Below are 144179 nucleotides of genomic sequence, written 5' to 3' on the forward strand. Positions count from 1 at the left end.
ATGTAACATTCTCCCGTCGCTATCACCCGCCCTGTCAATGTAAGCTCCTCCAGTCTCCCCATCAATCTAATCATCTTCATAAACTTCTCCAGCTCTGACACCCCTATCTGTGTAAACGTTACACTCCCCTACAACCATCCCTCAAGCAGAAACCTCCTCCAGTGTCTGCAATACTCCATATCTGTGTTTGTCCTTCCAGGATCTATTGCTGTTCCTGTCTCTGTAAGCTCTGACAGATTGTACAGCTTTCTGATCCATATATTTTCCAGAACCTCAGCATCTGACATCAACAAAAGTCTTAATTAACTACAGGCTTCCATATCTCTGTTCTCTCCTCAATTCTGTGCAACTCTCTTAATCTCTGTAAGTAGCACAATTCCATAAAATACCCCATGTCTGCATAAACTGACCCAATCCGACAGTGAGAAGCCTCACTGTCCTTTTGATCACCTGTAGTCCCTTCAGATCTCACTGTATCTTCTCTGACTCCATTGAATGCAGCCCATCTCATGTTATAACTCCTCTAACTCATATGTTACTCCCCATCTCTGTGATATTCTTCAGTTACTGCCATTCTCATTCTTTATCTCCAGAACTTCCAATCCCCCGATCTATGTAAGGCTATTGATCCCTTGCAGCATGTTTAACACCTGTAGCAGCCTCCAACTCCTCAACGCATCCTGTCGCTGTAACGTCCTCAAATCCTACAGCTCACTGTCTTTGTAATATCTTCCAGTATCTGCAACCCTCTTGATTTTTGTAACTCACTCCAGAACAGCACTCCACATGTCTGTGTAACTGATGGAAATGCTGTAAACCTGCCTTCACAGTCCTCAGTAACTCTCTGAACTTCTGCAGCCCTACAACCCTCAGTATCTCTGGCTCCTCCAATCCCTATCACTTCTGCCTGGCTGTGTGAACTGATCCAGCCCCTTCAAACCTCCCTATCTCTCTCACTCCTGCAGCTCCAACTCTTGTCCATGTCAGTGTAATTACCATCACCAACAATCCTCCCAGTCTCTATAAACTCCTGCAGCTCCAACTACCACCCCTACCTGTGTACTCTCCAGTCCGTCCAATCCTCCCTTTCTCTATAAACTCCTGCAGCTCCAAATACCACCCCATCTGTCTACTCTCCAGTGCCTATAACACTCCCTTTCTCTAAAAACCTCTGTAGCTCCAACAACTACTGTGTAATCTCTAGTCCCTATATTCCTCCCGGTCTCTGTAAATCCTTCAGAATGATAATCCTGTCACTCTACTTGACATATTTTAGTCCGACAACCAAATGATCTCTAACCACCAACAGTGACTCAAACCACCGAACTCTGTAACATCCTCCAGTCTCTAAAACCCAGCTTTTCTCTGTTACTGGTAACTGTATTCCCCTTCATCTCCGATTACAGATCCTTGCTCAGTGAAACAATGTCTCAGTACCGAATCTGTGAGAACACAAGAATCTTTGGTGTATCAATAAATTTGCATAATTTTCCAAATTTTAACGACTGCAAGGACAACCTTCTCAACCTCTGCTCATCAATATCCCTCCATTTTGAAGACCGGCCTGGTGAACCTTCTCTGGGCTGCCTCCAATGCAAGGACATTTTCCCTTCAGATAGGGGACCAAACCTGTTCACAGTATACTCAGTGTGGGCTGACAGGAGTCCTCTGTATTTATTACAAGCCTTTCCTATTTTTATTCTCCATTCCCTTTGGAATCAATGCCAGCATTTCATTTACCTTCTCTATGTCCTACTGGCCCTGTATGCTACCTTTCTGAGATTTATACAACAGGATTCCCAGGTTACACCATAGCGTAGCTTTCTGTAGTTGATCTGAAACCAAGAGGTGACAGCAATATTCACAAATGTGCTGGAATGTATGTTAAACGATATGCCAGAAATACTAACTGCACACTTAGAAAATTATGCAATAAGTGCAGTCCATAAGACCATCATGTATAGGTGTAGAATTAGACCATTCAATCCATCAGGTCTATTCCACTATTCGACAGTGGATGAATTGTTTCTCAACCCCATTCTCTCACTCCCTGTAATCCTTGATCTCCTTATTCATCCAGAACCTGCTTATCTCTGAGTTAGATACACTGAATCACTTAGCATCCACAGCCCCAGGAGGCAGTGAGTTCAACGGATCCATCACCCTCTGGCTGAATACATTCCTCCACATCTCTATTCTAAAGGGTCATCCCTTCACTCTGAAGCTGTGCCCTTGGCCCCTAGTCTCTCCTGCTCGTGGAAACATCTTGCCCACGTCCACTCCATCCAGGCCCCTCAGTATTCTGTAAGTTTGAATGAGATTCTGCTGCTGCCTCTGAAACTTCATCAAGTGCAGACCCAGAGACTTCACCCGCTCCTCATATGACAAGCATTTCATCCCTGGAATCTATCTTGGAAACCCATTTCTCTTACCCCTTCACATCCTTTGTTCAGACTCTGAATGAATAACATATTGAGTGTAGTCCCAACACTGACCCCTGCGGAGCTCCCCTCATCACCAGTTCCCATCGTGAAAAAGACCCCTTTTTTCACACTCTCTGCCTTGTGCCGATCAGACACATCCTCAATCCATGTTTAGCATGTCATTCTGAAACGGAAATTTCATTTTACACACACTGCTGGATTTATTTTTCTGTCTGGCTGTAAACAGCAGAGTTTCACCATGACCTTCCCATCTGTAATTCCCTGGAGGTGGGGAGCTGCCTTCCTGACCCACTGCAGTCCTTTGGGTGTAGGGACAGACACAGTGCTGGGAGGATGGAGCATGCCTTGGAGGGCACCTTGGAAATGCTAGTGTTCCCATGCACCTGGAGTTCCTGTCTTTCCAGTGTGTAGTGGTTCCGGGTTTATGAAGTGCTATTGAAAGGGACTGCCTGAGTGACCTCAGTGCTACTTGTAGATCTTTTATTCCTTCATTCATTCATGAACATGAGCTTTGTTGGCTGGGCCAGCATTTATTGGTGATTTGGAGTTGTCCCTGAGAAGGTGGTGGTGAGCTGCCTTCCTGAACCACTGCACCAGCCGTTGGAACTGTCGTTTTCTGTGTAGCCTCCAGCTACACATGTCTCATGTCTCTAACTGCACACGGACAATGCAGCTCTCCTTTTTATATCTGACATCCCCCCGACTTATAACTCTTATAGTTCCTCACACTATCTTTCCTCTTCCATTCCCATCTATGTTAGAGATCTCGAAAAATTTTTTTATTCTTGTTTAAATTTCGGATCACCTAAAATCTCTCCCTTTTTAAATTTGTAACCCCTTCAGCTTCTGTAACTCTCCATATAGCTGTAATCAATGACGGCACAGGTTCCCTTCCTTAAATCTCCAAAATTACAATGGTTGCATGTGGTAAATTGGAACTTTTCATCCTCCTTATCCATCTCGGGACTTTCAGCCCCCACAATCCCACTATTTGGAATGCTCCCATTCTCTGCACCTCCTCATGTCCTGAGGGTCCTTGAAAACCACCAGTGCTCCAAAAGTTTATATTCCTCCCGGTTACTACAAGTCTTCTAACTCTGTAACGTCCAACAGTCTCCAGTACCGAACAACACTTGCTGGCTCTCAATTTGCATTTGCTGAAGTCTCTGTAAGCAGCACAGAAAAAACACTTTGACTCTACATACCTCCATTATGAACAAGCTACTATCTATACTTCCTTCGCCTTCTTCAGTGACTGCAACTCTCACTGTATCTTCCAATGACCTGCTTTCGACACTGCAGGTCTGCCTCGCTCCCCAGATAACCTGTTCCATCCCACATTGCTCGCTTAATCACTGTAACACCCTCTGCTCTGTATAATCCTCCTCTTTCCCACTGTCTTCCAGGCACAACAGCGATCCTGTAAGGCAGCAGTGTGGAATGGGATGTTATAAATCTTAGCTGAGGCTTGAGGCCAATCATTACCTGGGAGTCACAAAGTGAGAGAACCTGAGAGAGAGCAGCACAGAGCGGGAGAATATTAATCAGCAGCGAGGATCGAGGCCGACTAGGACTTGGAGTTGGAGAAACAGCAGAGCAGGAGGCTCGAAATCAACACCGAGTCACAGAGGGAGTGACCATGTGACGGAGCAACTTGGGGCAGGAGCATGAGGTTCACTCACACCTGGGAGTTACAGAGGCTGCAAAGTGGGAGGATAGAAATCAGCACTGAAGATCATGGCCTAATTGTGCCTGGGAGTCAGAGAGACGGTGACACTGTGAGGGAACAGAGTGGAGTGGGAGCTGGTGGGTTACACGTACCTGGCAGTCATAGAGATGGTGACCGTGTGAGGGAGCAGAGTGGAGTGGGAGCTGGAGGATTACACATACCTGGGAGTCACACAGATAACCTTCTGCTGCTGGGACGGGCCTGCACTGAGTTTGAAAGAAGTACAACAGCCTTCACAGAAAAGACTGTAAATTCATTGGCAGATAATGCACCGTTATTAGGGACTGTCAGTAAATTGATAGAAGTTAGCAAATTTATTTTTTCAACTTTTGAAATAAGGGTTGAACTCAGAAATAAGAGGGAGAAGTGAAATTCTGAGCCAATATATATATTACCCTCAGTAAGCCACAGTTGAATAAGGGAATTAACCAAATTGGTTTTTTTTCCTGATGTTAATTTAATTCTATGTAATTAGTTAAGTTACTCTAGACATGTTGCATTTCAAGTCATGACAAGACATGTTTATTAGATGGAAACTATGTTCTGTTACGTTGGGAAGTCATAGCCTCTGCTCGTGTCCTAGATGAATACTGGGTCTTGGAGCATAGATAGTAACTAGAGACTCTATGGGACATCTGTGATGCTGAGAGACAGGTGAATAGCTCACACAGAGAGCAGATCACCCTGCAGACATGACAGCCAAGAAGAAGAAAGGGAATAGGGGGCTAGACAATCGAAGAGAAACATTCAGGGAATGGAAGGATATCCTGATATCTCCCTCCCAATTCAGTTTCCTGGTTTGGAAGCTGATGAAGGTGCAGGCTGTTCAGGGGAGGGCAGTTGGAGCCATGTCTGCGGCACCACAAGCAGCCTGACTGTACAGGAGGGGAGGGGAAAGCAAGGAGGAGCAATAGTCACAGGGGAGTCAGGAAATTGAAGAAGGTGTCAGTGTTTCTGTAATTCCAGGATAGTGGGGTTAAGAATATAATGGTGTCTGCAGGACATTCATCTGGGGGACAGTGAGCAGTCAAAGGTCATGTCCATGTTGGTAGGAATGACCTTGGTAGGAGGGGTGAAGCGATCTGGGAATCAAAATTTAGGGAGCAAGGTGGATGGTTAGCAAGTGAGATCTCAAATGTAGCAAACTCTTGGTTACTGCCAGTGCCGTGTCCAAGTGAGAACAGAACTCGAAGTTTTCAGTAGATGAGAGTGTGCACCGTGACTGACCATGTCCAAGCTCCCGGACTGGGATCTGAGACTCCCCTGACTCACTGTGCTGGACACCGTGACTGACCGTGTCCAAGCTCCCGGACTGGGATCTGAGACTCCCCTGACTCACTGTGCTGGGCACCGTGACTGACCATGCCCAAGCTCCCGGACTGGGATCTGAGACTCCCCCTGACTCACTGTGCTGGGCACCGTGACTGACCATGTCCAAGCTCCCGGACTGGGATCTGAGACTTCCCCTGACTCACTGTGCTGGGCACCGTGACTGAACATGTCCAAGCTCCCGGACTGGGATCTGAGACTCCCCCTGACACACTGTGCTGGGCACCGTGACTGACCATGTCCAAGCTCCCGGACTGGGATCTGAGACTTCCCCTGACTCACTGTGCTGGGCACCGTGACTGACCGTGTCCAAGCTCCCGGACTGGGATCTGAGACTCCCCCGACTCACTGTGTTGGGCACCGTGACTGACCGTGTCCAAGCTCGCTGATTGGGTTCTGACTCTCCCTGACTCACTGTGCTGGGCACCGTGACTGATCATGTCCAAGCTCGCTGACTGGGATCTGAGACTCCCCTTGACTCACTCTGCTGGGCACCGTGACTGACAGATGGCTGGCGGTGGCAATGTGAGCCGGCGACCCCCAAAGACCAGTAAGGTCCACCCGAACAGCAGGGAAACGGAGTCTGGTGGCACCCAGAAAGAAGAACAGGCGGGAGTGGAGGAGGCGGCAGCCAGCGGAGAGACACAGCAGCTGATTCTAGCTCTTGCCGGGCAGATGGAAGAAATGGAGGAGGAGGTAATCAAGCAGGCAGAGGAGTGGATACCTGTTAAATACATGAAGAGAAAATCCTGCCAACCCCCCAAAGCCTCCCAGCAAAAGGGGAAAAGACAGCTGCACGAGTGAGGGACGGCCAGCTCTTCGGATGGGGAAGATGGGCGCAAAGAAGGCCATCACCACCAGAAGAAGAGACAGAGCGTCGTAGGTAAAGAGGAGGGCATTTCCTCCCAACCAGGAAACAACGGACCCCCGAAGTCCACACTCCACCCAGTGAGAACCAGGGGGTACCCACTGCCCACAACTACAGGCAACTGAGAGCTGTGATCCTCTGACAGTCTCATTGTCAGACCCAGAACTGGACAGCGTGGACCCTTGCCTTGGCTCAATGACACCAGAGCGGGTAAATGACCCCAGTGAGGAGCTGGATAGCTACCTCAGACCAGCGAAGGTCCAGCAGTTCGTGCTCACCATGGGGATGTAGACAGCCACCCCAGAGACAGGACAGTCAAATGGACAATGATAACCCCATAAACTGGGGGTTAATGAAGTTTTCTTTGCTTTCATATAACAGGGCACCCACTCAGTAGGTGGGTTCTGCTGAAGCCACAGCTAAATACTAAGAGACTGGATGGTTAATAAAGGGATCTCTAAATAGGATAACTGTAAATTCAATTAATTTAATCTGTTCTTTGTAATGTTAAGACATGCAATGTATAAATCTATGAACGACATGGCAAATTGTACAAGTACCAAAGATTTATTCCTATGAATGAAGTATATTTTGAAATAAAAAAAACAATGGGAGATGTATGATTTTATAAAAGTGGAATATTTTTAAATCTGATGGATGCTATATTTTGGTGTGACCATAAATGCAGAATAGATAAGGGTGTGGGAAGCTCGTTGCAGTAGAGGGATATTTGAAATTTCAGAAGCATTTTGACAAGTTTCAACAAGGGCTAAAAATTAGCTTGGGAGAGAATCGGGCCCCTGAAAGGTCAATGAGGCTGTCTGTGTAGAATCACTGCTGATGGGTGAGATACTGAACAAATATTTTGTGTTCGGACTTACTGTGGAGAAAGACATGGAAGCTCGGGAACTTCGGAAAATACATAGGGATGTCTTGAAAAGAATTCACATTGGAGAATAGGAGGTGCTGGATGTCTTCAAATGCAAAAAGTTATATAAAGGCTGGGGACATGGTCAGATATATCCCAGCGCCTTGTGAGAAGCGAGGGAGGAAATTACAGGGCCCCTCCCAGAGATATTTGTATCATCGACAGCTACGACCAGTGAGACTGATGGCAGGGTGGTAAGTTGTTGGAGGAGATTCTGAGGGAAACGATCATCGTGTATTTGGAAAGGTAAGGACAGATTAACGATCATCAGCATGGCTTTGTGCATGGGAAATCATGCCTCAAACCTGAGTGTGGAGGTAGACAAGTGAGAGATCAAAGCAGAGTAGTACACGATGTCTACATGAACTTTATCAAGGCCTTTGACAAGGTTCTGCATGGCAGACTGGTTAGGAAGTTTAGATCACACATAACCAGGGAGTGCTCACCAACTGGATACAAAACAGAATTGACGATAGGAGACAGAGCATGTTCATGGAGGGTTACCGCTCAAACTGCAGGCCTGTGACCAACGGTGTGCCATGGGGTTCGGTGCTGGGTCACTGTTGTGCATCATTAATATAAACAGTTTGGATGATAATACAGGAGCCATGGTTAGCAAGTTTGTGAGTGAGACTGAAATTGGTGATAAAGTGGACAGTGAAGAGGGTTATCGAAGAGTACAATGGGATCAACAGTACTGCTGGACCAGTGAGGTTAGGAATAACAGGTGGAGAAATGCAAGATGTTGTATTGTGGTAAAGCAGACCAGGCTGGACTTGTACAATTAATGTTCGGGCCCTGTGTTGTGTTGTCAATCAGTGACCCAGGGACGCAGGTACACAGTTTTTTGAAAGTAGCGTCACGGGTAGACAGGCTGGTGAAGCAGGCGTTTGGGAGGGTTACCCTTCATTGGGCAGAGCATTGAGAGTAGGAGTTGGGATGTCATGGTGTATCTGTACAGGACATTAGTGAGGCCTCTGTATAAGCATTGTTGATTATCTGGAAAAAATCAACTTGTTCACGTATGTCCTTCAGGGAGGGATATCTGACATTCTTACCTGGTCTGACTCACATGTGACTCCAGTCCCACAGCAATATGGCTGACTCTGAGCTGCCTCTGGGCAATTAGCAGGAGGGTAATGGCTGTTGGTCCAACCGGTGACATCCTTAGGCCGTGAATGAATCAATGAAAATACATATGTCTATCCCTACCTTTGCAAACAGCTCTAGCTGCAGCAATCCGTACTGACTTTGTAATGTTGTTCAGGCCTTTGCCCCTCTCTGTAACACTCTCACCACCTCCAGCACCTTCCATTCTCCCTGTACCGCTACTCTGATTAAACACTGACAATATTTCCTCTTCCTACTGCCCTCCTCCACATTTCTAAATGTTGGTTACTTCAGAATTGATCGGTTTTTTTTTCATCTCTGAATCAAATCGGCCAAGACCGTCTGAAGTGGGGAAGGAGCATTGGGAAGGTGTCGAGCACCTCGAGACTTTCTGTGGGGAAAACGGGAATCCAGGAGAAAACAGCACAAGGAGCGCGCTGTCATATCAACGCCCCACCCACCCCCTTTCCATGTCCACCTTCTGCCTCAAGTGTAACAGAGTCTGTGGAAGGCCACATCGGTCTGTACAGACAACTCCAGACTCCCCCACCCCCACTGAGAGTGGGAGAGAGTCAGCCTCATCTGTGAGCCACTGCCAAAGAGATGATGAGATAGGAAGGTTGAATCCCCTCACAATTATCCCAGTGCCTTTGTTACAAATTCAAACAATTCCCTGGTAATACAAAATCTAATAATGTGCTATCACTCAGTATCTCTCCATCTGGTATCCCTCGCTGTGTCTGTCTATTTACTGCCTCTGTCAGCATGTTTCCCTCTTACAGATGGTCTGAGATCCTGAGTCAACAGAATTGTCCATTCCAGAGAGATGCAGCAGCACAGGCAAGGGATGGAGACTGGGATTATCGAGATCTCTGCTGGACTCAGCGCCATTCTGCATGTGTTATCCTCATTGCATCAGTCTAATTTACCATTCTGTCTATTTCTGTCACATGCAGGTCATCAAGATGTTCCTAACTCCTGTCTCATCCATCACCTCATTGAAACTGGTTGGTCAGCCAGAGAGAGATGGAGAGGGAGATTCAGTAATTCCTGCAGCTGGTAAGATCACTCACAGTGAACAGCACAGGGTGGAGGTAGTAGACTTCTATATTCAGACCTGGAAGACCGGACATAGATACAGAGCTGGGTAAGGAACAGCAACATTCTAGGCTTCATTCCCACCATCTTGTGATGGTCCTGCTTTCACCTCTTCTGTACTGGTCCTCAATGCGACAGCACAGGGGATCGCAGGCATCAATCCTGGCCCATGCTGTGTTCGTGATCTCTGTAATATTCTCGAGTCTCGATAATCCTTCCTCTGTTTGGAATCTCCTCTAGTCCACATCATTCTCTGTGTCTCTGTCTCTGTCTCTGTCAGGTTCTCCAGTCCCTAACCTTCTGCAGTAGATACTAAATTCCTTCATCCCTGTCAACCCTGACAGCCCTGTCTATCCCTGTAAGCTTTTCCCACCAATACCACCCTCCATGTCAATGTATTTGTCTTTAACCTCTCCATCGGTCCCTACCTATGTAATCTTCTCCAGCTCCTACAATCCTTCCTTACCTGTGAAAAATTTGTTATCTCCTAATCCTTCTCCAATTCTTTGATCTTTATCTTGTTAAATTGTACTCTCATTCCCGACACCATACCCCTCCCGACCACAGGAACCTCTTTCTGTTTGTGCAACCCTCCCCATCTGTGTAACTGTCTCCATCCCAGCAACCTGGCATTCTCCATTGCCTTCCGATATCTGTAACCTTCAGAACCGAGAAGATTTCTTATAACTGTAAACGTCTTCAGTCACGACAAACTTCCATATGATGTTCGTATACACAATACACTTCTTCCAGCAACACTCCGCGTCTGTGCCGCTCAGTCTGCCTGCCTCTCCCTACATCTATCCCTATCCGTGTCTCCAGAATCTAATCCAGCTTCCTCTATCTCTGTAAATTCCTCCAATCCCCAAAAACTCTTTTGTCCCTCTGACGTTCTTGACAGATGGAACTCTGTTTAACTCTAACATCCTCGAGTCCCTGTAAGCCTCCCTGTCTCTGTAACCTCTACCCATCTGTTCAACCCACTCCCACTACTGAGGAATGACTCACTGTATTCGCCATAAGGCAGATGGAATGACAGGGAACAGATATTATGGAACTGCCATTCCGGAGATTTAGCTGCACAATGACCATCACTGGGAGGTGAAGACTGAAGGGTTGTTGGGATAGAGTTATAGAGTCAGAGAGATGTGCAGCATGGAAACCGACCCTTCGGTCCAACACATTCATGCTGAGCAGATATCCCAATCTACTCCCAATAGGCAGACTCGGCGAAAAGCCAACAACTTGTGAAGGAAGGATGAGGTTAATGCATTAATGAGACAGTCATGTGGATCTGAATTAAAAAGTGGAGCTGAGAATAAGCAAACAGCAGCAACTGTTAACAGGAATTCTTTTGTAGGCACCAGACAGTGATGGGAATGTCAATATGGTTACAGCCAGGACACTGAATGTACTTATGGCAAGGGCAGTACAGTAACTGTGTGTGACAGTGGTCTCCATGCCGACTGATACAGCACTGACTATCAGTGCTGTGATGGATAGAATCCTGGATTGTATGTGAAATGGTTTTCGATAACATCATATCATATTTGTAGATCAAATGCTGTGTACTAATAAATATCCAATAATCCCATTATAAAGGAGTTTTGTGAGCAGAGACCCATAATATTATGCAGGATATATTGAGTCCTGCTGTCAGTCTGAAACCAAATATTGTTAGCCTAACAATAAGTCGGGAGCAAACTGAAGTTGTTTGAAAGGCTATGTCAATATACAATAACTGGCCACTTAGAAAGCCAATTGATTAAAAGAGAATTTGTTTTTGAGCCTGTTGAATTTAATTTGGTGGTGTGAATATAAGTGGCAGAATTGTAATGGTGTAGGAGGGTGTGGTGGTATGGGGGATGTGGTGTATTTCAATTCTCAGAAGCCTTTACGCAAGTTTCAATAAGGGCTAAAGAGTAACTTGGTAGAGAATAGGGTCCCTTAAAGATCAATATGGTCGCCTATGTGTGGAACCAGAGGAGATGGGTGAGATATTAGACAAAACAGTCTTGTCAGTATTTACTGTGGCGAAAGACATGGAAGCTCGGGAACTTGGGGAAATAAATAGTGAGGTCTTGGAAAGAATCCTCACCACAGAAGAGAAAGTGCTGGAAACTTAAAACAAATAAAGGTAGATAAACTCAGCAGCTCATTAGGTCGATCCTAGAATATTGTGGGAAGCTCGGGAAGAGATTGCAGTGTCTCTAACAGAGATATTTAGACAATAGACAATAGACAATAGATGCAGGAGTAGGCCATTCTGCCCTTCGAGCCTGCACCGCCATTCAATATGATCATGGCTGATCATTCCTAATCAGTATCCTGTTCCAGCCTTATCTCCATACCCCTTGACTCCACTATCTTTAAGAGCTCTATCCAATTCTTTCTTAAATGAATCCAGAGACTGGGCCTCCACTGTCCTCTGGGGCAGAGCATTCCACACAGCCACCACTCTCTGGGTGAAGTAGTTTCTCCTCATCTCTGTCCTAAATGGTCTACCCCGTATTTTTAAGTTCTGTCCTCTGGTTCGGCATTCCCCCATCAACGGAAATATGTTCCCTACTGCCAGAGTGTCCAGTCCTTTCATAATCCTATATGTTTCAATCAGATCCCCTCTCAGTCTTCTAAACTCAAGGGTATACAAGCCCAGTCTCTTCAGTTTTTCCGTGTAAGGCAATCCTGCCATTCCAGGAATTGACCTCGTGAACCTACGCTGCACTCCCTCAATAGCCAGAATGTCTTTCCTCAAATTTGGAGACCAGAACTGTACACAGTACTCCAGGTGTGGTCTCACCAGGGCCCTGTACAGCTGCAGAAGCACCTCTTTGCTTCTATACTCAATCCCTCTTGTTATGAAGGCCAGCATGCTATTAGCCTTCTTCACGACCTGCTGTACCTGCATGCTTGCCTTCATTGACTGGTGGACAAGAACACCCAGATCTCTCTGAACAGCCCCTTTACCTAATTTGATACCATTGAGGTAGTAATCTGCCTTCCTGTTCTTGCCAACAAAGTGGATAACCAGACATTTATCCACATTAAACTGCATCTGCCATGCATCTGCCCACTCACCTAACTTGTCCAGGTCACCCTGTAATCCCCTAACATCCTCATCACATTTCACCCTACCACCTAGCTTTGTGTCATGAGCAAATTTGCTAATGTTATTGCTGATACCATCTTCTATATCATTTACATATATTGTAAAAAGCTGCGGTCCCAGCACGGATCCCTGCGATACCCCACTGGTCACTGCCTGCCATTCCGAAATGGAGCCGTTAATCAACAGACAAAATGAGGTGTTGGAAGACTGGAGGGCGGCGAATGCTGTTCCATCACTTAAGGGCTGCAGGGAAAAGCCAGGAAATTACAGCCCAGTGAGCCCAGTGATGGGGAAGTTGTTGAAGGAGATTCTGAGAGAAAAGAGATCCTTACATTTACAAAGGCAAGGGCTGATTCGAGATGGTCAGCATGGCTTTGTGAGTGGGAAACCATGTTTCACAAACCGGATTGACTCTTCGAGGAGGTGGCCAAAGATATATGAAGGAAGAGCAGTGAACGTTGTCCACATGGACTTTAGCATCTAGTCAAGAGGAAGGAGGAAGTTGACTTAAGGTCGAGTAAGCAAGGATCAGACAGGGCTTCAGAGAGTTACATTGGGTGGCACGGTGTCTCAGTGGTTAGCACTGCGACCTCATAGCATCATGGACTCCATTTCGATTCCAGCCCCAGGCGACTGTCTGTGGGGAGTTTGCACATTCTTCCCATGTCTGCGTGTTTTTTCCTCCGTGTGCTCTGGTTTCCCCCCATAGCTCAAAGATATGCAGATTATGTGGCTTAGCCATGATAAATTAACCATAGTGTTCACGGATGTGCAGGTGTGACGCATTAGTCAAGGCAAATGGAGAGTAATAGGGTGGGGGAATGGGGCTGGGTTGGATACTGTTTGGAGGGTTGATATGGAGGTGTTGGGCCAAATGGCCCATTTCCACACAGCAGGGATTCTCTGAAGGTACCAGGAAGGAACCAAGAGATGGACTGAGGGCAACTAGAAGAGGGCATGAAAAAGCATTGTTGGGAAGGATTAAGGAAAACCGTAAGGTTTTCTCCACTTATGGGAGGAACAAGAGCATGACCAGAGTGAGGATAAGGCCAATCTGGGATAGTGGAAGGAACTTGTGCCTGGAGTCACAGGAGGTAGGGGAGGTCCTTAATGAATACTATGCCTCAGTATTCACTGCTGAGAGGGACCTTGTCATTTGTTAGGACAGCGTGAAACAGGCTGATGTACGTGAACAGGTGGATGTTAAGAAGGAGGATGTGCTGAGAATTTTGTAAAAGATAAGTCACTGAGCCAGACTGGATGCGCCCAAAGTTACTATCCGAAGCGAGGGAATGGATTGCTGCGCACCTGGGTGATGACGTTTGTACCCTCACTGTCCACTGGAGTCGGACCAGATGATTGGAGGCAGGTAAATATTATTCCCTTGTTCAGGAAAGGGAATAGGGATAATCCTGGTAATTGCACACATGTCAGTCTTATGTCTATGGTGTGCAGATTATTGTAGAAGACTCCGAGAGACAGGAAACCATAGATTGATCCGAGATAGTCAGCATGGTTTTGTAAGGGGCAGGTCATGCCTTACAATTCTTAATCAATCTTTTGAGAATGTGATGAAACACCTTTATGGCTCATTCAGAAAGTATAGCGGCATGGGATACAGGGAAACCTGTCTGACTGGATACAGGATTACTGGCCCACAGAAAACAGTCGGTGATGATAGATGGAAAGCATTCATCTTGGAGTTCAGTTCCCAGTGGTTTTCTGCAGGGAGTTGTTACAGGACCTTTACTCTTTGTGATTTTATGAATAAGTTGGATGTGTGAGTGGAAGAGTTGGTTAGTAAGTTTCCCAATGACACAAAGGTTGGTGGAGTGGTTGATAGTGTGGGGGGATGTTGTAGGTTGGAACGGGACATTGACAAGACGCTGAGAAGTAGCAGATGGAGTTCAATCTGGAAAAGTGTGAAGTCATTCATTTTAGAAGATTGAATTTGAATGCAGAATTCCTGGTTAATGGTAGGCTCCTTGGCCGTGTGGAGGAACAGATCCATAGATCCCTCAAAGTTGCCACCCAAGCTGATTGGCTTGTTAAGAAGGAATATATTGTGTGGGATTTCATTCGTTTGGGGATTGAGTTTTAAAGCCGTGAGGTTATGTTGCAGCTCTATAGAGCCCTGGTGAGACCCCAGTTGGAATATTGTGTTCAGTTCTGGTCACTTCATTACAGGAAGGATGTGGAAGCTTTAGACAGGGTAAAGAGGAGATTTACCAAGATGCTGCCTGTACTGAAGAGCATGTCTTATGGAGAAAGGTTGAGGGAGCTAAGGCTTTTCTCATTGGAGTGAAGAAGGGTGAGGGTTGACTTGGCAGAGGTGAACAAGGTGATGAAAGTCATAGAGTGAATAGAGAGAGATTTTTTTACCCTGACATAAATAGCTATTACAAGGGGTTATAATTTTCTGGCGATTAGCAGATGCTTAAGGGGAGATCTTGGAGGTCGGTTCGTTACGTATAGAGTGGTGTATGTGGAGTGGACTGCCAGCGGTGGTGGTAAAATTCGATGCATTAGGGACATTTAATATACTTCTGGATAGGCACATGGATGATAAAAAAATGAAGGGAATGGAAGTTAGAGTCATAGAGATGTACAGCATGGAAACAGACACTTCAGTCCAACCCGTCCATGCCGACCAGATATCCCAACCCAATCTAGTCCCACCTGCCAGCACCCGGTCCATATCCCTCCAAACCCTTCATATTCATATACCCATCCAAATACCTCTTAAATGTTGCAATTGTACCAGCCTCCACCACTTCTTCTGGCAGCTCATTCCATACATGTACCACCCTATGTGTGAAAAAGTTGCCCCTTCGGTCTCTTTTATATCTTTCCCCTCTTATCCTAAACCTATGGACTTCCCAATCCCAGGGAAAATACTTTGTCTATTTACCCTATCCATGCCCTTCATAATTTTGTAAACCTCCATAAGGTCACCCCTCAGCCTCCGACACTGCAATGAAAAAAGCCCCAGCCAGTTCAGCCTCTCCCTGTAGCTCAAATCCTCCAACCCTGGCAACATACTTGTAAATCTTTTCTGAACGCTTTCATGTTTCCCAACATCTTTCCAATAGTAAGGAGACCAGAATTGCACGCAATATTACAACAGTGGCCTAACAAATGTGCTGTACAGTCACAACCTGACCTCCCAACTCCTGTACTCAATACTCTGACCAATAAAGGAAAGCATACCAAACGCCTTCTTCACTATCCTATCTTCCTGCGACTTCACTTTCAAGGAGCTATGAACCTGAACCTCAAGGTTTCTTGGTTCAGCAACACTCCCTCGGACTTTACCATTAAGTGTATAAGTCCTGCTAAGATTTTCTTTCCCAAAATGCAGCACCTCGCATTTATCTGAATTAAACTCTATCTGCCACTTTTTTTTTTTAATTTTACGTTCGGATAAAAGATTGGCATATTATCATGGCCGAAGGGTCTTGTTCTGTACTGTTCTGTGTTCTACGTGTCGTATGGTAAACTAGGTAATAAACTCGGATCAGTGTAAAAGGATATGGCATTCAGGAGGAGCTAGTCAACTGGACAGAAAATTGGGCTTGATGGTAGGGGACATAGGGTTGTGGGAGACATGTTGTTTTTCTGACTGGAGACATGTGACCAGCGATGGAGTGGGTCCACTGGTGTTTGTCATTTGGATAAATGTTTTGGATGGTAATATTGTTAAGTACGTTAAGTAAGTTTTTGGGGTGACACTGAAATTGGTGGTAAACTGGACAGTGATGAAGGTTCTCTGTGATACAACAGGATGGACAGTACTGTTGGGATAGTGGGCTGAAGTATAGCAGATAGAGTTTAATTAGATAAATGTGAATTGTGTCATTTTGGTGGAACACACCTGGGTGTTACTTTTTCAGTTAATGTTCGAGCCCTGGGTCGTGTTGTCAATCAGTGACCCAGGTACACAGTTCTTTAAAAGTGGTGTCACAGATAGACAGGCTGGTGAAGAAGGTGTTTGGGATGGTTTCCTTCACTGGGCAGAGCATTAACAGTAGTAGTTGGGACGTCATGCTGTATCTGTACAAGACATTGGTCAGGCCACCATAAAAGCGTTGTTGATCAGTGGGAAGAACTCATCTGGTTCACTGACCTCCTTTTGTGTAGAACATCTGACATTCTAACTTGGCCTGGCCAACATGTGACTCCAGACCCACTACAACATTGCTGACCCTGAGCTGTCCTCTGTGTAATTAGCAGTGACACCCACATCCCATGAATGAATAAATAAAAATACATATGTCCCTCCCTACCGCTGCAAACATCTCCACTGCAGCAATCCGTACTGGCTTTGTAACACCGTTCAGATCCTGACCACTCTCTGTAACACTCTCACCACCTCCAACACCTTCACCCCTCCCTGTTCCTTTTGTGACATTAAACCCTGACACTGATTCCCCTTTCCACTGCCCAACTCCTGCTAGCAGACCCTTTGCAATCCCTTTATCACTTACTCCTAGAACATTCTCTCACTTCAGGATTTTAAGTACTTTTTGGTGATCTTCTCAGCCTCATAGTGTAATATGATCCATTTTGTCCTGAATGAGCGGCCGGTGGGAATTTCTTGCTGAGATTTTGTCTGTTTCAATGGAATGTTCTTTTGTTGAGTGATTTACATTGTTCCTTCAAACTGTTCATTTACAGGCGCATATTTCAGTCTGTTTCGCCTCTTTACCTTGGTCAGTTCTCATCTCAAACACATGTAATTGGCTGTTTTTGTTTCTAGTTGTAGCATGTCCTTTCTGTGGTTCACTTTAAAACTTTATATTTCTTTAAACTGCACTTTATTATAATTTCTCTGAGGATCTCTCCAGGTGACATTACTCATTCACTAAGTTTGATCACACAACGGTCACTCTGAGATAGTTATGTCCCTAGCTAGTTGCACAATTTGTTATTCAAAACAAACCGAAAATTTTTTTTCTGAACTCCTCTTCCAATATCACTGTTGTCAGTGTGACTGTCCCAGATTATGTGAATATTGAAGTTTCCCAAAATTATCACAATGTGTTTATTAAAAAATTCCAATGAGTTCCTGTTTAATGCAGTGATGAGCAATGGAATGCTGTTCGGTGGCTAAAATGGTTCTGCTGCTTGTGTCCTTTGCAAGTAGTAACCAGAATTTACATTCAGACTGACTGTACTTCATGATCTGATGCCAAATGCTTTCTCTGTAATGCCTTTCTTATCCATTATTGTTAGCGTTACCCATTTTGCCTGAGTTTGCACAAGGTGGTGAACCATTGAATATTTATGTTCCACCTTTGTTCGCCCTGTACGCATGTCTCTCTGGTGTCTAACTCTCTTTTATCTCTGTGTCACAAATCCATCTACCTTGTTGAAGAGACATTATCCCATTCCAACAAAAAACATAATTTACTCTTTCCTGCATTTTCCTACCTATTCCCTGATGTAGTTAAACTCTGCCCCTTCCTGTTCCTTTCTGCTTGTCTTCAGTCACATTCCCATGCTTCTCCCATACTTCACCTTTTCTCTTTGCATTTGGAAAGCTCGTTTCACCTGAACCCTGTCCCAGCATCCTCTGTGTCAGTTTAAAGCCCTGTCCCATAAACCTACCGACATGATTGGCCAGGACACTGGTTCCGGTACAGTTCCAGTGGGACCATCCTAATGGATTATTTATTAAATCGGGTATGGGATGTGGGTATCTCTGGCTGACCAGCCTTTCTTGCCCAGCCCTAGCTGCCTTCGAGCTAAGTAACTTGCTCGGCCATTTCAGAGGGTAATTGAGAGGCAAACACTTTGCTGTGGGTAGGTCGTGTAGACCACGTGAGGATGATCCGATCTCATTGTCAAAAGGACAATTGGGTGGCACTGTGGCTCAGTGATTAGCACTCCTGCCTCACAGCACCAGGGTCCCAGGTTCGATTCCAGCCCCGGGCGTCTGTGTAGAGTTTGCATATTCCCCTGAACATTAGCTGAGGTTTTGGATACATACTCTAGCAATAACACCACTCGGCCATCACTTCGCCTGCTCACTGCTTGCTCATCCCTGAGCACTGATACCAGGGCATCATGAAGCTAAACCCCTTCTTCCAACATGACTGTGTGATCCTGAAGTCTTGCAGCACTCTGGTGATATCACTCAGTCTCTCTCCATGTGGTATCCCTCACTGTGTGGGTCTAATTGCTGCCTCTGTCAGTGCCTCCCGCTCTTCCAGTTACTCCAGATCCTGAGCAAACAGAATTCTCCACTCCAGAGAAATGCAACAGCACAACCCAGGGATGGAGTGGGATTTTCCAGATATCTGTGGGGCTCATTTCCATTCTCCATATGTAACCCTCACTGCATTAGTCTAATTTTCTATTCTGTCTATTTCTCTGTCTCCTTTAGGTATTTAGGAAGTTCCGGACTCAATAGACCTCCCAATTGCTGGGGGTCTCGTCCAACACCTCATTGAAGATGATTGGTCAGCCAGAGAGACTAAGGGCAGGGAGAATTGTAGTCTTCAATAAATCCTGCAGTGAGGTAAGATCACTCAGAGTGCACAGAGCAGGGAGCAATGAGAGGGCTCCAAACATCACTAACAGGACATGACATAGATACAGTGCTGCATGGGGAGCACAGTACAGTACAGACACACCCCAGACTCAATCACCACGTCTACTTTAATTTACATTGCACTGAGACATAGTGTTCATAGCTATCAATCCGGGCCTGCGCTGTCTTAGTGAGCATCAGGACAACAGAGGGGAGAGTAGGCCTCCGACGAGAGGTTGGGAATGCTGCCTGGGATCTTTCTGTTCTGTGTTCTCCCTCCATCACTGTGCTAAGACTCACTACTCTGCAACTTTTTGCCTATGGCATGGCTTGTGCACCGGTGTCTTCAGTCATTTTTAACTCCTATAATAATTCCTGTCCCTGTAACTACCTCCCTTCCCGATAGTCTTCCATATATTTGAAATGTACTGCATTCCAGACTACCATCCTTATCGCTGTAAATTGCTTCAGTGTCTACAACATGCTTTATTTTGGTACTGTAATCTTCTTTAACTGGATACAGAATGATACAGCACGGAAACAGAACCTGTGGTAAAACTCATCAATGCTCTCCATGTTTCCTATAATGAATGAGTCTTATTTGCCTGTGTTTGTCCATGAGCTCTTCAAACTTTCTCCTCTCCATGTCCCTGCCCAAATTTGTTTTCCATGTTGACATTGTTCTTGTTTCTCCCATGTTCCCCTGGCAGTCCATTCCGTCTATGCACCATCCTCTGTGGATGAAGTTGCCCCTCAGCTCCCTCTTTAAATCTTTGCTCTCTCACGTTCCGTTTGTACTCTCGAGCTTTGGACTCCCTTACCCTTGGCTATTCATCATTCTTAGGCCCAATCCTTGTAGCACTCCACTGGTCACAGACCTCCAGTCTGATAAGCAAACATCCACCACCACCCTCTGCCTTCTACCTTTGAGCCAGTTCTGTATCCAAATACCAATCCTCCCTGTATTCCGTGAGATCGAATCTTGCTAATCAGTCTCCCATGGGGAACCTTGTCGAATGCCTTACTGAAGTCCATATAGATCACATCTCCCGCTCAGCCCTCTTCAATCCTCTTTGATACTTCTTCAAAAAACTCAATCAAGTTTGTGAGACATGATCGCCCACGCACAAATCTCTATCTATACTCCGTCCTTGCTTTTCCAAATACATGTACATCCTGTCCCTCAGGATTCCCTCCAACAACTTGCCCACAACCGACGTCAGGCTCACTGCTCGAAAATTCCCTGGCTTGTCCTTACCACTCTTCTTAAACAGTGGCACCACGTTAGCCGACCTCCAGTCTTCCGGCACCTGACCTGTGACGATCGATGATACAAATATCTCAACAAAAGGCCCAGTAATCACTTCTCTAGCTTCCCACAGAGTTCTCGGGTACACCTGATCAGGTCCTGGTAATTTATCCATCTTTACGCATTTCAATACATCCAGCACTTGCTCCTCTGTAATATGGACATTTTGCAAGGTGTCACCATATATTTCCCTACATTCTATATCTTCCATATCCTTTTCCCCAGTAAAAACTGATGCAAAATATTTGTTTAGTATCTCTGTCTTTTAAACGTTGTAATTGTAACCACGCCCACCCTTCCTCAGGAAGTTCATTCCACAATCATTCCTCTGTGTAACAATTTGCCCCCCATGTCTTTTTTTTGAACACCTCTCTCTTCTAACCTTAAAAATGTGGTCCCTCCTCTTGAGACTCCCCCATCCTACGGAAAAGACAACTACCATTAAATCGATCTATATCTCATTTTTTTAAAATAAACTTTTATAACATCACATCTCAAACTCCAGGCTCCAGTGAAAAAAGACTCAGCCTATACAGCCATTTTTCAGGACCCAAGCCTTCCATATCCAACAATGTCCTGGTAAATCTCTGCTGAACCCCCTGCAGCTTAATAATATCCTCCCTATAACTGGGCGGCCAGAACTCGACACAGGAGTGCAGAAGAGGCCTCATAAATGTCTGCACAATCTCAACATGACGTCCCAAATCATTCACTCAATGGACTGAGCTATAGTCAGGCATGCCATATCCTGCGGTTCCACACACCAATGGTCGCATTGATTTTTAAGGGACACTATTTTGTCTCGAGTTACTCTTTTACTCTTAATCTATTTATACAATCACTTTTGGATTCTCCTTATCATTCTGCTGAGGCTATTTCATGTACCCTTTCTGCATTCCTGATTTCTACCCAAAGTGTATTCCTACAGCCGCTGTGATCCTCAGGGATTCCCTTGATCCAGCTGGCTATACCTGACATGTGCCCCCTTTTCCTTGACCAGACCCTCAATAGACAGCCAGTGTTTCCGAATACTGTCAGTATTGAGCTGCACACAAACAGAAACACGCTGGTGGTGATCACTCAATTTATCTCACTTTTAGAATATTCTTACTTGCCAGACTTCCTTTTCCCTGCAAATAGACTAGCCAATCATCTTTTGAGAGTTCCTGGCTAATATTATCAAGATTAGTCTGGCCCCATTTTATAACTTGAACCTGTGGACCAGCTCTGTCCTTTTCCATCGCTATTTTCAAACTAATAGACTTGAGTCACTTTGGCAAAATGCTTTCCCACTCACACCTCAGTCCCTTTCCATACCTTTTTTTCCCAAGGGGAGGTCAGCTTTTGCCCCTTTCTCTTTTCCGGTCATTTACATATTGATTGGGAGTTTTCTAGAACACAATTACCAAATTCCTCCCTTGCAAACACTGAACACTGGCTGTCCCGGTCTAGGTTTGGAAAGTTTAAAAACCCCAACCATAAACAGCCCTATTATTATGATTGATATCTGAGATCTCCTGATATGTTTGTTCCTTAATCTGCCACTAATTATTCGGGGTCAGTAGGACAATCGTGTCAGAGCGATGCCGCATTCTTATTTCTCAGTTCCACTAACATAGTGTCACTGCGTGATCCCACAGTAATATCCTCTCTAGGTACTGATGTAATGATTCATGCAATGAAAGCCCACCAGCACTCGTCCTCTCTTGCCTCCTCTTCGATGCATCCTGTAGCATCTCCACCTTGAAACAATGAGTTGCCAGTCCTGTCCCTCCCTCAGCTGTGTTTCTGTAATAACTATAATGTCCCAGTCCCATGTTCCAATCCATGCCCTGAGTTCATCTTCCTTAGCTGTCAGGCCCCTTGCATTGAAATCAATGCACTTTAATCATCAGTTCCCCCTCCCCCATTTCCTGCTATGTTCCTGCCTGCCCTTTCTGATGAAATTGCTGTCTTTAACTTGTGCACCAACCTCAAACTTCTTTCTGGCCATATGACTGTTTAAGGTCCAACACCCTGCCAGATTAGATTATTTCCTCTCAGTCAGCTCTAACAATTCGCCCCATCAGGATGTGGGTCCCCCTCCTGCTCCCAGTTCACGTGCCTTCCCCACCCTGTCAACCTGTGCTGACATCTTCAGACATCCAGGGACTTGCCCATCAAGGTCCCAGTGTTACTAAGTTCTCCAGGAGGACCTACCCTTCGTGATGTATATCCTTCGCTTATGAGACTTCCCACAGTGCATTACCTCACAGTGATTAGAAGGAAACTCCATCTGCCATTACTCAGAGTGTGTACAACTCTGAGTATGACTAACTTCATCCAGTCTCCCCAACCGTCCCTACCTCTAATTGTCAAGAGAATGCACAACCCTCCATAATGCGATAACCTCCTCCAGTCCCTCTCATGGACAAAATCTATGTAAGCTTTTCCTGTTCCTGACTATATTTTCCTCCTGTTCCAATAAACCCTTGTGAAATTTGTGACCTGGTCCAATCTCTGCAGTGCTCTGGAAAATCAGCCTCACTGTGACTGGAACCTGGCTTCAATTCCAGCCTTGGCCGACTCTCTGTGTGGACTTTGCATGTTCTCCCCCCGACTGTGTGGGTTTCTTCCGGGTGCTTTTGGTTTCCTGCCATAGTCCAACATTTGCATGATACGTGATTGGCCATCATAACTTGTCTGTAGTATTCAGGAAAATGTGGTTTAGGTGAGTTCACCATGAGGAATGCAGGGTTTTTTGGACAGGAAGAGGGATGGGTCTGGTTAGGATACTCTTTAGAGGGGTTGGTGTGGACTTGTTGGGCCGACTGGCCTGTTTCCACACTGTGGAGATTCTATTCAGGTTATTGTCCAGTCCTTTAGTTTAGATTACTTACAGTAACAAGCCCACACTGATGCTCCACAGCGCAACCCACCCATACCCCTAAACAAACACTACAGGCAATTTAGAATTGTCAATTCACCTGGCGTGCATATCTTTGGACTGTGAGAGGAAACCGGAGCACCCGGAGGAAACCCACGCAGACACTGGGGGAATGTGCAAACTCCACACAGTCAGTCGCCTGAGTCGGGAATTGAACCCGGGTCTCTTGCGCTGTGAGGCCAGTGCCTCTGTGCCACCATGCCGCCGTGTCAACCAGTCCTGTCTCTTGAACCTTGCCTCATCCCCAATACTCTCCTTATATGTGTAATCTCCAACAGTTTCTGAAACATTCCTTGGCAATGTAAGCTTCTCCAGTCCTTACCATGATCGATATGACTGTCACCTCTTCCTGCTTTTAGAACCCTCACTATAAATATTGCCATTTGTTACAGCACTCCCAATCACTGTTCCATCCTCAAAACCCCAAAAAACATTTATATCTCTGTAAACTCATCTGGACTGTCGATACTTCCTTTTGACAATGCCGTTCTGAGACTTTCTCTATATCAAAAAAGTCATTAAGTGTAGGTTACCCTTATTATTGCAACCTCTCTTCAGCCTTACAGCACTGAGGATCTGTAGAAGCTCTTTTCAACCAGACAGCCATCTCTGTGTCTGTAATCTCCTCCACTCCCCATAATACATTCTCTCTGAGCTCCTCTGTAGCCCATTAAACACTCCCTATCAGTGTAACCTTCTCCAAAAACACAAACTTCCCTTTCTGTGTAAATCCCTACACCAGTCCCTATCCCTCTAAGCTCCGTCTAACAATACAACCCTCCATGTTTGTGGATTCACCTTCAGTCCTTACTTACCTCCCTATCTGTGTAACCTTCTCCATGCATTTTTGCTCCAGTCTCTTCAACTGTCCCTGTCAGTATAATCTCTTCCGGACCTGAAAGCTCTCCATCTCTTTAACTTTCTCAGGCCACACAACCCTCACTATCTGTGACCTACTCCTGTTGGAGAACCCTCCCTCTTTGAACTGCTCCAACTCTTCAACTCTCCATGATCTCCTGCAGCTCTTACAGCCCTCTTTATCTACCAAACCTCTTCCAGTCCCTAAAACGCCATCGGTCTGTGGAGACCCTACCACCATCCCTCTCTGTGTTATCCTCTCAGGTCCCTGCAACACTCCCGATCTGTAAATCCCACTCCAATGCCTGTGCCATTCCCGATCCTGTTCCTACAACACTCATTAACAATGTAACATCCTCCCGTCACTATCACCCACCCTGTCAATGTAAGCTCCTCCTGTATCTCCAAACATTTACTCATCTCCATCACCTTCTCCAGCTCTTACACCCCTATCTGTGTAAACATCACCCTTCCCTCCAACCCTCCCTACCGCAGGAACTTCCTTCTGTTTGTGCTATGCTCCCTTATCTGTGAAACAGTCTCCAACCAAACTTGCTACGCAATCTCTCAAAAAAGAATCCAGATTCCACAGCCTCCATGTCTAAATAACCCCCAGAACCTAAGCCTTCCTATATCTATAAACATCTTCAGTCACGATGACCCTCCATATCTGTTTGTTCTGCCAGATGATACAAACCTCTTTATCTCTGTAATCTGCTCAGCTCCCTAAAACAGTCCCTGTCTGTGGAATCCAGCCCTGGCCTACAAACATCCTTATCCCTGTCAACTTCTCTATCCCTCCCAACATTCCCATCTCCATGAACCCCCGTCAGCCCTACAGCTCTCCACATTTCTGTAACCTCCTGTGGGTCTATGGTCCTCCTTCCCTGTGAAACCACCTCCAGTCCCCACAACCCTCCCAATCTGGGTCCTCTTCTCCAGATCAGGCCATTGCTGTCTCTGTAAACGCCTGCTCTCCTGACATCTCTTCCCATTTGTGTAACCTCGTTCAGACCCCATACTCTCCAGCTTGCTGAATCTTCCTCCTGCCATTGCAACCAAAACCACATGTTTACGTAATATCCACCAGTGCTTACATCCTCCACAACTCAGTAACCACTTACAGCCCTAACAGAACACCTAAACTGTGAAACCTCTCATTTCCCTACAATCCTCCCTCCCTTCCTCCTCAAATGCCTTCATCACCATGAAACCTCACAATTACTGAAGCCTCCTTTTGGCATTGCAACCCTCCTAATGTCTGCAAAATCCTCCTGTCCTGATATCCCTCCCTGACTCTGTATTCCCCACTACCCTCCAGTGCCCTTCTGGGGAACATCGCAAAGGAGAGAAGATTTCGAGCGTCTGGACGATATTACGGAGGTAGAATTCTGGAAATTACAGATTTGGTCTAATGTCTGTGGCGTGCAGATTATTGGCAAGGACTCTAAAGAAAGGATTTATGACTACTTGGAATTCCATAGTTAAATGAGAGACAGCATGGGTTTGTGAGGGGCAGGTCATGCCTCACAAACATTATTGAGTTCTTTGAGGATATGACAGAATACGTTGATGGCTCATTCAGAAAAGAAGGATGATTGAGATACAGGAAATCTGTCTGTCTGGATGCAGGATCGGATGGCCCAGAGAAGACAGAGTGTGGCAGCAGAATGGCAGTATTGAGCTTGGAGAACAGTTACCAGTGGTGGTCTGTAACAATCAGCTCTGGGACTCTGCTCTCTGTGATTTTTATAAATGACTTGGATGTGGATGTTGGCGAGTGGGTTAGTAAGTTTGCCAATCACCCTAAGGTTGTGGAGTCGTAGGTAATGTGGAGGGCTGTTGTAGGTTGCAATGGGACATTGAAAGGACACAGAGCTGGGCTGGAAGTGGCAGATGGAGTTCAATCTGGAAAAGTGTGAAGTGATTCACTCTGGAAGGTCGAACCTGAATATAGAATACAGGGTGAAAGGCAGAATACTTGGCATTGTGGAGGAACAGAGAGATCATGGCGTCCATGTCCATAGATCCCTCAAGTTGCCACGCATGTTGATAGGGTTGCTAAAAAGTCATGTGTTGTGTTGGCTTTTCTTAGCAAAGGGATTGATTTAAAAGAGCCGTGAGGTTTTACTGCATCTCTATAGCGACCTGGTAAGACTACACTTGGAATATTGTGTTCAGTTCTCATCCCATCTTTACAGGAAGGGTGTGCAAGTTTTAGAGAGCGGACACTGGAGATTTACCAAGATGCGGCCTTGAATGGAGGGTGTGCAAGTTTTCGAGAGTGTACACAGGAGATTTACCAGGATGCTGCCTGTAATGGAGGGCATTTCGTTTGGAGAAAGTTTGAGGGAGATAAGGCTTTTCTCATTGGAGAGAAGAAGGGGGTGGGGCATCTTGGTAGAGGTGAACAAGGTGATGAGATGCACAGAATGAGTGAATAGTGAGGGACATTTTCTTCTATGGCATAAATGGCTATTACAAGGCGGCATAATTTTAAGGTGAATGGAGGATGGATAAGAGGATAGAGAATGGTACGTGGTTGGATGGAGTGCCAATGGTGGTAGTAAAATTAGACACATTCGGGACATTTAATAGACTCTTGGACAGATACATGGACAATAGTAAAATGAAGGGTATGTAGGCTAGTTTGATCTTACAGTCGGTTAAAACGTTGGCATGAAATCATGGCTGAAGGGTCTTGGGCTGAACTGTTCTGTGTTCTATGTTCTGTCTGGTCAACTGGGTAATAAGCTCAGATCAGTGTAAAAAGAATATGGCATTCAGGAGGAGCTAGTGACCTGGATACAAAATTTGCTTGATGGTCGGAGACCGAGGGTGGTGGGAGACATGTTGTTTTTCTGACTGGAGGCATGTGACCAGTGGTGGAGTGGGTCCACTGTTATTTGTCATTTGGATAAATGGTTTGGATGGAAATATTGGTTTCCTGGTATGTAAGGATTTTGTGTGTCACTGAAATTGGTGGTAAAGTGGACAGTGAAGAAGGTTTTCTATGATACAACAGGATGAACAGTACTGCTGGGATAGTGGGCTGAAGAATAACAGATGGAATTTAATTAGATAAAGGTGAGGTCTTCCATTTTGGTGAAACAAACCAGGGTGGGACTTGTACAGTTAATGTTCGGGCCCTGGCTAGTGTTATCAGTCAGAGACCCAAGGATGCAGGTACACATTTCTTTGAATGTGGTGTCACAGGTCGACAGGCTGGTGAAGAAGGTGTTTGGGATGGTTACCTTCATTGGGGAGAGCATTAAGAGTAAGAGTTGGGATGTCATGTTATGGCTGTAAAAGATATTGGTGGGGCCACCATAAAAACATTGTTGATCAGTAGGAAGAAATCCTCTAGTCACTTACTTCCTTTTAGGAAGAGCATTAAATATTCTAACCTGGTCAACCCAACATTTGACTCGAGACCCATAGCAATATGGCTGACTCTGAGCTACCCTCTGGGTAATTAGTAGTTGGATCAAAGAATGTTAGTCCAGGCAGTGACACCCACATCCCATGAATGAATAAATAAAAATACATATGTCCCTCCCTACCTCTGTAAACCCCTCCAGCTGCAGCAATCCGTATTGGCTTTGTAACACCGTTCCAACCCTGACCACTCTCTGTAACACTCTTACCACCTCCAGCACCTTCACCTCTCTCTGTTCCTATTGTGTCAATAAACCCTGACCATGGTTCCCCTTCCCACTGCCCTCCTCCTTCTAGCATACCCTTTGCAATCTATGTAACATTTACTCCTAAAACACTCTCTCACTTCAGGATTTTAAGTACTTTTTGGTGATCTTCTCAGCCTCATAATCTAGTATGATCCCTTTTGTCTTGAGTGAGGGATCAGTGGGACTTTCTTGCTGATGTTTTTACTGTTTCAATTGAATGTCCTTTTGTTGAATGTTTTACACTGTTCCTTCAAATGGTTTCTGCTGTCCATTTACAGACACATGTTTCAGTCTGTTTAGCCTGTTTACCTTGTATGAGTTCTCCTCTCACACACATGTAATTGGCTATTTTTGTTTCTAGTTGCAGCTTGTCCTCTGTGATTCACTTTAAAACTTTGTATTTATTTAAACTGCACTTTATCACAATTTCCCGAAGGATCTCTCCCGGTGACATGACTCATTCACTTAGTTTCATTACAAGGTCGCTCTGCGATAGTTATGTCCCTTAACAGTTGTACAATGTGTTTTTCAAAGAAATACTGAAAAAAATTAACCTAAGTCCTTTTCCAATATTAGTGTTGACCGTGTGATTGTCCCAGATTATAAGAATATTGAGGTTTTACAAAATTACCACAATGCCTTTGTGAAAGAAATTCCAATGAATTCCTGTTTAATGCAGTGATGAGCAATGGAATACTGTTCAGTGGCTAAAACTGTTCTGCTACTTGTGTCCTTGGCAATAGTAGCCAGAATTTACATTCAGACTGACTCTACTTCATGATCTGATGCCAAATGCTTTCTCTGTAATACCTTTGTTATCCATTATTTTTAGTGTTACCCATTTTTCCTGAGTTTCCGCAAGATTGTGAACCATTGAATATTTTTGTTCACCCGATATCCATGTCTCCCTGGTGTCTAAATCTCTTTTATCTCTGTGTCACAAATCCATCTACCTTATTACAGTGACTTTGTCCATTAAAAAAAACATAACTTACTCTTTCCCACAATCTTCTGTCACAAATCTTTTCGCTGATGTACAATTATGGTTAAACTCTGTCCCTTCCTGTTCCTTTCTGCTTGTCTTCAGCCACATCCCTATGCTGCTCCGATGCTTCACCTTTTCCCTTTGGATTTGGAAAGCTCCTTTCACCTGAACCCTGTCCCAGCATCTTCTCTTTCAGTTTAAAGCCCTGTCCATAAACCTTGATCGGCCAGGACACTGGTCCCAGCACGGTTCCAGTAGGACCATCCTAATGGATTATTTATTAAATCAGGTATGGGGTATGGGTGTCTCTGGCTGACCAGCCTTTCTTGCCCAGTCCTAGCTGCCCTTGTACTGAGTAACTTGCTTGGCCTTTGAAGAGGGTAATTGGGTGGCAAATACTTTGCTGTGGCTATGTCGTGCAGACCACGTGAGGGTGGGCAGATGTCCTTCTCTGAATTACATAGCAGCCTGGGATACCTGGAGCGGTGTTTGTGCAGTGTGTCCAGGAAGCTTTTCTAACTCAGTATGTAGATTGTCCGAACAGAGGGGAGGCCATATTGGATTTGGCACTTGGTAACGAACCGGGACAAGTGATGGGCTTGTTAATGTGTGAACATTCTGGTGATCGTGACCACAATTCTGTGACTTTCACCTTGGTTATGGAGAGAGATCGGCGCATGCAACAGGGTAGGTTTTACAATTGGGGGAAGGGTAAATACGATGCTGTAAGACAGGATCTGAGGAGCATAAGTTGGGAGCATAGGCTGTCAGGGAAGGATGTTGTGGAAATGTGGAACGTTTTCAAGGAACAGATACAACGTGTCCTGGATATGTATGTACCTGTCAGGCAGGGAAGAGATGGTCGACGAGGGAGGTTGAATATCTTGTGAAGAAGAAGAAGTGGGCTTACATAAGGTTGAGGAAACAAGGTTCAGACAGAGCATTGGAGGGATACAGGATAGCCAGAAGGTATCTGAAGAAAGGGATTAGGAGAGCTAAGAGAGGGCGTGAAAAATCTTTGGCGTGTAGGATCAAGGATAATCCCAAGGCATTTTATGTGTATGTGAGAAACATAAGAATGACGAGAACGAGGGTAGGTCCGATCAATGACAGTCGTGGGAGACTGTGTCTTGAGTCGGAAGAGATAGGAGTGGTCTTGAATGAGTACTTTTCTTCAGTATTTACAAACGAGGGGGACCATATTTTTGAAGAGGTGAGTATGAAACGGACTGGTAAGCTTGAAGAGATGCTTGTTAGGGAGGAAGATGTGTTGGGCATTTTGAAAAACTTGAGGATAGACAAGTCCCCCGGGCCTGACGGGATATATCCTAGGATTATGTGGGAAGCAAGAGAGGACATTGCAGAGCCGTTGGCAATGATCTTTTCGTCTTCACTGTCATTGGGGGTGGTACCAGGGGACTGGAGATTGGCGAATGTTGTGCCCCTGTTCAAAAAAGGGAATAGGGATAACCCCGGGAATTACACGCCAGTTAGTCTTACTTCAGTGGTAGGCAAAGTAATGGAAAGGGTACTGCGGGATAGGATTTATGAGTATCTAGAAAGACACTGCTTGATTAGGGACAGCCAGCACGGATTTGTGAGGGGTAGGTCTTGTCTTACGAGTCTTATTGAATTCTTTAAGGAGGTGACCAAGCATGTGGATGAGGGTAGAGCAATGGATGCAGTGTACATGGATTTTAGTAACTGGATGAGTGGTGCTGGAAGAGCACAGCAGTTCAGGCAGCATCCAAGGAGCAGCAAAATCGACGTTTCGGGCAAAAGCCCTAAGTAAGGCATTTGATGAGGCTCCCCATGATAGGCTCATGTGGAAAGTCAGGAGGCATGGGATAGAGCGAAATTTAGCCAGTTGGATAGAAAACTGGCTAACCGGTCGAAGTCAGAGAGTGGTAGTAGATGGTAAATATTCAGCCTGGAGCCCAGTTACAAGTGAAGTTCCACAGGGATCAGTTCTGGGTCCTCTGCGATTTGTAATTTTTATGAATGACTTGGAAAAAGGAGTCGAAAGGTGGGTCAGTAAATTTGCAGATGATACGAAGATTGGTGGAGTTGTGGATAGTGAGGAGGGCTGTTATTGGCTGCAAAGGGACTTAGAGATGATGCAGAGCTGGGGGGAGGAGTGGCAGATGGAGTTCAACCTGTCAAGTGTGAGGTTGTCCATTTTGGAAGGACAAATAAGAATGCGGAATACAGGGTTAACGGTAGGGTTCTTAGTAAGGTGGAGGAGCAGAGGGATCTTGGGGTCTATGTTCGTAGATCTTTAAAAGTTGCCACTCAGGTGGATAGAGCTTGTAAGAAGGCCTATGGTGTATTAGCGTTCATTAGCAGAGGGATTGAATTCAAGAGCCATGAGGTTATGTTGCAGCTGTACAGGACCTTGGTTAGGCCACATTTGGAGTACTGTGTGCAGTCCTGGTCGCCTCACTTTAGGAAAGATGTGGAAGCGTTGGAGAGGGTGCAGAGAAGATTTACCAGGATGTTGCCTGGAATGGAGAATAGGTCGTACGAGGATAGGTTGAGATGCTAGGCCTTTTCTCAGTGGAACGGCGAAGGATGAGAGGTGACTTGATAGAGGTTTATAAGATGATCAGAGGAATAGATAGAGTAGACAGTCAGAAACTTTTTCCCCGGGTACAACAGTGTTACAAGGGGACATAACGTTAAGGTGAAGGGTGGAAGGGATAGGGGGATGTCCGGTGTAGGTTCTTTACCCAGAGAGTGGTAGGGGCATGGAATGCGCTGCCTGTGGGAGTGGGAGAGTTAGAATCATTGGTGACCTTTAAGCAGCAATTGGATAGGTACGTAGATGGGTGCTTAAGCTCGGACAAATGTTCGGCACAACATCGTGGGCCGAAGAGCCTGTTCTGTGCTGTATTGATCTATGTTCTATCTATGTTCTATACATTTAATTGGGCACTGGAGATTTCTCCACCTTTACGCCTTTGAAAACATTTAATACCTCCTTATTATTGATCTTAACATGTTCTGGAACCTCAGCATCCAAACTGAAATCCCTGGCTACAATGCCTTTCTCCTGTGTGAATACAGATGGGAAGTATTCATTGAAGACCTCACCTGCTTTCTCTGGCTCCATGCACAGATTGTCCCTTTGGTTCCATTTTCGCTGGGAATCCTCTTACTCTCACGATACTGATAAAATACCTGTGGCTATTCGCAATCGTATCTGCCAAATATATGTCATGACCATTGTTTATCCCTCATTTTCCACAATCCCCTTGCACTCTCTATATTTGTGAAGGGCTTCACCTGATTTTATTGCACTGTATTTTCTTTATCAAACTCACGATATCACTTGATCAATTCGCTGGACTTGCTGCCTTTGCTATTCACTCTTCAAGGAGCACACTGGCCCTGCGTTCTCACTGCATCACTTTAAAATACTCCACTTTCCTAACATGGACCCAACTGCAGGGAGTTTCTCCCTGTCTCTGTTTGCCAAATCCTCTCTAATGATTGTGATACAGAAGGGAGGCACAGTTGTGAGGGGGACAGACAGGAGACTGTGTGGATCCAGAAGAGACCCAGTATGATGTGCTTCCTCCCATGTACCAGGGTCAAGGATGTCTCTGAGTCGTTATTGAACATTATGAAGGGGGAGGGTGAACATCCAGTGGTCATTGTGCACATCGGTCCACATGACAGAGGTAGACAAAGGGATGGGGTCCTGTGAAATGAGTACAGGGAGTCAGGTGAGAAGTTAAAAAAGCAGGATATTGACCTTAATGATCTCCAGATTACTCCCAGTGCCAAGTGCCAGTGAGGATAGAAATAGAAAGGTAGGCCGGATGGATGTGTGCCTGAGGAGCTGGTATAGTGGGCAGGGTTTACAGTTCTTGGGTCATTGGGATCTCTTCTGGGGTAGAGGGGACCTGTACAAATGGGATGGTTTGCACTTGAAGCAAAGGGGCACAAGTATCGCAGGGAGGAGATTAGGTAGTGTTACCCAGGAGGATTTAAACTAGTTTGGCATGGATTTGAGACTCTGAGTGATAGAGGGACCATCGAAAAGTCAGGGGAAATACATCAGCCATTCAAGAGCAAGTTACCTATTCAGGATATCCAGGGGCACAGTTGAGGGAGGGAAAGATATCTGGTTTAAAGGGCATTTATTTCATCACACGAGGCCTGACTGGTAAGGCAGATGGGCTCAGAGCATGGATTAGCTCTGGGGGCTGGGATATTATAGCCATAACCGAAACATGGCTGAGAGAAGGGCAGGACTGGCAGCTCAGTGTTCCAGGATACAGAAACTACAGGCGTGACCGAAGGACAAGTAAGTGAGGAGGGGGAGTTGTCCTTTTGATTCGGAAGGACATGACACCTGTGCATCGAGACAATTCTGTTAAGCAGTCATCAAATGAGGCCATAAATTTAAAAGCTAGAAACAAAGAGGGGATGGTCAGTCTGCTGGGATCGTGTTCTAGACCCTCAAATAGCCAGCGGGTACAAGAGGAGCAAATGTGTAGTGAGTTTGCAGGTACCTATAAAAACAACAGAGTAGTATTGGATGGAGATTGTAACTTCCACTGGATTGGTTGGGTCACCCAGAGTTTAAACGTCCCGTACTGGGTGGAAGTTTCACACTGACGCTCCCTCACCACCAGACGCCTGGAGGAAGAATGCCTCATCTTCCGCCTCGGAACACTTCAACCCCAGAGCATCAATGTAGACTTCAACAGCTTCCTCATTTCCCCTTTCCCCCACCTCATCCTAGTTTCAAACTTCCAGCTCAGCACTTTCCCCCTGACTTGTCCGGACTTGTCCGACCTGCCTATCTCCTTTTCCACCTATCCACTCCACCCTCTCCTCCTTGACCCATCACCTTCATCTCCTCCCCCACTCACCCATTGTGCTCTACGCTACTCTGACCCCACCCCCACCCTCCCCTAGCTTATCTCTCCACACTTCAGGCTCACTGCCTTTATTCCTGATGAAGGGCTTTTGCCCGAAACGTCGATTTCGCTCGTCGTTGTATGCTTCCTGAATTGCTGTGCTCTTCCAGCACCACTGATCCAGAATTTGGTTTCCAGCATCTGCCGTCATTGTTTTTATCAGCAGAAAAAGCTGTTCTCCTGCTGGTGTTATTAACACATAGAACCCAGAATTTGCATTCAGGCTGATTCAGCTGCATAATCTGAGGCCAAATGCTTTCTCTGTAATGCCTTTGTTATGCATTAGTTTCAGGGGTCCCATCTTGTTTTTCCATTCTGCCTGAGATCCTGTAAGGTTGTTTACTGTTGAATGTTTATGTTCCACCTTTTGTTCACCCTGTAATCACGTCTATCTGGTAACTAAGTCTCATTTCTCTCTGTGTCCCAAGTCTATTACCTTATAGTAGATTCTTTGTCCATTCCAAATCAAAACAACATTATAATTTCCTCTTCCCCACAATGTCCGATCACAAACCAATTCATTGATGCACAGTTTTAGTTAACTCTGTCCCGTCCTGTTCCTTTCTGCTTGCCTTCAGCCACATTCCAATGCTGTTCCGAGGCTTCACATTTTCTCTTTGGATTTGGAAATCTCCTTTCACCTGAAACCTGTCCCTGCATCCTCTCTGTCAGTTTAAAGTCCTGTCCATAAACCTATCATTATGATTGACCAGGACACTGCTCCCAGCAGTGTTGATTTTACATTACTCATGGGATGTTGCTGTTTCTGGCTGGCCAGCATCGCATGCCCACCCTGACCAGCCTGAGAGCTGAGTGGCTTGTCAGATCATTACAGTGGGCATTTGAGCGTCAATCCCATTCCTCTGGATCTGGATTCATATGTAGGCCAGACTGGCAGCCTAGAACAGATTTGCTGACTGAAAGGGTATTATTAAGCGATTCGATGGGTATCCCAGACTCTGGCATTAAATTCTGGATGAACAGTCTCGTGAGAGTAACACGAAGTCATTGCCTGGTCCACTGATAGCTCCCTCATCCCTAAGTACTGATCCCAGTGCACATTCTTCCTGACCGTGATTTGATCCTGATACCTTCCTGCACTCTGGTGATATCACACAGTCTCTCTCCATGTGGTACCTGTCACTGTGAGGGTCTAATTGATGCCGGTGACTGCACCTTTTGCAGCTACTCCAGATCCTGAGCCAACAGAATTCTCCACTCCAGGGAGATGAGGCAACACAGACCAGGGATGGAGACTGGGATTTTCCAGATCTCTGTGGGAATTAGCGCCATTCTCCCTGTGTAACCCTCACTGCATCAGTCTAATTTCCCATTCTGTCTGTTTCTCTATCTCCTGTAGATACTCAGGATGCTCTTCACTCAACAGAATTCCCAATTCCTGTCTCGTCCATCACCACACTGAAGACGGTTGGTCAGCCAGAGTGATGGAGAGTGAGATCTGGAGCCTTCAGTAAATCCTGCAGCGAGGTAAGATCACTCATAGTGAACAGAGCAGAGTGTATTTAAGGAATTGGTCCAGAAGTCATGACATCGATACAGTGTTGACGGGTAAACACATAGCATGATGGTCCCAGGCTCAAACCCCACCTCTTGTTAATTTTCATCACTGCTGTACTGAGCCTTCCTATGTCAATACAGTAAGTTGACAGTTATCAATCCAGGCCTGTGCTGTCTTAGTGAGGATCAGTACAACAGAGGGGAAAGCAGGCCTTCCTCAAGGAGATGGTATTGAAACTTGGGATCTTTCTGTTCTATATTCTCCCTCTCACACTGTCTCTTGTCATGTGATAGAGTCATACAGCAAGGAAACATGCCTTTCGGTCTAACTTGTTTGTGCCATTGTCTTGAATGCTTATAATTCCCAGAAATTTTCCTATTTCTGTAACCTCCACCCCTCCCATATTCCCGCTGTATATTTGAAACCTACTCCAATGCTGACGACTCTCCCCATGTGTAAATTGCCCCAATGTCGGTAGCATGCCCAACCTCAATAATCTCATCCTGCACTCAGGACAATAATTCCCATTTCTGTTGTTTTGCACAATACTTACAGTAACCCCATCTCTGTAAAATCCTCCAGCCTGGAGCAAAATACCCACCTGCGTACTTTCCTCAAGCCCCAAGAAAACATGATATCACTGTAACCTTCTGCAGGTCCGATCACACTCCTGCCTCCTGGCCTATATAACCACACGACCACAGTAACCTTCTCCCAACCCTACCGACCTCCTTACCGATATGAACACCTCCAGACCCTTTTCAAGCCACACCAGCACTCCACATCTCTGTTTGCTCGTCCACTCCCTACAGTCCTTCCAGCACCTCAAACACACTCTCTTTGTGTAATTCTGCAACTTGGGCAGCACGGTGGCTCAGTGGTGAGCGATGGTGCCTCACAGTGCCCGGGACGCAGGTTCGATTCCAGCGTTAGGTGACTGTCTGTTTGTGTGGAATTTGCACCTTCTCCCTCTGTCTGCGTGGGTTTCCTCCCACAGTCCAAAGATGTGCAGGTCAGGTGAATCGGCCATGCTAAATTGTCCAGTGTTAGGTGCATTGTCGGAGAGAAGCGGGTCTGGGTGGATTACTCTTTGGAGAGTTGGTGTGGACTTGTTGCGCCGAAGTACCTGTTCCCATGCTGTAAGGAATCTAATCTAAACTCTCCCTCTGCATTTCATATTACTGCCCCTAAATATATCCATCTATCCATAATCAGCCCCAACCGCTTCAAACCTCCAAGTCTCTGTGAACTCCGACAACTCCAACATCCCTCGTTAACTGTGTAACCTTTTCCATTCCTGAAATACTCTGAAAATGTGAACATCCTACAAACCTCCTTATCTGAGTAATCCTCCCAGGACCCTGTAAAACCCCCGATCTGTGGAACCAGCTCCAATGCTTGTGACTCTCCCGATCAGTTTCTATAAGACTTACTATCTCCGGAACATCCTCCCGTCACTATCACCAGCCCTGCCAATGTACGCTCCTCCGGTCTCCCGACCAATCTAATCATCTCCATAACCTTCTCCAGCTCTTACACCCATATGTGTGTCAACGTTACACTCCTCTACAAGCATCCCTAAAGCAGAAACCTCCTCCAGTGTCTGCAATATTCCCTATCTGTGTTAGTGTCTCCAGGATCTATTGCTGTTCCTGTCTCTGTAAGCTCTGACAGATTGTACAGCTTTCCGATCCATATATTTTCCAGAACCTCAGCATCTGACATCAACATAAGTCTTAATTAACTACAGGCTTCCATATCTCTGTTCTTTCCTCAATCCTATACAACTCTCTCAATCTCTGTAAGTAGCACAATTCCATAAAATACCCCATGCCTGCGTAAACTGACCCAATCCGACAGTGAGAAGCCTCACTGTCCTTTTGATCACCTGCAGTCCCTTCAGATCTCCCTGTATCTTCCCTGACTCCATTGAATACAGCCCATCTCATGTTATAACTCCTCTAACTCATATGTTACTCCTCATCTCTGTGATATTCTTCAGTTACTGCAATTCTCATTCTTTATCTCCAGAGCTTCCAATCCCCCGATCGATGTAAGGTTATTGATCCCTTGCAGCATGTTTAACACCTGTAGCAGTCTCCAACTCCTTAACGCATCCTGTCGCTGTAACCTCCTCAAATACTACAGCTCACTGTCTTTGTAATATCTTCCAGTATCTGCAACCCTCTCGATTTTTGTAACCCACTCCAGAACAGCACTCCACATCGCTATTTAACTGATGGGAATGCTGCAAACCTGCCTTCACAGTCCTCAATAACTCTCTGAACTCCTGCAGCCCTACAACCCTCAGTATCTCTGGCTCCTCCGATCCCTACACTTCTCCCTGGCTGTGTGAACTGATCCAGCCCCTTCAACCATCCCTATCTCACTCACTCCTGCAGCTCCAACTATTGTCCATGTCAGTGTAATTACCAGCACCAACAATCCTCCCAGTCTCTATAAACTCCAGCAGCTCCAATACCACCCCATATGTCTACTCTCCAGTGCCTATAACACTCCCTTTCTCTAAAAACTTCTGTAGATCCAACTACTACTGTGTAATCTCTAGTCCCTATATTCCTCCCAATCTCTGTAAATCCTTCAGAACTGATAATCCTGTAACTCTCCTTGACATATTTCTGCCCGCCAACCATCTGATCTCTAACCACCAACAGTGATCTCAAACCACCGAACTCTGTAACATCATCCAGTCGCAACAGCCCAGCTTTTCTCTATTAGCTTCTATGGTAAATGTATTCCCCTTCATCTCCGGTTACAGATCCTTGCACAGGGAAACAATGTCTCAGTATCGAATCTGTACGAACACAAGAATCTTTGGTGTATCAATAAATTTGCCTCATTTTCTAAATTTTAACGACTGCAAGTTCAACCTTGTCCATCTGTTCTCATCAATATCCCTCCATTTTTAAGACCAGCCTGGTGAACCTTCTCTGGGCTGCCTCCAATACAAGGACATTTTCCCTCCAGATAGGGTACCAAACCTGTTCACAGTATTCTCTGTGCGGGCTGACAAGAGTGCTCTTTCATTGTTACAATCTTCCCTATTTTTATTATCCATTTCCTTTGAAATCAATATCAGCATTCCATTTACCTTCTCTATGTCCTGCTGTCCCTGTATGCTACCTTTCTGAGATTTATACAACAGGATTCCCAGGTTACACCATAGCGTAGCTTTCTGCAGTTGATCTGAAACCAAGAGGTGACAGCAATAATCACGAAAGTGCTGGAATGTATGTTAAACGATATGCCAGAAATACTAACTGCACACTTAGAAACTTACGGAATAAGTGCAGTCCATAAGACCATCATGTATAGGGGTAGAATTAGACCGTTCAATCTATCAGGTCTATTCCACTATTCAATTGTGTATGAATTGCTTCTCAACCCCACTCTCTCACTCCCTGTAACCCTTGATCTCCTTATTCATCAAGAACCTGCTTATCTCTGAGTAAGATACACTGAATCACTTTGCATCCACAGCCCCATGAGGCAGTGAGTTCCACAGATCCATCACCCTCTGGCTGAAGAAATTCCTCCACATCTCTATTTTAAAGGGTCGTCCCTTCACTCTGAAGCTGTGTCCTTGGCCTCTGGTCTCTCCTGCTCGTGGAAACATCTTGCCCACGTCCACTCCATCCAGGCCCCTCAGTATTCTGTAAGGCTGAATGAGATTCTGCCGCTGCCTCTGAAACTTCATCACGTGCAGACCCAGAGCATTCACCTGCTCCTTATATGGCACGAATTGCATCCCTGAGATCCTTCTTGGAAACCCATTTCTCGTACCACTTCACATCCTTTGTTCAGACTCTCAATGAATAACGTATTGAGTGTAGTCTCCACACTGACCCCTGCGGAGCTCCCCTCATCACCAGTTCCCATCGTGAAAAAGACCCCTTTTTTCACACTCTCTGCCTTGTGCCAATCAGACAAATCCTCTATCCATGCTCAGCATGTTGTTCTGAAACAGAAATGTCATTTCACACCCACTGCTGGATTTATTTTTCTGTCTAGCTGTAAACAGCAGAGTTTCACCATTACCTTCCCATCTGTAATTCCCTGGAGAAGGTGGTGGGGAGCTGCCTTCCTGACCCATTGCAGTCCTTTGGGTGTAGGGACAGACACAGTGCTGGGAGGATGGAGAGTGGCTTGGAGGGCACCTTGGAAATGTTGGTGTTCCCGTGCACTTGGAATTCTTGTCTTTCCAGGGTATAGTGGTTCCGGGTTTATGAAGTGCTGTTGAAAGGGACTGTCTGAGTGACCTCAGTGCTACTTGTAGATCTTTTATTCTTTCTTTCATTCATTCATGAAGATGAGCTTTGTTGGCTGAGCCAGCATTTATTGTTGATTTGGACTTGTCCCTGAGAAGGTGGTGGTGAGCTGCCTTCCTGAGACACTGCACCAGCCGTTGGAAATGTTGTTATCTGTGTAGCCTCCAGCAGGCGCTACAACACTCCTCACGTCTGTAACTGCAAACAGATAATGCATCTCTCCCTTTTATATCTCACATCCTCCCCGCCATATCAATCTGACAGTTCCTCACAATATCTCACCTCCTCCATTCCCATCTGTGGTAGAGATCACTTAAGTTACTTTATTCTTGTTTAAACTTCTGATCATCCAAAATCTCTCCCATTTTAAATTTGTAACTTCTTCAGCTTCTGTTACTTTCCATATAACTGCAATCAATGATAGCACAGGTTCCCTTCCTAAATCTCTAATTACAATGATTGCGTGTGCGAAAGTGGCACTTTTCTTCCTCCCTATCCATCTCAGGACTTCCAGCCCCTACAATCCCACTATTTGGAATGCTCCCATTCTCTGTACCTCCTCATGTCCTGGGGGTCCTTGAAAACCACCAGTGCCCCAAAGGTTTATATTCACCCCAGTTACTGCAAGTCTTCTCACTCTGTCACATCCAAGTCTCCATCCAAGTCTCCAGGACCAGACAACATTTGCTGGCTCTCAATTTGCATTTGTTGAAGTCTACACATCTCTGAAAGCAGCTCAAAAAAAGTCAATTAGACTCTACAAAGATCTGTCATGCACAAGCCACCATCTCTCTTTTCCTCTTGCCTTCTTCAATGTCTGAAACTCTCACTGTATCTTCCAGTAACGGTCTTGAGTTGATGCAGTTTTGCCTAGCTCCCCAGAATACCTGTTCCATCCCTTATAGCGTGCTCAATCACTGTAACACTCTCTGCTTTGTCTCGTCCTGCCTTTTCTAATGTTTTTCCAGGCACAACGGCGATCCTATAAGAGAGCAATATGGAATGGAATGTTATAAATTTCAGCTGAGGCTTGAGGCCTATCATTACCTGGGAGTCACAAAGGGAGGGAACCTGAGAGAGAGAGCAACACAGATCGGGGGAATATTAATCAGCAGCGAGGATCGAGGCCGACTGGGACTTGGAGTTGGAGAAACAGCAGAGTAGGAGGCTCGAAATCAACACCGAGTCACAGAGGGAGTGACCATGTGACGGAGCAACTTGGAGCAAGAGCATGAGGCTAACTCACACCTGGGAGTTGCAGAGGCAGCAAAGTGGGAGGATATAAATCAACACTGAGGATCGAGGCCTAATTGTGCCTGGGAGTCACAGAGACGGTGATCCTGTGAGGGAGCAATGTGGAGTGGGAGCTGAAGGATTACACGTACCTGGGAGACATAGAGATGATGACCCTGTGAGGGAGCAGAGTGGAGTGGGAGCTGGAGGATTACATGTCCCTGGGAGTCACAGAGATAACTTCTGTTGCTGGGACCTGCCTGCACTGAGTTTGAAAGAAGTGCAAGAGCCATCACAGAAAAGGCTGCAATTTCATTGGCTGATAAATACACCGCTATTAGTGACTGTCAGTTAATTGCTATAAGTTAGCAATTTTTTTCAACTTCTCAAATAAGGGTTGAACACAGAAATAAGAGAGAGAAGTGAAACTGTGAGCCAATATAATAAATTACCCTCAGTAATCCCAGTTGAATAAGGGATTAATCATATTGTTATTTCCCGAATGCTAACTTCATTCTAAGTAATTAATTAAGTTACTCCAGACATGTTGCATTTTAAGATATGGCAAGACATGTTTGTCAGATGGAAAATGTGTTTTGTTACATTGGGAAGTCATAGCCCCTGCTCGTGTCCTAGATGGGCACTTGGTCATGGAGTTCAGACAGTGACTAGAGACTCTATGGGACATCTGTGATGCTGAGAGTTGGGTGAATAGCACACACACACAGCAGATTACCCTGCAGACATGACAGCCTAGAAGAAGGAAGGGTTTGGGGGATGAGGCAACCAGAGAGAAACAGTGAGGGAATACAAGAAAATCCTGGTATCTCTCTCCCAATTCAGTTTCCCAGTTTGGATGCTGATTTCGTTGTAGGCTGCTCAAGGGCGGGCAGTCAGAGCCATGCCCCTGGCACCACAAGCAGCCTGACTGTACAGGAGGGGAGGGAGAAGGAAGGAGGAGCAATAGTCACAGGGGAGACAGGAAAATAAGTAGGTGTCAGCGTGTCTGCAATTCCAGGATAGCGGGGTTAAGAATGTCACTGTGACTGCAGGACATTCGTCTGGGGGACAGTGAGCAGTCAAAGGTCATGTTCATGTTGGTAGGAATGACCTGGGTAGGAAGGGCGAAGTGGTCTGGGAGTCAGGATTTAGGGAGCAAGGTGGATGGTTAGCAAGCCAGTCCGCAAATGCAGCAATCCCTGGAATACTCCAAGTGCCGTGTCCAAGTGAGAACAGGACTTGTGGTTTTAGGTAGATGAGAGTGTGACTGGAACGATGATGCAGCAGGAAGGGCTTCAGATTCCTGTGACATTGGGATTGATTCTGGGGAAGGCAGCAGCTGTCCAAGCTGGATGGGCTAACATGACAGAGCTGGGACTGAATGTCATACGGAGTGTATGGGAGGGGTTGAAAATAACTTGGTGTGTGCTTAGGATTCAAAATGGAATAGAAGAGGAGACGACCAGAATTCTCAAAATAATGTGAGATACAATTGGTACTAATTTACAACAACAAGTTTATCAGTGGAAGATGGAGTAAGAAAGACAGCCTTAATCTGAGGTATTCTGCATGGACGTGAATACTCGGGGTGTGGGGAGTTCCAGATGCAGATTGGTGTGTGGAAATCTGATGTACTGATCATCGAGAGCTGGCTCAAGGAATGGCAGGACTGTGTGTTAAATAGTGCTGGGTATAAGGGATTCCGAAATGAAAGAAGTGAAGGGAAAAGATGAAGGTAGAAGTATTTGTTTTGATTAGCGTTAGTTAAGGGGTCCAAGCGAAAGAGGATCCGTCCAAGGACAGAATGAATTTGGCTGCAGATACAGAACAAAAAGTGTACACTTACATTCTGAGGTACAGTCTGTCGGCCAGCAACCAAAGAAATGATGGAGAGAATAAATATGCAGCGTCATTTGAGAGCGATGACAATACTGCAGATCGGTTATACTGAGAAACGTAATGTTTCCAGATATAGACAGAGATACTGGTGGTGCATGGTCACGAGGGGCAAGTGTTCCTGGATTACATGGAGGAGAGCTGACTGCAGGAGTATGTATCCAACCCAAGAGAGCATGTACTATTGGATCTGGTCCTTGGGAAAGAGGTGGGGCAAGTGGATCCAGTGTCGGTAGGGGATGGTTTTGGTGCGCAGCGATCATTTTATTGTAAAGATCAGGATGATGTAGAGAATAATATGCAATAATTGTGACTGAGAAACATTAGTTGATTGAGAGCAGCCTTCAATGGGGCAAGAATGAAGCAGGAAAATTTTCAACAAGGCCAGTGAAATGGGAGAGTTAAATAGTGTGAAGCAGGTCAGATGGAGCTGGGATTATGGAAATGTGGCTGCAGTGTGACCAAGACAGACCTGGATAATCAAAACTTTTCCCCATTTCTACAGGAAGGATAAACAGGACAACACAGTGAAGTAGCATTGTGTATAAAGGATGGGGTCAGTACTATTGTGATGCTAATCAATTCACACACTGCTCCTCCCTGCCCTCACCCCTCATCCCTGCGTATTAATCCTATCAGATATTGGTAACCTTTGCAAACTTCAGAAAATAGCACAGTATAGTGGAGATCACTCTGTCCAGTGTCTGCATTGGACATGATGTAATGTTGTTTTTTAAAGCCCTAGTTCTTTCTCCCCAGACAGTGTAGGACTTCAGGTGCAGATCCCGGCACCTTTTTAAAATGGTTTGAGAGTTTCTGCCTCTACGCCACTTCAATGTGTGACTCCCAGATCCCGACCATAAACTGCGTTAAATAACAACTTTCCTCATCACTTCTCTAATATTTCAACCAATTACATTAAATATTTGCCACTGATAACTGAGCTCTCCAACAGGAGCAAGGTATTCTCTCCCTTTCGACCCAGGATCCTGACAATATGTGCACCCCAATCTAATCTCCGATCAGCACCCTCCGTTCCAATCTTTACTCATAACTGCACTTCCACTGTCACAGGGTGAAGAATCTCCTCTGTACCCTCTCCAGTCCAATCTCAACCTTCCATGTGATGGGGTGACCAGAGCTGCACACAGTCCCCAAGCTCTGACTGAACTCATTCTTTATACAGTTCCTGCATAAGCTTCCTGATGTGAAATTCTGCCCTTTGGCGTACAGAGGAAATGATGACATTTGCTCCATTAACGAGATTTGTGGTGTTTCCAGCTATTTTCATTTATCTGCTCACACTGACCACGTTTTCATTTATCGCACAATCCCCTCTATTGCTGATGTCCCTAAATGCCTTGCCTTACACTTCTCTGGGTTGTTTGCTTCATTCACCTGGACCCCATAGTTTCTGTTTTTCAACAGTCTGCCATGGGATCTCTCTTCAAATCCAAGTAATTCACATGCAGTTACAGGTTAGTGCCTCAGACCGACAGTCAGATTAATTACACACGATCTTCCTTGACCAAATACAGACCGACTGTCCTGGAGTCTCTGGGACTTCCTCAGTGTCCGTTTATTCACTCTCAGAGTTCCAGCCTCGACCTATTTACTCAGTCCCGTGCTCCACAGTAAACAAAGTTGCAGTATTAGCCATTTTCCTGTCCTCTGGCATCTTTGCTGCATCCAGTGAGGATTGGATAATGCAGGTAAATATAAGGCTGGAGATTTTCCCCGGCTCCTTTTAACAGTCTGGAACATTGTGTTACCCCTTTTTGAGGATTTTAATCTCCTGTATAATTCTCCACTCCAAGTTTGTTGCTCTCAATATTTCATCCCTGTTTTGATTCAGACAGACAGAGGCCTAAACCATCTTATGATATGGTGAAGTATCGTTTTAATCTGGTTTCATGGAGGGTTACTCTCCACCAGGTGAAGATCATTTTGTCATGATACCATCCCCAATCTGCCTCATTAACTACCCTCCCTACCCGCGTGGTCTTCCTCTCATCTGATACTAACACAATGATTTTTTTCCCCTTCGTCATAACAGCTGCCCTCTGACTGGATATCCCAGAATGCACCGGCCTCCCTGTTTCCAGCAGCCATCTTTAAAAAGTCATTTTACTCTTGAATTGTGAATCCGAAACTGGCCTGGGCATGGCAGAGGGGGTAAAACTGGGGCTCCACATCGTGGACAAGCCCCTGGTCCTGGTGTATGACATGGTGCATAAGAGGGACATTATCTTCCTCCAGGGCTGGCAGGGGAAGCTATGACACCAGACCCTTCCAGCTTGGTCCGAGGCTGACCCCTGGGTCAGTGTGATTCCAGCCTTCTGGGTGAATGCCCAGCAGTTTAGGAAGGAGGTCAGTGACCTTTTCCCCTCTACCAGGGTAAGTGGCATCATCTCCACTTCTCCCACCCTCTGTGAATGCAGCACCTTCTCTCAGTCTCTCTCTAATCTCTTCTCTGCCCTTCTGCCCAACTCTGCCTGGTGTCTGTGCTGCCAACTCCCTCACTCAGAACACCTGGACAACTTTCCCCCAACTGTCCCAGCACTAACAGCTGTACCAACCACTTCCATTTCACTAATCCTCCTTGGTAATTCTCACATTCCGGAAGGAACTATCCCACACCAGGGCACAAAGAGCTAAGAGGGATATGGGGCAGCCTAACATTCATCTCCTCACCCCCTCACAGGGAAAGGATCCTGACCCCAACAACCATGAGAGGCTGACAGACCGTGTCCAAGCTCCCGAACTGGGATCTGAGACTCCCCCTGACTCCCTGTGCTGGGCACAGTGACTGATTGCGGACAATGATATCAAGCTTTCTGGTTTTTGTCTCTGCTAAACACCAAGACAATACAGCAGGCGGGTGAGCCTGGTAGCTCTCGCTGAGGGGAAACGCTGCTAAAGGCAGGGTAAGGCAAGGCAATAATTTTGTGAGCATTGAAGTCAGTTCAAAGTGAGTGTGTACAAACACGGAGTGAGCAACCCAGAGAGACAGACCATGAGCTGGGTGTGGGTCCCTGAGCACAGTGTCCTTGCAGCAGCATTACAATGTGAGTTGTCAGCGCGCCCTGAACTGCAGCATTGAAGTACAGAAGCGTGGTGTCAGTGGGTCAGAGATGTGCTGGGATGGCATGTTGAGACTGGCATGTGTCAGATGCCAGCATTGGTGAGTGTGGAGTACATGCAGCTTCTGTCAGTGCAGTTTCCCCGAGACGTTGGTGTCCAAGGTAGAATGACGCAGGAGCGAGGGTCAAGATGGCGTCACCAGGTTCCAGCTCTGACATTCATGTTAAATTCTCAATATTGAGTTTCCCCACAGTGGGGAAGGATACAAGTTGATGAGGGGAGGGATCCACAATAATATGTCTGTTGATCATCAGTAATCATTCAGTGAGCATCTCGCCACCCCCGGGCTCAAATCTTGTCATAAAGAGCGGTCCAGCTCAGGAACAGGCCCTTCAGCCCAGCAAACCCGCACTGACACATGATGCCCTTCTAAAGTTAAAACAAAAGTTTTTGCTCCGACACCTTCTATGTCATTCTATTCCCTACTTACTCATACTTGAGCCAAGATCCCTCTGAAACCTTGCTATATTGGCTTCTTCCCCTCTATCAGTGCATTCCAGGCACTTTCACATTCTCTCTGGAACAGCAAAAATAAATACCTATCACATCTCCAGAACTTTCTCCTTTTACCTAAAACCTACGGTCCTGAGTAATTGATATTTCTACTCTGGGGGAAAAAAACTGTCCTTCTATCTATACCTCTGATAATTTTGTAAATATCTATCAGGTAGCCCCATAGCCAATGATGCCCATGTGCAAATAAACCATGTTTGTTCAATTTCTCCTTCTGGCTAATACACTCCAAACCAGACAACATCCTGGTAAAACTTTTCCATACCCTCTCCAACACTTCCACATCGTTCTGCTGGTGTGGCAACCTGTACTGTACACGATATGTGCCCGAACTAAGTTTCTTTACAGCTGCAATGTGACCTGTTAATTTTCATACTGCACGATGCCTGTCTGCACGTTTGCCATCAGTCTTCTTGATCACCCTATCCACCTATGCTACACCTTTCAGGGAACTGTGGAGCTGTACACCAAGATCCCTTCGGATTTTGATGCAGCCAGTAGTTTTCCCATCCACTTTATACTTCACTCCTGCATTAGACCTTCTAAAACACATCACATCGCAACTACCCAGATAAAATTACATCTGCATTTTCTCTGTCCAAGTCTGCAGCTGACAGTGGGAGGTGTGTCGGTCGGTGATGGTTAATGTACAATGGGAGGTATGTTGGGCTGTGATGGTTACTGTACAGTGGGAGGTATGTCGGACCGTGATGGTTACTGTACAGTGGGGGGTATGTGAGGCCGTGTTGGTTACTGTACAGTGGGGGGTATGTCGGGGTGTGATGGTTACTATACAGTGGGAGGTATGTCGGGGTGTGATGGTTACTATACAGTGGGAGGTATGTCGGGGTGTGATGGTTACTGTACAGTGGGGGGTATGTCGGGGTGTGATGGTTACTGTACAGTGGGAGGTATGTCGGGGTGTGATGGTTACTGTACAGTGGGAGGTATGTCGGGCCGTGATGGTTACTGTACAGTGGGAGGTATGTCGGGGTGTGAAGTCCCATACTGTATGTGCTGTACGGGGTATGATTCTGCTGCTGCCTATGGCCTTCTGCACCTCATGGCCGCATCATCATTAATTATTCAATCTGTTTAAATTCTGTCCCATTCAGTACTCAAGGGGCTACATATCATAGTGAGGAGGGTCTGCAAAATGTGAAGGTATCCCTTGCTCCCCATTGTGCAGTGGCCATTCTTACTGATATTTGAAATGGAGAGGTGTATCTGTCGCAGTCAGATCGGTGACGATGTGATCAGTTATATGTTTCCCTTTTATTGATTCCACCATAACCTGCTCCAGAGCAGTCTAGCAGCCACAGGATCCAGCACTATCATTAGATTTGATCCCTTACAGGATGGGAACAGGCCCTTCGGCCCAACCAGTCAACACCCACCCTCCAAAGAGCAACGCACACTTCTCTGACTAATGCACTGAAAACTATGGGCAGTTTAACATGGCCAATTCACCTGAGCCTCACATCTTTGGATGTGGGATGAAACCCACATAGACACAGGGAGAATTTGCAAACTCCACACAGGCATTTGCCCGAGGCTGGAATCAAACCTGGGACCCTGATCCTGTGAGGCAGCAGTGCTAACCACTGAGCCACCACGCCACCCTATATTGACTATATACCAATGAGCTGTCCCCCTTTGCCTGGCTGTGTCCTGTCAGTGGGACTGAACCTACCAGAGAGGGTGATGATTTTGCCTGGGACATAGTCTTGTTCGCAGAAACCTGCTTTAGAGGCAATATCTGACTGTTGCCTGATTAGTCCATGGGAAATATATACCTGGTCACTTTCACATTTTCTGTAATGAAGAGTTAATATCACTTTATTTCTTACATATTTTTAAATAAACCAAACATCATTGTTTTTCAGTTGAAAACAATTGAAGTGAACAATAATTGAATTACCAGAGCGCACACCTAACTATTACACAATTCTGTAACTATAGTAAACAGCCGCTTCATGTTCAGATCAGTGAACACACCATCTCGCAGGCAGCAAAGCTGTTGGAAATGTCTTTGATGAAAAGCCTGAATTCAGATACAGTGTTATTGGGCCTCACCAGGACCTCCAAAACACTGACCATCTCCAAAATCTGACAAAGAGCTTCCAAACTGGAGCTGGGCAGTTGCTCACACAAACACTCACAATAGACTGGTTAGAGATACACCTGAACATCAGGGAGATGTGTGTGGGGCGGACTGGTCAATGGACTAGCACATCGCACTGGTCCAGATGCAGTTCAATATTTATAACAATGACCTATAAACAGCCATGTCTTGCAAGTATATCTTTTCTTGTGTGTGCCACCTAAACACTTTAATTCTGCACCTTGGACCTGATCATGAATGAAGGTGTGATAAAGGTGATGGACTCCTGCAGCACATGGCATCTTACATTGAATCCCTCATAAACCACATCCAGTGTATGTTAGCCCCACAAAGTCAGTGTCCAAACAGAATTGTGCAGTCCCATTGATGACCGGCATCAGCCCAGCCCAACAAACTTGTGTGTGACTTGAGCTGGACATCTCTGTGTAAATGCTTGCAGCATTGTTCTAACCATTAACAGCGAAGTCTCTTTACTGAAAGTCCGACATGCTTTCATAATACCAACTCATAGTTTGTCCAACCAGCACAAAATCCACCCATTTATTCAGTACACTGTTATAACAACTATATGATGAAAGCTCACAGTAAGCAGCATTGAAATGATGAGTCTCATTGCCACACCCAAGAATAAATTATAATTAAGTACAAGGACTTTGAAAGTATACAATTATTTTCCCTTGTATTAATATTGTTAACTAATAGTCGATTCTCCTGCTCCTCAGATGCTGCCTGAACGTTTGAGTTTTTTTCAGAATCACACTTTTTCACTCTGATCTCCAGCATCTGCAGTCCTCACTTTCTCCCTGCTAATAGTCACTCATAATCATTTTCGTGGCAACAATATCACTGTGTGTTTAAACATGTTCCAGTCAGATATGAGTACGTTTTTAGTTGTTTCTGTCTATCTCAGAGCTCAATAATGTGGGATGAGAATGCCATTGTCTGTGTGATGCTCGGTATGTAGGCCATGCCTCTGAGAGACTGACAGATTGTTTCAAACAGCATATCCCTTCAGCTGTTCACAACATGCAAGGTACTGCCTGGACCAACCAGCCTGAGCTCACAAAACTCAAAACACAGTGTCCAGCATTGAATAGGTCGAGACAATTTTTAAATGTTAATTTTTTCATGAAATGTGATTGGGACGGCATTTATTGATAGATAGGGAAATTTAAACAGTGTCACTGAAGGAACGGCAATATACTTCCCAATCAGGATGGTAGATGGCTTGGAACAGAACGCGAACATGGTGGGGATCCCATGTATCTGCTTCCCTGTCCTTCTATCGGGGTTCAGAGGTCCGTTGTAAGGAGCCTTGGTAAATTTCTGTAGAGCACCCTGTAGATGGCAGGTATTGCTGCTACTGAGCGTCAGTGGATGAGGGGTGAAGCTGCACTCACCCAGGCAAATGGAAGTATTTAATTACACACACATTCAAAATGTTTCTTAGCAATAGGGGGCAGACTTTCGAAAATTTTGAGGTGAGTTATTCCTGCAGAATTTCGAGCCCCTGACATATTCTTGTCGCGAAAGAATTTATATGCGTCAAAAAGTGGCGCTGGAACAGTAAAACAGGTCGGGCAGCATCTGAGATACAGGAGAAGTCAATGTGTTAGCATTAGCCCTTCACAGGAATAATTAATGAAATCATATGGTCAGTCCAGTTCAGTTTAACGATAATCCCCGCGATATTGCCTGGTGTGTGTTCAGTTATGGTGGTGGCAAAGAACGTTAGAGGATGAGGATCAATTTTCCATTGTTAGAAGTAATCGTTGTCTGGCACAAGTGTAATGGAAATGGTATTGTCACTGTTAAGCACACACCTGCATGTTTCCAGGTCCTGGTACATTTGGACATGGACTGCTTCAGTATCTGAGTAAATCACGATTGGTGTTGAACACTGTCCAATCATTGGCAAACATCCCCATTTGTGATTTTACAGTCATTTATGAAGCAGCTGGAAATTATTGGGTGTAGGGCAGAGAGCACTCTTATAGCTCACTGATGCTGTCCCTGTCTCTGAGCTAAGAAGCTTGCTTCTAGTTCCACCTGCTCCAGAGGTGTTTAACAACATATCTGAATGGAATAGTATTACAATATCTACCGCAAGGAGCTGAGTGAGGACTTGGTTATCTTAATTAGTTGGACGGCTATTTTGTAACACAGATTAATGCCAACAGTGTGGGTTCAATTCTGAGGTGACTGAAAAGGGCTGTCCTATTCAACCTCTCCCTTGCTTGAGGCATGATGACTGTCCAGTTAAACTACCACCAGTCGTCTCTGTCTAACGAGAGAGCAGCCCTATCATCCCGAAGGAGTATGGTGCCTTACCTTTCCATTTCTGATCTATAGACTTACTCAAACACCAACACAGGGGAACTGCTGCGGAGCTGTCCTGGAGCTGAGATGGCTGCTCTCCTCCAAACCAAGCCACCTTCCTTTGTACCAGGTGTAACTTCTGCCAGTGCAAATGATTCCTATTTGCTCCAGTTTTGCAGTTAATTCTGGATATGACACTTGGTCAAATGTAGTTACGAAGATGTTAAGTGCAGTCACTGTTGCCTCACCTCTAGAATTCAGCTGCGTGGTCTCTTGTACATCGTTAAAACAAGGCTTCAATGAGCCCAAGGGATGAGAGCCCAAACTGAGCTTCAGTGAGCAGGTTGGTGCTGAGGAAGTGCTGCTTGATCCCACTGTGGGTGACATCTTCCATCCCTTTATTAATGATAGAGATGAGAGCAATGGGGCAGTCATTGATTGTCTGATGTTTTGTTTGTGTGTGAACAGGACGCACCCGGATAGTTTCCCACATTGACAGGTCGATGTCAGTTCTGTATACCAGCAGGAACAGCTTGAATGGAATATTATCAGGGCCCACAGCCTTTGCATTCCCCATCCCTCCAGCCGTTTGGAATTACCACACACAGTGAATCGAATTAGCTGAAGACTGCCATCTAGAGGAGACAAAAATAGCTCATCCCATCAATACTTCGGTCTGAACATTGTTGTGGTCGTTTCAGCCTTAGCTTTTCTATTGTTGTGTTTGGCTCTTCCATCATTGAGGAAGGTGATATGTGGGGATCCTCCTCCTCCAGTGAGTTGTTTGATTGACACCACCATTCAACCTGACTGCATGTGACAGGATTGTGGAGATTAGGTCTGATTTGTTGGTTAGATCTGTCTGTCACTGGCTGTTTATGCTATTTGGTGAGTAAGTGGTCCTGTTTGGTAACTCACCTCATTGTGAGGTGTACCTGGTGCTGCTCTTGGCCAGCCCTCCTGTATTCTCCATTGAACAAGGGTTTATCCCCTGGCCTGATGGTCAGGGTAAAGTAGACCATATGCCAGGCAGTGACAGTGAAAATTGTGCTGGAGTACTATTCTGCTGCTGTTGGGAATGACACAAATCACCTCACAGAGGTCAGTGCTGAGTTCCAGATCTTTTCGAAATCTGTCCCGTTTAGCATGGTGTTAGTATCTCTCACATGTGCGCTCACATGTGTACACACACACATACCATCCATCCCCCTCCCCCTCCCCCCCCACCCCCACACACACAATTGACAATGTCTCCAGAAATGCTGTGTACCGTAGTCATTGTTCCCAATATGGGCATTGATCAATGTCTCTGCAGCCGTGGTGAAAATGAGGTCAAGTATGTTATCCCTGTCAGTCGTTCCCTCCCCACCCGGTGCAGACGTAGTCTCACAGCTATGTTCGTTTGGATACGACCATCTCGATCAGGAATGCTGCTGCTGAGCACCTGTTGGTGGTGATTTGAAATAGCCCACCCAGTATACGTTCTTCAGCTCATTCACTCTGTCAGTGTTTCCTCCAAGTGTTCAATGCAGAGGGACACTGATCCATCAGCTGAGGGAAGGGAGTCAGCGGGAGGTTTCCGTCTCTGTGTTTGATCTGACACGTGAGGCTTCATCATGTCACATTGTTGCTTGAGGAGTCTGTAGGACGCCTCTCCCACATTTAGCCCTAGCCCCCAGACGTTAGGAAGGAGGGATTTCCAGTGTCTGCAGGGCTTTTACTTTTCTGTCACTGTCAATCGAAGGGCCTCTTCTGTGCTTTATGACACTCAGTCTATAACTCTTGTGATTGGACAGTCCAAGGTCTCACTCCTTCAGTTCCTCCCAGTACCTTGTCTATTCCACAGAGGTCAACAATATTTTCTCTATTAAGACATTGCACAATTCAATTTTTAAACTATCTATGTGCATCTCTGTATCTTTCCCTGTCATCTCCTCCAGCCGCTACATCGATCTGTATCTCAGTAACCCTCCGTAATCACTACAATATTTATATCATACTATAGCCCCACCTATCACTGTAAACTCCGCCAGCCCCTACACCCCTCCCTATCTCTCTAAACTCCAGCTGCTTCACCTTTCCCCATATCCTGTGAAGGAGTTCAAAAATATCTCACTAACCTGTTCTAGCATGCACAGGCCACATTATTTCTATAATACCTCCAGTCTTAGATTAGATTAGATTAGATTACTTACAGTGTGGAAACAGACCCTTCGGCCCAACAAGTCCACACCGCCCCGGCGAAGCGTAACCCACCCATACCCCTACATCTATATCTACCCCTTACCTCACACTACGGGCGATTTAGCATAGCCAATTCACCTGACCTGCACATCTTTGGAGGGTGGGAGGCAACCGGAGGAAACCCACGCAGACACGGGGAGAACGTGCAAACTCCACACAGTCAGTCGCCTGAGGCGGGAATTGAACCCGGGTCTCTGGCGCTGTGAGGCAGCAGTGCTAACCACTGTGCCACCGTGCCGCCCACAAACTTGCTTTCCTATCTCTGTAACATCTCGCACCTTGCTTTCTTATCACTGTAACATTTCCATCCTTTTTATCCTCTCTCTGTAACATGTCCAGACTTTCTTTCCTACCTCTGTTGCATCTCTAGCCTTGCTTTCATCTCTCTATAACATCTCCTGCCTTGCTTTCCTATCTCTGCAACATCTAGAACATTGTTTTCCTCTCTCTGTAACATTTCCAGCCTTTCATTCCTATCTCTGTAACATCTCCAGCCTTGTTTTCCTCACTCTGAAACATCTCCAGCATTGCTTTCATATCCCTGTAACATTTAGAGCCTGCTTTCCTATCTGTGTTACATCTCCAACCTTGCTTTCCGATCTCTGTAACAACTCCAGCCTTGCTTTCCTATCTCTGTAACATCTTCGGACTTGCTTTCCTTCACACCTCAGTGAATTGGTTTTTACACACCTCGGTGAATTGGTTATACATTTGCATGTGCATGTTCATCTTTCTGGGGCTCTTCAAAATATCCCCAGCATTGTGTCTGTCGTCTTTTGGACCCTAACCTCGACCCATAAAGTCTCATTTCAAGACACGTCCAAGGTATTGTCCCTCCTTACTGCAGTAACTGTTCCTTAATTGATAATGCTACACCACCTCCTCTTTAACACCCTCTCCTGTCCTGACTATAGTTCCAGTACAACAGAATATTGAGTTGTTAGCCCTGACCCCTCTCAAACACGTCTCTGTGATGGCAAAACAAGTTCCATGTCAACTCATGCCATTATCACAACAGTCTGTTTGATAATACTCCCAGCATTAACATAAGCTGGAATATAACACCTGGAATACACTGTGTATCGGAGTTCCTCAATCATTCACTATTTGTTATCAGGCTGCCCAAACCATGAACTAAAATTGTAACTCTGGGACTTAATCAATATTTGTTCAATTGTAATTTTTTTAAAAATGTATTCATCTCGTGCAAAATTCCAGAACTGAGCAGTCAGCTCCACATACAATGATTTTTGATGGTTAATTCCCTGCTCAGTGTGCAGAGCGGACAGCCCTCAGTAATGGAGAAAGTGAGGACTACAGTTCTTGGAGATCGGAGTCGAAAAGTATGATGCTGGAAAAGCACAGCAGGTCAGGCAGCATCCCAGGAGCAAGAGAGTCGACGGTTCGAGCATGAGCTCTTTATCAGGAAGGGATTGGTGCATTCTTTTTTTCTTTGCTTCCGTGATTCGCAGGACGTTGGGGAACTATACTTGCTCAGGAAGGCAGCACTGTATATAGCACTGAAATGGAAAGCATTCAATCAGTTGGTTGTACAGGGTGTAGACACGTTGAAGGGAAATACAGACTGATTGAAGCACAAACATAAGGATAGATAAATCCCCTGGGCCAGATTAGGTATACACGAGGTTACTCCAGCAAGTGATGGAAGATGTGTCTTTGGTGATGATCGTTTTGTCTTCACTGTCCACTAGAGTGGGGCCAGATGATTGGAGTGTGGCAAATATCATTCCCTTGTTCAAGGAAGGGAATAGGGATAATCCTGGGAATGATCAAACAGTCAGTCTTACATCAGTGGTAGGCAAAATATTGGAGACGATTCTGAGAGACAGGATTTACAATTATTTCGAAAATGATAATTTGATTAGAGATAGGAGGTTCACAAACCTTATTGAATTATTTGAAGATGTGAAAAATTCATGTTGATGAAGGTAGACCGAAGGAGATGTGGTGAACACAAATTTTAGCAAGGCGTTTGATAAGGTTCCCCATTGTAGGCTTATTCAGAAGGTAAGGAGACATGGGACGCAGGGAAATGTGGCTCTCTAGATACGGGCGTGGCTAGCCCATAGAAGAGAGAGGGATGGTTGCAGATGGAATGTATTCAGCCTGGAGTTCAGAGACCAGTGGTGTTCCACAAGGATCGGTTCTAGGACCTGTGCTGTTTGTGATTTTTATAAATGACTTTGATAAGGAAGTGGAATGGTGGGTTAGTAAGTTTACCAAAGACATGCAGGTTGATGGAGTTGTGGATAGTGTGGAGGGCTGTTGTCAGTTGCAACAGGACATTGACAGGATGCAGCGCTGGGCTTATAATTGGCAGATAAAGTTTCACCTTAAAAAGTGTGAAGTGATTTATTTTGGAAAGTTGCATTTGAATACAGAATACAGAGATAAATGCAGAATTCTTGGCAATGGGGAGGAACAGAGGGATCTTGGGGTCCATGTCCATAGGTCCCACAAAATTGTCACCCAAGTTGATAAAGTTGTTAAGAACGTGGATGGTGTGTTGGCTTACATTAGCAGGGGGATTGAGTTTAAGAGCAGTGAGGTTAATGCTTAGCTGTATAAAGGTGTAGTTCAAACGCATTTGGAATATTGTGTTCAGTTCTGTTTGCCTCATCATAGGAAGGATATGGAAGCCTTTGAGAGTATGCAGAGGAGATTTGCCAGGATGCTGCCTGGACTGGAGGACATGCCTTAGAAGAAAGTTTGAGGGAGCTAGGGATTTTCTCCCTGGAGCGAAGAAGAATGACAGCTGACTTGATAGAGGTGTACAAGAATTGAGAGTCAAAAATTGGACATGGGAGTCTAATCCAATGGCAGAAATGGCTATCTACCAGGGGCGTTAGTTTAAGGTGATTGGAGGAAGGTTTAGGGGAGATGTCAGAGATAGCTGCTTTGCACAGAGGGTGGTGGGGTGGAATGCACGGCCAATGATAGAAATAGAGTCAGATACATTAAGGATAATTAAGAAGACTCTTGGATAGGCACATAGAAGCTAGTGCATTGAAGGTTATGCAGGTTAGTCTGATCTTAGAGTAGGATAAAATGTTGGCAAGGCATTGAGGGCTGAAGGGCTCTTATTGTGCTGTATTGTTCTATGTTCCAGGTTTCTCTCAGCTGGTGGATTCTCATTAGTTGGTGAATGTGTGAGGGAGTGAGGTGTGCGAGCTTAGGAAGCTGGAAGGGGCATAAGGCCAAGACTTCCAGTTATGGTGTGCATGGTTACAGTCAGCTGAGGGCCAGAACAATATGTGTGGTTACCTCGACCAGACAAAATCCACCAAGTTTAGTTATTAAACTGATTTTTGTCTTGTCATTAGCTCCTGGTTTCTTCAGATACATTCTGTTGAGTGACCCATGTATTAATATCTGACCATCGACAGGCAGGTACAATTTTACTTTGATACTGGTGAATGTGAAGGTGCCTTTATTGGATATAATTTCAGAGGATTCACAGTGAGACATAAGATGCTGCAGAAAACTGTCAATTGTGAACATGTTCACACAGCGTCTGGACCAGGGAGCAGATGTAGGAAGTATGGGGAACATGCCAGATGTCAGCACTATAACCAATACCATGTGATTCGGACAGTCCATGTCCATACAATGCTCTCTGGGTCATGCTCTGACTGAAGATGAATTTGTAAGACCTGGTTCCTGATCAAACATTGGTAACTAATTTAGAGAGTATTTTTAACTACACTGAGAACATTGATAGGTAAAAACAAGGACTGCAGATGCTGGAAACCAGAGTCTAGATTAGAGCGGTGCTGGAAGAGCACAGTAGGTCAGGCAGCATCCGAGGTGCAGGAAACTCGCTGTTTCAGGCAAAAGCCCTTCATCAGGAGTGATGACTGATAGCGTGTTGGCTAGTTGCCTCCTGTCCAAGGTGGAATTCAGATGATTTACTTTGAAGGAATGTTTGAATGATTGTCCTGACCCCGGTTGGAAACTTTCTGGTAAGATTCTGGAGCAGGCCAGTATCTCACTCAGTGTCACAGGCAGCTGTGGGGTGCAGTAGCACGGTGCCTGAATTCAGGCCTTTTGGAATCCATTTTTAATGTCGGCCATGATTGCGACATGGTGGGTTTACTGACCTGAACAATGATCAGGAGTTAGCCATGTTTGTGAATTGGGCAATAATGAGATATGAACTACAATTATTCAACTGAACAATAATTGCATCATCTCTGAAAAAAATTAGGTTGGTTCTATATTGATGGAACTAAAATGTAAACAGGTAACAACCTTTTATGATACAAAAGTAAAGAGTGTGCGTTTTGTTTTATACCAAAAAGAAAATCTTATCTGATTATTCTGGTGATCATAATTACACACTAAATGCCAGTATTCAAATGCATATATTGTGGCTATATTATTTGCAAAGTGGTTGACCTCTGACTGATTGCATATTCAGAGTGAGCAAGCGATTGAACAATCAGATAGAATTATCTTTCTGCACATTTAAATATAATCAATCGATTTAATTCTCACTGAAGTGTGTGAGCTTCAGCTATTTGCCAACAATTCTATTAGTTTTTAAATAGTGATGGAAAATGATAGACCAGATCTAAAAGTTGAAGTTCTAAATTGGTGTAAGGCTAAATTTGATGATATTAGGCAAGAGCTTTCCAAAGCTGTCTGTAAGCAGATGTTCACAGATAAAAGGGCAGCTGGAAAGTGGGAAGCATTCAGAAATTAGGTAATGGAGTCCAGAGACAGTATATTCCTGTTACGGTGAAAGGAAGGGATAGTAGATATAGGTAATGCTGCTTGACTAAAGAAATTGGGGGTCTGGTTAAGAAAAGGAAGGGAGCATATGACAGGTACAGACAAGGTAGATCGAGTGAACCCTTAGAAGAGTACAAAAGACAATATGAATATACTTAAGAGGGAAATCAGGAGGGCAAAAAGGGGACATGAAATAACATTGGCAAATAGAATTAAGGAAAATCCAAAAAGATTTTACAAAGACATTAAGGACAAAATGGTAAATAGGGAAAGAACAGCACCCCTCAAAGATCGGCTTGGAATCACTTGTATGGAATGCAGGCGTTGGGGGCGATACGAAATGGGTATTTTGAATCAATGTTTACTGTTGGCAAGGACATGGAAGATATAGAACGTAAGGAAATAAATGGTGACAACTTCAAAATGTTCTTATTACAGAGGAGGATGTGCTGGATGTCTTGAAACGTATAGAAGTGGATAAATCCCTGGAACCTGATTAGGTGTATAGAGAACTCTGTGGCAAGCCAGGAACCGTTTGCTGGGCCTGTGACTGAGATATTTGTATCATTGCTAGTCATAGATAAGGTGCCAGAGGACTGGAGGTTGGTGAATGTGGTGCCAATGTTTAAGAAAGTTGGTAAGGACAAGACAGGAAACTATAGAACAGTGAGCCTGACAGCGGTGGTGGGCACGTTGTTGGGGGGAATCCTGAGGGACAGGATGTACAAGTATTTGGAAAGGCAAGGACTGATTCGGGATTGTCAACATGGCTTTATGCGTGGCAAATCATGTCTCACAACCTTCTTTGAATTTTCTGCAGAAGTAACAATAACGATTGATGATGGCAGAGTGGTGGACATGATTTATTTGAACGTCAGTAGGTTGTTCGACAAGGTTCCCCATGGGAGACTGGTTAGTCAGGTTAGATGTCATGGAATAGAGGGAGAAGTAGCCATTTGGAGCCAGAACTGGCTCAAATGTAGAAGGAAGAGGGTGGTGGTGGAGGGTTGTTTTTCAGACTGGAGGCCTGTGACTAGTGGAGTGCCACAAGGATCTGTGCTGGGTCCACTACTTTTCGTCATTTAGATAAATGATTTGAATGTGAGCATTAGAGGTATAGTTAGTAAGTTTACAGATAACACCAAAATTGGAGGTGTTGAGAACAGCAAAGAAGATTACCTCGGATTGCAACAGGATCAGATGGGCTAATGGGCTTAAGAGTGACAGATGGAGCTTAATTTACATAAATGTGAGGAGCTGCATTTTGGGAAAGCAAATTTTAGCAGGTCTTATACTCCGAATGGTGATGTCCTAGGGAGTGTTGCTGACCAAAGAGACCTTGGAGTACAGGTTCATTGTTCCTTGAAAGTAGAGTCATAGATAGATAAGATAGTGAAGAAGACGTTTCTTATGCTTTCCTTTACTGGTCAGAGTATTGAGTACAGGAGTTGGAAGGTCATGTTGTGGCTGTACAGGAAGTTGGTGAGGTCACTTTTGGAATATTGTGTGCAATTCTGTTCTCCTTCCTCTCGGAAGGAAGTTGTGAAACTTGAAAGGGTTCAGAAAGGATTTGCAAGGATGTTGCCAGGGTTGGAGTATTTCAGCTGTAAGGAGAGCCTGAATAGGCTGGGGCAGTTTTCCCTGGAGTGTCGGAGGCTGAGGGGTGTCCTTATCGAGTTTTATAAACTCATGAGGGGCATGGATATTGTAAATAGACAAGGTGTTCTCCCAGGTGTGGGGGAGTCCAGAACTCGAGGGAACAGATTTAGTGTGAAAGGGGAAAAATATAAAAGAGACCGAAGGGGCAACCTTTTCACGCAGAGTGTGGTACGTGTATGGAATGAGCTGCCAGAGGAAGTGGTGGAGGCTGGTACAATTGCAACATTTAAAAGGCATCTGGATGGGTATATAAATAGGAAGGGTTTGGAGGGATATGGCCTGGGTGCGGGCAGGTGAGACTAGATTGGGTTGGGATATCTGGTCGGCATGGAATGGTTGGACCGAAGGGTCTGTTTTCATGCTGTACATCACTATAACTCACTGACTCGAATTTAGAAATGACAATAATTTCACATGCGCTGTCAAATACCTAAATGGTTTATGTTATTAAATTGTAACATTCAATAAGTTGAAAACTTGCAATTTTTAGAATGAAAAATAAAGAACGACTAATAAAGAAAATTCCAGCACAGCGGCAGGCCCTTTAGCCTTCCAAGCCTTCACCAATCCAGATCCTCTGTCGAAATCTGTCGCATACTTTCTGAGGGTCTGTATCCCTTTGCTGCCTGCGCATTCTTGTATCTGTCTAGATATATCTTAAATGATGCTATTGCAAAAATACTCCAAACATGGTCTGATCAGAGCCTTGTAAAACCTCATCAATCCATCCCTGCTTTAATATTAAAGAAATCTCAAAATGAATGCCATCGCTGTATTTGTCTTTCTGACTGGATAGGCCACCAGGAACAATGAACACATGATGGACATTAATAAACTTACCAAGGAGATCTAAAAATGAATAATGATTTAAGCATGCTGGGAAATGGATCCCAGCCTCGAGTAAACTCTCTGCTAATAAATATGCTGCAGAATCGAGACAAGCTGCAGCTACTCACAGACGGTTTGCAAAAAAACCTGACAGTTACAGACCTTGCAATACCCACCTGAAATTGGACTTGAATGATACAATGGAATGTCGCCCTTGGGCCATCAATATGCCAACCCCTGGTTGAGTCTGATTGATCTGGGTAAATGAACTTGATCATTCGATTCGAAGATTTTCCATACCCTCCCAAGGGCTTGGAGACTTAGAAGGATAAGAATCACCTCAAAACCCCACAGAGTGCGGCAACTGGAGAATAACCACTGAGAAAGAAGACAACTCCAAGACCATCGGAAGAATAAGAAGGCATCACCATGTGGAGCCCGGCCAAGTTCTAGTGTGGTGGTACACAGTCAGTCAAAGTTAAGTTAAAACATAAGACAGTTTACAATATTTTTCATTAATTTATAGTAAACTTTATTGGACTAACACTGATTGTGATCAATAAACAAATATTATTGTTTGTAAGAGTTGACTCAATTCTTTTGCTGAATGGAAGAATTTAAGCAAACTGTGCAGCAGATGCAACACCTTCCTAACTATTGACTCAACTTGCAAGTTTACCATGAGACAATCCTGTACTAGAACTTGCAACTCTCTTTGCTCTTCAGACTTCTGAATTTTCTCTCTCCATGCCTCTCTCCCTCTTCACAAAGTGCATCACTTCAGGTTTTACCAAGATGTACTCCATCTGCCACTTCTTTGCCCACTCTCCTACCCTGTCTAAATCCTTATGCAGCCTCCTTGTCATCTCAATGTTGCATGTCCCTGTACCTACCTTTGTATCATCTGAAAACCTCGCCACAATACTCTCAGTTCCTTAATGTAGATCGTTAATGCACAAAGTAAAAAGTTGTGGTCCCAACACTGAGCCATGTGGAACACAAGTTGTCATCGGCTGCTAGCCCAAGAAGGACGTTTTTATCCCCACTCTCTACTTGCTGCCAGGCAGCCAAGCTTCTGCACACACTAGTAACTTACCTCGAACAAAATGGGGCCTTATTTAACTCAGCAGCCTCCTGTGCGGCACCTTGCCAAAGTCGTTCTTGAATTTCAGGTGGATAACATCCACTGGCTTTCCATGTCTCACTTGCTTGTTACATCCTCAAATAACTCTTACAGATTTCTGAGGCAAGACGTCCTCTTGATGACACCATACTGACTTTGCCCAATTTTACATTTCACTTGCAAGTATGCAGAATCTCATCCTTCACAATGGATTCTAGGATCTTACACAAGACTGAGGTTAGGTTAATTGGTCAGTCACTTTCTGCCTTTTTTGCCTTATTCCCTTTTTTAAAGAGGCCGTCACGTTTGCAATTTTCTAGTCTTTTGAGCCTCTCCCTGATTCGAGAAATTCATGAAAGATCACCACAAATGTCTCCATTATTTCTTCAGCTATCTCCCTTGGAACTCTGGGATATTGTCCAGTTTGTTTACCCATTTAGTTTTTCGAGCAACTCCTCCTAATAAGCTCTGTCCCTTCGCTATCTTGAATTTTTGGGATACTATTCGTGTCTTTCACTGTGAAATGTGACGTGAAATAATTGTTCAGTTTCTCAGCCATTATTTTTCCCTATTACTATATCAACAGCGTCGTATTCCACGACCAATGAGCACTTCTGCCTCTCTTTTGCCCTTTACATATCTAAAGAATCTCTTACAGTCTTTTATATTACCCTCATATTTAATCTTCTTCCACCTATTTCTTATTTTGTTGCCCTCTATTGGTATTTGTAAGTTTCCAAATCCCTTGGTTTCCCATTGCCATTTGCCATGTTATCTGATTTCTCTTTTGCTTTTACGCTATCCCTGATATGCCCTGTCAGCCGTTGTTGCCTCATCCTCCCTATACCATGCTTCCTTTAGCTTGGGATGAATTTCTGCTGTGTGTCCTGAATTACTCCCAGAAACTCCCGTCATTACTGTCCCACTGTCTTTCCTGCTTGCCTACTATCCCAGTCAATGTAACCCAGTTCCTCCCTCATGCCTTTGTAGTTGCTTTTATTCAGTGGTAATATTGTAAACTCTAATTCTACCTTCACCCTCTCAAATTGAAGAGTAGGTTCAATGATATTATGATTACTGCCTCATAAAGGTTTCTTTACCTTAAGCTCTCTTATCAAGTCTGCCTCATTGCACAATTATAAATTCAGTATTGCCCGTTCCCTCGTTGCCTGCACCATAAGCTGCTCCAAAAAGGCACCTCGCAGGCTTTCCACAAATTCCTTTCCTTGCAAACCTCTGCCAACTTGATTTTCCCAGTCCTGCTGTATGTTGAATTCCTCCCAATCACTGTAACTTTGCCTTTTCTACACATCTTTTCTACATCCTGATGTGACATCCGCCCCTGCTCCTAACTACGGTTCGTGGACCTGTACATAACTCCAACTATGGTTTTTCACCTTTGCTGTTCCTCAATTCTAACCACACAGATTCTACACCATCTGTCCTTACTTTGAGTTTTGGAAACTGAGTGGTGGGACTGCAAAACACTTTAGCATTGTCACAAGTTCTTGGTTTGATGTTAATTAAAAATATTACATTGCCAATTCCATTGGAATGTGGCCACAAACTATTTCTTTGGCCAAATGTTCTGTGTGTGCTATGGAAGAATGCAAACTTTTGAAACTGTTGGCAAAACATCGTATGAAGAGGACTTGAGTCTATAAAGAGATTAAGGTGGGTCAAGTGAACAGACAAATATTGTTGTTTGGAGCATCCGAGGATGTATTGTCTGTGCGCTCAAAGTTGTTGGCGGGTTGAATCGAAAGGCAGTGTATTATTTCAATGGAGAGATTGGCTTGAGGCGCAGAAGAACCGGGCACCTGGATTACAAAATAAAAACTTTGTGTGCATAAAGTTTTGAGGGTGGTAAAATGAATGTAGACATTTTCGGAAACAGAATACATTCAAAATTAGGGAAACATTTCTTCGTTTTGCAGAGTAGTGGCGAGACCACATCTAGAGAACAATGGTCATACTCACACGCAAATCAGTCCAGAGAAGATTCACTCAACTAACTCCAGTGTGGAACGTTTATTTCAGGTGGAAATCTTGAACAGACTGACTGTGGATCTGCTGGAGTTTAGGCGAACAACATGTGATCTTGGTGACCCCAGGATATTCGAAGTAGTCTTTTCATGTTGAATTCTGAAACCATATTTCAGCTTGTGTGAGAGATTACCAGGAAGGGATGGACTATGAAACTGAAGGTTATCCCAGTTAAGAAGATGTTGGATATTTTAATCTTCTCAAAGTGTCGTGTATTTGTGAACTCTTCCCAGATAGCAATGGAGGATAAAATATTGAATATTCCTAAGGCAGAAGGAGGCAGATTCTTGACTAACAGTGATGCACTGACATTGTAACGGCACAGGAGGAATGTGTGATTGATGTCACAATCAGATCATCCACGATCTTATCGCATGACTGATCTGTATTGGTGACTTACCCCGATGCTACTTTCAGCATTTCTGTTGACTTTCGATACTGAAAAAATTATGAGATGATTCTCATGAACATGGAGACATTTCCTTTCAGATTTCTGGGCACAGGTTTCCATATGTGACTTTTAAACAGCACTCAAAAGCACTCAGGGAGGTTTCGTGGTTTTGAAGAAAGGTCAGGAGCATCGGGCAAAATGGAAGCCTGCCTTGATACTGCTTGAGAAATCAGATTGGGTCGAATGGATAACTTGAATTCTGCTCATTCCTTTCAGTTCTTGTTGCGAGGTGAGTTTCATTAGCGAGGCCAGCATTCTGTTGCCAATGTGTAACTTCTATTCAGAATATGGTGATAAACCCCAGGGGTTCTTGTGGTGCAGGAACACTAACAGGTATGTTACAAAGAGAGAAATGGGATTCTGATCCATTTGATAGAGAAGGCAGAATGATATAGCTTCAGGTCGGTGTGCTGTGTGACCTTGGATATTGCATTCCTCTGCACTTGATGCTCACAAGCTCTGGAAATAGTGAGACTACATTCTTTGTTTTCAACAATTAAAGTGACAGTCATACAGCGAATAAACAGGCCCTCAGCCCAATATATCTACGCCAGCCAGAAAACATCAATGTACATTATTCCCAGTTACCTGAAGACTTATAGCCTACAATGCCCTGGCCGTTTTTGCTAAAATGCTTCATTGTCTTTTTATACACTTAATGATAAAGTCCTAGGGAGTGTTGTTGAACAAAGATATCTTGGAGTGCAGGTTCATAGCTTCTTGAAAGTGGAGTCGCAGGTAGATAGGATAGTGAAGAAGGCGTTTGGTATGCTTTCCGTTATTGGTCAGAGTATTGAGTACAGGAGTTGCGAGATCATATTGCGGCTGTACAGGACATTGGTTAGGCCACTGTTGGAATATTGCCTGCAATTCCGGTCTCCTTTCTATCGGAAAGATGTTGTAAAACTTGAAAAGCTTCAGAAAAGGTTTACAAAGATTTTGCCAGAGTTGGAGGATCTGAGCTACAGGGAGAGGCTGAACAGGCTGGGGCTGTTTTCCCTGGAGCGTCGGAGGCAGAGAGGTGACCTTATCGAGGTTTATAAAATTATGAGGAGCATGGATAGGATAAATAGACAAAGTCTTTTCCCCTGGGGTCGGGGAGTCCAGAACTAGAGGGCAGAGGTTTAGGGTGAGAGGGGAAAGATATAAAAGAGATGTCAGGGACACCGTTTTCACGCAGAGGGTGGTACGTGTATGGAATGAGGTGCCAGAGGATGTGGTGAAGGCTGGTACATTTGCAATATTTCAGAAGCATTTGTATGTGTATATGAATAGGAAGGGGTTGGAGGGATATGGGCCGGATGTTGGCAGATGGGATTAGATTGGGTTGGGAAATCTGGTCAGCATGGAATGGTTGGACCGAAGGGTCTGTTTCCATGCTGTACATCTCTATGACTCTATGAGTCTATCTGTGACCTGAGCGTTTTTTGTACTTTTATGCACAAAATGGTTTCATGGACATAGATAACACAATGATAAAAACAGGGGCAAACGCATCAGCTCAATAAAAACAGACTCTGCATTTTTCAATAATTATAGAAAATCTGATTGTCTTTTCAATTCCTTTGGAATTTTAATGGAGCTAGACTAGCATTAATTGCCCTTGCGAATTTCCAGTCCAGTTGATGTTGGTCCGTCCAAGTGGCTGGTAGGATGGAGTACCAGCAATGCATCTTATGTGTTGGGTTAGCTGGGAGTAAATATTACTGGTGGTGGATGGACTGTTACACAAGCCGCCATGCTGTAATGAACAGCTCGCAGGAAAACAGGAAAACCGACTCATTGTCACAGCAAGCATATAGGATGGAGTTTATAAGTTTTCTGAGAAATAGCAACCTTACAGATACAAGTCTATATAGTAATGAAGGGAAGTCTGTGTCTATGTTATTGGTGTCAAACAGTTGGAATTATGTTATTGCTTTGGAGGGACGATGCTTGCACTGAGCATGTGATTTATCCTGGATATTTTAACAGATGGCTGGGCTGTCCTAGGTTAAGTAAGTGCTGATACTCCATGGGATGATGTTGATTTGTAATCTCGCCATTTACTGAGCACAATTCGCCAGACCAAACCAACAAGTACCGTTGGTTGGTGCTTCAGAATTTATCAGAGCTTTAATGGCTGCCACCACATGGAATCATGTATAAGACAAGGCCAATCGAGTCTGCACCATCCAGTACTGATGCTAGTGTTTTGTAAAGTTTGTGAGGTTACCTTCCTGATCTACCCTCACAGGCAATGCATTCTAGACACAAACCATCCTCTGGGTTCAAAACGCATTCCCCAGATCCACTCTCAATATCTTCTATTTCGCTTCAAATATTTGTTTGACCCTTTGATTAAGGGGACCAGCTGCTGTCTGTTCACCCTGCCCATACCTCTCATGCTCTTATACACCTCTGTCAGGTTCACCCCTCATCCTTCTCTGCTCCAAAAGCAAGACTAACCTATGTTCTTGGTTTGAGTTCTCTTTTGTCTTGTTACTTCTTCCAAAGTGCAGCATCTCACATCTTTCAGTGCTAATTTTTATCGGTCATTGATCTGGCTATCTGAACAATCAATGTGCACCCTCCTGTAACCTAACACGTTCCTCCTCACCGTGACCCATCTGGCCTATCTTTGTGGCATCCACAACATTGTTTATTATTCTCCAACACCCCTTCCCCCCTATCTCTCACATTAATATCATCAACATTTCGGAGCAGCGAGAGGGGGGAGCCAGGAGGAGGTGATGTTGGCGCAAGGTGATGGTCTGGAAGGCCGGTAAGTATGTTTAAACTTGTTACCTTCAGGCCAGCGAGGGAGAAGCGAGCAAAGGACTTCTGGGAAGGGTAAGCAGAACAGATTATATTTGCTTGGTTGTGTTACCAGAGACACTACTCGATAACTAGTTTATTTCCTAATCCTTTTTTTAAGTCGTCACTTCAGGAGTTAGAATCGTGGGAATGGAGTTTACGGAAGTGGAATGTTCCTCTTGCAGAATGTGGGAAGGGTCACCACTAGTGTTCCTGCTGATTACATCTGTGGGAAGTGCACCCAAGGCAAAAACAGCATTAGGGAACTGGAGCTGTTGTTGGATGAACTTCGGATCATTCGGAAGGCAGATGGGGTTATTGGCAGGACTTACAGAGAGGTAGTCACTACCCAGATAAAAGAAAAAGACAGATGGGTGACAGTTAGGGGACAGAAAGGGAACCGGCAGGCAGTGCAGGGATCCCCTGTGGCCATTACCCTCAACAATAAGTATACCATTTTTGATACTGTTGGGGGGGGGGGCGATGACTTACCAGGGGAAAGCAGTGGGGCACATGCTGCTCAGAAGTGAAGGAGGAAGACGAGCAGAGCAGTAGTCATTGGGGACTCGATAGTTAGGGGGAACAGATAGGAAGTTCTGTGGGGCGAGAGAGATTCACGGTTGGTATGTTGCGTCCCGGGTGCCAGGGATTTGATGTCTCTGATCATGTTTTTGGGTTCCTTCGGGTGGAGGGAGAGCAGACCCAAGTCGTGGTCCACATTGGTACCAACGACATAGGTCAAAAAGAGAGATGGGGACTTGAGGCAGAAATTCAGAGAGCTAAGATGGAAGCTTAGAGCTAGGACAAACAGAGTTGTTTTCTCTGGTTTGCTGCCCTTGCAACGTGCTAGTGAGGTGAGGAATAGGGAGAGAAAGGAGTTGAGCACGTGGCGCAGGAGGGAGGGTTGCGGGTTTTTGGATAATTGGAGATTTTGCTGGGGTAGGTGGGACCTTTACAAGCAGGATGGTCTTCATCTAAACCAGAGGGGTATAAATATCCTGAGTGGGAAATTCACCAAAGTTATGAATGTAGATTTAAACTAATACAGCAGGGGGTATCGGAACCAAAATTGTAGGACAGGTACAGAAGAGGATGAGAGTAGGGAGTTCCAAAATCAAGTATTTGACACTGGCAAGCGAGAACCTGGTTTGAGGTGTTTGTACTTCAACGCGAGGAGCATCCGAAATAAAGTTGGGTAAACTGGCAGCATGGGTTGGAACCAGGGACTTCGATGTTATGGCCATTACGGAGACATGGATAGAGCAGGGAGAGGAATGGCTGTTGCAGGTTCCGGGATTCAAATTTTTCCGTAAGAACAGAGAAGATGGTAAAAGAGGGGAGGTGTGGCATTGTTGATCAGGGACAATATTACAGTTGTAGAAAGGATGTTTGGGGACTCCTTAACTGAAGTATTATGGGCTGAGGTTAAAAACAGGAAAGGAGAAGTCACCATTCTGGGAGTTTTCTATAATCCTCCAAATAGTCCCAGAGATGTAGAGGAAAGAATAGCAAAAATGATTCTCGAAAGGAGTGAGAGAGGCAGGGAAGTTGTCATGGGGGACTTGAAGTATCAAAATATTGACTGGGACCACTACTCTACGAATACTATAAATGGGTCAGTTTTTGTCCAGTGTGTTCAGGAGGGCTTCCTGACACATTAAGTAGACAGGCCAACAAGGTACAAAGCCGCTTTAGATTTAGTACTGGGAAACAAGCCTGGTCACGTGTTAGATTTGGAAGCAGGTGAGCACTTTGGATTCAGTGATCACAATTCTGTCAGGTTTACTTTAGTGATGGAAAGGGACAGGTGTACTCCACCAAGCAGGAATTACATCTGTGGGGAGGGAAAGTACGATGCAATTTGGAAATATTTAGGAAGCATAGAATGGGGAAGGAAGCTGCAGGGGATGACCACAATAAAAATGTGGAGCTTATTCAAGGAAAAGCTCCTGTGTGTCCGAGATAAGTATGCACCTGTCAGGCAGGGAGGAAGTTTAAGAACGTGTGAGCCGTGGTTTACTAAGGAAGTCGAATACTGGATTAGTGATGCTGGAAGAGCACAGCAGTTCAAGCAGCATCCAACGAGCAGCGAAATCGACGTTTCGGGCAAAAGCCCTTCATCAGAAATAAAGGCAGTGAGCTTGAAGCATGGAGAGATAAGCTAGAGGAGGGTGGGGGTGGGGAGAGAGTAGCATAGAGTTCACGACATGGTTGAAGAGCTTCAGAGCAGAGGAAATGACCTGAGAGTTGCAGTGGGAGAGGGACTCCCTGAGATTCTTGTTGAGAGAGGAGGAAAACTTCTTCAAGGCAGGCATCATTGCAAGAGGATTCGCAGTCAGGTTAAAATCAGTGAGGCAAAAACAATGACTGCAGATGCTGGAAAGCAAATACTGGATTAGTGGTGCTGGAAGAGCCCAGCAGTTCAGGCAGCACTGCCTTTATTCCTGATGAAGGGCTTTTGCCCGAAACGTCGTTTTCGCTACTCGTTGGATGCTGCCTGAACTGTTGTGCTCTTCCAGCACCACTAATCCAGTATTTGCTTTCCAGCATCTGCAGTCATTGTGTTTACCTAAAGCATGTCAAATCCCTGGTCAAGAAGAAGAAGAATGCTTATGTTAGAACAAAATGTGAAAACTCAGTTAGGGCGCTTGAGGGTTACAAGGAAATCAGGAAAGACCCAAAAAGAGCTCGGACAAGCCAGGAGGAGACATGAGAAGTTGTTGGCGGATAGGATCAGGGTTAACCCTAAGGCTTTCCATAGGTATGTCCATAATAAAAGAATGACGAGAATTAAATTAGGGCCAATCAAGGATGATAATGGGAAGTTGTGTGTGGAATCAGAGGAGATAGGGGAGGCACGAAATAAATATTTTTCGATAGTGTTCACTATAGAAAATGAAAATGTTGGCGAGGCAGATACAGAAATACTTGCATCTAGACTAGAAGAGATTGAGGTTCATAAGGAAGAGGTATTAGAAATACTGCAGAGTTTGAAAATAGACAAGTCCCCTGGGCTGGATGGTATCTATCCTAGGATCCTTTGGGAAGCAAGGGAAGAGATTGCCCGTTTTGGCATTGATCTTCAAAACATCATTGTCTACAGGAATAGTGCCTGAGGACTGAAGGATAACAAATATGGTTCCCTTCTTCAAAAAGGGTAGTAGAGACAACCCTGGTAATTACAGACCAGTGAGTCTCACTTCAGTTGTTGGTAAAGTGTTGGAAAAGGTTAGAAGAGATAGGATTTAAGACCATCTAGCAAAGAATAATCTGATCAGGGACAGTCAGCACGGTTTTGTGAAGGGTAGGGCGTGCCGAACGAATCTTATTGATATTTTTGACAAAGTGACCAAACAGGTAGATGAGAGTAAACCGATTGATGTGGTGGGCATGGATTTCACCAAGGTGTTTGATAAGGTTCCTCAGAGTGGGTGATTGTACTAAATGCAGAACAATGGGATTATGGGAGACATAGCAGTTTGGATCAGGAACTGGCTTGCTGAAAGAAAACAAAGTGTTGTAGTTGATCGAACATGTTCATCTTGGTGTCCAGTTACTAGCGGCTTACTGCAAGGGTTGGTGTTGGGTCCAGTGCTGTTCGTCATTTTTATGAATGACCTGGCTGACAGCTTAGAAGGGTGGGTTAGTAACTTTGTGGACGACACTAAGGTCAGTGGAGTTGTAGATAGTGACGAAGGATGCAGTAGGTTGCAGAGAGACGTAGATCGGATGCAGAGCTGGGCTGAGAGGTGGCAAATGGAGTTTAATGTGGACAAGTGTGAGGTGATACACTTTGGACGGAGTAATCAGAATTCAAAGTACTGGGCTAAGAATAAGATTCTTGGGAGTGCAGATGAGCAGAGAGATCTCGGTGTCCATGTACACAGATCCCTGAAAGTTGCCAACCAGATTGCCAGGGTTGTTAAGAAGGCAATACAGTGTTTTGGCCTCTATTAATACAGGGATTGAGTTCCGAAACCAGGAGGTTATGCTGCAGCTGTACAAAGCTCTGGTACAGCCACACTGAAGTATTGTGTACAGTTCTGGTCACCACATTATAAGAAGGATGTGGAAGCTTTGGAAAGGGTGCAGAGGAGATTTTCTAGGATGTTGCCTGGTATGGAAGGAATGTCTTACGTGGAAAGGCTGAGGACCTTGAGGCTGTTCTCGTTAGAGAGAAGAAGGTTGAGAAGTGACTTAACAGAGACAAACAAGATAATCAGAGGGTTAGATAGGGTGGACAGGGAGAGCCTTTTTCCAAGTATGGGAATGGCAAACACGAGGGGACACAAATTTAAAGTGAGGGGAGATAGGTATAAGACAGATGTCATAGGTAGTTTCTTTCCTCAGAGAGGAGTAAGGATATGAAATGCTGTGCCGGTAGTAGATTGGTCAATTTAAGTGTTTTTAAGTCGTCATTGGATAGGCATATGGACGTACATGGAATAGCATAGGTGGGATGGGCTTCAGGTTAGTATGGCAGGGCGGAGCAACATCGAGGGCCGAAGGGCCTGTACTGCGCTGTAATGTTCTATGTTCTATTTATGAATTTCAGGTACAAACCTTGATTTTCTACCTGTTCTACAGATCTGTTGAAGAGGATGAATTGTGAATTCCAGTCGCTTGTTTTTCATATTTTGGTGAACTTACAGTGTGATGCAGTTGAGGTCTTTTATGAGGAAGCTACAAATAATATTTTGGACATGGAGCTGAATTCTGCTTTTACACTCCATCCCTCTGCATATATTATTCATAAGACTTGCATATATTTAATTTTGGACCAGCTTTTGGCACTGTGCACTGCGACAGTTTAATTTGATGCGGGCTTGCAACTTATTCTGTAATAAATTTGCTGCAATAGTGAGAGCTGAAGATTTTTCTTTTCATGTGCAGGATGGACGCAGGCTCATTCATTAAGTTTGTTTGAAAGAGCTAGAGTGATGAGGGTAAAGATTAAATTAATTTCTACATTATATACACACTATAGAAGATCAATTCACATTCTGATTTCTACGTTGGATTGGAAGCAAATTAAAAGAACAAGGACCCATCGTTGTGAATATTGATTTAAAAAGTGACATCATGTTGCAATAATGCATTGGGGAAAAAGAAAACGCTGTCTGCATTTGACGGAGATACAGAAATGCAGAGTGATTGTACAATGTGAACAAGAATCAAGAAACAAGAATAAAGTATGAGGAATCTTTTCTTAAGCTTCAAAGGAAACCGGATCCCAATTATCCTGAACAGTGATGTTGATTGTCCATCAATCTCACTTTTCCAACTCTATGCTTTTCCTGCCACTGATGCGCCTTCTGGCACACCTCATCCTCCCTTCCTATTCGATTCTTACCCTCCTACTTACCTTGCATTGCCCATTCTGTTGTTACATACCCTTCCACTGACCATCTCCCTTTACACGTCTCGCAATGTATGTCACACCACTTCTCTTGACCTTCCCTTTCCCTTTTTGCTCTCACACTAGATGCTGGAATCTGCTGATTTATGTGCTTCTACTGGTCATCAGTGAATGGTAGGTTTGGAATGATCAATGTCCAATAGCAACAGACAATAGGATGTTTGCTACTGTCTGATGCACGGTGAACAGGATAGTTTTGTTCAATTTTGGTACAGACTGGAGCTTCTGCCTGTATGTCTGACACAATGATTAACCAAACAGCCTCATCACCAACAGGACAAACAACTTATGACAGAATCGTAAGACCATGTATCAATTTTCTTTGGAATATTGCGAGGACATTGTTCTAACAAGCAGTGTTCTTGTCTTTTGCTCTTTATTCTTTCAACTGATCTTCCCACGTAATTTAAGCTGAGGACAGAGTGACTTCCCTTTCAATCGAAGCAGGACTTGACTGAAGGTGGAATCAAAGACCCTGAGCAAAACTGTGGTTAATGGTAATTAGAGAAAATTCTGCACTGGAAATGGGAACAATGGGAAAAGCGGTCTCTGCAAGGTCTCTTACAAGTTGCATGCCATTCTGACGAGGGACTAATTTATTCTTACTTCATTATTGATTCTTAAATATCTTTGAATGTCCCAACAACACCTCTGTTTGGATCTGCATTACTTGTATTGAAGAGATTCAAGTAGGCAGCTCTCTGGCGCCATTTCCAGAGCTACTGCGGACGACAAATAAACTCTGCCCTTGCTAGTGCCTTCCAAATCCATGGTTTAATATGTCCTGTTTAAAAGGAAAACAGGATATATAATGTTTGCACACTCTCATCTGAAGTTTCGGCAAGGTGAGACCTTGCTGGATGACATGATGCCAGTGACATCAGGAGCATGACAAGACATTGATAACAATCGGAATCGTTAATTCAGTTAGTTACTTACAGATGGTTGATTATGTGATGTCAGTGCCGTGGAGTTCAACATTTTCAGAATGCGTACCGGTAGTCATTCTCATATATTTACATTTTTCATTCAGGAGCCATAGTCAAATACTCGAGAGCCAACAGAAATGGTGTCTTCACTGTTCCCTTTCAGATCAGACAAATATCCACAGTCCAAAAGACTAATTAAGTTGAAAGTACTGGAAAACCTTCACAGGTTCTGAGCAGAGAGAAACAGATTTAACATATTGAGTCGAATATGAGTTTTTCCCAATAGGGTAATATCAGGCTTTAATATTCTAACTCTGTTTCTCTTTCCAGATATTAGCTCACCTGAAGTGTTTTGCCACTGTTTTCTGTTTATACTACAGATTTACATTTTCCCCAGTATTCCCTAGCACAGTGATTCATTGTGTGGAGCGAGTGGGAGTGGCATGGTGTCTCAGTGGTTCGCACGACTGTCTCATAGTACCAGTGGCCCGGTTTGCTTCCACACCCAAGAATATTTGTATTGAGTTTTCACGTTTTCCCCTTGTCTGCAAGTGTTTCCTCCAGATGCGCCAGATTCCTCCCACAGTCTAAAGACTTCCAGTGGATTGACCATGCTAAATTGTGCATCGAACACAATTTTGAACAAATGCAAACACACAGGTACCACAAACGTTTGGGGAAGAGAATTCCAACTCAAACGGTCCTTCGAGAATTTCTCCTCATCCCTGTTCCTACCGAGTTGGAGAGTCGTTGTATCCTTTTCTCGTCCCACTCCTCCATCTGTCACGACAAATTATCAGTGTAACTAAGTGTGTGATATCGCAAATGATACAGTCTCAGACTGTGTTAGGTACAGTGTTAGGGACATGTCAGACATGTTTCTTAAATTTGTAAAAATAATTCATCTAAAACAAAAGCAAAGTTACTCAAAAAACGATGGAAAGATAAATTACATATAGTTTGGACATTGCCGATACGTGTATCATTCTTTATTTTCCTATAAATCTGAGACATATACACATACTTCAGAAAGTAAACAGAAAAAAAAAACTCTGCAGAATATTAGTTTGGAAGAGTTTTGTCCAGATTATAGATAATTTCATGACAAAATGAAAATGGAAATGTTCTTATTGTTATGCTGATTGCAATGGGGTTTCTTCCTAGAATACTTGGAGTTGGCTGAATTCCCTTCTCTGCTGGCAGTGGAGTGATTCCGATGAATCCTTAAAAGGAACCCCCAATCAGTGGGAAAGATACCTGATAGATTTTCTGCTCTCTGTTAAAAAGGCATACGGTGTGTTAGGTTTCATTTGTCGAGCGATTGAGTTCGGGAGTCGCAATGTCATGTTGCAAATATACAAAACGCTGGTGCAACCACACTTGGAATACTGTGTACAGTTCTGGTCCCCATATTACAGGAAGGATGTGGATTCATTGAAAAAGGTGCAGAGGAGATTTATCAGGATGTTGCCTGGTCTGAAGGGAAGGTCTTATGTGGATAGGCTGGGGGGGGGGGGGGGGGTTGATAGAGGCATACAATATGAACAGAGGATTAGATAGGGTAGACAGTGGAAGTCTTTTTCCTAGAATGATGACGTCAGCTTGTACGAAGGGGCATAATAACAATTTTAGGGGTGATAGATTTAAGACAGATGTCAGAGGCAGGTTCTTTACGCAGAGAGTGGTAAGGGCATGGAATTCCCGACCTGCTAATGTAGTCAACTCAGCCACATTAGGGAAATTTAAATCCTTAGATAAGCACATGGATGATTTTGGGATAGTGTAGGGGGACGAGCTGAGAATAGTTCACAGATCGGAAAAACATTGAGGGCCGAAGGGCCTGTTATGCGCTGTATTGTTCCATGTTCTATGTTCTATATGTTATTTTCGAGATGAACAAGTAAATTGATGGATCAATGGCTGTGGCTGTTCAGACAAGTTACATTTTCTTCCTCTTGGAGCTGAAACATATAATAATGTTATCTGAACACCAAAGTGAACCATGTAAGGTCTGATTAAACATTCCCCTGAATGCATACTCCATCCCTGTTGTCTGCTCCATTTAGGAGTGATTTGTAATTTATCATTTGAAAATATTTTTATATGTGGCTACATAATTATTGTACAATAAATTCATGTCTTCAAAGTACTGTGTTAAAATGAATATATTGTTTCATTAAATTAAACCCTTGGTTTTATTTTCTCATTCCTCAGCTCCGCCCAGTACACTCTCCTCAGGGTCCTTTATGATTCAATGTGAACACCTCTTATTCTCAGGCCTGAAGTGCCCTGACATTGTAGGGGCCATGAGGGGAATGGATATGATTATTTTCCAAGGTCGGAGGACTCCAAACCAGAGGGCATAGATTTAAGGTGAGAGGGGTAAGATTAAAAAGACACCTGAAGGGGTATCTTTTTGCAGCAGAGAGTGGCGGGAGCTGGGCGTAAGTGAAGTCGGAGCGCAGAGCTGGTTAGGAAGGTATTGTTATTTGAGTGGGTATGTGGGACCTGTCCAATCAGGACGGATTGCACCTGAACCAGAAGAACACCAATATATGCAGCAGTGCGAGTGTGGAGTATGAGCCTTGATCGGGGTTTGATGCTATAGCAGATATACAATGAGTGTGAGGGATCAGGCAGTATAAGGTGAGCTTTATCCTGACAGAGAGGGGAAGGTCATTGATGCTTGTCCTGTATTACTGGACATTCCTTCAGACCATAGATACTGCACTAAGCTCAGACCTTGCTCGGTTGGTCTGGTGGTGTGGCCCCCTCTGGGAAGAGAATGGTCCTTGTCTGTTCTAGTCCATCCACCAGGACCTCCGTGCCCCTGTCGATAAACCGCTGTGTAATTGCCACTTATCTGCCAGGCTCGGGGTAATCTGCAGGGCAGCTCCAAACTGAGAATGCTCAATCGTGTGCCCATTGGTCTTTTAAAAATGGCACCAGTGTCAGGAATCACAGAATATCCAGGAATATACGGGCGATGCTGAGTACCTACAGCCATGATAGGTAGGAGAATCGGGCTGGCATTGACTGAGAGGGATGCCATGGGGTGAGGTGGGTAGATAATTAGTTGAGTTAGATAAGATAACACCAGGAAGCTAGGTCAGCCTCGTGCAGAACATTCCTCTGTCACACTCAGTGAAAATGTCACTGAGACAAATTATTGTTCGAATCAACCCAATCAGTTGAAGATTCTGCTGACCCCAATCCCAGTTACAAAGCTGCAGCAGCTTGACCAATGCTCTCCATCACAGAAAAGGAGCTAAACGTCACCTTACACTTTGGATATAAGGCAGTGGGGAGGGGGTGGTTGAGGTATCAGTGGCGGAGCACTTTATGGCAAGTCATCATAATTCTATTAGTTTCAAAATAGAGATGGAAAAGGATGAACCACATCTAAAACTTGAAGTTCTAAATTGTTGAAAACCAATTTTGACAATTTAACCGATAATTTTCCAAATTCGATTGGGACAGATATTCTAAGAAAAGGGGGTCAGTTGGGAAGGGGGAAGGCTTCAGAAATGAGATGTCAGAAATACAGAGCCATTATGGCACTATTAGGATGAAGGGTAACGCTGGTGTGTGGAAGGAATGCTGGAGCGTTGTAGAAATTGAGGCTCTGGTCACGAATAAACGGGAAGCATATGTCAGGTATAGACAGCAGGAATTGAAGGTTTTTTTTAAAAATTCATTCACAGGATAAAGGTGTCCCTGGCTAGACAATCATCTATTACACATCCCTCATTACCCAGAGGGCAGTTAGCAGTCAACCACATTGCTGTGAGTCTGGAGTCACTTGTTGGCCAGACCAGGTAAGAATGGCAGCTTGTTTCCTTAAAGGGTGTCAGTGAACCAGATGGACTTTTCTGACAATCGGAATAGTCATTATTAGCCTCTTAATTCCTGATTTAAAGTGAATCACTAGAAGAGTCTGAAGGCAACAAGAGTATAGTTAATAGGGAATTTTGGAGCATAAAAAGGGGACATGTGATAGCTTTGGGAAACAGAGTTCAGGAGAATTCAAAGGAATTCTACAAGTACGTCAACGACAAAAGAGTAACTGTGGGGAGAATAGGACATCCTTAAAGATCAGCAAGACTGCCCATGTGCAGAGCCACAGGAAACGGAGGAGGTACTGAACGAATATTTTGTATCAGTATTTACTGTGCAGGAGGATATGGAAGTTAGACAACTTGTGAAAATAGTAGTGACATCTTGGCAAGTGTCTGTATTACAGAGGAGCTGCTGGAGGTCTTAAAACATGCAAAAGAAGGAAAATGTCCTGGCTTTTATTGATGTACGCTAGAACTCTGTGAGAAGCTAGGGAAGTGATTGCTGGGACCCTTGCTATTATTAATAGCCACAGGTAAAGTGCCGGAAGACTGAGGGTTGGTTAACGTGGTGCCATTACTTAAAGGATTTAAGAAGGGTAATAAGGAAAAGGTAGTGAGCCTGACTTCAGTGGTGGGTAAATTGTTGAAGAGAATTATGAGTCATCGGATTTTCACGCATTTTGAAAGGTAACGATTGATTAAGGATAGTAAACATGGCTTTGTGCAAGCAATATTGTGTCTCACTGACTTGACGGAGATTTCTTTGAAGAAGCGAATAAAAAGACTAATTGAGATTGAGTGGTGTACATTGTCAATCTGGACATCAGTAAGACGTTGAATAACATTGTGCACGAACATCTGTTTAACAAGGATGGTTCTTATGAAAGTCATTTGGATACAAATTTAGCTCAAAGGTCAGAGACAGAGGGTTGCCATATCTGTTTGTGTCTTAGGCTGGATAAGCACACCCTCTCACTCTCTCCGTTACATACACTGATGCAGATTCTCCCTCTCTGCCCCTCACACACACTCGCACTATCCCCTCTCACATTTCACACTCGCACTCCACTCTATCACACACACATGCACACACAGCCACTCTCTCTCCCTCCCACACTCACACCCACACGCCACCTCACTCTCTCTCACATACACACATTGTCTCTCTCTCCTCTTCACGCAGACACGCCCCTCACACATATGCACACCCACACACACGAATGCACATATAAATCTGTGGGTTGAATTTGCATCTTCCCATTTGTATTTGCAGATGCATTTTATTTTGTTCCAAAACATACAATTTGTAGACATTCAGTCAATGTGTTATTTTATAAATCGTACTTTTTAAATAAAACCAGTCTAACTCCAGGTCAAGACACAGACAGAGTCCAAACAAGGCGTCACGCTTAGAATACATTGTCTGACCGCAAGTAGTACTTCATTTACATCGATAATACCTGAAGGTATCTCCAGGCAGTGACTTGAAATAAATTCTGCAATTTGCATATTAATCAATCAAACTTGCACCTCCATTCTAACTGATTAAGTATTTAAGAGCCATCTGAGGTGTGTACAATTCATGAGTCGTACAGCCCTTTGGTCTTTTCCTTATAACTTCTGTGTTTAAAGTCTTCCCCTCCCTCTTACAACTGAAGAAGGAGCAGCGCAAGGAAAATTTGTGTTTACACATGAACCCATTGGACTCTAACCTGGTGTCGTTTGATTTTTGACCTTGTTCAATCCAGTCCAAAATCAGTGGCTCCATATCATGGCTTTTACTGGTTAGCTAATCCTCTCCCCTAGCAAGTAAATTGTTCTTAATCCCATGTGTTCTTGTCTTACATATTAACCTTTTTCAAGACACGTTACGCACTGATGTCTGGATATCCTATAATGGGATATCTAAAGGACCCCCATTATCCACCTTGCTTGTTACGCTTTTTTAAAAAAAAGTTCGTCAAATTATTAAAATATGATTTATCCTTCATAAAGCTATGTTGGATTGTGGCTTGACTTTGGAAATCTCCTGTTATTAATTCCTTCTTAACGCATCCTAACAATTTGTCTTCAATCCCAATAATTTTCTCACCACTTTTCATTTCCGAGTGAAGCTGGTTATTTGAAGTCCTTCCCTTTGTATAAGGATTATGTTCCCTTCCATATTGCCTGTGTAACAGGCACAAGGCTGTAAAAGATCGGCTCCAATTGCTGTGTCAGAGGCATGAGTGGCTGATTGGACTAACTCTATTCCTGCTTTACACACTCGCTGGGCTGAATGTACTCCTGGTGTTCATACATTATAGTATCAATGGACTTGCATGTCCTGCTCCTGTTCCTGACCAAGCCATTCAATATCTCAATGTCCTCCTTCTGTCGCTGAATGAGAGTTTTGGGAACCTATGGAATCTCCATTCTCAAATGTCACTTTTCAAGGGCTGAACTATGGAGGCAAGTTTTGCTGCCCACACTGGGTAGCTCAATGGTTAGCACTGTTGCCTCACTGCACCAGCGATCCTAGTACAATTTCAGTCTCCAGTTTCCTCCCACAGTCCCAAGATATGCAGGTTAGGTGAATTGGACAAGCTAAATTACCCATAATGTTCGGGATGTGGAGGCTAGGCGCATCAGTCGAGGAAAACGCCAGGTTCTAAAGACTGGGTGAGGTAGGTGGTGGGGATTGGATGAGATGGTCTTCGGAGAGTCAGTACGTTGTCGATTGGTCAAACGTCCTGCTTCCACACTGGAGAGATTCAAAGATTAACACCTTTGTTGCAGAAGTCCGTTGAGGGAACAATCTTTGAGTTCATTACAACATCCTTTCCACAGTGAGGAGATTAAATCTATGTGCACTACTTCGGATGTGATCTCACGAAGATCCTGTACAGCAGCAGCAGCACTTTACCAGCCTGTTGTAAGTTTCTCACCCAGGTTAGAGCAGTCTCCGCTCTCTGGGGGAATACACAGCATTGCTGGAAGATCATTGTTCTTCTCTACTACACCAGCATAACGGGAGATCTGGAGAAAATCTCACAATGCCGCTTGAGAAGAACGGGTAAGAGGTGGTGAGATAATATCCATGTTGAGATATGCCTCGCCAAACATCTCGCCTGAATCTGCCATTAACCTCGCCAGAGCCCACGTCACTCAGATTCTGCAGAATCTGTTGAGGTGGATCTTAGAAACAGCAAGGAGAAGCAAACATTCATGAGAGATATGTATCAAAGTGAAAGCTGCAATACAATTGTTGGGTATGTTATAAAACAGGACATAAGACATACAGGGTTTGGGGTACTGCAGTAATAATGGAAAGTTTCAAGTTCCATCTAACCAGTGTTTACCCAAGTGAATGTTAATGTTGAGTGTGTATGAGCCGGGTTGCTTTAGTAGTATGTTGAGCACCGAGCTGTTGATCAGGAAATTTTGGAATTGGTGTTGTGTGATCAGAAGAGCAAATCGAATACTTTGCTCTTGAGGATCTTTGGGGAATAGTAATTTTAATATATTGAATTTTACATGCGTCTGAATACAAGCAGTTTTTTTTTATATTACGGGTCTATACCTGAGTTGTGCAAGACATTAAGTTACGAGAATAAAGTTGGCTTTGGAGAATTTGGAAAATACATTAAACTGACTTAATGAAAGACAGGCAATATATGTTATTTACTGTAAGGTCTGTAATATACATATATCCCTCCAAGGCATAAATCGCAAAAGTCAAAGGTGACTCAACGATGGTGAACAAAAGAAGTCAAAAATTACATTAGATCGAAGAAAAGGGTCATATATTGTGGATTCATTGAAATTTTGGATGCAACAAAACAGGACTGATAAACTGATAAGTAAAGTATAAAGAGAACAGGAACACAAATTAACCAGAAACAAAAAGACTGATGAAAAACTGCCATGAATATTTGAAAGGAAAATAAAAGCAAGGTCAAATGTGGAAGAGTGAATGTGTGGACAGGATAATTTATTGTGGAGAACAGAACCGATGACAGGGGGAAACTAACCAGTTACTTTATGTCTGTCTTCACCGAGGAAGGGCCTGAAAATCTCCCAGAAATACCAAGTGACAATGGGACTTGTGTAACTGAAGACTAAAATCATTCATACCAGTGACCAGGTAGCATTTGAAAGCATAACTGTATTGATAAGTCTGACAGACCAAAGGTACTTCATATCAGAGTTTCAGAGATAGCTGAAATGGACAAAATAATTGCATTGGGAATCACTGTATTTTTCTGAATTCAGGTGGAAGGTTATAAATGCATTCCAAGCTTTTACAAAGGGAAGAATAGGGAGAATGGTGAACTACTGGCCAGTTAATGAATTGTTCACAGTGGGGAATCTGTTTGAATTTATTGTAAAGAATGTGATATTGGACACTTGGAAAGTTATAGCAAACGTCTAGAGAATGATGCTAGATTTCTGAAAGGGAAGGCAACATTTACCAAAATTTTGCTTGAAGATGTCTCTTGTCGATATAAACAATGGAGAACCAGTGGATATGGTATAGTTGGATATCAGGAGGACTTTTTAAAAGTTCATACGGAAGGTTAGACCTAAAACAATAAAGCAAATTGTATCGGTAAGAACATATGCAAATGGAGGAAGGTAAAGTTAAGTTTCCCTTTGTTTGAAGGGAATCAGATTATAGGCAATGAAGTGTTCCATGCTCTCTCTCCACACGGATGATGTCTTACTCGCTGTGATGTCTAGCATTGGTGCAGTACAGATCCCAGCTTCTGTAGTAATTCGCTTTGAGTAGAAGTGAAGTTCTGCACCAGTGACACATTGTGTTGGTGAGACTGTACCTGGAGTATGGTGTACAGATTTGATTTTCTGATCTAAGTAAACGATACTGATCACATATACTGAATGTACATTCTCTAGATTAACCCCTCGGATGGCAAGATTGTCCGATGAGGGAACTCCGCCTGTATTCTGTAGATTTTCAGAGACTGAGACGTGATCGAAATGTAGCTTTCAAAAACTTTACACAGAGGGGAATGAAGAACATAGGGGTATTGAAAAGTGCGAGCAGGATTAGTGAGCATCTTAAGGTATTCCACAAGGACCTCAAGTAGGACAGAATAACCAGGGAATAATTAGAGACTATTAGAAACCAAGAGGATAATCAGTGTGTGAAGCTGGAGAATATTTATAGATTGTGACATGAGAGATTCACATCTGTTTTATGCAGGAGAAGGAGGAGGCATAGTTCAAGAAGATGGACTGGGAAACTCGTGGGCAGATTGATATGAAATACAAGCAAGGATTGATAGTTTTGGCTGGTATAAAATTAGACAAGTCCACAGGTCTGGCTGTGTTGTATCACAAACTGCTGTCGGAGAAAGCCAAATGTTTAAGTAAATTCTGGTCACAGGGCAGGGGCCAGAGGAACGCAGAACACCTTTCACAGGAACGGTTGGTGCAGGTAGATAAGGGAACTATAGATCAGTGAGTATCAGATCAGTGTCAGTGAACCTATTGGGGAAAACAGGGTGGGAGAAAATGGATCTTCATTTAGAGAGGGATAGCCATCAGAGGGGAGTCATAATGAATGAATTTTATTGATCTTTTTTCAAGAAGGTTGATCATATGTTTTTTTTTCAGCAAGGCCTTTGACAAAGCCCCACATGGGAGACTGATAAAGAGAGTAAAATCTCATGGTATCAAGGGTAAGTTGGTAAGTGACATTCACAATGTCTTTGTGGCAGGACAAAGAGGGAGATTCTGGAAACTGTGTGAATCAACATCAGTATCCAGTGGTATAGTATACGGGTCAATGGTGTGACATTTATTATTTGTGATACTCATAAATAATGTAGATATAAAAGTAGAGGACGTGGGTAAGTGTGGTACGTGAGTTGACATGTATCGCAAAGATTGCACGGGTGGTTGGCAGTGAGGGGGTAGGTCTTATGTTATAGAAATATACAGATGGAATGGCCAGATAAGCAGATCAATGGCAGATGGATGTAACCCAGATAAATATGAGGTGGTGCAATTTGGAAGAATGAACCAGACAGGGGGGTACTCAATGAATGGCAGCACACCAGGAAGCTCAGAGCGTGCTTCTCCACACATCCCTGATTGGGGCTGGACAGGGTAATAGTGGAGTTAACAAGGCGTTTGGAATATTAAATATAACCTTTACACATCGAGACATAGCTTACAATACTAATACAGGACTTTGGTTAGGCCAAGATGTAATACTGTGTAATGTTCTGGAAGCCAAATTACAGGAATGATGTGATTGTACTGGAGGGGGTGCAGAGGAGATTCACTAGGATGTTCTCTGGGATGGAGCATATCAGCTATGGAGAGAGACTGGGTAAGCTTGGGTTATTTATATTAGAGCAGAGAATTCTGAGAGGAATGTGATTCAGAAGGATAAGATTATGAGGAGCATGGACCGGGGGGATAGACAGCAGCTGTTCCTTTTCGTCAGTGGGCCAAAAGCAAGGGAGCACACTTTTAAATGTCGAGAGGATTTGCTGATTGCTTTTCACCCAGAACGTGTTGGGGTCTGGAATGTACTTCCTGAGAGGGGAGTTTTCGTGGTAACTTCATAACTGCTAATAACCTACTTAGGAGAGCTCTTAAAGTGCCATAACATTCCCGGCTATTGGCCTGGTGTAGGAGAGTGGGACTAATGTAGATTGTGCTGTATTTCTGACGGTGCAGAGTCTATGCTCCTGTGATTATATGGTGTGCACATGAATTGCTGGGTTTCTGAAGACAACATTAATAAGAGTTATAAGGTGAACTGTCAGTGGAAAAGATAAGAGAAAAACAAGTGCAGCTTCGTTACACTCTGAATCCAGAGAATAGAAAATGAGAGCAGGGAAATGGCAGAACTATTCAGCAGTTACTTCAGTTCTGTCTTCACAGAAGGAAACAAACGAAACAAATTAAATCTTCCCAGCAAGACTGGAAACTCTAACTGCCGTCAGAAAAAAAGAATGAAATTAGTAAAATAAAATGTTTTGTGAGAAATTATTGGATTGAACGTATGGTTGAATTTATAATACAGATAGAAGGTGAGAAGGTAAAATCCTATATCAAGGTCCTGTGTTTAACCAAAGCAGATGGCAATAGGATGAGAGAGGAGTTGGGTAAATATGGCTGGAAGTGAAGACTTTATGGTGGAACCGTTAATGAACAGTGGAAGGCTTTCAAAGCAATTTTCCAACGTTCTCAGCAACAGCATATAACCGTGAAATGGAAGGACTGTAGGAAAACGGTAATCTGCCGGGAATGTCTCAGGAAATAAGGGAGACTATCAAAGTAAAATAAATGGTATAAATAATGGCAAAGACGAGTGGGAAAGTAGAAGATTGGGAAAACTTTAAATGTCAAAATAAAGCAACAAAGAAAGGTATCAAGACACATCAGATAGGTTATGAAAGTAAACTACCTCAGAATATAAAGACAGATGGCAAAATATTCTCTAAATATACAAAACGAAATGAATGGCTAAGGTAAGCAATGGTCCTTCAGAGAAGGGGTATCCAGTAAAGGGATATGAGGAAATGGATGAGGAGTTGAAGAGTTATTTAGTCCGTCTACACAATGAAGGAGAGTAATAACATACCAGCAATTGTCAAAGAGGGGAAAGTAAGTGAGTACCTGGAAACAACCTTTCCCAAGACAGAGATAATGTTGGGCAAGCTAATGGAGCCAAAGGTCTCCTGGCCTTGATGGAATGCATCCCAAGGTACTAACAGAGGTGATGAGAGAAATAGCAACTGCACTTGTGGACATTTTTCTGAATTCACTGGACTCCGATGCAATTCTAGCAAATTGGAAAACAGGCGTTCACACACAACTGTTTAAAAAAGGTGGTCGACAAAAAGTGGGGAATTATAGACCAGTTAGCATAACAGCTGTAGCGGAAAATATTTCAATCTATAATCAAGAATTAAATGGCAATGCATCTTGATAGAAATTGTCCCGTTGGGCAGACACAGTGTTGGTTCATGAAAGGCAGGACACGTGTAACTAACCTACTGGAATTCGATGAAGACATTACAACTGCAGGGACCCAGTAGGTGTGGTGTACTGAGATTTCCAAAAGCCATTCGATACAGTGACGCCAAAAATGCTGCTGCGTAAGGTATGGCATTACGGGCAATGTATTAGCATGGATAGAGGATTGGTTAACTAACATGAAGCAACAAGTGGGAATACATGATTGTTTTTCTGGTTGCTGATCAGTGACTAGTGGAGTGCCTCAGGGATCGGTGCTGGGACCGCAATTATTCACAGCTTGCATTAATGATTTGGAATAGGGGGCCACGTGTAGTGTCTCAAAGATTACACATGATACTAAAATGAGTGGCAGAGTAAAGTGTGCAGAGGACTGTTAAACTTTACAAAGGGGCATAAATAGTTGAAGTTAGTGGGCCAAGGTCTGGCAGATGGAGTTCAATTATAATAAATGTGAAATCGTCCATGTTGGTAGGAAAAATAGTAAAGGGGACTCTTACTTGAATTGTTTTTTTTAAAAAAGCAGCATGCTCTTGTGCAGAGGGACCTGGGTGTCGTTGTGCATGAATCACAGAAGTTGGTCTGCTGGGGCAACAGGACGTTAACAAGGCAAATTTAATTTTGTCCTTCATTGCAAAAGGGATTGAGTGCAAAAGCAAGGAGATGTCTGCGTGGGTTTCCTCCGGGTGCGCCGGTTTCCTCCCACAGTCCAAAGATGTGCAGGTCAGGTGAATTGGTCATGCTAAATCGCCCGTAGTGTTAGGTAAGGGGTAAATGTAGGGGTGTGGGTGGGTTGCGCTTCGGCGGTGCGGTGTGGACTTGTTGGGCCGAAGGGCCTGTTTCCACACTGTAAGTAATCTAATCTAATCTAATCTAATTATGTTGCAGCTGTACAGGGTGGTGCGAGACCACACCTGTAGTACGTGTAGTTTTGGTCTCCCTACTTGAGAAAGGAAAAACTGGCACGACAATGGATGCAGAGGAGGGTCGCTCGATCGGTTCCAGAGGTGAGGGGGGTGGTTATGAGGAGACATTGAATAGATTGGAATTATACGTTGATTGGAATTTGAAAGAATGAGGGAGGAAAGATTAGAAACATATATATTTGCGAAGGGAGTAGATAAGATAGAAATATAAAGGATGTTTCCAGAAGCACGTGAAACTAGGACAACAGGGCAAAGCTGCAAAATTAGATGGAGCAGATTTAGGACTGAATTGAGAAGGAACTTCTTGACCAAGAAGATTGTGAATCTGTGGAATTCTTCGCCCAGTGAAATAGTTGAGGATTTGTCAATGAATATGTTTGAACTCAGATAATTTTTGAACAGTAAAGGAATTAAGGATTATGATTGGGCGGGTAAGTGGGGTTGAGACCGAGGAATGCTCAGCCATTATCTTATTGAATGGTGGCGGAGACTTGAAGGGCCCGATGGCCTACTCCTGCTCCTAGTTTGTACTTTCTTATGTAATGGGTCAACATGAAATGGGAATCATTTTTGAGAAATTGACTGGTCGATACATACAGAGAAAAAATGGATGCAATGCATTTAGATTTCCCGAAATATGTTGATAAAAAACCTATGGCCTAGTGGGCAAACTTAAATGTTACAGGATTGGGACTAAAATATGAACATGGTTTTAGATGAGGAGAATTGACAGGAAGCACTGAACAGTTTTGAAGTTGAAGGATCATGCCAAGCATTTAGTTGAGGGAATCACATGTAATATTTCTCAGTCTGATGACAGCATTAAACGATGTTGGATTGTTAGTGGGTGAGGAGGATATAAAAAAAGCTCCAAGGTGACTGAGACAAGTGGAGTGAATGGGCAAATACGTGGCAGATGAAGATGTGACGGTGTGTACTTTGATTGGGAACAATAGAACAGCAACCTATCATTTGAAATGGGATTGGATGAAACATGTTGGTCTTTAAAGGGAGTTATGTTCTTTTTATTTTCCTGCTGTGACCTCCGAGGTCAGTGCAGGTCAGTGAGTTCTGAAGTCAGAAGTCAATACTGGGAATGGCATTGGCATGCTGACCAGTGTACACGGACCCAAGTGGGGAACTGTAACATTGGAAAGGATCTGGATCTCATTGCACACCAGTCACTGAAAGCAATATTGCAGGAGCAGAAAGCAGGCAGGAAGATAAATAGTGTTTTGACCTTCATTTTTCGGGGCTTGACTTACAGGAGTAAGGGTGTCTTACTGCAGCTGTACAGGGCCTTGGTGAAAGCCCATCTTGAACATTGTGCACTATTGTGTGTAGTTTTACTCTCCTAACCTAATAAAGGACAAATCTGACATTGAGGGAGAGCATCCCAGACTGATCTCTGGGATGACAGGCTTGTTGTTAGAGCAGCGTTTGGGGCGACTGGGACTGTATTCCATGGGATTTAGGAAAATGAATGGAGATCTCAGTGAAACATATAAAACTCTGACAGGGTGAAATTGATTGGAAGCAGGGTTGATAATTCCCCTGGCTTGGACATCTAAAACAAGGCGCACAGTATTAGGTTAGGCAGGCCACTCAGCACTGAGATGAGAATAAATGTCTGCACTCAGTGACTGGGGATTTCTCTCCCACATAAGCTGTGGAACACAAGGCACTGAATATAAATAAGGATTTCTCATCAATAAACCGATCGGGAGGCATCTGGAGTACAGCTGTCACAAGTTCTCAGATGTTAGGGAGGAGGCCTCTGCAGGGTCAACAAGACTGTGTTTCCCGTTCCCCTTTCTGATACCGAGGCTGGTGCTGGGTGTTCTGTCAGTTTTATCCTTCCAAACCTCGGAGCAGTTTGATGCAATTTAGTGTCTTGCTTTACCGTTTTAGAGACTATTAAAAAGTTTCACATGCGTGTGTGTCCAGAGTCACATTTAGGCCAGAGCAGGAATGCATGGAATTCACCAGACCAGAATTCACTTCCTAAAAGTACATTGGTGAAGCAAATTGGAGTTTGCAATTGACATTGATTTCAGTGTCACCGTTACTGACACCAGATTGTAGATCTCGATATTTTATTAATTGTTATTAACTTCCATCAGCTGCCAGAGCATTATCCTGGTCTGGACTGGTAATCCAGTGACATTTCCACAACACAGTACCATCTCCACATGGGTAGCTATCTGGAACGACACTGAGCAGGATATTTCGGTGCTGTTTGACAGATCTGTCGAAAAGAACTTCTACTAGTTTAACAATCGTGACGGGACTGAGGGGGTGGTAATGGGTCAGAATTTAACTATTACCCTTTTAGCGAACTGGACATAGCTGATTAATTTTCCGCATTGCTATGGAGATGTCAGAGTTGGAGCTGGAATGAAACAGCTTCCTCAAGGACACAGCTTGTTGTGCAGCACAAGTCTTCAGTCCTCTTGCAGGAATGGGGTCAGGGCCCATTGCCTTTATCCTATCTACTTTGTTCACCTGTGTCTTCAAGTCACGTGCAGCAAATCAAATTGATTGAAGATGGGCATCTGTGATTCTGTGGACATCATGGCGAGGGTGAGGTTAATCATCCACTGAACACTTCTGATATAGTATCGTACAAAAACTACATTCTTAACTATTACACTGATATATAGGTCTGTTCCATTATTTGGGATGGGGATAATAGTGGAGCCCTCTCCACCATGAAGTTCTTTAACCATCCATCACCATTTATGGCTGGATGTGACAGACTGTTGCTTTGTTGGTGTTGGGATCATTGCACCCTCTCTATCAGATGTTAGTTCTGCTGTTTGGAATGCAAGCAGTCAATTTTCGTAGCTTTAACGAGTTGTCATCAGGTTGAGGTTAACATGATTCGGACACTGGCACGTTCACCAATATATCACTGAACAATAGATCAACATGGTTGGAATGGTAGACGGAGGGATCATCCCAGGAAAAAGTTACAGATTGTACTTGAATATAATTCTGCTTCTGCTGCTGCTGTGGTCTACAGAACCACATCTATGCCAGCAAATCTCTATTTAAGAAAGTTTGGAGAGTTAGATCATTTAAAGTATTTACAGATGAGTTTTGACTTGGAAATGAATTGAGTGCAATGAAGGACTAGTGATGAAGGAGGAGTGAAAGCGTCGTAGACTCTTAGAATCATACAATATGCAAACAGACCTTTCGGCTTAACTCGGCCATGCTCACCTGGTTTCCTAAATTGAATTATTACTCTTTTTCTTCTTTTAGCACAGGCCCCCTCCAAACATTTCCTATTCATATACACATCTAATTGTCTTTCAAATGTTGCATTTGTACTTCCCAATGCGACTTCCTCTGACAGCTCTCTACCTATACACACCACCCTCTGTGCGAAACAACTGTCCTTTTGATATCATTTCAATTTCTTCCCTCTCACCTTAAAACTATCCTCTATGGTTCTGGACATACCCACCAGTGGGAAAAGATCTTGTCTATTCATCCTATCCATGCTTCGCATGATGTAATAAAGTTCTACTCTCAGCCTCCAACGCAAAAGGAACAAAATCCCAGCCTTATATCTCAAAACCTCCGGTCTCCGTCATTTCATTTTAAATACTTTTGCCCCCATCCCAGTTTTCTAACATCCTTCCTCTAGCAGGGCGACAGGAATTGTACTCAGTACACCAAATGTGGCCTTACTATTCTCTTGTAGAACCACGACATGAGGCTCCAATTCCTGTAATCAATGCTCTGACCGATGGAAGTCAGCTTGCCTTATGCCTTATTCACTGCCCTGTCAACCTGTGACTCCACTTTCACGGAACTATATACCTGGTCCCTGGATTTCTATTTGGCAACACTCCCTAGCATGCTACCACTTACTAAAATAAATCATACACTCGTTTGCCTAACAAAGTGCAATATCTCACATTTATCTGCATTAAGCTCCATCAGCCAATCCTCAACCCACTTTCCAAGTACATCAAGATATCTTTATTCTCTAAGACAGCCTTCTTCACTGTCCACCATAACTCCAATTTTGGGGATTTCTTCTCCAAATTAATATCCCTGGTTCCAATATTCTCATCCAAATCATTTACAAAAACAATGAGCAACAGCCTGGTCATTGCGGCACAACGCTGGACTCAGGCCTCCAATTGGAACAGCAAATCTCTCCCAAAACCCTTTGTCTCCCACGGTCAAGCCAGTTTTGCATCTAATTGGATAGCTCTCCCTGATCTCATGTGATCTAACCTTATTAACCAGGCTACCATGTGGAACCTTGTTGGGCCTCACTAAGGTCCACGTAGACAACGTATGCTGCTTTACCTTCATCTATCTTCCCGATCACCTCTTCAAAAACTGCAATCTAGTTTGTGAGATATGGATTCCTAGATATAAAGCCGTGCTGAATATCCGTCATCAGTCCTTGCCTTTCCAAATGCATGTAATTCCTGCATCTCAGAATCTCGTTCAAACACTTCTCCACCCTTGACATCAAACTCACTGGTCTGTAGTTCCCTGGGTTTTCTTTGCAGCCAAATTACTAATAATGTAACAACATTAGCTGTCTTCCTGTCCTCCAGGACCTCAACCGTGGCTGTCAATGATACACAGAAGAAAGTAAAGAGAACTGCAGATTTCGTAAACCAGAAACTAAGACAGAAATATGCTGGAAAATCTCTGCAGGTCTGGCAGCATTTGTGCAGAGAAATCCAAGTTAATGTGTTACAACACGGGGGACACACGCCCCCCGCCCCCCCAACCCCCACCACCACCACCACCCCACGCTAACTGAAACTTGCAACACAGAAAAGATTTAAACCGTTTTGTAATCTGTAAAAATTCGGAAGGCCAATAACCATCCTAAAGTAAAAATTGACAACTTTTTAAAAAAGTCTAACAGAGAATAATTACCTAACAACTATTTGCAACTCCTTTCTCTGACCTATCTTTTACTTTCCCTTCTTCAATACTGGTCCGATAACCTGCCCCGCCCCCCACCCCCAATTAAGATATACCAAAACATTCAAATTTCAGAACCAGCCAGCTGTCGATTCTTTTCTTTGTATCTTCCTCTGTCTTCGCTTCTTCTCCTTAGAATTTCTGTGTCACAGGTCATTGATAAATAAATGTACATTTCGGAGAGCTATTCTCCGGGCAGTCTGCAGGTGTTGGTGGCATGGCAGTTCTCTTCTAACTGGTCAAATGTTTTTTCAGCTTTCTACCCCAAAGAATAGGGCAATTTTGTTTTTTTTAAAATAGTGCCAAATGTCAAATTTAAACTTGATTGTAGTTTAGCTTCTTGGACATAATTTAAACGGATTGATCAAATTTGATTTTATTTTTCGTCTCATAGCCACCCAGGTACTGCCAGCTGCTGAACCAAATGTTACATTGTAAATTTTCCTGAACTCACTGTGCTTGTAAATCCTTCAACTCTCTTAAAGGTGCAGTACCCTTCACACGTTCATAGCACCTTCTCTCTAAAAAAAACATCATAATGAAAACACAGTCTCATTTATTTTTCTATTCTTCAAACATTACCATAACATACAGAAAACTGAAATCTAAGTTCATCTTAACATCTTCCGATTTACCTATATTTAACATTGGATAAATACAAATCTCGTCTAAACTTTATCAGTTAAATTGGTGAGAACGCATCTACGATTACATCCTACTACACACTACATGTACGATTTTTAAATTAAAAGTCTGTAACATAATACTCCAATGAAATAGTCTTTAAAGCGTTGAAGAATGTAAGCAGATTGGGCTCCATGTACACAACCATCTCCAACACGCTGTTTGTGAATACACATTAAAATGTTATAAGGCAGGTACCCAACTCAATAGTTCTCTCTCAACCGTGGAATATTTTCTCTGGTGGATGTTGAGTTTCTTTGAAAAGTACGATCCCATCTCATTGTCCTGTAGCAGTATAGCTCCAACTCCTATGTCACTCATGTCGATGGCAACTTTGAAAGATTTTCAAGCATTTGGTGTAGCTGAAAATGGTTTGGTGCTGAATATTTCTTTTTAATGTCGAATGCCTCCTGGCATTGTTCTTTCAACCAAAATTTTGTGCTCTTCTTCAGCAACTCCGATAATGGTTTCACTACACTGCTGGAGTTTGGAACAGCTGTCTGATAGAATCCGCTGACTCCGAAGGAGCGAAGCACCTTTCTCTTCGAGATTGGCCGTGGAAATTCCTCAGGTGCTTTTGCCTTTGTGTTCCATGGGATCAATCTTCCATGACCGATATTTTGTCCCTAGAACATCATGTCTGCTTTCACAAATTGTGTTTTGTTTAATTTTATCACCAGTTTTGTTTCTCGTATTCGTTCAAAAAGGTCTGCCAACTGTACCAAGTAATCTTTCCAGGAATTAGCAAACATCACTACATCGTCTAAACGAACTACACAGTTTACTAACCGGGTCACAGCTCTGTTCATGGGTCTTTGGAACGTTTTGGGTGTGTTCGTCATTCCAAAGGGTATCACTCTGAATTGATACAGACCATTTGGTATTACAATTCAGAAATTTATTTCACTGTCTCTGATAAAGGTACCTGCCAGAATCCACGCATTAACTCCAACTTCGTGATGTAACGGACTTGTCTAACTTTCTCGATACAGTCCTCCAATGTTGGTATTGGATATAAGTCTGATTTTGTAACAGTGTCGATCTTACAATAATCCAAGAAAAATCATTGAGTCCCATCCGGTTTGGGAACTAAGATGATCAGCGAGCTCCACTCGCTCGGGCTTGGTTCGATGATGTCCTCATTGAGCATAACCTCCACCTCCTTCTGGACTTGTCTGGCTTTGAGGGATAAAGCCAATATGGATTGTCTTATCGGAACAGTATTCCCTACATCTACTTCATGTACAATAGCATTAGTTCTCCCCCCACACATATGATTCTAATATATGTCCTCATATTGCAATAACGAACCTTTCACCTGTGTTCTATGCTCCTGAGACAGATAGTTTACTAATCTATCCCACTGCTCAACGACTTCTACTTTTTTGACATGTTTACGAGGCACATCAAAATCCACAACATTTGGATTTCATTGTTTACTCTGTAGGGTAGTAACTAACACCTGTTTCTCCAATTCTTTCTCTCCTCTACTTTTCAGGAGGGGACCTAAACACTCATTTATAACCCACATAAAGGGGTCTTTGAATGTGGGAATTGGCAGCAGACGGGCTAGTTTCATTACTGTCCGTGGCCTACCTACCATTTGGCATGAATGACATGTATGCCAAACGTTAACCATATCTTTGTGCATTCCAGGTGAATAAGAATGTTTTTGTCCCTTAGCCCGAGTCTTTCGTACCCCTAGTTGACCACCTGCAGGTAGTTCATATGGTACTTGTAAAACCTCCTGTCTCTATGCTACCAGCAACACAAACTGGTGCACCTCAGCACATTTCTCCTCTGCACTAACCTGATGTGGTGTCCATTTTTGTCTTAAGAATTTCCTCTGTCTCCTTTTCAGAGTACACATCCACATATACATTTTTTATCGTCTTGTCTGTCTGTTGCAAGTCCCTTAGCCTTTCAGGCCAAAACATCGCTGTCTGACCCACTGCCTGTTCAGGTTTTCCCTACACCATTATGGCAAACAGGGTGTCCATTAACTGAACCTCAACTCCTTCATCTTTGTCTATGGTTTGTCCTTCGTGCTGTGACTTATAATAGTGGGATATGGTTACTGCACAGCCTGGGAAAATACCAGGATATTTCCGATTTAACATTTCAGTCTCTTTGTCTTCCTTGGGCTTCTCCACAACAAGCAATGTCACTCCCAACTTGGACCCTGCTAAATCCTTCCCAAGAACAAACTAGATTCCTGGATCTGACAGTCTGTCAATGATTCCCACTATAACCTCCCCAGTCTTCAGTAGGCACTCCAACCTGATCTTACATAGGGAAATGTTACATTTCTGTACATCTTTCCCATAAATTGATACATTCTGGGGTAACTGATCAGAAAAACTACAAATTCATTCATCTCTTATTATTAGCGACTGGTTAGTTCACGTACCTCTCAAAATTATAACTTCTTGCCTTTCTCCCCCTGTTATTTCTGAGTAAACTTTACTCAGAGAGGCGAATTCTTTATAGAGATCAGGTACTAACTCCATACCCAGCCCCTGCCTTGGCTGTGCACTTTCCTGCAGCTCTTCGGTTCTTGTTGGGGTTTCCTTTAAAACTTTCACTACTGCCACTGGCTTAGCTTCTTTTACCACATCTTTTCCCACAGTGCCTTTCTTAACGATCAGCACTGTGACCATACATATCCCTCCGTATGTCAGTGAAAACACCTTTTCCCAATGCCCTTCTGAAACCACCGGCACTGTAATTTTCTGTGTCCCACTCCATTACAGTGAAAACACCTGAGGCCTTTTCACCTCCTTTCCACCCTCTTGGGCAGCTTCTTTAACCTGTGGTAAACTCATATGTTTTACTCTTTCTTTTATAGTGTAACATCGCCCCTTCTCCCAAATTCTACCCCTCACAGGACGAAATTATGGCTGGAAGTTCACTTATGCAGCGAAATGTATTCATCTGCTAACTCTCCTGCCCTTCTCAATATCTGAAATTTCTTTTCCTCCGCGTGAATTATTATCATCTCTGCAAGTGAGGTTTTAAACTCCTCCAGCAGAATAATCACCCATAGAGCCTCATAGGTCTTATCCATCCTTAAAACCTGCACCCATCTATCAAAATGCCTATGTTTAATTCTTTCGAACTCAACATTTGGCTGACCTGGTTCCTTCTTTATGTTTCCGAACTGCTATCTATATACTTCCAGTACCAATTCGTAAGCACATAAAATGCGTTGTTTCACGCCGTCATAATCTCTTAACCCCTCATCTAACAGAGTAGCAAATACCTCACGAACCCTGCCGACCAACTTAGTCTGAACTAGCATTGCCAATAAATCCTTGCACCACTCTACCTGCCTAGCCAATTTTTTAAATGGAAAAAAGAAGGTTTCAACATCTTTCTCATCAAAATGTGGCAGAGGTTTGTGATAGTTGTATATTTCACTCATGTCCCTTTTACTCTCCATCCTGTTCACTTGACTTTGCTGACTAAATTGCAACTTCTCAAGTTCAAATTCCCTCTCTCCTTGCTCAGCTCAGAACTTTCTCCTCTCTTTTTATTACTCTCCCTCTTTTCCCTCTTGCCTTCTCTTTCTTCTCTCTCTTTCTCTCTCCCTATGTTTATCTTTAAACTGCATTTTCTTCAATTGTAATTTAAGTTTTTTTTTTCTAAATCTCCGGCACTTGTTTGTTTCTCTGACACACTTTAGTGTTTGACTACTTCCTAACAATTTCAGCTTTACTCTTGTTCTTGGTTAAACCCAAATCTAAATTCTTTGCTAATTCTAAACGTTTGGCCTTTATTATTCCTTCTAATCGCCCTCGGCAAATGTGAGAATCATCACATTGATACGAATGACATCCGTAAGAGTAATGAAATGTCCAGCAAAGAATGTTTAGGAAGTGAGGCCTGAGTTTAAAAGCATGATCTCCATGGTTGTGTGGGAAATAGAACCCACTGACTTCAATAATTTCAGTCCGATTCAAGATCTGAAGCAACAGTATCGTTCATTATACTCTTGCAAGAGTGGTGCCTATAAGTAGGCACACCGAGTTTCACAAGTTCGCAACTTTTTATACAATTCATTCTTCTTTTACTCCTCCCCCGCTTATTCCATTCCTTCTCCCCTGATTACATCTCCCACTTCTCTAAACATGGCTGTTTATCTCTTGCTTCATCTGGCCTTGTTCGTGACAAAAATGCATGTCCTGCTTGGCTGTTTCACCACATCCCTCTGTGGTCTATTGTTATATATCCTCCTTGACTGCCATCTGCTTCCTTGCTCGATAAAGCAACATTTCCTTCCATTCTTTGCCCATACTGAGCCTTATGACCTCTTAATTGTGTCTTTTTTTTGTTTTTGCAGAAGCTGGAACCAGATGCTTATAACTGTTTATACAAGCATATCTCGCTTAATCTGCACCCCTCTTCCACTTTCATGATTCAGCCTTGTGATCGTTGCAGATAACAACATTTATAATTACTCCTCACAATTCCCCCTTTTTGTTTTTACATGCAATTGTTATTTCTATAATTTTTCCTTTAAGCATCGCCCCCCAAAATCAGAAGAATCATTCATGAGACTTCATGCATCTTGGTCTCACTCATCCCCTCATTATTTAATAGAAAAAGGACCTTCTGCCTGATTCACTTTTAGGGGCATCTTAGGCGAGTCCTTGTATACAGCGCAACAGCCAATGGCTACGAATACCCTGGCTACGACTATCAGGGACGTAAGTATGGAAACCACCACCCCCTTCCGTTTTCCAAACCATGATTCAAGCCATCCCGTGAGAGATGTGTCTGCTCCTGAATTATCAGCCAGTTCCTCTGCTAAGGTCGTCAATCCCCTTAAGGCCCGGTTAATTGAACCATCAGGTGCAGTGTTATTAGCAATGAAGGTACAACAGCTTCCTCCTAACATCACTCACACACACACACACACACACGCAGACACACACACACACCTTTTCAACTAGAATCATATCAAGGGCCATTCTGTTTCCCCATGCCATCCTACTTGTCGCATCAAGCTGTTCTGATATTCCATTAACAACATCTCTTGTATAATTTATAAATCGCTGTTGAAAATAGAAAATGTAAATTATACAATCTACATTTTTGTTAACTGTTACCCACCAAAAGAGAGTTGACTCGAAGCCAGCTGCAATCTGGTTGCGAGCCTTGAAAATCAGGTACCCCCCTCCCCCCTGGGACTCCTATAGAATTGAGATAGATCCTGTCATCGAAAGAAGAATCTAACAGTGATCTCTTACTCCTGTTTTAGCTGAAAATGTGTTGCTGGAAAAGTGCAGCAGGTCAGGCATCATCCAATGAACAGGAGAATCGACGTTTCGGGCATAAGCCCTCATTCTTGAAGAAGGGCTTATGCCCGAAACGTCGATTCTCCTGTTCCTTGGTTGCTGCCTGACCTGCTGCGCTTTTCCAGCAACACATTTTCAGCTCTGATCTCCAGCATCTGCAGTCCTCACTTCCTCCTTCTCTTTTACCCTAGTATCTTTTCCTTCTCAAATGCCAGGCTAAATGGAATTGCCAATTGTACAATTGCACATATCCCTCTCCAATCCGGAGGTCGGGTGGGTCTCCACAAGAACACCACAGATCCGCTCGGGGAACCTTTAGTGCTGACTAGTTGCCTCCCTTGTCTGTATCGGTGAAATTATTAATCTCTGTACATAATTTCAGCTTCCCCAAATCTCAAGACCAATTTGTACCTCGTCTATGCACATACGATGTGTGATTTCCGACTGCGGCTGGAGAATTGGCGGGGGGCGGGGGTAGGCTTTTAAGTCTTTCATCTCCAGTGGAGGAACCATCAGAGATAGGGAGGTGCAGTTCCGATCATTCCAAGCAGTCTTACCCTGATACAGGGCTATCATACATTTCATGCCCTTCCTCTCTCGCTTCCACTCAAGCGGAAAGGGAGGCACATACATAGCAATTGCACTTATTCAGACTTTTTAAGTATACTTTACCCATTCAACCCAGGCATTTGCATTCCTGTAACCCCAGTTTCTATTTCGATGGTCTGTTTCAAGTCCTTTACCTCTATAATTTTAACTACTTTATGGTCATCAGAAGGGGTGTAAGGTTGTATCTTATTATCCAGTAGTTCTACCCTTTTTCCCTTTCCTACACTAATTCAAAAACAACAGCCCAAAAAGTCATTTCTGGTTGATGTCATTTCTACCCCAATTGATTCATTTAATTGTATCTGATAGGTGCCACCACCCGCCCTCCCGTTATTTCCTCTGTACCATGTGGTTTTCTTTATTGTTAGATATATATTGAGATACAGTCTTTATCGGGAAAATAGAAAGCTGGTCGGAAGGGGGTCCGGTGTACTGTGACAAGACCATTATACCATGTATCATCCCCAAGGCCATCCCCATAGGACTTATGATGTCCCTCTGAGTTGTGGTACTGTCTTTGATTATCTATATCCCCACAATTTACTAAGTTACATGCATCGGCGTCTATTACTTCTGGATTATCAGACTCAGGAACCATTAATAACACATAAGAAAATGATGTTTGACAAAATTCCAATACTGAGAGAGCAAGTATCATAACTCGAAGCTTCCCCAGCATTCTCAAAAATCATGCTGAAGCACCAAAAGACTTAATATACAATCCTGCGCTCGCGTCGCCACTGTATAATCAATTACTCAAAGTCTCTTTAGCTTGGGTTTAGCGGTTCTTGCGTTGATTCGGCTGTCCAGATGTCTCCCTCAATTGGAGATTCCACTGGCCCTTTGATCCGAGTGTATTGAGTCCAGACTTTCTCTCCCGTCCTTATCGCCATTTCGGTAGTCAAAAGAGCCTGGTACGGCCCTTTCCAGTCTGGTTGCAATCTAGTCTCTGTCCATGAATTTACTAAGACCGTATCTCCCGATCGAATTAGATGAACAGCGAATATAAGGGGCGGAGTCTGTGCCAATAAATCCTGTTTCCTGAGGAAAGACAAAGAGGAGATCAAACCCAGTATATACGTATTTAAGAACAAATCTTTAGTTTCTTGGTTTGGCAGTGGCCAGAGGATATGCCTCCACCCACCTGGATAAATGATCGACTATTACCAACATATATCTCAGTCTTCCCACTCGGGGGAAATCGGTATAATCTACCTGGATGCTCTGGAATGGTCTTAGCCCAGGTTCTCTCCCTCCTGGGACTTGTCTCCTTCACACTTTCTTGTTTACTTTTTTACGTGTTATGCATTCTTCACGTATCTGTTTTGCTATCGTATGTATCCCGTTGCATCCATATTTCCTTCAGAATAAATCACACATTGCTTGCACTCCCCAGAGGCTCCCCTGATGACAGACAGCCATCATTTCTCGCATCATCATTTTGTTTGACATTTCCCTTCCATCAGGTAAAATCCAATGTCCCTCTGCTGTTTTTACACCCCTTAAATCTTTCAATTCTTTTTCCTCTCTTTCAGTGAATATTAGTACTTTTCAAGGACCTGGGACAGTAGGTATTAGGGAATAGATCATTGCTTCTCGTGGGTTCAGGGCAGCTTCGTCAGTTACCTCATCGGCCAGTAATGTAGCTTTCCATTCTTTAATTAACAATCAATTAATGCAGTCATTTTCAAATTAACCGTGAATCAATATGACAGGTCACTGAGAATGTGTGAAGGGATCCTGCCAATTAATATTGATTCAGACTAGCACAATCGATTTATTGTAAATATTACTTAATAATTATGTATATTATATAAATAAAATAATCATTATCTGTAATTCAAGTTGGAAACGCAACAAGTGACCAAAACATTTTTTTTTAAAAACTGCAATTGCGCAGTTCTGTTTGTTTACCAGTCACTTGTGACTTCTCATTCTGTTTCTGTTTTTTTTTGCTCGAGCACATTCATTTTTAAGAACCTCGACAGATTTCATAGCACCATTTGCAGTTAATTCAATCCCCAATTTTGTGGCAGTATTTTGTCATGAACGCAAAACTGATTCTTTGTGCCTCTCATCACAAAACTGTCGCCAATTCCAATTAACTCTTTCGTTCCTTCTCCCTTGGGCTTAAAATTTAAGAATGACCTTGCTGCCCCCGTATCGACTGGGAAAACGACGTCCTTTGTATAAAGTCGCACCTTTAAATTTATCAAGTGTTCCTGGTGGGCCGCAGGGGGCAGGAACCCCTGACGCCCCTATTCTTCATCGAAATTCATAAGCAATATCGCCCTCTCTTCCCTTTTCAGATCCGGACACTCCTGCTTAAAGTGAGCTGCTTTTCCACAGTAAAAACATCCCGCCTGTCGGGATTTCCACCTCGATCCCCGTCCCTGTCCACCAAACACCTTAACATCTCCTCCCTTTAGTTTCAACATGCTGCCCACCACCATTCCGGTTTCTTTCTCCTTTTAGTTTTGACTTTTTAAAATAAACTCATCAACCGTGGGCTTCCATTGTTTTTGCCTTTTGTTTCTGCTTCTCATGTTACGTTGCCAGATGTTTGTTTGCTCCCTATAACTTCAAATACCAATTCATCAATTTATGCTTGTCTAACTTTAAAGCCTGTTCCAAACTATACATTTTGGAACCTTACTCATAATATATATTTATATATTATAAATTCATTTATTCAGTATTTAATACTTTAAATGTAAAATGCAAACAGTTCCCAACTTTGAAAACCACTAAAATTACCCGGTTTTATTCCATTAATTTAATTCTAAAATTTGTTTTCTTAAGTAGTCTTAACCAGTCATTGCTCAATTACAATACCATAGGTCGTGAAATAATGGGAGGTGTCTTAAAAGGATTTGTCTATTCTAGTTTTAAAAAACATCTAATGCATGAATAATGGCCGGCTCCAAGGACACAGATATTAACCATTGGATTTTTAAAATTACAATCTAATGTTGAACTGAAACGTCAATTGCCCTCCATAAATCACTGATGTGTAAGGATAAAAGAGATTAGTTAGAAACTGATAGTGAGGCAGCCATGACCAGTAAAAGAACGGGTGTTAACATTTTATGTCGTAATCACTGTAATATCCTTAACTTTAAAATAAATCATGTTAAATTTCCATAATAGAAATCAGATTCAAAACAGTCTCGGATCTCAAGCTTCAGGGAACAAAGCACAAACACTCAGTCACCAACAAACAAATGTGCAGTTAAACCAAATCACAAATGGTTAAACTTTCTATCAGCTGTACAGGAATTGGGGTTAGAGTCCTCTGGGTGTGGTTGGGTTCGAGTCTCCTAAATTTGACGAGCTTAATCAATTGGCAAGGGGAGCCTCAAAGAATGATTCATCGAACGTATGAGGGATTATTTCTTCGAGTAACACCTCAAGGAACCAAACAGAGAACTGGCTTTGCTATAATATAATGAAGAAGGAGTGATAAGTCATACTGTAGTACAAGATCACCTCGGAAAGAGTGACCACAAAATTCTGCAGTTTTACATTCAGACTGAAACAGTGAAGAAAGAGTCACAGATGTGAGGTTTAGTGTTGGGCAATGATAATTTTACTGGCCTGAGGAAGGGCTTGGCTTGAATGGACTTGGCAAAAAACATAAAAGGTCGGCACAGTTGAAGAACAGTGGCAACTACTTCGGGAGATAGTCCAAACTCCTTAGTTAAAGTGTAATCCTGAGTGGAAGAGGAATTTTAAAAAGGTGAAAAGTGATCCATGTCTTAACAGGGAAGTCGATACTAACATAAAGGTGATGGCCTGGTGGCATTATCACCGACTGCTGATTCAGATAATGTTCTGGGGTCTCACGTTCAAATGCCACCATTGCAGATGGTGGAGTTTAAATTCAATATGAACCTAGAATTAAGAGTCTATTGATAATAGTGAATCTATTGCTTATTGTTTGAATTATCCATATGTTTCACGAATGTCCAATAGGACTGGAAGCCACAATCCTTACCTGATCTGATCTGCATGTGACTTCAATCCCACACAAATTTGCTTGTTGCTTAACTGCCCTCTAGGTAATTAGGGAAGGACAATGAGTGCTGTCTAACCAGCGACGCCATCTTCCTATGAATGGAATAAAGAAAAACGCTTTAATTGTTCGCAAACTTTTGTTAAAAATAAAATCAAAATGGCTACTAAGGAAAATGAGTCGAAAACATAAGAATTGATAAAGAATACATCCCTGAGGAGGCAAAAAGTCAAAGAATGCTGAACGCACATGTAGGCCTTTTAGAGAATTAAAATGGCGGTGTAGTAATGGGAAACTCAGAAGTGGCAGAGGTAAAGCCAACATTCTTGCTTTCACAGTGGAAGATAATTTCTTCCCAAAACTTACAACAACTGCAAAGGATCGTGCTGGAAGCACGATGCTGAGGGAAAAAGGTATTAAATACATTGATGGGATTAGAGGGAGGTCAGGCTCTTGGCCTGCAGTCTATTATATTAAAGGAGGTAACAGCAGAGGTACCTCATGTGTTAGTTACGATATTCAAAAAATCCTTTGATTCTGGAACTGTGCGGAACTATTGGAAAAATAATAATGTGACGCTCGTATTCAAAACAAGAGATAGGAAAAAATGACAAACTTTCGACAAGTGAGTTTTAACTCTGTAGTGGGGAAGTTTCTTCAGTCAACCATTACGTAGGAAATAACTGAACATTTGGAAAAACAAAGATCAGTTCACCACTGTCAGCACGGTTTCATGATGGGCATATTGTGCTTGACATACCTGCTGGAGTTCTTTGAGAACATAACAAACAATGTGGATAATTGGGAGAAAGCAACTGCTGTTCATCGAAACGTCAGAAGGCATTCGACAAGGTGCTGCATAAAGGACTGATCTAGCAGGTTAGATCCCGGGGGGTGAAGGGTAGAATATTGAATTGGAAAAAAGATTGGCTTACTGACAGAACACAGGGCATCGGGATAACTGGTCTTTCTCTGCCGAACTAAAACGAGTGAGGTGCTGCAGGTTTCAGTTCTCAGACCTCAACTGTTTACAATCAATCCAAATGACTTGGAAGGAGAGACAGAGTGGAGCAAATAAATTCACAGATGGTACTAAACTAGATGGCAAACAGGCTGTAATACGGAAATAAAGAGTTTACGATGAATATTAAAAATTGGGGCAGATTGTTATATCTGGCAGATGGTGTTTAATGTGGTTAAGGACAAAGTTGTATTTCCTTCCGCCACTCCTAATTTCTATGTTCTTGTGTTGCTCCATCTGCAGTTCTTTGAATTTTATTCATGGTTGGTGGCTGGGGTGAATGACTCGTCGGTTTTGGTCAAGGGAGGTGTAGGTTGCTCTGTGTCTCGGGAACAAGACATTAATGTGGAGAAAAGACCGCAGTCAGGCTATGTTGATTCCCACAGCAGGCCTGGCACCCAGCTGGCCTATCCCTGCTCTTTATTCCTGATGTTTAATTGTCTGGAGTAAACTACATCAAAATGTTGCAGTCAGACAGACACTCCGTAATTAACATGCCCATTTCCTAATAAAGAGACAAATTACCATTCCGATCAGAAGTAAATACTTGGCAATTCTTTTGAGATGTCAATGACTATTTGCTGCAACTTCAGTCTGGGATGTGAGTGAAAAACACTTTAGCATTGTTGCAACTTTATATTTACATATTGAGTAAAGATATTACATTATCAACACTGTTGGAAAGTGTCATACTGTATATTTTACGAAAAATATTTTGAACTATTATAAAAAAATACAAACATTGAATGAATTAGAAAAGGAAGTTGTGAAGAGGATATAAGTCTTTTACGAGGTCAGGGGAACGGGCAAATATTGGTCTTTGGATCATAGTTGAGAAACTGAGTCTGTGTTTGAGCATGTTGGAGAGTTGAATGGAAAAATTGTATTCTTTCAATGAACAGATTGCGAAACGGAGGCACGAGGAATGGGGAATCTGGATCACAAAACAAACCTCTGCATCAATATCACATTTTTCAGAATACAATATAAGTCTTGAAATATTTTAAAATCAAATGCATTTAGAAATAGGAACGTTTTTCTACAGTTTACAGATTAATGGTGAGACCACTTTCACTTTATAAGTGTGTGTCTTTTTTATTGAGCCTACGAGTAAGGGAAAAGGCTGCTCTCTGATCACCCTGTGCATACCCCTCATGCTGTTTAACACCGCCACCAGGAGCAACTCTCAACCTTCTCTGCTTAAAAGTAAAATCAAGTAAATCAAGCCTGTCTTCAGTGTGAGTACTCTCTTGTCTGAATACTTCAGAAATGTATCACATTGATACATTTTTCATCAGCGATTGATCTGTCCACCTGAATAGTTGGTTTATACCCTCCTGTAACCTCACACCTTCCTCCGCGCTGTGAACCACCAGCTTATCATTGTGTCATCAACAACGTTATTTATCATTCCCCACAAGCTCCATCCCTCCCATTCACATCATCATCATTTATGAAGTTCACTACTTAGCCTTGATTTTCTTCCCGTTCTCTTGTTATTCCTATTTTTGTGAATTTACAGCGTAATGCAGTGAGGTTTTTTTGAGGGAGCCACGAATTTTAGTTTGGACATTCGCCTTTTATATTATGCCCTTCTCTATGATTTGTTCATAAGGCTTGTACGTAATTAATATTGGATTAGGTTTCAGTGGCTTTCCCTGCAACATTTGGGTTTTACGTGGACCTGGGCAATGTTCTTTGTATCATTCCTGCAATAGTCAGAGCTGAAGGACCTTTCTGTCTGTCCGATGAAGACAGATTCACAATTTTGTTTGAAAGAATTCGAGTGATGAGGATAAAGATTCAATTAAATTCTACATTTGGAACCGTGGCAGGAGATTAAATCGAATCGTAAAGTCACTTTGAATTGGGAACAAATTATTAAAACATACATTGACTTTTCTTCATAGTGTAAAAACAGTTTCACATAATGTTCTTAGAGCAGCATGGATCTTACAGCTGCTCCTGGGATTGCAGGCAGTTAAATATTTAAGGTAGTCCTTTTTGCAGCTGATATAGTTATTATACTTCATTAATTTAACATATTTTTTTTCTAATTTGTTTCATTTGCATACAAAAACAATCAAAAAAAATTAAAAACCCTCAATTGTCTTTCAAACGAACTTTTGTTTTAAAAGAGCTTTTTAAGGGTTGATTACAAAAAAAAGGAAAATTCTATTTGTGTTTTAAAAGGTTTCTTTTATTACACTGGAAATGTGCTTTTGCTTTGAAAAATTAATCAGCTCTTTTTAAAATAAAGAGTTGCACTTTCCTTCCAGGGAATCCTACACATTTTCAGCTCCAGAGAAGACCGCTTTCTTCTCGGGATTTATTGAAGAGGAATATTTTTATCGGTTTAATTAGCTAAATGGTTGATTTTTTAAATGTTTTATATGTTTGATACGCATGTGTATCTATTTTTCCATGTTTAAACTTTATTGCCTGTGGGTAATGAATATATATAAGTTATCAAAAAACTATCCTGCTTTTCGGCATAATGTTATGAAGGCCACATATAAGGTACAGAGAGAGATGTCTAGAAGGTTTAGAAAAAATATTATCCAGTAAATCAGTTAGATAGTTGGGTGATTGTCAGGAAAGATAAGAAGGTAGTTCAAATGTCTCCGGTGGCTATTCCTCTATCAAAATGCTTTTCAGCTTTTAGAACAGCTGAAGGGGATTGTCTCGCTGAAGAAAATGGAAGAGCAATCAATTATTGGACAATTGGAATGATTGTTAAGTTCAGCAGCGTTTGCGAAGAGTTAGTAGAATTGGACTTTTCTATCAGGGGCATCAACAGGCGATTCTGCGGCAGTGACCTTTAATTGAGGATGGTTTGTTGCTTTCCCTGTGCGAGGATTAAGAACATTTCAAGCACGTTCTTAAAGGTGAGATTGAGTAGCCAAACATTATTGTAGATAATGGCAGGAATGACATTTTTTCGGGAAAGATTAAAACAGTACAGAGTGAACTTAAGAGGTGAGGTAGAGTATTAAAAATAAAACCGTTAAAGCAATACTTTCTTGTTTACTCCCAACTGGGAAGGAACAAAGGGTTAAAGGAGAAAAACCAACGGATTTAGGTTTTTGGGGAATTGGAATCTATTTTAGAATAGAAATGACCTGTTCAGAAAAGATTGGTCTCATCTAAACTGGAAAGCAACGAATATCTTAGCAGGGAAACGTTATATTGATAGAGACGGCAAGGGGGGTATTCCAAGTAGCAGTACAAATGGGAGGATGGTTAGAGAAGGTTATCAATGTGAGGGGAGCACGTCAATTAGAAAAGAAAAAAACGAGAGAGTCAAGAGTATATAGCAATTCTGAAGCACGAAATTGCATTTATTTCAATGTAAGGAGTCTTACAGGAAAGGCTGATGAACTCAAGGCATGTTTAAGAACATGGGATTGGGACATCATATGTATGACAGAAAATTGTTTCAGAGATGTTCAAGTCGAGAGTGTAGTTCTGGGAAAGTACAGCAGGTCAGACAGCATGTGAGGAGCAGGCAAGTCAACGTTTTGGGCAAATGCCCCTCATCAAGAAGGGGCTGATGAAGGGCTTTTGCTTGAAACATCGATTTTGTGCTCCTCGGATGCTTCCTGACCTACTGTGCTTTTCCACCACCACATTCTCGACTCTTTTCTCCAGCATTTCCGGTCCTCACATTAGCCTGAAAGATGTTCAAGACTGGCAATTCAATATTCCAAATGTTAAGGGTCATAGAAAGGATGGAAACAGACATGCGGAGGGCAGGGAGGGGGAGGTCTACCATTTTTGATTAAGGAATAAATTATTGCTGTCATTTTGAACAGATTGCACTAAATACTCATTTGTGACAAATCGTCCAATGAAAATATATTGGTCGAAATTAAAAATAAGAAAGGAAAGTGCACGATGATCGTTTTGTACCATATGCTCTCCAACAGTAAGAAAGTAATTGAGAAACAGACATGTAGGAGATCTCGGATATATTTAAGCTTAATACGGTTGTAATAATGGGAGATTTTAATTTTCTAAAAACTGATTGAGACTACCACAGTGTTAATGGGTTGAATGGTGAAGAATTTATCAAATGTGTTCACGAAAATGTTCTTCATCATTCTGCGGATGATTCTAACAGAGAAAGAGTAAAACTAGGCCTTCTTTTGTGCAATAGGTAGGGCAATTGACTGCGGTAAACGTGAGGGAATATTTTGGGCATTGCAATAATAATTCTCTTAGTTTCATAATGGTTATGGAAAAGAATAAGCATTTCATTTTTTTAAAATTGGAGTACCATAAATTTTAATGGCATGGGATAAGGATTACCAAGTTTAATTGGAGTAGACTGTCAGCAAGTAAAACGATGTCTGACAAGTGGGAGCCGTTCAACAGTGTGACGACGGGAGTTGAAAGTCATTATATACCTGTTAGAGTGAAGGGTAATGCTGGTAAGCTTAAAGAACATGGACACCTACAGTTATTGAGCTTTTATTCAAGAATCAAAGTAAACCTCACTTTAGTTATAAACAACTTTATTTAATTTAATCCCTTAGTCAATATAAAGAGTGTGGGGCATTATTTCTAGAGAAATCACGAAAATAAAAAGGCGATATGAGATAGAATAGGCAGATATGGTTAAGGATAATCCAAACATATTGTGCAACTACATTAACAGCAAGCGGGTAACCACAGAGAGGGTTAGGCCTCTCAAAGATCATGAAGGATATCGATGTTTTGAACCCAGGAGATGGGAAATAAAATCGTCCCATTCCTGGTGCAACAGACAGCAACAAACACACACTATTGCCTGCACCTCACATTCATCCAGCTTGAACTCTATCTGCTATCTGTCAGTCTATTGACCCATTTCATCAAGATCCTTGTGTTAGAAAACCTTCTTCACTGTCCACTGTGCCACCAGTTTTGGTGTCATCCACAAACTTACGAACCATGCCTTCGATATTCTCACGCAAATCATTTACTTAAATGACAAACAAAGAAAATTCAGAACCAACCTCTGTGGAACACTGCTGGGCACAAGCCTTCAGTTCGAAAAGCAACCGCTCACCATTACTCTGTTTCCTGCCATTGCACGAATTGAAAGTGCTGGAGAGAAACCCCACAGTTCAGGCAGTATCGGAGCAGAGAAAAATGTAATTAACTTTTTTTGAGTTCAACATAACTTGTTCAAGATAGGTTCATATAAGACTTGGTTTGTTAATTCTGTTTCTCTGCCCAGATCCTGTGTCATCTGTTGCATTTCTCTATCATTTTGCATTTGTATTTCAGATTTCCACTATCTCTAATATTTTGCTTTTTCTTGATTGGTCTGGATGTTGAACCTGATTATATTTGGACAATATGCTCCATTCCTGTTCCTATAACTTGTGTCAGTGACACGTGTATTACACTGGAGTCTGTTTCTTCTTTAAGTTCTGAAAATAAATGCGTTGATCTCACCAATGTGAATTTGATTTAAAAGGCCTTTTAGAGACAGCTACACTTGATGAAAAGTAGGAATAGTTTACTAATTATGATATTGTCTGTGTGTTTATGACTAGACTTGTCTCCTCAGTCTCTGAACATTTTCAATACGTTTCTCTGAATAATTACAACAAAGATGGTTGTCATGCAGCCCATCATCTCTGTACCAGCTCAGTATGAGCTGTGTCTTCACTCTTACTCTGCTGTAACTCACTGTAACACAACACATTTTGTAATCTGTGTCTGTTTTTATTTCTGTACATCCTGTCCCGATATAAACAATCTTAGCAACCTGTACAACTCGTGATTAAACAGTCTATATATAAAATATAATTATGTACATCACATTTAAAATTGTCCTATTCCAGTCACATTGTCGTTCAGCATTCCATGTACCAAAGGTCATCTGTTATCTTGCTCTGCATTGCATTTCATTCCATTTGTCAGAAACAGTGATGGCTGAATACTAGTGACTGGGAGATATTGCTGCACTCCCCTCAGGTCTCCTTAGCCACTGGCCGCAGCCCTTTCTGTCTCAGAGCCATTATCATATTCATTCCATCCCTTACTCAGTAATTCATGACTTTTAATAAACAAAGTTATTGTACATTGTTATGGACCAGGCCCGACCACTCAAAACATTCTCAAGCACGTAGCCCAGGCCGTGATGTTGCCAGTTATTGAAGGCAAGAGTATCGTGGATATTCCCAGAGTGAATTATTTGGTCCGACTACCAACTTTTAAACAAACAGAATGTATTTGTAAAAATAAGGAATGAAACATAATGAACTGAAAATACCGTACCTGAATAACTCATCCTATCCAAAATTGACAGGCTACCTCGAATTAAGGATGCTGATTCAAATTACTTGCAACAATCCCAGTGAACAAACCCCTGAGCACAATGAGTAAAAATTACACAAAAAAGCTTATAGTTTACGAACTCAGAGGACTGAAGGAGGGAGAGAACGTCCAGTTTCAACAGTGAACCTGACTCAACTAACCCTCGAACTGAACTGACCTGTACAGCTGGAGAGCTGGTCACATCCCCTTGATTACACCAGTTTTTTTAAAAAACCTTCTGCCCGAGGCATTATCTGTTAGGTAAAAAAATAACAAAGGACCCCAATGAAGCATTCAATATTGACACATGTTGGAACCTTGGGATGTTTAGAACCTCTCTGAAAAAAAATCAAGGACAACATAACCTTGTAAAGAGACCCCCTGTGTGACAACTCCCCCAATATAAAACAGAATCTTCAATATCCAAGATGGCTTCAGTTTTCAAAACTCCCAAAAATGGTAGTTCGTACTCTACAATGCGCATGTACATTCGTTTACTATAAACATGTAAACATGCACAATTACATCCTGATTCAGTGTGTGGTACTTCCATCATTGAGTGCCTCCATTTGTCACTCAAGTCTCAACAATTCATTGGAAATCATGTTTTCAAGACCTGCCACGTGTACAATTTTCAAATTGAGTGGCTGTAACAACAGGCCCCAGCTAAAAACTCTCACATTTTTTCCTAATATTTCTCAAAAAGACTTCATTGAGTTATGATCAGTGCAAATAGTTGTCTCCGATATGCTGCTGTTAATATGAACACTGAAATGTTGTCATACCAACACAAAGCTCACGGTCTCTTTCTCAACTGTTGAATATTTCTACTAATGGACATTCAACTTCTTGGAGGAATACCCAGTAGGTCTCTCTGTCTTCCCGTCATCTTCCTGCAAGAGCCCAACACCGAAATCCACATCATTCGCATTTAAATCCACCTTGAATGGTTTTGCGTCATCAGGTGTGTCTGATATTGGGTAGTGGTTAACACATATTTCAAATGCCGTCAAATGCCTTCTGACAGTCCTCTATCCACTGAAAATTCTTGCCTTTCTTTAACAATTCAGTGAATCGAGCAGTCACACTGCGAAAATGAGGCACAAACATTTGATAAAATCGACTTAATCGCAGGAACAGCTCCTTTTGTCAACAGGATGCAAAATGTCCCAATTACCATCACATTTAATTCTAATGACACCGTTTATCTATGTCCAATAGCACGGCCAAGGAAGGTGACTTTTGTTTTGGCAAATTGACTTTTCGCTAGGTTTACCACGAAGCCTGCCTTCTGAAGTCAATCGACAAGTCTGATAGATGCTGTAGTGTTCCTTCCATGAGTCAGTAAAAATCAGAAGGTCATCAATGTAAACCACACATTGGATAATCCGGCAATTTATTGGTTAGTTCCTAAAATGTGGCCGGCAGGTTATTCATACCAAATGTAAGTTGCTTATCCCACATTTTCAATACAGTTTTGCAACCGTGGAATTGGGTATACATCAACATTTTTAACTGCATTGACGTTACGATAGTCCACACATAATCGTTGGGCACCATTTGGCTTTGGCATCATGACTGTGGGTGATTTCCAGTCACTGTAACGCATGTTGATTATTTCATCTTAGAGCTTGCATTAAATCTCCTTCTGAACCTGTGCCAACTTTAGAGGATTATGTCTGTAAGGATGTTGCTTAATCGTAACAATTAGGTGAGTACTACCAAGTTAATATCTGCATATCTCCCCATGTAATAGTAATAACTCTTTCTGATAATTTCAATTTTTCTCATGAAGATAAATCAATCAATCATCCCAATTTTAAACAAGTACCTCAATATCCACTTTAATTTGTGGAATGTCCGTTTCAGAATCCTCTGAACTTGGTTCTTACTTCTGTGCCATAATCATTAACACCTTGTTCTCTGTCTTTCCTTCCCAATCAAAGTACCGTTTGAGCATATTCACATGACATACGCTGTGAGATTTCTTTCTTTCTGGAGTCCCTGTCAAGTAGTTCTCCTCACCCTATATCCGTTGTATTTGATAAGGTCTACTAAACCTTGCTTTTCAAGTTTCACCTCTGACTGGAAGTAACAGTGATACCTTATCCCCCATTGCAAAATTGCAATTTTTTTGATTTTCTGTCCGCTTCCTGCTTTATTTAATGCTGCAATACTTTTAAATGCTGTCCAGCCAACCCCCCAGCGCTATTAATCATTCACTAAAGTTTGAGGCCTAGTCCAAATGTGTGGCCTTTGAATTCTGATTTACTGCTTTCTCCTTAATCAATATCAATGCTCCTCTCACTTAATGCCCAAAAATAATTCAAATGATTAAATTTGCTCGGTTAATTTGGTGCATTCCTGATCACAAAAAGCACAAATTGACTTCCCTTACACTAATCATATGGATAATCCTGATCATAAGCCCTCAACATGGTCTTTAATGTTTAATGTCACCTTTCTAGCGCTCCCTGCAATTTTGGATGGTATGCAGTCGATTTGAATTGCTTGATTCCTAAGTCATCACAGTGAATAAATTCGAAGTGAAGTTTGAACCTTGACCTCATTGTATCTCTATTGGTAGTCCGTGTCTATTTTTTAAAAAAGAGTAATTCCTTTGCAATTCTTTTAGCTGTGATACTACATCTTTGGATGGCCTCTGGAAATCTAGTCGATACATTCTTTATTGTTATCAAATACTGGTGCCCACCTTTTTGTTTGAGTTCGGGGACCTAGCCATAAATTAAGGACTCTTGTAAAAGGTTCTTCAAATGCAGGAATAGTTAAGAAAGGCGCAGGTTTTATTATTGCTTGTATTTTTGCTAATTACCTGCCATGTATGACACGTCTGGCAAAATTCAACTACATTCTGTTACAGTCCAGGCCAGTAAAAATGTCTCTGTCTTTCAGCCTGTGTTTCCCTCACTCCTAAATGACTTCTCGGTGGTAGCTCATGAACCATTCACATCACCTCTTTTCTGTATCCCATTGGCAATACGATTTTATGAACTTCTGCCCAATTATCATCTCCTTGAGTATGGGAAAGTCTCCATTTCCTCATTTTCCTCAAAGTGGTACATTCAAAATTTCTAACGTATATGCTTTTTGATAAAACTGATTTAACCTTTTACCTTTCTGCTGTAACTCAATTAGTTTAAATGAACTAAAATATTTGCATGATGCCCTGTTTGCTCAATAGTTTTTTTTCCCAACTATGTAATGGAACAAAGTCTCTGTGAATGCCACTTAAACTTCCTTATCTTTACATTTTTGATATCTCCTGTTTCAACTGGTGACGTTGGAGCTTCGTTACCCACACTCAGGAAACTTCCAGGAAAGACTCCTGCATTTCTTCAGTTGCCTGCGTCTCCACTGGCTTTTCAACCAGAGTAGGCAGTACTCCTACCGCTGAATCAGCTGTATTTTTCGCAAGGATAGATTGTATTCCTGGAGCTGAGAGTTTGTCCAATACCACAACCACAATTTCTCCACACTTTTCTGGACACTCTTTCCTCGCTTTACATCATTATGCGCTTTTTGTCTCAAGGTGAATTCCCTTTAGCAGTACCTTTTCTGGAAATAGTCCTTCTAGAGTATATATCTCTTGAACTTTCAGCATCACGGACTAAGAGGATCCTGCTTCCCTTAAAATTGCATCCTCTTTACATGGTCTATGTCTGCAAACTTTCCCTTTGCACGTATATTTTCTAAGCAGATCTGCCACTTTCTCTTTGACAAACCTCTGATCAGCTTATACACACTGTTGCAGCTTTCTAGCTTCCACTGTGCTTTCTGTTAGCACTCCAACAAAACTTTCAAGCTTATCCTGTTTTCTTGCATCTGTATTTTTTTTTCTGAAACCACCAACACAGTGATTTCATGTGACCTAATTTATTGCAATGAAAGCACCGGACCTTTTTAACTTCTTTGTTTCCTTTTTAGCCTGTGCGAAGTTATCCTTATGACCTTCTTCGAGATGTACCTTTCCCTCTCATGTGAGGATTTCTCTTTGCCCCACTTTCTATCCCTCATGGACTGAAATTGATTCTAGAAGCCAAACCATGTTTTATGGACCAATTCATAATCATCAGCCACTTCAGCTGCCAGCCTTGCCGTTTTAACTCTCTCCTCTTCCAAATGTGTTTGCACTATGTCAGGCAATGAATCTTTGAACTCCTCCAAAGTAATTGTCTCTCTCAAAGCATTATAAAGCTCTTTTCCAGCTATCAAAATTTCTTTGATCCTTTCAAACTCAATATATGTTTGATTAGGATCCCTCCTTATATTCCTGAAACATTGTCTGTCGGATTCTGGCACAAGCTCATATGCACTTTCTTTACCTCCTCATACACCCCAGATCCCTCATCTGATAGTGTTGTGTTACGAATACTTGCTGAACTCAACCTACAAGTTTTGTTTGGATCAACAAAACCCACATGGTCAATGGCCACTGCAATTGTTTAGCCACTTTTTCGAATGAAATGGAAAAGGCTTCCATATCCTACTCATCAAATTTTGGTAAGGTGTGAATATACTTAAAAGGTTTCTCACCAGGCTTTTGACTACCATGGGTTTGCTCATCCTCACTCTGTTCTACACTGAGCTCACCTTCAGCCTTCATCCCCATCCTTTTAAGCTGACTTTCCATTCTAAATGTCCATCTCTGAAGCACACACCATCTCTATTTTTCTTTCTGTCCTGCTAAGGACATTCATTGTTTTTGCTTTCCTGTGCTAAACCTATTCATTCTCTTTCTTTCTCTTCTGATTTTATCCGTAACTCAAACTGCTTCATTTCGGCTTTTAACTCCAGCTACGTCATTTGCAATTGAAGTTTGCTCATCTCGACAGATCCTGATGGAGTTTCCAGCAAATTGGAATGCTGAGCTACTGCTGCAATTATCTCATCTTTCCTCACATTAGGAGGTAGCTTCTACACAAGCTTGTCTACTAATTCCTGCAGCTTGGACTTATGTGCATTCTGTTAAAAACCCCAAGGTCACAACTTCTACCTTCAAACCATCCTTGGTTCCTGCAAAAGTCATTGCTATCTAAAGCTCTGTGTCCCCACCAAATCAACACACGGAATAGGAGACACTAATACTTGCCACTTGCTGCCGAAATCCCGCAAGTGTCCCCCATTCTGTTATGGAATAGGCCGGACCCCACAGAACATTTTAAGCAACTGTTGTGGTTCTGTTCCCCGAGCTGGGAAATTGTGTTGCAGACATTTTGTCCCCTGTCTAGGTGACATCCTCAGTGCTTGGGAGCCTCCTGTGAAGCGCTTCTGTAATCCTTTCTCCGGCATTTATAGTGGTTTGAATCTGCCGCTTCCGGTTGTCAGTTCCAGCTGTCCGCTGCAGTGGTCTGTATATTGGATCCACATCGATGTGCTTGTTGATTGAATCTGTGGCTGAGTGCCATGCCTCTAGGAATTCCCTGGCTGTTCTCTGTTTGGCTTGTCCTATAATAGTAGTGTTGTGCCAGTCAAACTCATGTTGCTTGTCATCTGCGTGTGTGGCTACTAAGGATAGCTGGTCGTGTCGTTTCGTGGCTAGTTAGTGTTCATGGACGCAGATCTTTAGCTGTCTTCCTGTTTGTCCTAAGTAGTGTTTTGTGCAGTCCTTGCATGGGATTTTGTACACTACGTTTGTTTTGCTCATGCTAGGTATCGGGTCCTTTGTCCTAGTGAGTTGTTGTCTGAGACTGGCTGTTGATTTGTGTGCTGTTATGAGTCCTAGTGGTCGCAATAGTCTGGCTGTCAGTTCAGAAATGTTCTTGCTGTATGGTAGTGTGGCTAGTCCTTTGGGTTGTGGCATGTCCTCATTCTGTTTCTTTCCCTTAGGCATCTGTTGATGAAATTGCGGCGGTATCCGTTTTTGGTGAATACATTGTAGAGGTGTTCTTCTTCCTCTTTTTGCAGTTCTGGTGTACTGCAGTGTGTTGTTGACCCTTTTGAACAGTGTCTTGATGCAACTTCTTTCGTGTGTGTTGGGGTGGTTGCTTTCGTACTTCAGGATTTGGTCAGTGCGTGTGGCTTTCCTGTGTACCTTTGTGGTAAATTCTCCGTTCGTTGTTCTCTGTACCATGACATCTAGGAATGGGAGTTGGTTGTCCTTTTCTTCCTCTCTAGTGAATCTGATTCCTGTGAGTGTGATTCCATGAACACCAACTAGCCACGAAACGACACGACCAGCTACCCTTAGTAGCCACACGCAGATGACAAGCAACATGAGTTGACTGGGACAACACTACTATTATAGGACAAGCCAAACAGAGAACAGCCAGGGAGTTCCTAGATGCATGGCACTCATCCAATGATTCAATCAATACGCACATCGATCAGGACCCAATATACCGGCCACTGCAACAGACAGCTGGAACTGACAACTGGAAGCGGCAAATTCAAACCACTATAAATGCCAGAGAAAAGATCCCAGGAGGCTCCCAAGCACTGAGGATGTCACTGAGGGGACGAAACATCTGCAACACAATTTCCTAGCTGGCAAACAGAACCACAACAACGAGCACCCAAGCTACAAATCTTCACACAAACTTTGAATTTTAAGCAAATAGCCCAGACAGTAACTTCGTTATTTCTTAAAAGTTAGTGTAGAATGGATGTTCCTTGAGTGAATTAGCTGGTCAGACTGCCGAGTTTTAAACAAATAGCATTTATTTACCAAATTACCGAATGAAACACAAGAAACCAAAACTAGAATACCTGAATAACTAATCCTATACAAACCCGACAGGCTATCCAGACTTTAGGATCCTGTTCCAAAATACTTGCAACAATCCCAATAAGCAAACCCCTTAGCACCAAGAGTAAAACTGACACAAAGGCTTACAGGTTATAAGGTCAGAAGGACAGAAGGAGGCGGAGAGCGTCCAGTTCCAACAGTGACCCTGACTTAACTAACCCCAGAACTGAGCAGACCTGTCCAGTTAGAGTGTTGTCCAAGTCCTTTTGAATATACAAGTGTCTTTTTAAAGGCTAGAAAGCTTTCTGGCTGAGGCATTACCTGTTAGATATAAACAAAAGGATCCCAATGAAACTTTCAAAGTTCAGACATATTGGAATCGTTGTTCATTTAGACTCTCTTTAAAAAATTAAAGACAACATAACCTTGTAAAAGGACCGGATTTGCGACAATATGCCACATATGGCTTTGGACTGAATCAATAAATGTAAGTCTTACTGCTTTGAAGCCAATAAAGTGTATTCAAGTGTTTGTGATTTTACATAAAATAAGGCTGAATTGCATTGTGTGTTGAAGGTTCAATATTGTTCTATTTCAGCAATGAGAAGAACGTCCAGACAGATCCACACTTCCAGTGTATGGTGAGGGCAAATGGCAAATATTCCCACTGAGAATCTGTTGGCTGGCGTCTGGTCTAGTTGAGGAGAGATCAGCATTTTAACTACATCTAGATCGCGTATGTTGTGGGTGGCTGTGTTGGGGGGTGGGGGCAGTGTTCAGGTGGTTACAGCATTGCAAACGGTAACACAGCAGAATCATCTAGCCTGTGATAAGGAAACATCCATCATTCTCCCTCACAACTAACTTAACGAGAGCAATTGGTGATGGGAGATGTGATCAATAGTCAGCGATGTCAACATTCAATCAAGTCCAGTTGTTATTTGTACCATACTGAAAGGTGTTAACTGGATCTGTTTGTTCAGTGACTGTGATTGATGTCAGTCTCCATGGATCCTAATGATGTCGCTGGATGGTTTCCCTCTTCTATTAGTAAGGGGCTTCTTGCAATGATTTATCCCATTGTAGCAGCAGAGGCAGCACCTGCAACACTAACAGGAATCAGCAGTTGCAGAGACGGGGAGAGGAGAGGTCAGAATCTGAGAGTAGACTGGAATATTCTAACAATGGATCAGAATCTGAGAGTAGACTGGAATGTTCTAACAATGGATCAGAATCTGAGAGTAGACTGGAATGTTCCAACAATGGTTCAGAATCTGAGAACCCTAGGATGGAATGCTGCAACAATGGACAGGAGTTTAACCAAGGGTCTTTACTATGTTTCCAGGTATTGGGACATATTACCACTTCGTATATACGGCTTACTGATTATTATTCAGGCTGGTTACTATCCCATGCTTGCTATTGTTGGTGTTCCTGGTAAGTCTCATCATCTCTATCTAGTTATTAATCCCATAATCCATGGTGAACTTCAATGCTATTTCTGTTAACTATATTTGGCAAAGTTGGAAACTACTGTCTTCAAAGTGGGAAAAACAATGACTGCAGATGCTTGAAACCAGATTCTGGATTAGTGATGCTGGAAGAGCACAGCAGTTCAGGCAGCATCCAAGTAGCTTCGAAATCGACGTTTTCCTGATGAAGGGCTTTTGCCCGAAACGTCGATTTCGAAGCTACTTGGATGCTGCCTGAACTGCTGTGCTCTTCCAGCACCACTAATCCAACTACTGTCTTCAGTTCACCTGTTCATTACCACAAATTTCAAAACCGCCCACACCCCCGCCCTCACACACATCTGAGGAAAAGACTGTTCACAATCGGGAAGTACCTATTTCCCCTGAATTGATTTATGTGTTCACATTCTCTCTATCACCAAACAGACCCACTATTAGCTCCATGGTATCCCCATTCCCCAGCTTAACATTTGTGCAGTTGCAAAATACACAATTACTTATACATGCCTTGGAAAATTTCAGACTTCATGGTTCCAGCTCTCTTGTAATCACTCTTTCTGTTACAATTTATAAATCATGACCTTGTTCTTGTCTCTAAAGAAAATTCATGTCAGGGACACTGTGTCAGAATAGTAATGTCGCTGGCCACGTCATTCAGTGGTCCAGGATACTGCACTAAAGACATTGTTTCAAATCCTATCTCAGATGATGAGAGAACTTAAACTCAAATGACAGGAACTGGAAATAAAAGCGAATTTCACTAATATAAAAGCACTAGCTTTATCGATAAGTTCATCTATTTCACTGATGTCCTTTGGTAAAGAAATCTAACATTATTACCTGGTCTGGATAAAGACGACATCAGGTCCATAGCAATGTGCTTTGCTCTATACTGCCGTAAGGAATGGCCTCACAGTAAAGGGCATTTACTGAGGTCAACAGACAGTGCCCTGAACCGCGATGCAGACATCCTATCTAATGACAACACTAAACGTTGGGAAAAAAGAATGATGCGAGAGATTGGGAGAATGAGAAAGTGCCAGAGAAACTGAGCAGATTTGGCAGCCTCGGAACGAGAGAAAAATAGAATTAACATTTCGACTCCAATGACCATCCATCAGAAGTGCACACAACTGGGAAATAGTGTGATTGATGTTGGTGACAGGGATGTCTGTTGTGAAGGGGAGAAGGAGGGAGTCGAGCAGATAGACAAAGAGAGAAATAGAGAGAACAAAGCAAGTAGAGGTTGATGACCAGCTGGAATGGAAATAAAAATCAAGATTAATCTTATTTATTTTTCTCCTGTTGCCATTTCAATGAAAATCCTGTCCAGTAAGGTATACATCAAAGTTACGGTTTGAAGTGAGTTATGTCCCTTTGTGTCCCTTTCCTAAGAGTGATCATCTTTTTAAAAATTCATTAATGGGATGTTGTAACATCATGTAATATCCTTTCCACGTTGTGAGAAGCTGTTGGTGAGCTGCCTTCCTGACCACTGCAGTCTGTGGGCTGTAAGCATTCAATGCTTAGTTCCATCTGGTTTAATTTCTTTGCGACTTTATCGTGAGTGATATAACTGAGTGATTGGGCTTGGACATTTCAACCGGCAGCCGAGAGTTAACAACATTGCTATGGGTCTAGATTCACAAGTAAGCCTTGTCAGGTGAAGATGATAGATCTCATTCCTTAAAGGGCATCAGTGTGCCAGGTAGGTTTTTTCTGACAATCCTTTCATTGTTTCTTAACTCGTGATATTTTATTGAACTCAAATTCCAATATTTGCTGTGGTGGGAATTGAATCTGTGCTCCTGGTCGTTACCTGGCTCGCTGCATTAATAATACAGCTAGACCATCACCTCCTTAGCATCTCCAAACATCTCCAATGGCAGTAGTGATGATGCTGTTGGCGTGGATGTGCTGGAAGTATTGCGTTTCGCAAAGCAAAAAAATTATTTGGCAAAACATACCATCCTTCTCATTTTGTATTTATGAGAAGGTGAGATGATGGGAAGTGCTCTTGGTGAAAAGGAGCTGAATGCCCTTGGTCATGAGTCACTGACAGAATTCATACAGAGCAGCAAATAATCAGCACAGTATCTTGTATAATGTCCTTCATTGAAAAAATGATTCAAATATAGGCGTGAAGACACCTCCCTGCAGTTGTAGAGAGATATTGAGACAGCACGTGGGGCACTGTGAACAGATTTTCTCTCCATTATAAGGAATAATCTCCTTGCCACAGTGAGATAGTGTAAAGGAGTTTGACCAGACTAATCCCTGCAGTGATGGTACCACGAGGCGAGTGTGAAGGAAATGAGTGTTTAATCTGTAATACTGCAAAAGATTAAAAAGTGATTGCAATAAAACTTGAGCGTTTTGAACCAGGACTCATTATTCCCATAACGAAACAATGATAGCGTTAAGTATAACGTGTTTTCCTGCAGTATATGTTTTCATTTGTGTACAGATACGTTGATAGGAAAGGTTGAGCAGGATATGGGCCAAGTGCAGGGAAATGGAGTTAACATGAATGGACATTTTGGTCGGTAAAAATAGTCCAATTTGGGCTAAAGGGCCTGTCTCCCTACTGTTAAACTCTATGACTCTCTGATAGTTTACACTCTCTGTGGAGACTCCATGTTGGTTGTGAGAAAGCTGCAGATTCTGATTGAACTCTTACCATCTCAACGTACAGTTGGAGTGATACCCTGCACTAAGCATCATTTTGTTCACAAACATGTCAGCAGCTACACTCTGATAGAGTTGGCCATTCCCAAATGTGTCTGGTCTCCATGCAGAAGACGAGCCTGTCTTCTCAGAGATGGCATATGCCTCCTTGCGACTTGGGACCAAGCATCTGGTGTGATCCTCTCCTTCAGCAAACCACACTAATGTAACACATGTGTAGCATTAGCAATGGAGCCAGGAGGAACAACTTGGGCCAGTCTGTCTGTGCAGTCTCTGCTTCATTGGTTTGTTGTGTTGCAGCAGCAATGACATCCTCCAATTTCAGTGTAACAGTTTGGAGGGCTGAATGGTCTCTTCTTTTCGTGTGTCAGCGTCTCAAGGGTTTGCATTTCCAACTCCTGATCCCAGGGAAGAGGTTCATTATTGGGTGACTCATGGTAGCTGCTAACCAGCATGTTGTGCTAACTAGATTCCTTATCGTCCTGTGGAATAATAAACAAACAGGAGGCTGAAGAACACAAGCCAGGCAGCATCAGGAGGTGGAGAAGTCAATATTTCCAGTATAACCGTTCTTCAGGATTGGGGGTGGGGATCGGGGGAGCTGCAGATAAAGAGAGATGGAAATGGTCGGGGGTGGGGAGAGCAGGGAAAGGGGAATTGAAATGGATGGTGACTGGGATCTCACGTCGGTGTCTTTGGGCCCGGCAATGTTAGATGGGAGGCAGGTGAATCTCTGTTTCACCTGGAAGGACTGTTTGGGGCGTTGGATAGAGGTGAGAGTGATTGTGTGCCAACAGGTGATGCATCTTTTCCGTTTGCAGGGGCAGTTGTCAGTCGGGATTGGAGGGTTTGGTGGGCAGTGTGGCACGAACCAAAGATTAGCGAAGGGAATGGTCCTTGTGGAAAATGTGCCAGGTGTTGGGATCCAACCTATTTTACTGTATCTGGTGCTCCCGATGTGGTATTCTCTACATTGGTGATCCCAAGTGTAAACTAAGGGGATGTTTTGCTAAGCATCTCAGCTGGGCCCCTAAGGGCTGAGCTGACATACCAGTCACTGCCTATTTCAATTTCCCCTCCCACACCCTTTCCAATGTGGCCATCCTTGACTTCTTCCATTGCCACTATGAAACAAACCGCAAATTGGAGGAACAACACTTCATCTTCTGCCTGGGCAGCCGACAGCCCGGGTGACTCAACATTGAGTTCTCCAATTTCAAATAACCGCCCCTCCAATCCCCCAAATACATTCCCAGCCTCTCCTCCTCCCTTCCATTCCTCTGATCAGCCCTTCTTCCATCTCCCAACTGGAGTCACTCCTCCCATCGACCAACCCAGTCATAACCTCTATTTTTGTTCACTTGTCCCCACCTCACCATCCTGTCTCCACCTCCCCCACCCCGCCTCTGCAAATGTAAATTCCCTAACCCCCCCCCCCACACACTCCCAGTCCTGAAGAAGGCTTTTAGTCAAGTCGTTGACTTCTGACCTCCTGATGCCGCCTCTCTTATTGTGTTGTTCCGATGACCTGACTGTCTACTTTGAACTCCAACATTTGCCGATTTAAAAAAAAAATCTCAGAGAGAGAATGGGCTGTGTCTCTTCTTATCGAATAGTTTCAATGGGCTGAATGGCTTTCTCTCATTCCAATGAAACCAGCTTGAGATGCTGAATGAGTTCCTCTTTCTATACTTTGGAAATGTTCAGGGTCCAGCAGTGCTGACACACGAATGTTCCCGGCGCATTAACAGCATGAGCTTGAATATTGTCCAGGTTTTCATGCTTTATGTCATCTTCACTGAACATCTTCACTTCTGATCAAATTACGGAAGGAAAGACATTGATGAAGCAGCTGAAGATATCTGTGCGAAGGAAGCTACCCTGAGGATCACCCACAGAGATATCCAGGGACTGAGAGGATTGATGTCCACCAGGCACATTGTCATTCTGAATGACACAGCCACTTATTTCGAACTGATTCCTATTAAGTTCAATCTTGTTCCGATCCTTTGAAACCTTGCTCATTCAAATCTTTATGTAATGTCAGGGCCAGTCACTCTGACACTGTGTTCATTTCTTTTGTTCATGTCAATAGGCCAAAGTATATGTGTGGGGAGTCTTTCCTTCTCTCAGAGGATAGTGATTGTTGGGGCCTCTCTATCCAAGACAGTTGCATCCCTGAAATGATTTAGAGGGGGTGAGGAGGGTGTTAATCGATTTTGAGAGAGTCGAGGGCTACAATGATTATGGCATGAAAGAGAAATTGCTGCCAAAAGCAGATCAGCCCTGACCTTACTGAAGGGAAGGGCAGATTTGAGGACCCAAATAGCCTAGTGTTATTCCAGCATTCCCCAGAGTCCAATCAGTTTGTGCTCTCTTCCAGTTCCTGTGTTACTGACCTGAAGTAGCTGAATAGACTGATCCTGTCGCTGCATAACAGGATACCGGTGCTGCATGATCTATTCTCAGTACAATTGTATATGTTCAATGAGCTGATTGGCCTCCCCCTGTAACTGTATATCAGGCTCCCGGGGTTGAAAAGCCGGACCTTGTCCTGGTGTAACTGATATCCATATTGACTAAATCTACCACCCTAGCAGAAAGTGAACACTCCAGATGCTGGAGATCAGAGTCCACAAGTGTGGCACTGGAAATGCATGTCAGGTCAGGCAACATACGAGGAACAGGATAATCGATGTTTTGGACATTCCTGATTCCTGAAATATCGATTCTCTTGTTCCTGCCTGACCTGCTGTGCTTTTTCCAGATCCACACTTTTTGACATCTAACGCCCCGACCGAACAACCTTCCTGGTCAGATCATCAAATCACTTCAAACAATTATTCCAGCACATAGCCATTCTCAATATTCCTAACCAAACCCTGTATTTCCAAATTAATGAACATTTTATCTTTCAGAATTTTCTCAAGTCACGTACCTACCACAGATGTTAAACTTACTGCTCCATAGTTTCAAGGCTCTTTTTTCAGTCTTTCTTAAGTAAGGGCACAATACTTGATATCCTCCAGCCTTCCAGGATGTTAACTCTGATTAATGATGATTTAAACCATCAGCGAGGTCCCCCGCAATTGCTTCTCTGGGTCCTTACAGTGTTCTTGGATATATCTGGTACGGAACGTGAGATTTATCTAAACTCAAGCATTCTAGTGCGTCCAGTACCTCCTGTCCTGTGATATGGACTGTCCCTAAGAAATCACCATGAACTTCGCCAAGTTCCTAAGTACTCGTATCTTTCTCCATGTTAAACACAGAGGAGAAATATCCGTTGATGGTCTCGCCCATCTCTTATGGTTCCACACATACATGCCACTTTGGTCTTTGACGGACCCTGAGTTACTGTTTTTCCTTTAATGTACTGAAGGTACCATTTTGGGATCATCATAATCTTCTCAGCCCCATTTCATGTTCCCTTTTCGCCCTACTGATTTCCTTCTTCAGTAAATTCCTGTATCCCTTATATACCTCCTGGGATTCACTTGATCCAGCTGCCTGTAACGGAGCTGCTTTTATTTCTGGTCAAAGCCTAAATATCTCTTGTCATCCAGGGTTCCCCATTCCTGACAACGTTCCTTCCACCCCCACAGTAACAAATAGATCTTGAATTCCAGTATCTCACGTTCAAAGGACTCCCACCTGCCAGAGGTCCCTTTGCCAACACCGAACTATCCAACAAACCCCTGCAAACTCCTACCTAATTCCATCTAACTTCGTCTTGCCCCAATTTAGAACTTGAAGCTGTGGACCAGTTTTGTCTCTCTCCATAAATATGTGAATATTAATAGAATTATGGCCATTGGTTCCAGTGTGCTCCCACAATGTCACCTCCGTCACCTGTTCTGTCTTATTTCGTAAGAGTAGTTCGAATTTTGCCCCTTCCCGAGAAGGCCCAACTACATACTGCTTGAGGGAATTTTCCTGGCATAATTAATGTATTCCACCCCACCAAATCCCTTAACGCTCTGGCAGTCCCAGTCAATTTTATAAAAATTAAAATCCGCAATTATGTCAAGCCTTTTGCTTCTGCATGTCCCACCTCTCTGCAAGTATATCAGTTACTCTAATTCCAGGTGACTATTTCGGGTCCTATAGTACAGCCCCTATAACATCACCATACACCTTCCTATTTATTAGCTCCATCCACAAATACTCGCTGTTTGATCCTTCAGTTATTTCATCTCTGATTACTACTGTGATACTCCCTTTAATCAGAAATGCGACCCCCTCCCCGCTTTCCACCATCCCTGTCCTGCCTAAAGCAGCTATACCCTGGCACATTAAGCTGCCAGTCCTGTCCCTCCCTTAGCTATGTTTCTGTAATGCCTGTAATATCCCAGTCCCACATTCCTATCCATGCTCTGAGTTCTTTGGCCTTCCCTGTCAGTCCTTTTGCATTGAAATAAAAGCAATTTAATAAAAACAGGCATTCCTGCTCCCTGTTGTGTTCGAGCGTGACCTGTCTTTTCACTGGACTGTTTATGATTACTGCATCTCCTTCCAGCCTCGCACTTGCCATCCTGCTCTTGAGGATCTCACCCCCTGTCAATCTCATTTAAACCCTCCTGGGAGCACGAGCAAACCTGACACCAAGATATTTGTTCCCCCCTCCAGTGCCGGTACCACCTGTCCCTATTGAACATGTCAACTCTGTCACAGAAAAGACCCCAATGATCTAAAAATCTGAACACCTTTACCCTGCACCAATTCTTTAGTTATGCATGTATCTGCCATATCCTTCTATTCTTACTTTCCTGAGCTCATGAAATAAAAAGTAATCAGGGGATTACCACTTCGAGGTCTTGGTTTTTAACTGTTCTCCTAGCTCTCTGTAATCACACTGGAGGACCGCAATCCTATATCCATGTGAACCATTTGTGATGCCAACGTGCACAATGACTTCGGGCAGCTCACCCTCCACCTTGACAACGTTCTGCAGTTGCTCAGCGACTTTCTGGACCCTGGCACCTGGGACGTGGCACAACTTGCTGGATTCCCGTTTGAGGCTCCAGAATCTCCAATCTGTCCCTCCAACAATCGACTCTCCTATCTCTAAGACCCTGTTTAAATTTAACCTTTCCCGCTATGCTCCAAAACCGGTGGTAGTACCACCAATTTGGCTACCGCTGCTTTCCCTTGAAAGGTTATTCCCTGCAACAGTATCAGAAGTGGTATACTTGTTTTCGTGGGGAATGGCCACAGGGGATAGCTGCATTCTCTGCCTACTCCCTTTGCTATTCCAAACCACTCTCTAACTGGAACATGATAGGGAGCAAGGACTGGCTGTTGGATTAAATTGTGTTTATTTAATTGCAACAGGGCTGACAGGTAAGACTGATGAACTCAGGGCATGGACCTTATGTGGGACTGTACCATTATAGTCATTATAAAAACATGGTCAGGATGGTGGATCTTGGGTGTGACCACTACACTAAAGCACTTATATACGAAGTTCGCAGCATCCCCGATAATCCCGAGTGCATCCAGCTCCAGCTCCCAAACATGGTGTCTCAGGAGCTGCAGCTGGGTGCACTTTCTACACGTGTCGTCAACAGGGACAGTGTAAATCTGTCTGAGCTCCCACATCCCGCAGGCGGAACGTACAACTGGCCTAACCGCCTTCTTGACTGATGTAATACTAAATTAAAAGGACATTATTTGAACTTGCCTGTACATTTTTTCTGTTCTGCTGATGTCTGAAGCCTCTCAAACTAATGACTTACTAATTACTCTGCTACCAACTGCATTTTCTCTATTCCTCCGCATTTACGGTGGCACAGTGGTTAGCACTGCTGCCTCACAGCGCCTGAGACCCGGGTTCAATTCCCGCCTCAGGCGACTGACTGTGTGGAGTTTGCACGTTCTCCCTGCGTCCGCGTGGGTTTCCTCCGGGTGCTCCGGTTTCCTCCCACAGTCCAAAGATGTGCAGGCCAGGTGAATTGGCCATGCTAAATTGCCCATAGTGTTAGGTAAGGGGTAAATGTAGATGTATGGGTGGGTTACGCTTCGGCGGGGCGGTGTGGACTTGTTGGGCCGAAGGGCCTGTTTCCACACTGTCAGTAATCTAATCTACTTTTGTTTAGGGAAGAAGGGAGACACTACAGTAATGCAATGTTTGTGCCTTAAACACTCCTTGACACCAAGCCCATGACGACCTGCTCTCCAGAGCACGTCATTACTTGTACTTAGAGGGTGTCTTGCTGAGTCTTTCTCCTGCTGGTGGTGGCTGCGGTTGACACAAATATTCACCCCAACAGCCAATCCACGTTGTCCCAGTCCCCTGGTCTTTTCTGTCTATTAATACTGCATTTATGAAATCCTTGGTTCCTTCGATTGCATTCCAAACTGTGTCCCACTCCAAAGGGAGAGAAGTTATATTCAAGTGAATACAGGGCTGTTGGAAAAAGAATTGCATTAGACATTGGAGCTAAATTCTTGCTATCTGCTCACTAAGTCTGCTTTTCTGTTCAATTCCGTTATATTTATTCTGATATACCTCATTCTACTTTATTTCATTTTCCCTATAACCAACACTTGTTTAAAAATCAGTCTGCGTCACCCTTCAAGATGTTTAATGATCTAGCCTCAACAGCCCTCAGAATATTCCACAATTATTTCTCTCTCGCTGTTGGGAGATGTGGTGATCTTTAATCCCATACCTTATTTCTAGCACTCTGTGTGAGAGTTGTGCCAACATTAGATGTTATCGTGTCCAATCACACCTTCGCTGTGGCCAGAGACAAGAGAAAAAATAAAAATGTCAGAGCCTGTAGTCTTCTCCCTCATCTTCCACATCAGCCTAAGTTACAGCTCACTCGGATCTGGGGATTTGCCCACTCTTTCCAATTCTTTCTTGGCTTCTCTATCAATTCGTTCAAGGGGCACACTGTCACTCTCCCTGAATCCAGGAACTGCTTCTCCCAACTGAAGAACGATATGAAGCCCGTGTTTAACATATCCTGTGATTCCGTGCACAGGTTGCCCCTTTGGTCTCTAATAGACCTCCTTCTTTCTCTTGTTACCCTCTTTCTCTTCATAAACTGATATAATGTCTTTGGATTCATGTTACTCTTACCCACTCATGTTTTATCGCGATTCCCCTTCTGCTCTTCCACTGAAGTTTTAAGATTAGCCTGACACTTTCTATGTTCATTCAGTGCATCCATTGACCTGCTCACTTTGTACTTGCTTTAAGCTTCTCTTTCGTTTTTAATTTTGTTCTGAATTTTTTTTTGTTGACACGCGAGGTTCTCTGGGTTTATTTTCCAAATTTTCATCTTTCATGTAACACGTTGGGTGGACACTCTCATTAATTCCATTTTGATCAAGTGATTCCCCCATTCCCCCCCCCCCCCCGCCACATGGTGTTCTGCTACAGTTTCACTCAGAAGCCACTGCACTTTGGCCAGATCCCGTCATATTATTTCATAAAATCGGTATCCCCAATCCAAAAACCTTTTATTTATCAGAGTGCGTTTTTAAAATATTTTCCTTATCAAACATAAAATGTATCATGTCACTGTTACTGACCATATACCGCTCTCCCAGTCCTGCCTGCAATATCCTGACTGACTTCATTCACCACAGTGAGGCACACCACTGCCCCCCCCCCACCCCCCCCCCATTGCTGGATCTGCTCCTTGATGATACAAGGAGCTTTCCGGAATAAATTTCAAGGCATCTGTCCCCTCTTAAAAAGTTATCACGGCCCTAATTAGTGCTTGGAAATGAAATGCCAGTGTATAATAAACCTATTACTGTTTTTACACACCTCAGTAAATTGGTTTTATATCTGCTCCTGTACTTTCTTTTATCTGGGGATCTGTAATATGTCCCCAGCAGTGCCTCTGCCATGGTTTTGATCCTGAGCTCTGACCACCAAGCCTCATTAAAAGATCTTTCCAAAATATTGTCCCTCCTTACTGTAGTAACTGTCTCCATAACTAATAATGCAAAACCACCTCATATTTTACCCATCTCCTGTCCTGCCTATAGTTCTTGCACCACAGCATATTGAGTTGTCAGCCCTGACCTCCCTCAAACGAATCTCTGTCCTGGCAACAATGTCACATTTGCACATGCCGTCTTTTTCCCTTATCACATCTGCCTGTCCGATAATATTCCCAGCATTAATGTAAAGCACAACCACCCTGGAATATAACACCTGGAATATTCTGCACCTTGGACTTCTTCAATCAATCAGTGTTCCTTATCAAGCTGGCCAATTCATGAACCAAAACTGTAACTTGGGGCTGAATTAGTATTTGTTGTTAATAAATTTATTAATCTAATGCAATTTTCCAGAACTGAGCAGTCTGCTCCACATACAACGAGTTTCTGCTGATGAATTACCTGCTCAGTGTGCAGATGGGACAGCCGTCAGTAATAGGGAAAATGAGGATGGCAGATGCTGGAGATCAGAGTCGAAACGCGTGGCACTAAAAACGAACAGTCAGTCAGGCAACATCTGAGGAAGAAGAGAGTCAAAGATTTGGGCATCACCCCTTCATCAGGAGCGCTCTCATGGTTTCCCATATTTTTCATTCCATGGTTCACAGGATATTGGGAACCATGCATGCTAAGTGCAGCAGCATGGTATATAGCCCTGAAATGGAAAGCAGTCAATCAGTTGGTTGGACAGGGAGTAGACAATTTCAGGCGAAGTACAGACTAATTGAAATACAAACATAAGAATAGATAAATCCCCTGGGCCAGAGGAGAAAACACCCTAGGTTGCTACAGGAAGAGAAGGAAGAGATTTCTGCGCCTTTGGCGATGATCTTTGCGTCCTCACTCTCAATTGCAGTCGTGCCAGATGATTGAGGGTGGCAAATGTTACTCCCTTGTTCAGGAAAGGGAATTGGGATAATCCTGAGAATTACAGTCCAGTCAGTCTTACATCAGTATTGAGCAAATTAGTGGAGAGGATTCTGGGAGACAGACTTTATGATTACTTGGAAAATCATAGCTTGATTAGAAATAGTCAGCATGGCTTTGTGAAGGCCAAGTCATGCCTCACAAACCTTATGGAATTCTTTGAGGATGGGATCAAACACATTGAAGAAGGTAGAGCAGTGGATGCGGTGTGCATGATTTTACCAAGGCGTTTGATCACGTTCCCATTGTTGATTCATTCAGAAAGTAAGGAGGCTTGGGATTCGGAGAAACCTGTCTGTCTGGACACAGAATTGACTGGCCCATAGAGACACAAAGTGGTAGTAAATAGGAAGTACTCCGTCTGCAGCTCGGTGAAAAGTGGCGATCTGTACTATTCGGTTCTTGGATCTCTGCTGTTTGTGGTTTTTATAAATGATTTGGATGAGGAAGTGGAAGGGTTGGCTATTATATTTGTCGATGGAACAAAAGTCAGTAGAAGGTCGGTAGAATTGTGGATAGTGTGGAGGGCTGTTGTAGTTTGCACTTGGACATTGATAGGATGAAGAACTGGGCTGATAAGTGGCAGGTGGATATCGACATGGAAAAGTGTGAAGTGATTCATTCTGGACAATCACTTTTGAATGCAGAGTATAGGATAATAGATAGGTAGTGCTCCTCAGGTCCACAACAATTCACCCTCCTGTCGAGGCACCTTTCCCTGCCACCACAGGAATATGAGACCTGTGCTCACACCTCCACACACCCACCCCACCAAGGCCCTAAAGATCCTTCCACATCCATCAAGGTTTCACCTGCAGTTCCACACATGTCAGCTACTGTATCCGTTGTTCGTAATGCGGTCTTCTATACGTTGGGGAGATAGGACCTTTACTCAGAGAGCACTTCAGAGAACATCTCTGGGACACCCGCACCATCCAACCCCACTGCCTTGTGGCCGAACGCTTCAACTCCCCCTCCCACTCTGCTGAGGGCATGCAGGTCCAGGGCTTCATCTATTGCGACTCCCTTACCACCTCATCTTCGACCTCGGGACACTCCAATCCCATGGCATCAATTTGGATTTCACCAGTTTCCACATTTCCCCTCCTCCCACCTTATCACAGTTCCAAACTTCCAGCTTAGCACCGAACTCATGACCCGTCCAATCTTTTTATTCAAAGTGGGAATGGTTTTTTTTTTAGATTTCCCACAGAGTGGAAGCAGGCCCTTTGTCCTAACAAGTCCGTACAAAACCTCCGAAGAGTAACCCATTTCTCTCTGACTAATGCACTTATAACTGTGGGCAATTTAGCATGGACAATTTACCTGGCCTGGGCATAATTGGACTGTGGGTGAAAACCAGAATACCCGGAGGAAACCCATGCAGACATGTTGGACAATGTGCAAACTCCACACAGAGAGTCGCCTGAGGCTGGAATCGAAACTGGTCCCTGGCACTGTGAGGCAGCAGTGTTCACCACTGAGCCACCGTACCCACCTGTCCATCTTCCTTCCCACCTATCTGCTCCACCCTCGCTCCGATGTATCACCCATTACCCAGCCTCCATCCAACTATCGCACTCTCAGTTACCTTTCCCCAGCCCCAACTCCTCTCATTTATCACTCCACCCTCATGGATCCCATTCTTATTTCTGATGAAGAGCTTTTGCATGAAACATCGATTTTCCTGCTCCTTGGATGCTGCCTGAGCTGCTCTGCTTTTCCAGTTCCAGCCTCACGACTCTAACTTCCAGCATCTGCTGTCTTCGGTTTCGCCTTGTTAACGTCTCCACTCAGTGCCTGTCAAGGTTGCAGATGTACGGAGTCTGGGAGGTAGGCCAGATGTCATCACCGTAAGTAATTTGTGTGGTGTGCTTCTCACACTCCATGTCCACACATCTGCTCTCTGGGCCAGGGTCTGACTGAAAATGAATTTGTAAAGCATGGTTGCTAGCCAGTCATTGATGTCGAATTTGGACAGCATTTGTATTTACACAGAGACCAGTGATAGCCTGGTGGATAGTTTCCCCCCGGCCCAAGGTGGATTCCAAAAGATTTGTTGTGAAGTAATTCTTGAATGGCTGCCCTGAATCACGTGGTCGTCCTCTGGATACATTTAGGTGCAGGCCAGGGTCTCACTAAGTGCCTCAGGCAGCTATGAGGTTCAGTAACACTCTGCCTGAATTCAGATCCTTTTAAATCTATTTTCAACGAAGCTTATTATTACAAGGTGATGAGTTTATGATCCGAATATTTGCTATGTTTCATGAATTGCGCAAAAATAAGATGTAAAGTATGATTATTCAACCAAATAATAATTACATCATCTCTGAAAACAATGAGTTTGATGTTATATTTATGGAACAAAAATACAAGCTCCTGTCAACACTTAATGATTCCAAAATAAAGATGGACATTTTATTTTATTTCGAACAAAGAATATGCTATCTGACTATGGACGTAATTACAATTACATACTCATTGTCGGTATTCAAATAAATACATTGTCACACCAACACTTGGAAAGTGCTTGGTATCTGACCGATTGCATATTCAGATTGAGAAAATAATTGAACAATCATAAATAAAAAGCATTCGTATATATATAAATAACAATCAGTTTAATTTCTCACTTTAATGTACGAGCGTTAGCTATTTATCAACAATTGAGAAATGACAACAATTCTACATGCACTTTGAATATTAAATTAAATAAATGATTTGTGACATTACATTTAAGTGAACAATAATTTGAAATCTTGCATTTTTTTAAAGAATGAATGGCATTTAATGCGGCATTTTGTTAATGATATAAAACAATGACCATATTTCCGTATGAGAGAAAAGTCAAACATTTAAAAAGTGTTTTGTGCCAAAGCAAAGAAATATTTGTTTTAGTAATTGAGATATAAGATTTAAAATATTTATGTGCTGAGTAATAATTAGACTTCATCATCAAGCTGACATTGCAATACTTGTATTTTAAATGGTTATGCTGCAGCAAATATGATCATATATTCGCCAGCATTTACAACAGGAAGTAATCAGATACTGATGTTGACTTGCATCTGTACATGATTGAATACAGAACTTTAATGGACAGAAGGAGGTTATTGGGCCACTGTGTATGCATCAGCTCCGGAAATTTGCCACCAGGTCTCTGCAGCCCTTTACATTCGTAAGTTACAAATATATATGCAGTTCCCTTTTGAATCTTCATTCGCAACTCTCCCAGGCAGAGCATTCTAAATTCTAACAAATCTCTCAATAAAGAGGTTTTTCCTTATCTCACGCCTAGCTCTTGTGCTAACAATCTTGAAACGAGGACTCCTGAGACGCTGAAATGCCAACGAACAGAAACAGAGTATTCGTATTTTAAGCTGTCATTTTTTTCCATTATTTTGAGCCCTGTAATAATTTCACAGCTTTGTCGATCTGCTTAATGAAGAGCAATCCTAAATGTTCGCATCCTACCTTGAACTAGTTCGTTCATTCCAGTTGTCATTCTGATTATTTATAAGGTTACTGGGTATACTTCCACAAAGTAATGGTGTTTTTTTGTGTGTCTGTGTATGTTCATGTGTGTATTTGTGTGCATACGTCTGTCTGTGTGTGCATGCGTATGTGTGTGTGTGTGAGAGAGAGAGAGAGAGAGAAAGAGAACAATCCGCTGGAATGCCTGAATTGATCCCAGTGCCACGTGGAAAAGAGGTAATGATTAGGCAGGTGGTATAGTTTGACATGTTGTTAAAGACCTAGTACAGGGGTGAGGGTTTCAAATTTTGGATCATTAGGTTCTCTTCCAGGGCAAGTGAGAGCTTTCAAAAGTGGACAGGTTGCATCTTAACTGGAGGAGCACCAACATCGTCATGTGGAGGTTTGCGAGTGGAAATTGCGTGGATTTAAATGAATAAACCAGGAGGCTAGGAACCAAAGCAGCTAGTCAGAAGCTGAGCTGAAGGTAGAGGTGAATAGGACAGCAGGCATGGCCAGTCTCATGACCATGATGAAGGATGGAACATGTCAATTCAAAATGTGGGTTGGAGATTGGAATAAATAATAGAGATGAGGCGCATAATTATCAGGGATTATAAGGTTGGGCTGTGTGGGGAATATGAGGGAGCGAAGTGTGTGAGATCAGGAAGCTAAAGTATGAGAAGGGAAAGACAAACCAATAAAACATATTTAAATACTTTGTACCTAAAAAGCACAACGTTGTTGGAAAAATACTGATGAGCTGACAATAGGTACAGAGACAAATGTGCATGACCTGGTACAGATTGCTGAAACATGGTTACAGGGAGATCAAGACAGGGCAGTGACATGTCCGAGGGCACTCATTTTTTCTGGAAGGTTAGACAAGGAGGAGCAAGAGGTGGAATTGATGTATTGGTTAAGTATGATATCGTGGCGGTATTAGGAAATGATATTGGCACGAGGGAACGATATGTAAATCAGTCCAGGCACAAATAAAAAGCAAGAGAAGAAATCTCTTGGGACGAGTAATGTTCTGCTACTGTCCCCCCGAAGTATTTCTGAGGTCGGAAATAATGATGGCTGGTGACAAGGGCACAACAGCGGACTGAGCATGCATAATGACTCAATTAATCAACTTGGCAAAGGTAGCCTCGAAGAACAATTCGTAGACTGTATGAAGGATTGTTTTTGAGAGCAACATGTCATGCATTCAACCAGAGAACGGGTTACTTCAGATTTCATTTTATGTGACAAGGAAGGATCCTTTTGGAAGCAGTGTCCGCAACATGCTGTAGTTTCAAACTCAGATTGAATGTAAAAGGCAAGAGTCACATATGACGGTTTTAGTGTTGAGCAATGATAATTATATTGGGCTAAGGAAGGAGGTGGCTTTGGTGGAATGGCCAGGAAAAAGAAACAAAACTATCAAGGCCAGGACAGATAAAAAAGGTAAAGACCCAAGGAGATACTAAATAACTTCTCAATTCAAGTATTATTGGTGAGTGGAAGATGAATTGCGTAATGGAGAAAAATCATCCATGATTTGACACGGAAATTTGAGGGAAAATTCTCGGGCAATTCATTTTACACAAGTTAGTCACACTCCGTAGGACTGGACAAGGCAGTGGCGTAGTGGTGTTATCGCTGAACTGTTAAGCAAGAGACCCAGATAATGTTCTGATGACCTGGATTTTAACTCTGCCATGGTAGATGGTGGAGCTTGAATTCAAATGTGGAATTAAGAGACTGATGGCGATCATGAATCAATTGTAAGGGAAAGCTCATCTGGTTCACTAATGTCCTTTAACGAAGGAAACTTCCATCCTTACCATAGATTCATCACTCTCTGACTGAAGACCTTTCTCCTTATCTACGATATAAAAGGTCTTCCCTTAACAATGAGACTATGCCTTTGGGTCCTTTCCCTCCGAACAATGGAAGCATCTTTCTAACATCTACTCTGGCCATGCATTTAGTATTCTGAATGATTCAATTAGATCCCCTCATCCTTCTCAATATCAACGAGTTTAATCCCAGATATCTCATATGTTAGGCTTTTCATTCCTGAGGCCATTCCTGTGAAATGCCTCTGAACACGCACCGGGGCAATATATCCTTCCTGAGATATGGGGCCCAAAACATCACACAATAATTCAAATGTAGTATGATTAGAGCCTTGTAGAATCTCAGAAGTACATCCATGCTATTATATTCAAGTGCTCTCAAAATAAGTGTCATCATTGTATTTGCCTTTGTGACCAGTCGGGCCACCTGAAATAATGAAATTATGATGGACAATAACAAATTTCCATGGAGTTACAAAAATGAACAATGATTAAAGCATGCTGGGAAATGGATCCCGGCCTTGAGTAAACTGTCTGTGCTAATCCACATGCTGTTGAATCCAGACAGGCTGCAGCTACGCACAGACGGTTTGTAAACGAACTGGACAACTACAGACCACGGAATACAAACCTGGAGCTGAACTTGAATGGGACAACGGATTGCCGCCCTTGGGCCATCAATGCACCAACCCTTGCTTGGGTCTGATTGATCAGATTTATCCAACATGGTCATTCTGTTGACAGATCATTGCATATCCTCTCAAAATGAGGTGAAATCTCTGAAGAATGAGAATCACGGCAAAACCCCAGTTAGCGCAGTAAATTGAGAATAACCACCAAAGCAGAAGTTACCTCCAAGTCCATCGTAAGAAAGAGAAATCAGCACGTGGAGCAAGGCAATATTCTGTTGGAGTTGTATATGATCATACAGAGTAAGGTTAAAGCATTTGGTAGTTGGTAGTGTGTTTCGTCACGTTACAGTGCAATTTATTGTACTAATATTAATTGAGTTCAATAAACAGATGTTGTTGTATATGAGTCAACTCACAGTTCTTTGCTGAATGCAAGATGTTAAAACACACTGTGTCGTGATATCAAAGTTTCCTAACAATTAGTTCGCCTGCAAGTTTACCTTGAGGAAACTTTGGTCGAGAACTCCTCAAGTCTCTTTGCACTTCAGACTGAAGAATTTTCCCGAATTTAGAAAATAGTCCATTCCTATAGTCTTCTTACCAAAGTGCATGACCTCACACTTACCCCCATTGTACTCCATCTGCCACTCCTTTGTCCACACTCCTAACGTGCCTAAACCCTTCTCTCGCCTCTCCACTTCCGCAATGCTACCTGTCTCTCCACCCATCTTTATATCATCTGAAAGGTTAACCAGAATGCCCTTAGAACATTCATCTAATTTACAAAGTAAAAAGTCGTGGTCCCAGCACTGGGCCTTGTGGAATATCACATGTCACTGGCTACCATACTGACATGATCATTTATATCCTCCCTCGCTGTTTTCTGCCTTTTTAACCTTTGTTGTTTCTCAATTCCACCCACACAGATTCTACACCATCTGTCCATATTTCAGTGATGGGAACTGAGTGATGGGACTGCAACACACTTGAGCATTGGCGCTAATTTATAGCTTGGACATAGACTAAAAATATGACATTTTCGATTCCACTGAATTGTGGCGTCAACCTATGTGTTTTACGAAATATTCTGTTTGCATTATGAAAGAATATAAACATGTGAACCTGCTTGAGAGGACACAGACAATTTCAAATGTTTGTATTCTTCCATAATACAGTCAGAATATTTGGTCAAAGACATCGGCTGCTGCCACATTCCAATGGAATTGACAATCTCATTTTTTTTTGTTTTTATTTGTATATGAATAATACACGAGTTAATAAAGAGATATAAGTTGGTCAAATGAACAAATATTGCTGCATGGAGATATAATGGAAAATGTGTCTGTGTTCAAATATGTTGGAAGTTTAATGGAAACGCACGAATTATTTAAATGAAGAGATTGAATTGAGGAACAGAGGAATCAGGCACCTGGATCACACAAAAAAGATCATGTACATCAAGGTTTTAGAGAGGCCAGACAAATGTTGAAACTTTTTTGAAACAGAATTCATTCAGAAGTAGGAAGAATTTTCTGCAGTTTTACAGGGTACTGGTGAGACCACATCGAAAGAGCTATGGTCATACTGACATGTAAAGCAGTCTAGTGAAGATACATTCAACTGACTCCTGTGAAGAATTGTATATCTGGAGGAAATATTGACCAGACTGGCCCTGGATCTTCTGGAGTTTAGCTGGACAATATGTGATCTTGCTTAAGCTCATAATATTCCGAATAGTCTTTTTAAGTTGAATTCTGATATGATATTTCAGTTTGTATGAGAGATTACAATAAGTGGATGGAAAGTAAAACTGAAGAATATCTCATTTAATATGACGTGTGTTGTTTCAGCCCTCTCAAAGTATTGTGTATTTGTGAAACTCTCTTCCTACAGAGTGATGAAGGCGAGGACATTTAATATTCCTGAGGCAGAGGCAGGCAGACTCTTGACTAAGAATGGCACAGTAACGTTGTAAGGGCACAGAAGGAACACTTACGTCTGATGCTCGCTTCTACTTTTTGTTGCCTTCAGCTTCCAAAAAATTAGGAGATCATTCTCATAAACATGAAGAGTTTTCCTTTCAGACTGATGGGCACAACTTTCCAAATGTGTTTTTTTAAACAAGTGAAAAACTCCTTTGAAACTGCTTTAGAAATTAGATAATGTCGAATAGATGTCTTAATAGTGCAGCTTCCTTTCAGTTGTTGTTGTGAGTTTCGTTAGCAAAGCCACCGATCTGTTGCCTATGTTTAATTTCCACTCATAATGTGTTAGTGAACCCCGGTGGACCTCGTGGTGCAGGAACACTAACATTTTTGTCTCAGAGAGAGGTGCAGGATTCGGAACAAGTGATAGTGAAGGGACAATGCTTTCTATTTCAAGTCAGAATGCAACGTGACCTTGGAGACTATATTCTTCACCAAATGATGCTCACAAGCTTTTGAAATGGTGAGACTACTTTCTGTTTTCAAGAATTAAAGTGATAGAGTCTTGTGGCACACAAACAGGCCATTCAGCGCAACATGTCTACACCAACCAGAAAACACCAAACTACATGAATGAAAGTTACCTCAAGGCGCATGGCCGACTCTGCTCTGGCATTTTGTGCTCATTTAGCTGCTGAATAAATGCTGCATTAACTTGTGGTTATTCGTGACCTGGACTGTCAGTTGGCCTTTTATTTCAATGTTTTCACGAAATGGTGTCTGCAAATGCATCACACTACTTCAAAGTCCGCAACAAGCTCATCTGATCACTAAACATGGTTATATTGTTCAATTATTATTAGGAAATTGGATTTTTCAAAAAAATCGTTAGGGATTTTAATGGAGCTAGTCCAACATTAATTGCCGTTGAGCAGTTCCAGTCAAGTTGGTGATGGTCCACCCAAAGTGGCTGTTGGGAGGGAGTACCAGCTGTGCATGTCATCTGCCAGTTTAGCTGAGAGTAAGTATTACTGGTGGTGTAGGTAGAGTTAAACAATCTGCGGTACTGTGATGAACAGCTGGCAGAGGGTGGTGTTTCACAATATATCATGGAATCGTGTAATAAAGAAGATGCCTATCAAATCAGGCACCATCAAGTGTTGATACAAGTGCTTTGCCAAGTTTGTACGGTTTGCTTCATCAACCACCCTCAGAGGCAATGCGTTCCAAAAGCATATCACCCTCTTGATTCAAAACAGATTTCACAAATCATCACTCAATCTCTTGTCTTTCACTTTAAACGTGTATCCCCTCGTATTTAACCGTTTAACTAAGGGCAACAGCTGCTGTCTGTTCCCTCTGTCTCTCTCCCTCATGCTGTTATACACCTCTGTCAGGTTCACCCCATAATCTTTTCTGCTCCAAAGTAAAGCAAAAGCAAATCTAGCCTATCTCCATGGTTGAGTAATCTCTTGTTTTGTTACTTCTGTCAAAGTGCAGCATCTCACATATTGCAGTGTTAAGTTTTTCGGTCATTGATGTGGCCATTTGAACAATCCTTTTGTACCCTCCAGTAACCTAACACTTTCGTTCTCACTGTGAGCCATAGGACAGACGTCGAAGGTCGTTTCTTTACTCAGCGAGCAGCAGGGGTGTGGAAAGCACTGCCTGCAACAGTAGTAGACTCAACAACTTTAAAACCATTTAAGTCATCATTGGATAGGCATAGTGTAAAGGATAAAAAATGGAGTAGTGTAGTTTAGAACGGTTTCATAGGTCGGCGCAACATCGAGTGCAGAAGGGTCTGTACTGCGCTGTATTGCTCTATGTTCTATATGTGCACAACCCTGTCGAACTGTATATTCAGTGATTAAAATATTTATGTAGCATACTATTCTTTTGGAATAGCCCTGTTCACATTCATCGAATGCATGTAGTGTGGAAACAGGTCCTTGGAAGAGGAACCTGACCAGACCCATTCGTCCACCCATTCCCCCACCCCGGATATTGACCCCTCACGATTGTGCCTAACCTACATATCGGTGAACACAGTGAGAAGAGTGGCTTGGCCAATTCACCTAAACTGCACATCTTTGAACTGTGGGATGAAATACATGCAGACCTGGGGAGAATATGCAAACTCCACACAGAGATTCGCCTGAGGCTGGAATCGAACCAGGCCCTAGCACTGTGAAAGTGTAGTGCTAATACCTGACCCACAGAGCCACATCAGCAATCAGCAGTCTCTCTCATTTTGGTTGCTTTGCTTTGTATTTCATTCTGTCTGTCAGAAAGTGTGATGGTGTCTGGGGGAATATGTTGTCTTCCCTTCAAATCTCCACAACCAATGCTCCCATTCCTTTCTATCTCCTAACTAATGTTAATTTCATTCTGTCCCTGGCTCATTAATCCATGGGTTTTAATGAACCAGGTGTTTGTACATTCCGTTTTATTTTTCTTTGGACTGAAGTAAAAAAAATTAAATCTCACTGTTTTAAAGTGAATAAAACAGCAATAAGATGCTTGTCGATTAAAAAAACTGAAGCGCATTGTGTGTTGACATTACAATGTTGCCTTCAGACCACAGTCAGAGTCATGTCCAGACGAATACAAGCTTACTCTGTACGTCAACAGCAACTATGCCCAGGGACAATCTTTTGGTTGGCAGTTGTTGTAGTGGACGAGAGAACAATACAATAACAACAACTTGATTGTGTGATTTTTGGGGCTGCAAGCCATTACAACATTGTACATGAACAGCACAGCAAAATAAGCTAACCTGCAAAAAGAAAACATCCATCACTCCCACCCCGCCCTCACCACGCCACTGACTTTGTAAGTGCAATTAATGTCTGGAGATGTGGCCAATAGCTAGAGATTTCAACATCCAAACCAGTCCAGTTGTTAATGTGAGCTGCAAGTGCAGTAGTAAAAGGGTTAATTGGAATTGTTTGTTCATTAACTGCGATTGATGTCAGCCTCCATGGATTCAACTGTGTTAATCGAGGTTTTCCCTCTCCTATTAGTAAGGGACTTCTTTCGGTGCCTTATCCCATGGTTCCAGCAGATACGCCAGCTCCGACACGAGTGGAGTCAGCAGCTACAGAGACAGAGAGAAGAGAGATCAGAATCTGAGAACAACAGACTGGAGAGTTCCAGTAATGGATCATAACCTGAAAACATTAGACTGGAATGTTACAACAATGTACAGGAGTTTATCCGATGGTCTTTTATGGTTTCCCTGGTCTTGGTCAACATTAGCATTACAAATATACGGTGTACTGATGATTATTCAGGCAGGTTATTATCCCATCCTCGCTTTGTTGGTGTTCATGGTAAGTTTTTCCATCTCCATCTATTTATTAATTAAATAAACCATGTTCAACTTCATTGTTTTTGTTTTTGTTATCTTTCTGGTAAAAACAGAAAATACTGTATTTAGTTTCATTATAAATTCCACTCATTCTCCACAAATTTCAGACATCTTCCTCACAAACATCTGAAACAAAACAGTGAAGACCCTTTTTGCGTTGAACTGATGTATGTCTTGGTATTGTTTCCATCACCAAACCTGCCCATTACACGCTTCATAATACTCTGAGTCTTCACCATTGTGTCAGTGCTGTTGCTGAATTAACCATGACCTATGCCTTGGTAAAGGTCAGATTTTACAGATGCAGTTCTCTTCTCGCCACTGCTCTAGTTACGAATAGATCGATAACAAACTTGTAATGTCTCATAAGTAAGTTCATGACAGGGACACTGTGTCAGAGTAGTCATGTCGCTGGATGGGTAATTTAGAGGCATAGGTCAGAATACTAAAGATACTATTTCAAATCCTACCATAGCTGATCGCAGGACTTAAATTCAATTGATAAGAATCCAAATAAAAACAAATGCACAAACTGTAACCATAAAACGAGGAGAATTTTGTCTAAAAATCTACCTGTTTCACTGATGTCCTTTGCTAAAGAAATCTAACATCGTTACCGGGTCTGGATTGAGAGTGAGTTCAGACCCACAACAATGTGCTTGGCTCTGTACTACCTTGTGGAATGATCACAATTAAGGGCAATTAGTGATGGTCATCAAATGCTGTCCTTGACAGTGATGATGACATTCCATCAAATACAAAAAATAAACATTAAATCAAACAAAGAAAGCTACTGAAGATCTAAAACAAAGAGACAAAAAGTGCTGGGGAAACGGAACAGGGTTGGCAGTTTCTGTTGAGACAAAAACAGAGTTAACATTTTGAGTCCACTCACCATGCATCAGATCTGAAAGCAGCTGGGAAATAGTTAATTTGTGTTGGTCGAGTGAGGTGAATGTATGGAGAAGTAGAGAGATAGAGAAAAATGATCAAACAAAGGAATTGTTGATAATCAGCTTAAATGGAAATAAAATGTGATATTAATCTCGTTGACTTTTTTTTATCTTTCCCATATTCCTGAGTATCATGCCTATATATCCAAGTCCCTGCTTAAAACGAGGTACGTCCCCTCTGTCTCTCTTCCCTGAGTGTGGTCATCTTCTTTTCTTCAATAATGGGACATGGGTGTCACTGGCTGAGCCAGTATATATTTCACTTTCCGGGTTGCCCATGAGAAGTTGTTGGTGAGCTGCCTGATTGGACCAATGTAGCCCAAATGCTATAGGCTGCGAGTGCTTAGATCTGTCTGCTTTCATTTCTTTGAGATCTTGTAGTGATATAACCGAATGGATGGCTTGGCTATTTCAAAATGCAATTGAGAGTCAATCACATTGCTTTGGGTCTGGCGTCACATGTGTAGACCTGACCACGTGAAGAAAACAGATTTCCTTCCACGAAGAACACAAGAGGGCCAGATGTTTGTTTTTATTTGACAATTGATAATCTTCGTTAGATTGTTAACCCAAATACTACATTGAATTCAAATTCCACAATCTGATTAGGCGGGATTCAAGTCCAGGTCTGAGTCATTAGCTGGACCCCCGGATTAATAGTCTGGAGACAATTGCACTAGACCATTGCATTCTCAGCATCTACACTGGTAATGGTAGTGTTGCTGTTATTGTGACTGAGGTACATAATTTTTTTTTTCAGTTACATTGTCAACTACTTCCATGGAGAACATTAACAAGTCATATTTCAGCTCACAGGGACTGACAGAGCTGCAATGGTTTGTCAGCCAGGAATAGAAACTGAGGAGAAAAAGTCATTTCTAAACTCTGAGTGGCTGTGACATGTGTACAGAGTTTTGACTTGTACCCATCACTGGAAAATGAGTGAAGGTTCTCCGTTTGTTTTCTTGGGTTTGTGTTATCAGCTACTACCATGACTTAGGGAAATCTGAGGGTCTGGTGGCACTGCATTTTGAAGAGAGTCTGGGTCTGCAGAGACTGCATAGGAAGGAGCAGGACACCACTCTATCCTTTCTGAGATTTCCACAAATATTTCCCAATGTTGTACCATTGCCATGTGCAAAGTGTGAAATCAGTTAATTTCAACAATGAGGTCACAGAGCTGTGAAAACTCCATCAGCACAAACTATAGTCTCAGACCAGGGAGAGGACATTACTAAAAATGCCCATCAACTGTTTTGATTCTGGAACTTTCCAGGCAGGAGTGGGTGAAGCATCCACTTTGCCAGAGTGCGATCCTCTACTCACAAGTTGACAGAGGCCATCTCAGTCCGGTGAGGTGAATATGTTGCTTTTGTCTCCACAGAGGAAAGAATAGAAAATCTTCCCGAAATGTTAGGGTGACTGGCGAAAATGTGGAACTGCAAGAAGTTAGAATTATCAAAGAGGAAGTACTGGGGAAAAAAAACAAAGCTCATTGTATTGAATATTGGTAAGTTAATGGACTAAATGAGTTATGAATTGAGAGGCTTACAGAGTTAGGGCTGGAGAGTTGTGTTTGCCTGGTAGCTCTTTCGGGAGCAGGTACGGTATGGCCTGATTCTGTACAGTCAAATCCTTAACTCTTTGAGGGAGGACAAAGTTTGTCAAAGCTTTTTATGTCATGGAAAGGATACTGCAGACTTAGAAGTAACTACTGTGACCATAAATATTTAAAACAGAATACCAACTGATGAATAAATCGATCTCAGATGTAAGGGAAAGTATGAGATTTTTTTAGCAATTCACAATAACTATATCCTTGGAGAATAATGACATGATTTACGGAGTCAGCCTAGATTTTAGAAAGGGAAATCGTTTTGACAAACCACCTGGAGATTATGGAGGATGTTGATTGTGACATCGACAAATGAGAACCAATGGGAACAGTGTATTTGGATTCTCAGGTGGCTTTTGACAGGAAAGGAAGTACGTTAGAGTCCTTGTGTAAGGGGTGAATAAACTACATGGAAATGAGAACTGGATAATAGGGGGAATACAGAGAGTAAGATTCTGCTCTGGAATAAAGGCCATTGCTCATAGGGATCACATTTATCAGTGCTTGGAGCCTAGCTGCTCACAAGGCAAAGAAATGATTTGAATGTGAGCAACAAATACAGTCCTTTTCGTTTTGTATTTATTAGAAGACTAGAGATTGGGAACTGCAGTTATCACTTGCACAATTCACATGAGCCAGCAAGTAATCAGGGCAGTATGTTGTCTTTCATTACACAATGATTAAAATGTGGAAGTAAATTCATTTTCCTGCAGTTGTAGAGTGTTGCTTGATCCGTATTTAGGCCACTGAGTACAGATTCTCTCTCCTTTATAAGGAATGATTTCATTGCAACTGAGATAGTGCAAAGTAGTTTCACCAGATTTATTCCTGGGGATGATGGTACCGTGAGGAATGTGTGAAGACATTGAGTGTTTAATCCTTGGCGCTGAGAGTGAATAACAGTCTTTTACATTTAAATTTGAAGATTAGGCACTAACACTCATATTGCCAAGACAAAGACAGTAATCATGTGGAACATTACGTTTTCCCATGATATTTGATTCCCAATAGTTCACATCCCTGCGCGGACCCGCATGTTGGTTGAGAGGCAGCTCCAGGCTCTGAATGAACTCTCACAGTCTCAATATGCAATTGGTGTGTGAACCTGCACTGTTCAAAAATCTGTCAGCAGCCAGATCTGTCAGGTTTACCGTATTCCTGAAAGATGCAGCCATTCCCACCAGTTTCTAGTCTCCATAAAAACACCAGTCTGTCTTCTCGGAGACAGAAGCTATTTAGTTGAGACTTGGCATGAACCATCCACCTTCCTTTCTCACCTTCAGTAAACCAAGTTAAGTAACACGTGCACCACTGGCAATGGATCCAGGAGGAACAACATAGAGCAGTTTATCTGTGTAGTCGCTGCTTCACAGTTTGTCATGTTGGGGCATGAATGACAACTTCCTATTTCTGCATAATTGAGTTGACAGGTGAATGGCCTCTTCCTGCTCACATGGAAGAGGCTCAGAGACCTGACCTGGCAACTCCTGTCTCCTGTTTAACACCTCTATGTTCTGTCTACACTCCTTCCCTCCTTGTTTAACAGGCAGGAGGGACTGAATGGGCTACCCCTGTCCTTGTCCAATAGTTTCAGTGGGTTGAATACATTCTGTTGCAACCAGCTTGAGGTGCTGATTGAACTCCTCTTATTTAAATGCGGGACTAGTTGGACAGCTACATGAATGTTACCTTCACTTTAGCAACACAGTTTAGATGCTATCCAAGCATTGCTGCACATGGACATGGACTGCTTCAGCAGTGGACAGGTGACAAATTATTTTTAACAATCCTCAGTGAACA

The sequence above is a fragment of the Chiloscyllium punctatum genome, chromosome 7 (genome assembly GCF_047496795.1).
Source record: "Chiloscyllium punctatum isolate Juve2018m chromosome 7, sChiPun1.3, whole genome shotgun sequence".
NCBI classification, from domain to species: domain Eukaryota; kingdom Metazoa; phylum Chordata; class Chondrichthyes; order Orectolobiformes; family Hemiscylliidae; genus Chiloscyllium; species Chiloscyllium punctatum.